Here is a 143,281-nt window from a genome sequence, read left to right as displayed (position 1 = left end):
GTAATAACAAATGCCAGCGATGTCAAGGAGGTTGATGCTTATAGAATATCTTTGGAAAAGGATCCCTTAGAGAAATTGGAATAGCAGAAATTTAATGAAAAAAAAACAGGATAAGTTAATAATAATAATAATCAATATGTATTAAGAAGTAGGTGTCAGGCAAAACTTGGCACTTGACCACTGAGCCACATCCCCATCCAGAGAGTCTCGCTGAGTTGCTTAGCTTCTTGCCTTGGCTGAGTCTAAAGACTCATAAATTTCTGCACTATTGAGTAAGTAAGGTAAAGCCCCAGAAGGATTTTTCTTTGAGAGGAAACAATGATCCAAGTTACATTTTTCCGAAGATTGACTGGCAGTGCTGCCTGCATATGAAAGATGAATTGGAGGAAAGAGGTTAGAGACACAGAGAGAGACAAACTAGGAAAGTCCAGGAACAATGCAGGCATTAATAGGGAACAACAGGACAGAGAGATGGCCACAGAAATGGGAATGACTGGAGAACAATAATGGGGGCAGGACGGCAGGATTTGAGATTTAACTTGGCTTAGGAAGTAAGGAGGAGAAAACAGTTAATGATAACTCCAAAGTTGGAGTTTGTGGTAATTTGAGAGGATGATGATGTCATTAACAGAAATAAGAAAGGGAGTCTGGTTTTGGAGGAAAGATAGTTAGTTTATATGTGTTGAGTTGTAGTGATGGTAGGATAGCCTATGAGGGCCATAAGGAGTGGGAAAGGAGAACGTGGCAACTGGGAGATTGATTAGAACCCAAGGCTGACTGCTAAAAATACCAAAATGTTGGGTATTTATTAAGAGACTAAAATTCTGCTTTAGCACTATTTTTCTTTTTTTTGGACCTTTATTTTTATTTATTTATAGGCGGTGCTGAGAATCAAACCCAGTATCTCATACATGCTAGGCAAGCTTTCTACCACTGAACTATAATCCCAGCCCTCCTGCTTTAACACTATTGACAATAGCATCTATTCTGATGAGCTGATGTCCTGTGCCACTTGGCTTTAAATATTAATATCTCAGTGGGGAGTGTGGCTCAGTGGTAGAGCACTTGCCTTGAATGGGTTCAATCCTCAGCATCACATAAAAATAAATAAATAAAATAAAGATATGTATATATAAAAGATTTCAGAGCCTCCAAAAAAAATAATATCTCCTTATTGCAGGGCCAGAGATACCTATTTAATTCATTAAGTTTTTGTAGTATTGGGGATTGAACCCAGGGCCTCTTTACCACCAAGCTACATCTCTAGCCCTATTTTGGTTGACTTTTATGTTGGTGTGACCAAAATACCAGACAAGAGCAACTTAGAGGAGGGAAAGTTTATTTGGGCCTCAAGATTTCAGAGATCTCAGTCCACAGACAGTCGACTCCATAGCTCTGGGCCCAAGGTTAGCCAGCACATCATGTTGGAAGGCTCAAGAGAGGAAGGCTGCTCTCTCATGGAAGGCAGAGAGAAAAGGAGGATGGGCCACAGGGAAGATTCACTCCTCCAGGGCAGAACTCCAGTGACCCACCTTCAGCCACCCCACACCTGCCCATAGTTACTACCCAGTTAGTTCATTCAAACTAGAATGGACCAATTAGGTCACAGCTCTCATAATCTAATCATTTCACTCAAAACACTCCTGCATTAATACAAATGCTTTCAGAGGAACACCTCACATCCAAACCATAACAAGCCCTTTTTGTTTTCTAGTTTGAGAGAAGGTCTCAATAAATTGCCCAGGCTGGCCTACAACTTGCAATCCCTCTACCTCCCCAGTTACTGGGATAACAGTCATGTGCCTCATACCTGGCTGTTTTATTTTATTTTATTTTTTGTGGTATTGAGGATTGAGCCCAGGGGTGCTTTACCACTGAACTATATCTCCAGTCCTTTTTAAAATTTTATTTTGAGGGAGAGTCTCACTAAATTGTCTAGACTGACTTCAAAATTACGATCCTCCTACCTTGGCCTTCAAATGGGATTACAGTGCATACCACCACACCCAGCAGAGATACCTACTTTATTTATTTAATTATTAATTTTTGGTATCAGAGATTGAACCCAGGGGGCTTAACCACTGAATCACATCCACAGCTCTTTTTATCTTTTGAGATAGAGTCTCTCTAAATTGCTTAGGGCCTTACTAAGTAGCTGAGGCTGCCTTTGAACTCATGATCCTCCTGCCTCAGCCTCCTGAGCTGCTGGAATTACAGGCATGCACCACCATGCCAGCCAAGATATCTATTTTAGTATCAGAGTAAAGAGGATGCCAGAAGAGAAGATGAAAAGGAAACAGAGAAGGTGATGGAAACAAGATCATAGGGCTGGAGACAGAACCTACCTTAAATTAAGAAAACAGCATAAAGCTGAACACAGAGGCACTCCTCTATAATCCCAGGTACTTGGGAGGCTGAGGCAAGAGAATCACAAGTTTAAGTTCAGCCTGGGCAATTTAGCAAGACCCTGTCTCAAAATAAAAATAATAATAATAATAATAAGTAATAATAGGGGCTGGGGTTGTGGCTCAGCGGTAGAGCGCGCTTGCCTAGCACATGAGAGAAGCTGGGTTCGATCCTCAGCACCACATAAAAATACATAAATAAAATAAAGGTATTGTGTCCAACTACAATTAGAAAATATTTAAAAATGATAATAAAATGGCCTGGGGATGTTATATTAGTGGTAGAGTACCCCTGGGTTCAATCCCTAGTACCACACAAAAAAGAAAAGAAAAATTGCATGCCTGAAACAACATTTACTTATTTATTTATTTAGTACTGGAGATTGAACTCAGATCAGAGATGCCATCCTACTAAGCCACATCCACAGTGCTTTTTATTTTTTAATTTGAGACAGGCTCTTACTAAGTTGGTTAGGGCCTTGTTAAATTGCTGAAGCTGGCCACAAACTTGCAATCCTCCTGGGATTACAGGCTTGTGCCACAGTGCCCACTTTTTAAATTTTTTGAAACTTTGAGACAAGGTCTTGCTAAATTGCCTACTATAGCCTTGAACTTGTGATCCTCCTGCTTTAGCCTCTCAAGTTGCTGGTAGTCAGGCATGGTACCGCACCCCTGTAATTCCAGAGATTCAGGAAGAGCACAAGTTCAAAGCTAGCCTCAGTCAAGGCGAGACATTAAGCAACTCAGTGAGACCCTGTCTCTAAATAAAATAAAAAATAGGGCTGGGGATGTGGCTTAGTGGTCGAGTGCCCCTGAGTTCAATCCCTGTACAAAAAAAAAAAAATTTGCTGGGGCTGGGGATGTGGCTCAAGCGGTAGCGCGCTCGCCTGGCATGCGTGCGGCCCGGGTTCGATCCTCAGCACCACATACAAACAAAGATGTTGTGTCCGCCGAAAACTGAAAAACAAATATTGAAATTCTCTCTCTTAAAAAAAAAAAAATTGCTGCATTTACAGGCAAGTACCACCACACTCACCCGAGTTATTCTGAATAGCGACTCAAATGTCCACCAGTTTATGAATGGATAAACACAATGTGGCATAATTGTACAATGGGCTACTATTAGCCATAAAGAGGGATGAAGTTTTGATACCTGCTGTGACCTGTAGCATGAAAACACTGTGCTAGCTGGGCAAGGTGACACACGCCTGTAATCCCAGCGGCTGGGGAGGTTGAGGCAGAAGGATTGCGAGTTCAAAGCCAGCCTCAGCAATGGTGAGGCACTAAGCAACTCAGTGAGATCCTGTCTCTAAATAAAACACAGCATAGGGCTGGAGATGTGGCTCAGTGGTGGAGTGCCCCTGAGTTCAATCTCTGGTACCCCACCAGCCCCTGTCAAAAAAAAAAAAAAAAAGAAAAGAAAAGAAAACTTTGTGCAAAGTAAAAGAGACCAGATACAACAGGCCACACGAATTTTATGATTCCACCTATATGAAGTGTTTGGAATAGGAAAATCTATAGAGATAGAATAGATTAATGGCTGCCAGAGGCTAGGGAAAGGAAGGCATGGGGTGTGATAGCTAATGGCTATGGGGTGACAATGATGAATTTGACCTGAGTCCTGGACTCCTGGAAAACAATGAAGATTGAAGAGATTCCATCACATTTTTATGTTCTGGGGAATAGTTTACTTTAAATAACTTCTCTTCCCCCATGACTCATAGATGTGTCCCTGGTTTACCTATGACAAGGACAGACACAGACCCATCAAATTGCTCTTCTCCTCATTGATTAGGGTGAACTGCTTGGTCCCACTGATCACTCAAGAACAAAAAGCTGGTTAACTTACTTTGTTGAGGCTCCTCCCTCCTTCAGCCCCCTGAACTTTGGCCCACCCTCACAGGGGCTAGCCTGAGAGTAAAAGACTCTGATCCACTCTGCAATCATGCCACCTTCTGTCCCATTCTCTACATCTGGTTCTTTCCGGCTTGGTTTACTTCTCTGTATAAAAGAAAAGGCCTGGCCCTTGAGATGCTAGCAGGCCTTACAGTCTTTTCCCTCTTTTAATAGACTCCCTTCCCTATTGTGACATTCCTGTCCTCCCCTAGAAAAAAGTCTTTTGAATCAAGTCTCTCTTTACTAAATCTGAATTTCTTTTTTATTTGATGAGAGTTTCTCCTTGGGGTGATGGAAAATGTCCTAAGGTTGATTGTGGTTGCACAACTCTGAATGTACTAAAATCCAGTGAATTATATTATACACCTTTGTTAAATCATGTGGTATGTGAATTATATGTCAAAGCTGCTCCCCCTCCTTTTTCTTTTCTTTTTAGCTTTTTAATTCCCCCTTTTTAAAAAAAATATTTTATTTTTTAGTTGTAGATGAACACAATACCTTTATTTTATTTTTATGTGGTGCTGAGGATCGAACCCAGCCAGGGCCCTGCACGTGCTAGGCGAGTGCTCTACCGCTGAGCCACAACCCCAGCCCCTAATTCCCCCCCCCTTTTTTTTTAAATTTAATTTTATTTTTTTATTGGTTGTTCAAAACATTACAAAGCTCTTGACATATCATATTTCATACATGTGATTCAAGTGGGTTATGAATTCCCATTTTTACCCCGTATACAGATTGCAGAATCACATCGGTTACACATCCACGTTTTTACATATTGCCATACTAGTGACTATTGTATTCTGCTATCTTTCCTATCCTCTACTATACCCCCTCCCCTCCCCTCCCATCTTCTCTCTCTACCCCATCTACTGTAATTCATTTGTCTCCCTTGATTTTTTTTTCCCTTTCCCCTCACATCCTCTTATATGTAATTTTGTATAACAATGAGGGTCTCCTTCCATTTCCATGCAATTTCCCTTCTCTCTCCCTTTCCCTCCCACCTCTCGTCCCTGTTTAATGTTAATCTTTTTCTCATGCTCTTCCTCCCTGCTCTGTTTTTAGTTGCTCTCCTTATATCAAAGAAGACATTTGGCATTTGTTTTTTAGGGATTGGCTAGCTTCACTTAGCATAATCTGCTCTAATGCCATCCATTCCCCTGCAAATTCCATGATTTTGTCATTTTTTAGTGCTGAGTAATACTCCATTGTGTATAAATGCCACATTTTTTTAATCCATTCATCTATTGAAGGGCATCTGGGTTGGTTCCACAGTCTTGCTATTGTGAATTGTGCTGCTATGAACATCGAAGTAGCAGTATCCCTATAGTACGCTCTTTTAAGGTCTTTGGGGAATAGTCCGAGAAGGGCAGTAGCTGGGTCAAATGGTGGTTCCATTCCCAGCTTTTCTAGGAATCTCCATACTGCTTTCCAAATTGGCCGCACCAATTTGCAGTCCCACCAGCAATGTACAAGTGTACCCTTTTCCCCACATCCTCGCCAGCACTTGTTGTTGTTTGACTTCATAATGGCTGCCAATCTTACTGGAGTGAGATGGTATCTTAGGGTGGTTTTGATTTGCATTTCTCTGACTGCTAGAGATGGTGAGCATTTTTTCATGTACTTGTTGATTGATTGTATATCCTCCTCTGAGAAGTGTCTGTTCAGGTCCTTGGCCCATTTGTTGATTGGGTTATTTGTTTTCTTATTGCTTAATTTTTTGAGTTCTTTGTATACTCTGGATATTAGGGCTCTATCTGAAGTGTGAGGAGTAAAGATTTGTTCCCAGGATGTAGGCTCCCTATTTACCTCTCTTATTGTTTCTCTTGCTGAGAAAAAACTTTTTAGTTTGAGTAAGTCCCATTTGTTGATTCTTGTTTTTAACTCTTGTGCTATGAGTGTCCTATTAAGGACTAATTCCCCCTTTTTTTTTTTTTTTTTTTTTTTTTTTTTAAAGATAGAGTGAGAGAGGGAGGGAGGGAGGGAGAGAATTTTTTTATTTATTTTTTTTTATTTTTTTATTTTTTTTTTTTTTGAGAGAGAGAATTTTTAATATTTATTTTTTAGTTTTCGGCGGACACAACATCTTTGTTTGTATGTGGCGCTGAGGATCGAACCCGGGCCGCACGCATGCCAGGCGAGCGCGCTACCGCTTGAGCCACATCCCCAGCCCCCTAATTCCCCCTTTTTAAAGCAATTCTTTTAATATTTTTAAGTTGTTGATGGACCTTTATTTAATTTATTTATATGCAATTCTAAGAATCAAATTCAGGACCTCAGACATGCTAGGCAAGTGCTCTACCACTGAGCTACAACCCCAGCCCCTTTTAAAAGCAATTTTAAAAGATGTTATTGTTTTAAGAAATAAAGTGAAGAAAAAAATAAGCTAACAAATGGAACAAGAAATTAAAAAATAAATAAAATAAAATACTATAGTGTCCCAAGATCAAGAGGGAAGAATCCAAATGACAACTTAATTGGCAGTGCCAAATTATGCAATATTTAAATAAAATTAGAGCCAGGTGCAATGGTTCATGCCTGTAATCCCAGTGGCTCCAGAGGCTGAGGCAGGAGGATTGCAAATTCAAAGCCAGCCTCAACAATCTAGTGATACCCTAAACAACTTAGTGAGACCCCATCTCAAAACAAAAAATAAAATAGGCTAGGAATGTGGCTCAGTGGTTAAGCACCTCTGGGTTCAATCACTGGTACACATACATACATACCAAAAAAAAAAAAGGGATATAATTGGTGGAATATAGATTTTCTTAATGATTTTTTGGTTTTTGTTTTCATTTTGAGTCAGGATGTTCCTTAGTATGGTCTTCAACTCCTGGGCTCAAATGATTCTCCTGCCTCAGCCTCTCAAGTCATCGTTACCACAGGTGCAAGCCACTGCACTTGGCTCTTAGGGACTTTTAAGTACTCTTGTAGCAGAGAAGAAGCCACCTTTTCAGATGAACTATAGAAATTTCAGGACCGAATTGCAGGCAATTGACTACAGCAGCTGTGGTAGACGATAAAGACTGAACAGAAGAGAAAACAGGGTGATCCAAATTGAGCAGACAGGAGGGTAAAACACATGAAGACTTGAAGTTTTAGCTGGCATGGTGACAGTCTCCTGTAAATCCAGAGACTGGGAGGTTGAGCCAGGAGGACAGTAAATTCATCAAGATCCTGTCTCAAAATAAGAAAAGGAGGGCTGGGGTGGTAGGTATGTTGGTAGAGCGTTTGCCTTTGTACGAGGCACTGGGTTCAATCCTTAGCACCACAGTAAAAACAAATAAAATAAAGGTATTATGTCTGTCTACAACTAAATATATATTTTAAAAAAAAGAAAGAAGGAAAGAAGGGGGTTTTGTAGCTCAGTGAAAAAGCACCTCTGAATTCAATCACCAGTTCTTAAAAAAAAAAAAAAAGACTGGAGTTTGTGGATCCTCTGCCAGTGCTGGGGACTAAATCCAGGGGCTCTCTACGACTGAGCTGCAGCTCCAGCCCTTTCTTTTTAAAAAATATTTATTTTGGGGGGGCTGGGAATGTGGCTCAAGTGGTAGTGCGCTTGCCTGGCATGCGTAAGGCCCTGGGTTCGATACTCAGCACCACATAAAAAAAATAAATAAATAAAATAAATATATTGTATCTACCTAAAACTAAAAAAAATAATAAAAATATTTTTAAAAAATATTTATTTTTTTAGTTATAGGTGGACACAATACCTTTATTTATTTTTATGTGGTGCTAAGGATTGAACCCAGTGCCTCACACGTACTAGGTAAGCGCTCTACCTCTAAGCCACAACCCAGCCCCCTCCAGCCCTTTCTTTTATATATTTTTTTATTTTTTGGTACCAAAAATTGAACCCAGGAGCCGGGCACAGTGGTGCATGCCTATAATCCCAGAGGCTCAGGAGGCTGAGATGGAAGGATAATGAATTCAAAGCCAGCCTCAGCAAAAGCAAGGCGCTAAGCAACTCAGTGAGACCCTGTCTCTTAATAAAATACAAAACAGGGCTGGGGATGTGGCTCAGTGGTCAAGTGCCCTAAGTGCAATCCCCAGTACCAATAAATAAATAAATAAATAAATAAATTTTATTTTTTTTTTTTCAGTTTTCGGCAGACACAACATCGTTGTTTGTATGTGGTGCTGAGGATCGAACCCAGGCCGCACGCATGCCAGGCGAGCACGCTACCGCTTGAGCCACATCCCCAGCCCCTATATATGTATATATTTTAATGGTACCGGGGATTGAACCTCTGCTTAACCTCTGAGCCACATCTCCAGTCATTTTTTTGTATTTTATTTAGAGACAGAGTTTGAACTTGCCATTCTCTTACCTCAGCCTCCCAAACTGCTGGGATCATGCCCTGCTATCCTCGGCCCTTTATTTAATTTTTTTTTTTTTTGTACTGGGGATTGAATCTAGGGGTGCTTTACCACTGAGCTATATTCCCAGTCCTTTTTAGTTTTGAAACAAGTACTCATTAAATTGCTGAGGATGGCCTTGAACTTGCAATACTCTTGCCTCAGGTTCCTGAGTTGCTGGGATTATAGGCCTATGCCACCGTGCCTGGCTTATGTTTTTGTTTTTAGGGTAAAAAGAATATGTGCATATAGAGAAAAGCTTTTTTTTTTTCCCCCTCAGTACTGGTGATTGAATGCAAAGGTGGCACATGTTAGCCAAGCACTTTACCATTGAGCTACTTTCCCAGCCCAAGACAAGAAAAGGTTTGATGTCGTTTCTGCTAACATGTTTCCTTGATATTTTCTGTTAACCTGAATTACTGCTTCCCTGACACTTAAACTCCCACCCCATAGCAAATGCACTATTGGGTCCCTTGGCCAGCATGAAATTATGCTTAAATTAGCACTTTTTGAACATTTTCTGGCATAGAAAAGTTGCCCAATATATTAAGGCTTAAAGAGAAGATGAAAGAATTTTTTGTTTTGTTTTGTTTATTTTGTTGCTGTTTTTTAAATTTTATTTTAGTTATTGATGGATTTTTATTTTATTTATTGATATGCGGTGCTGAGAATCGAACCCAGTGCACACATGCTAGGCAAGCATTCTACCACTGAGCCACGACCCCAGCCCATGAAAGAATTTTTGAGAAAGAGAAATATACAAATAGTATAGGCACCTTTTGGATATAGCAGAGAGACAAGAATAGTGCCTATACCTCTGGCAAAAAAACACGTCACTGCTGTTTGTGGCAGCTGGGAGCCAGCTGCTGAGGATTGGTCTTGGTTTTTCTGATGTGAGGACCCATCATCCATCCCAACTGTTTATTACTAACAAAACACACCGTCTCCCTGGGAGCTCTCCCAGAACAGATCCAAAACTAACTGGAACATATCACACTTTTTACTGATTCCCTTAAATGTAAACCAATGAGATAAGACTAAGGGAAAACAAGATAAAAGGAGATGAGCAAGGCCTGGCACTTTCACACCCAATGTTGTTACTGATGTTGGGGAGGTGTCTTCCTTTACACCTGGAGACCCTCCCCCACCCTGGGAACCCTTCCCCACTCCCTTAGGAGTAGTGACCACCTTCCCTAACATTCCACATTGCATTAGAAACTACCTATGTTTCCCTTGCTACACTGTGAGCTTTTCAACGGAAGGGACTGGGCTTCATTCATCCTTATTGAGTCCCTAGCCAGGAGCTGGCTCATGGCAAGTAATCACATTTTATTAAACAAATGCCTGGATGGAAGATTATGATAGAGCACTGTGAGATTCTAGCTGCTGATGCAGTTGCATCCTGATGAGGTTTTTTTTTTGTGTGTGTGTTTGTTTTTTTTTTCCCTGGGCCAAAGGAGTTTGCTTTTAACCTCACTATACCATAATTTAAGGACTCTTTCTCAGTGGCAGAAAGTACACAATGAAACAGTGTGCCTCTCAGCAAATAGAGTGAGCAATGGAAAATTGGAGCAAAGGATCAACCCTGAATGCAAGCAATGGCATGCTACCTGCAATTAATTACAAATAAAGAGAAACTGCTTGTTTTCAATGAAATGGCGTGAAATGCTCTGGAAAGGATTATTCTGTTTCATGTCGGTCTGCACTAGTAAACCTAGTGCACGAGGAGGCTCAGGATGCCCCCTGTTGGATTTAGCTGATATTTGGTAAGAAGAGGTATAGTGAGAGAAAGATGGATGCAGACATTTCTTCAACATAGCTAAGCAAGGGTAGGGCCCTTTCACCAAAAAAAAAAAAAAAAAAAAAATGTTGTTAAGGAGGCATTAAATGAGTCAAAGGTATAGTCATTAGACTATCCCTGGAACATAACTTGACTCATCCACAATACTGACCTTCCTTTTTGAAGAACTAGAATAGAAATGCTTTCCTGACAGGAGAGCCAGAATGGTATGAACTTAATAACTTTTAGCAAGCATGTAAACACACAAACACACACACACAGAATCAACCACTAAAATATCTCTTTGGGGGCTGGGGTTGTGGCTCAGTAGTAGAGTGCTTGCCTAGCATGTGTGAGGTACTGGGTTCTATCCTGAGCATCACATAAAAATAAATAAAATAAAGGCATAAAAAAAAGTTTAGAAAATACCTCCCCACACCAGGGAGGTTTGACTTGTAATCTGTGAATGTCCATTTATAGGAAACTAGTTAAATAACTATAGTACATCCATCCATTGGAAAACAGGCAATTCTACATGGAATAATCTCTAATATATATTAATAGCTAAGATATATGAGTAACTGAAAAAAAAGTGAAGAAATTTTCTGTAAAAGATTCCACAAGAAAATGGTGACAATGGTTTCCTAGGAAGGAAATAAACAAGTTGCTGGAGTGGGAGTAGAAATAAAACTTCACGATGTATTGATGTATTTCTTCCTGTCCTATATGCAATCGTATCTTGCAAATCACCTGTTAAATAATCTAATCAATATAGAAACATTAGGAAGGTTCAATAAAGCCCTCTGCTGTCACTCTTTCCTCAAAGTTTTATCAGTCCACAATAGAAGGAATTTAAATTGTGATAATACATTTCTCTTAAAAAATTTTTTTTTGAGAACAAAATAACAAGATCAATTAGAGTAATAGAAAGAAAGCAGAGCTCCCAAAAGAAAAGGGGTCCCTCAAATCGAGGGATACCCCATTTCTCTTAAATTCTTAAACAAATGGGTAATATGACAGTTCTGGCAGCCATCTAGTCATATAATACATAATTATTTTATACCACCTCACTGTACTTGAACTTCAAATGAGAAAGCCACTTGTTGCTGAGGAAACAATTGTTAAGTGTTGGGGAAAGTATCTTACTCAGTGGTTTTTTTTGTTGTTGTTGTTTTGTTTTTCTAATTTATTATTATTATTTTTTTTAGTTTTCGGCGGATACAACATCTTTGTTTGTATGTGGTACTGAGGATCGAACCCGGGCCGCACGCATACCAGGCGAGCGCGCTACCGCTTGAGCCACCTCCCCAGCCCCTTACTCAGTGGTTTTTTTAAATACTATCCCAGACACAGAGCTCCTTTCTGGGATTGGGGTGTTCTTTGACTAGATTGATGACCCCTAGGGTCCCCACAAAGCAGTTTTTCACTCTTCCTAATGATAATGGATGCCAGGCTAGGAGTGACCTTTTGCTGAGTCCATTATCCATCCAGCTGGAGAAACCCAAGCCTGGTTTCCTAAGCAGGGAAAAGGTTTTCAGCATTTCTGTGGAAAAGGGAGCTGAAGCCATTCCAGGGATTCAGTGTGACCCGCTGTGCTGAAGGGCCAGAAGCAGCAGGAGGGCAGCCTCTATCTGGACCTCTTTGCTAAGGACCTTTCTTGGGCCTGTTTAGAACTACCTGCTCCATTCTCCCAGCATGGATGAAACTAGGCTTCAGGTATTCCTCAGGCCAGCAGGTTGAGGGGAGTGGCCATGGTTGCCGGTTTCCCAGTCCTAATAAAGGATTCAGAGTGCTAAGGCATAAAGAACAAAGGAGCAGGAGTCTAGAGACCAGGGTTCAAGGGTTAATGCCAAGGATGGAGGTATGGCTCAGTGATAGAGTGCTTCCCTAGCATCCTTAAAGCCCTGTTCCATTCTCCAGACCACACAAACATACACTCACTCTCTCACACACACCCCAAACAAACAACAACAAAACACCTCTACCAAGTGCTAATGCAAACTTGCAAGAGATCTCTACTAAGGCACCTCTCTTCTCTTGGCTCTCTTTTTTCCTATCGAATGGGAGGTGGGATTAGATTATCACTCCCAATTATTTACCGGGTCTCTGGGATCTAGAGAAATCAATAGACTTCTAGATCTTGCTCTCTGAGGTTGGTGTCTGCTAGATCTCTGGCAGAGAGGGACATAGGGAAAGGTGATTTTGGTGAGAGGTAAAAGGCTTTAAAAGACTTTCCTGTTTTATTGCTCTGTGTGTGTGTATGTTTTCCTGGGAATCAAATCCAGGGCCTTACACATGCTAGGCAAGTGCTCCATCGCAAAGCTATACCTCTAGTCTTTTATTGTCCATCTTAATCCTATACTACTAGGACAATTCTAAGAATCTAGGGGAGTTCTGCAGAACTTCCCTACTATGGAGAACCTTAGTTCTCTCTTCCCTCTTTTTGAAAAGGCAAGGATCCTTTCACTCTTAAAAATTAGGTACAGGCGCTGGGGTTGTGGCTCAGTGGTAGAACGATCGCCTAGCATGTGTAAGGCCCTGGGTGAGGCACTGGGTTCGATTTTCAGCACCACATATAAATAAATAAAATAAAGGTCTATCGACAACTAAATATATATATAAACTAGGATTGGGGTTGTGGTTCAGCGGTTGAGCGCTCGCCCAGCACCGGCGAGGCCCTGGATTTGATCCTCCGCACCACATAAAAATAAATTAATTAATTAAAGATATTTTATCCAACTACAACTAAAAAATAAAAATTTAAAAATTAATAAACATACACATATAAACTAGCCACAGGAAAATACAGTAGTATGTGTATACATAACTCCAGGATCTCAGGGTCCACCTGACTTCCAGCTCTAGATCTCAAAAGTGTGAAGTGGATATTTGCTGTTGAGGTGGGGGGAAAACAAAAAGCCAGAGGAAAAGTAGAGCACACTCTCAGGACCTGATTCTTTTCTCCAGCTCACATTCACATTCCTCCGCCCCAGTCCCGCTCCCGCCGCCTCTGTTGCCAGCAGGGGCCCTAGTCTCCCGCTCCAACTATTCCAACCATCCTGGGCAGGGTGGGGTACTTGGCTCTTGGGTCCCCCTCCGCCATCCCCCCTCCCCACATCGGTCTCCCCTTCTGCCCCGTCCCTCCCTTTCTGGGGTGGGGCCAGCCAATGGGCGACTCCAGGGTTTGGCCTGCAAGCGGGCAGTGCGCGGATCCCCCGCCCCACAGTTCTGGCCGTGGTCCCGGTGCGCACGGACGTGGCTCGAGTTTCCCCTGCTCTCCACTCTCGTTCTCTTTCCCCTCTCCGGCTCTTCCTTCTCTCCCGCTCTCCCGCTGCAGCTTGACCCGGCCGGCACCTCACGGCTCCTGGTAGCCATGGAGGACATCACGCTCCAGATCGTCGAGCGGCCGTTTTCCAGTTTCCCCGACGCCTCCGAGGCCGCGGAGCCCTCATCCGTAGGGGCGCCGGCAACTGAGGAGCGGTCGGGAGCCGGCTCTGAAGAGCTGATCAAGTCAGACCAGGTGAACGGCGTACTGGTGCTGAGCCTTCTGGACAAAATCATCGGTGCGGTAGACCAGATCCAGCTGACCCAAGCCCAGCTGGAGGAGCGGCAGGCGGAGATGGAAGGCGCGGTGCAGAGCATCCAGGGTGAGCTGAGCAAGTTGGGTAAGGCACATGCCACCACGAGTAACACTGTGAGCAAGTTGCTGGAGAAGGTGCGCAAGGTCAGCGTCAACGTGAAGACGGTGCGCGGCAGCCTGGAGCGCCAGGCCGGCCAGATTAAGAAGCTGGAGGTCAACGAGGCCGAACTGCTGCGGCGCCGCAACTTTAAAGTCATGATCTACCAGGTGAGCCCGCGAGGCGGACCGCGCCCAGAACTTCCCCACCCAGCCCATGTCTCCGGTCCTAGGTTTGGGGTAGGGAGACCGGTACGCGGCGCGGCTCTGCAGCCAGCCTGATCCCGGAGCTCAGGAGATCCACCCTTCTTCCGGCGATCCCGGCTGGTGGGGGGAGGGGTGCAAACTCTTAGGGCGCTCTGAGGGGCGCGCTCTGCACCCAGTGCCTCCCTTCCAGGCCCCTCCCTCTGGGCTCCAACTTGCAGCGGAAATGTTTGAGGGCCGGACTCCGGAACGCCGTCCCTGGCAGAGTGCTCCCAACTGACTCTGTCAGACGTCATCCTACTTGGGGAAAGTTGCGGGGAACGTCAGGGGTCCCTGGCGGCCGTTGAGGCCCCGCTGTAAGTGGACACTGGTGGCGGGGCCCGGGTCTAGGGCCTCCGGCGCTGCGGGCCCGATATAGCGGGTGATTCAGGGCTCAGGCACGCACCGGCAGGGGCTGCCAGGCGAGGGATGCAGCCGCCAGCCCCCCTCACAGTTCCCCGCGCCCCCGCATCAGCTTCCGCTGCCCACTCCACCCTGATCCACTCACTACGATCTGCTCCTAGCTCCAGAGACTTTTCAGGGCCCTGGGGACACCCTAGCCTGAGGCATGCGGGCGCCCTTGGCCTCCTGAAAACAAGTGGGGCGGGGTTGAGTGGGCGTTTGGAGTGCTAGAGGGGCTGATGGTGGCGGCGGGTGGACTGACCCTCCACCCGCCTCCGCAGAGTCCTTGGGTCTGGGCGAGATGAATCACCCCGCACGCCTGTGGGGGCTGCAGCTAGGAGCGGCAGAAGAGCGGGCGGGAGGTGCCCTCTTGTTGCTTCCTTTACATTTCTCTCCATTCTTCCTTCCTGGGTATAAATGTAGATTTTGCATCATAATCCCAAATAAAACTGGGGATCTCAGTGTTGCCGCTCCTTTCCATGCCCTCTCCCCAACCCCATTAGAGGTGAGTCTGAGCTAAGGACTTTTAGATCTTGGGCTGGCAGGAATGTGCCCAGGCCGGAGTCCCACAGCCTGGTGGATGCTCCTACCCCAAGCAGTCAGGATCATGGAGGCTGTAGGGGTTAGTTTATGCTCTCTCTTCCCCCATCCTTTTTCTGACCAAGAGAAATGAAAAAGAAGGCTAGAGGGGAGGTAAAGGCCTTGGCTTTGTCTCTCTAGGGACAATTAGATATGCAGACTGGGAGTAGATTTAAGGAGAACAGAGAAACTGAGATGGTATGCCAGCATCTCTCTGAGGATGTGGTGGTGGGACAGAAGCAAACATGGCACTGGTCCCCTTCCACTGGCTCTCTTAAGAGCATTTTCTTGGCTTTTTTCCCCCCTTTTGTAGTGGGGATTGAACTCAGGGGTACCAGACTACTGAACCACATCCTCAGCCCTATTTTGTATTTTATTTAGAGACAGGATCTTGCTGAGTTGCTTAGCACCTCGCTTCTGCTGAGGCTGGCTTTGAGCTTTGAACTCGGGATCCTCCTGTCTCAGCCTCCCAAGCCACTGGGATTATAGGCCTGTGGGCTTTTTTTGGCTTTTGAAAAGTGTTGCTCCTCCAGTTACAGGATTGTCTGGTAGAAAAGTGTTTTCCTAGAACTATTGCCACTTAATCTAACTGCTTGGGGGCAGTGGGGTGGGGAGGGGGTTGTGAGGGTTCTTTTTTGTTGTTATTGTTGTTGTTTTGAGACCTGACTAGCCCTGGGTGGCATCTAGGAAAGGGGAACAAGGGGTCTGGGGCAGAAAACCAGCTAAATTGCTGAGTCTGGCTTTGAACTTGTGATCCCCTTGCTTCAGCCTCCAAGGTTGCTGGGATTACAGGCATGTGCCACCACACCCAGCCAGCTTTATCTTTTCTCCAGAGCCTAGTATGGTAGAGAGTTGCCATGAAGAGCTTGGATGGGTGACATTCTGACTCCAAATGTCCCAGACTGTGGAACCTGGGAAAGTTCTATGCTAAAGATGGAGAGTCTGAGAGAAAAAGACAGGTATGGAGGTATAGAAGGAGGAAGACTTCTGTACAGAAGCCAGGGGCCTCCCTTGAAATGCTCTTCCTGGCATTTAGCATGATCCATGATAGTGTGTGTGTGTGTGTGTGTGGGGGGGTTTCCTGTCACAGTGTGGCTTTGACTGCATCTGTATTAAGCCAGGACCAGTGGAGGCAGAGAGTTGAGGCAGAACTTGGGTTGTTGGCTTAGGTTGAGCCCCAAACCCACATGGATAACTAAGAACAAAATGTTCCCAACCCTGGGAGAAGCTCTGAGGTGTAGAAAAAATTCCAGGAACAGGGGTGGGTCTCCGGATGTAAAATTTCTCTGAGCTATGGCAAGGCTGTCCCAGGTGGGGGTGAAGGGGTGGGGCCTCCACTGCTGGAGGAAAGCCAAGGCCTCTCCTCCCAGGTCTGTGGAGGTCTGTGGCCTGAGAAGAGAATGTAGTAAAAATAGTTGTGTGTCTTGGCAGACCTAATAGGGAAGGCTGGGGGCAGCAGTGTTTATGGGAAAGTCAGGCTGAGGAGATATGATTGCTTGGGTGGCCAGGCAAGGAGAGAGAAAGATTTGGAAAAGCAGCTCCTCTGATGGTGTGGGTTTTTTGGAGTGGGTGTAAGGAGGAGAGACTATATTTCCCATGGCAGATGTGGGAAGTGATGATGTGGCAGTGGGGGCTGGGCAGAGGAGTGCACCAAAGGATAGGAACCGCCCAGTTGTGAGATCAGGACATCTGGCCGCCCACACCCCATTTTCAGGGAGGAAAGGAGGGAATCCCTTGCGCATCCACAACCAAACTCAGCAGTTTGGCATCCCATCCTATCTGGTGACATTTAGCTAGGCCACAGTTAATGAATGAGAGAAGGGAATTGTACTCATAACAGAAGTTAGTGGACTGAGGGCTGCTTGGAGGATCAGGCCAGGGTATGCATATCGAGGCCGTTGCTCTAGAACACCATGCATCCTGGGTGAAGCTGTGATTGTTACAGAGCAATGATTTGGATTTTCTTTTTTCCTTGAAGTACTGGAGATTGAACCCAGGGGTGCTTTACCAGCAAGCTGCATCACCATCTCCAGCCCTTTTTATTTTGAGTTATGTTCTCCCTAAATTGCTGAGACTGGCCTCCAGTTTGCAATCCTCCTGCCTCAGCTTCCCATGTTTCAGGGATTACAGGTTTGTACCATTGCTCCCAGAATCATGTTTTGTTTTCAGACAAATTCTCACTAAATTGTCCTGGCATTTACATAAGGATCAAACTTTGCTCCTTTTGCCTTTTGCCTCCCTAGTCCCTGGGATTACAAACTTGTACCACTGCACCCAGCTGGATAATTTTTCGAGTTACTTTAGAATTCAGAAAGGAGATAGAATGAAGATAAATGTTTTCTGGATTTTTTTTTTTTTTTTTTTTTTTGTACCAGGGATTTAACCCAGGAGTGCCCCAGCCCTTTATTTATTTATTTATTTTAAATATTATTTATTATTATTTTTTTTAGTTTTCAGCGGACACAACATCTTTGCTTGTATGTGGTGCTGAGGATCGAACCCGGGCCGCACACATGTCAGGCGAGCGTGCTACCGCTTGAGCCACACCCCCAGCCCCCTTTATTTTTTATTTAGAGACAGGGTCTCACTAGGTTGCTTACAGCCTTGATAAATTCCTGAGGCTGGCTTGGAATTTGTAATCCTCCTGTCTCAGCCTCCCGAGCCTCTGGGATTACAGGGAAGCGCCACCACTCCTGCCACCATGCCCTGCCACCATGCCCGGCTTCAAACCTGCTCTGAATTCTTTGGGATAGGGCTGGGAAGCATTTAAGGAATTATTTGGCTCATGGGCACTAAACGGGAGGCCAGCAGCAGCACAAGACTGTAATCAGAGCAGATGGGGAGGCTGAGACAGGAGAACCGCAAGTTCAAAGCCAGCCTTAGCAATTTGAGGAGTCCCTAAGCAACTTAGCAAGACCCTGTCTCAAAATAAAAAATGAAAAGGGCTAGGGATGTAGCTTAATAGTAAAGTGCCCTGGGTTCAATTCCCAGTACCCCCCCAAAAACAAAACAAAACAAAACAAAAAAACGGAAAGACACACATTTGCTAAAAGAAAAAAAGGAAAAGTAGTGAGGACAGCAGACTGGAATGAGGGCTTCCTAGCCTCTGACCCCCAAATCCTAACCTGATCTTTAACTCCTTCCTTCCTGGGTTCAAGGTAAATCGAGGCTACCTTGCTCTAGAAGAACCCCAAATCTTTGTCCAGAAATGCTCCTAGCTTGGGGCTCTGGTCCCTTTCACCCTCTAAGCCTAGCAACCCTGGGGGAGTGTGGCTGCTGCCCCTGTCCTCCAAAAGGCTGAGTTTGGGTGGTAGTTGTTGTTGCTTTGGTCGCTGAGCCCAAATCAGGAAGAGTATTTTGGGGGTATGAAAAAAATCTCAGCAGCCTGCTCTTCCCTTCATTCAAGTAAAATAAAGTAAAATAAAGGTCAAAGTAAAAAAGGTGAGGTGGTGGCATATATTGGACAAAGAATAGCAAGAGGGGAGGGGATTTATTGCTAAGCAACAGCCTTGCAGATGAGCCGCGGTGTGTGCTGTTTTTTGGAACCATACCATTGTGAATATTTCATCATTCTGTCATTATGGACCTTTTGTCATCTCCTTCATTGTGGAGCTTGCGAAGCTGGAGCCCCAAAAGGGGAAGTCACTTGCCTATTGTCTCTCGAGTGATTAGAGAGTTGAAACTGGGACTAGAACCCAAGTATATTCTTCCTCCGCTACATTCACTGCTCCCACCCGCTCCTCCTGTTCCTGGGCTCTGCACCAGAAACCAGGGTGGAGGGTGGCCCTGGCCTAGGGTTGGTTCTGCATCCTTTATTCTCTGAGAGCGAGAGTTCTGCTGCCCCCACACCAGAATTGCTGTGTGGATGTGTGGATGAGCACAATGCTAGGCAGCCTACAACACTGGTGGCTCTTAGCTGCTCAGCTTTCATGAGTACTGAATTAAGAGCAAGGTGTCACCTGGTCCAATGCCAGTGGAAGGGAAAGGGGGAAGGGTCTAAGGATTGAGCTTCTGCCCAAACATGGGTATCCCCTGGCATGGACTGTGTATTTGCCTAGGTGAGGGCCATTGTATCTCCCTCTCTCTTTAGCCTTCCTACCACTCCCACCTCTTCCCTTCACCCCACAGGACAGGTTAGGACCTGCTGCTTTGGGTTTTTGTGACTATAGGCCTTACTGAACACTGCTATTGTGTGGATCTGGTAGTGTCACCAACTGTCCCTCTCTCATAACTTCTGATTGCCCAAAGCAAGAGTGGCAGTTCAGCTCACTTCCAGGAGGGAGAATTGGAAGCTGTTGCTGCCACGTCCCAGGACATAGGCCCACCTGCTTGCACGGTCATAGCTTGGTTTTGATCCTGATTTCTCTGTGCATTTTGGTGTCTCATTTTTCAAACGCTGGGTAGAGGGAGAATGGTGGCATGGGAGATAGGAGGTGGGGATGTGGCCAAAAGGAAGTCGCCAGGATGTCCCTCTTCCATGCCCATCCCTCTTTTTGTTCCTGGGCGGCACCCAGTATCCACCCTGCCTCTGGGAGTAACAAGAGCTGGATTAGCTATGCCTGCCTCTGGGGACAGAGAAGTGTGGACCTTCTCTTTTACTCCTCTGAACCTCCCCATTAAAGTCTACCAATGGGCCTGTCTTAGAAAATTTCATGCCCAGTAGCCTCTTTGACCCTACCACTTTGGCCCCCCAGTAGCCATGATTATCCCACAGCTGTGGCTCCATAAAGGGAGAAGTTGGGAGCCCTAGGATGGAAGGGGGAGGAAGAAGTTTCTGTTTAAACTGTTTATTAATTCATGGGCTTGGATTTGTCGCACCCCTTTCATCCCGGGGCCCTCTTGATGAAGCATTTCAAATGTGGTTTCTTTCCACCCTGATAATTTGTGCCTCCTCCTGCCCCAACTCTGCATGCCACAGAGGACTCCGCACCCATCCCAAGTCCCATTTAAACCCCTTTTCCTCATCTTAGCCCAAGAAGAAGCCGATTGCACCCTCTGAGCTGGCCACACCCAAGATCGTGCCTTTTGACCTTCTGCCTGAGACTGAGCCCTTTGACCTGAAGCCTGAGACAGTACCTGAGCTCCCAGACTTTGAGCAGACACCTAGGACGCTGCCCTATTACCCAGAGCCTGGGCCTCGGCCCATCCCAGAGGAGCCGACAGCTGGTGGGGGAATTTAGGGTCTCCTGGTCCACTGGGGCCTGTGGTCTGGGGTGTCTCTCCAGGCTGTCTGCTCACCGGTCATGGTCAGTGCCAACCCTTCCAAGTTACTGTCCCCTTTGTGGTTGGGTCATAAGCACTGGGAAGACACTCTCCAGTTATGCAGAGTTCAGATGAATGTGGTGTGTGCAGGGGGGCGGTGGGAGGCAAAGGGAAGGGGCTTCCCCTTGTTCTTAGAATCTGTTTAGATTTTTTTGTCTCTTTCTTTCTTTCTTTTTTCTTTTTTTTTTTCAATGCTAGGGATAAAACCCAGGGCCTCATGCCTGCTAGACAACCACTGTACCACTGAACTATACCCCCAGCCCTGAGTTTCTGCTTAATAGCAGACATTCCCAGCACTAGGCTGCCCAAAGGCTGCCTTGCATGAAACTGTGCATGGCTTCTGATCCTCTCTTCCCTTCCCCCTGCCACCGCCTCCTCAGGGACAGGCCAGTTTGGCACAAAACTTCTTTAGAGGGGGCCCTCATGAGGCCCAGGCCTGGGGTTTCTTCTGTGCCTTCTCCACCCCCACCCTGTAGCTGAGGAAAATATTTACACTTATTTTTTCCAGTTTTGTTTTTTTTTTTTGAAAACGTTTTGCAAAGAGATCCCTTATGTTTGCTAGATCCTGTGTTGGGTGGGGCACCCAAAAGCTGCCAACTCGGAGAAGAGGCAGAAGAGGGACATTTTAACTGGCTCTGGCTTGGATCCTCTGCTGCCCTATATCACACAGTTTCTCAACTTATTTTTTTTTTTTCATGATTATCTCCCTAAGGGGTCGTTTTACATACTTTCCCCCTTAATTTCCATCTCCTCCATGACATTTTTTTTTTTTTTAAATATATGCCACTGGGGATTAAACCCAAATAACAGATAAGGGCTTTAACATTGAGCTACGTCATCATCCCTTTTAAATTTTTATTAATTATTATTTTGTTACTAGAGATTGAATCCAGGGTGCTTTACCACTGAGCTTTTTATTTTTATTTATCCCCAGCCCTTTTTATTTTTATTTTTTTTATTTTGAGACAGGGACTCATTAAATGCTGAGGCTGGACTTGAACTCAAGATCCTTCTGCCTCAGCCTTCAGAGTTGCTGGAATTACAGCATACCCCACTGTGCCCAGCTCCTCCATGGATTTTTTAATTAAAAATTTTTTTTTAGTTGTTAATGAACTTTCTCTTATTTATATGTGGTGCTAAGAATTTAATTGAGTGACTCACATGCTAGGCAAGTGCTCCACCACTGTGCTACCACCCCAGCCCCATCCTCCATGAAATTTTAATGCAATGAATATACCATATGTCTGTTTGTGTACAGTGGGCTCTTTGCAGCACCGCAAACAATTGTGCTATCTAAGTCTCCCCTACTGCCAAGAATCAATTTGCACCCTCCTAGGGGCAATATTACCCCTGTCTGAGAATACAGACAGATGGAAGGACCCTTCCGCATTTGATGTCTATCATCTCCCTATCTTGGCAACCTAAAGGGGAGGTCTTGGGGTTTTTTTGTTTTGTTTTGTTTTTAGGATTTTTTTTAATTTAATTTTTTTTTAAGTTTTTAGTTGTTGATAGACCTTTCTTCTATTTATTTATATGCGGTGCTGAGAATTGAACCCAGTGACACTGTCCCTTCTTCCTAACAAATGTAAGTTGCTTGGCCAAGGGCCAGGTATACAGTAGGTGCTCACGTATATTATAATTTTATAAAGATCTTCTTAAGCCATAAGATTGTAAGTTTCTATGGGGCGTTTAGTGGTGGTGGAAAAGACTGGGAACCTCCTTGGGTCTTCTCTATATCCATTATGGACTCATGCCTTCTGAGCTGTGTGTGCTTGCCAGGGGTTAGGGGAAGTTGTGCATGCTTTTGTTCAGACGTGGTCATTAAAGGTACCTCTGGAAACCAAGCCTGTTGGGAGTGGTGGTTTTGTTTAATAAAAATGGGAAAACAGAACAAGCAGAGCTGGCTGGCCTTGCCACCCCTGAGGCCCCTCCATTGGCTTAGGAGCTCTGCCAGGGAAGTAGGGGTGGGACAAAGGTGCCTGGCCTGTGTACCCAGGCTTGGGGGAGGTGCTTTTGGATTGTGTTGATGGTCGTTGTAGCAACAGACCAACTGGGTGGGCCTAAGACTGCACTCTAAGGTTGTGAGTCATCAGGGAAACTTGACTTGGAAAAGGGAGAAAAGATAAACCCATTAATGGAGGGGAAAAGTTAGTGGTAGTATATGCTCCCCAGGGCCAGCCTACTGGACATTGTCCAGGGATTCAGGTCAAGTTGTTTCTTCCCATCTCCTGACCCTCCACCAACAAGGCAGCTCCTCTTAGGAAGCCCACAATGAGTGAGGTTATGATTCCCCCAAATCCATGAATAAAGCCCCCTCATAGGGATTCTCCCCGTTATTGCAGTTTGAAGCCTTTCACTGAACAGTACTCCACTGGGAAGATGGGATTGGCTAGGGGGAGCCTATAGCTCTCTCCTTGGCACTTGTTTCCAAGTTCAACTGGCAAAGACTTTATCTAGAAAGCCAGAGGCCAAGAAAATCAGCCTGCTTAGGACCTTTAGGGGTTAGGGTGGAGCAGTGGGGAGAAGTGGGGTGGGGTGGGGGTGCAGGAGACAATATGGATTTGTTTCCCAGCAGCTGGGACTGTTTCCTGACTATTCCCTGCTGTTGTCCTTAATCCCTCCCAGCACATCCACATTGTTTCAGCTTAGTGAAAGGAGGGGCTCTCCTCCACTGCGGTGGGATGTGGGTGGGTTTTTAGTCCTGGAGATTGTGAAGAAGAGATCAGAGCTGAAAATGTTTTGATCTTGGGGCTACAGGAACATTCTGGGTGGAAATGGGCAAGGTGGATGGAAGCAGATACTTTAGGTCTTAGTCCTAAATATGATGTGTAAGCTCTTCCTAGTGACATACATCCTGATATAAGTCTCCAGTAGCAGGTTGGGAGAAGGTGACTGCAGGAGACCCCAAAGGGTACAACTGAAATCAGAAGGAATGCAGACAGAGATTGGGACCTCCCTGCTCAGAACCATAAGAGGACCCCTTCAGTGCCTCAGTGAATAAGAGGCAGAGTGATCAGAATGCCCTAGAGATTCAGGGATTGGCAGAATTCTGCCCTAGGATGCCTGGGATAGCACTAAGCCACCCATGGCAGGTGGAGACTACAAATCCCAGCATGCCCTGTGTCCAGGTCACCTTGCCTGCTGGGAGGTGTAGTAGGATAACAGAACTGGAGGTGGCTTGGTGCCCAGCAGAGCTGGTATCCAGTTGGGAGAAGAGGTGGAGTCAGCATTCCCTCTTTGTCCCTGCTAATGCTATTGACAGGGAGGGAAGGAAGTTGGGAGGAGGTGTTCCTAGTTTCAGTATAAACCAGGAAACTCTGGGGGTGGGGGGAAATGTGGATTGGAGGGAAGAGGAAGGGGGGGGGACAAATTTCTGTAGCAGGTGGTGCAAGAGATTCCAAATAGCCTACATATAATGTGTATGTGTTCTCTACAAAAGGGGGTCAGTTCATGTTACCTCATCTTCTCAGGAGATGAGATTTTCTTACAACTTTAGGAAATTATCTCACAAAACCGTTAGGAAAAACTATGTCTTACCAAGCTTGGTGGCATGGTGCACACCAGTAATCACAGCTACTCAGAAGCTTGAGAAGGAAGGATTGCAAATTTGAGGCCAGCCCGGGCAACTTATTGAGACACTGTCTCAAAATAAAAAAGGGCTGGGGATGTAGCTTAGTGGTAGAGTGCCCCTGAGTTCAATACCCGGTATCAAAAAAAAAAAAGAAACAACATCTCTCATTTCTTTTTCTTTTTTATTTTTTTAAATAAGTTTATTTATTTTTATGCGGTGTTGAGGATCAAACCCAGTGCCTCACACGTGCCAGGCAAGCACTAAGCCACAACCCCCAGCCCTAACATCTCTCATTTCTTTGTTTGAAGTACCTGTGGAGAGTCTGGGCTAAATAAGAGCTCCTGTTTACATTCTGGATGGTCCTCTTTCCCTTTCTGTGCTCAGTGTCCTCTCCTTTTTGGTGGTGGTGGTGGTGGTGGTGGTGGTGGTGGTGGTGGTGGTGGGTTGGGGGGTGATGCCTAAGTGTTGATCCAGAATCAGGATCTTGGAAAATATTCTTAGAATGGAAAAACAGGTAGTGCTAGGTATTCCACGGGGAAGAGAAAAAGCCAAGGGCTGGCTTAGCCCCAGCATCATGAGCAATCTGGAACTACCATCCTACCCCTGATTCTTTGAGCTCAGACCTCTCCGGTAAGCAAGAATAGTTAAAGCAGTCCCTTGCCTGGATCATGGGGCAAGCCTGCAATCCCAGCTACTCAGGACACTGAGGGAGACAGAAAGTTCAAGGTCAGCCTGAGAAACTTAGGGAGACCCTGTGTCAAAATTAAAAAATTACGGGGCTGAGGTTATGGCTCAGCTGTAGAGTGCTCGCCTCGCACTTGCAAGGGCCTGGGTTCAATCCTCAGCACCACATATAAAAAAATAAAGCTATATATATTTATATTATATATATATATATATATATATATATATATATATAAAAAAAACACTTATCAAAAAATAAATGAAAAAATAAAAAATTTATATATATAAAAATAAAGCTATATATATTTTATATATAAACACTTATCAAAAAATAAATGAAAAAATTAAAAAAATTTATATATATAAAAATAAAGCTATATATATTATATATATATATAAACACTTATCAAAAAATAAATGAAAAAATAAAAAATTTACAAAGGGCTATGTAGAAGTAGCTCAGTGGTAGAGCACCCCGAGTTCAATCCCACTAATGAAGAAAACAAAAGAAAAAAAGCAAACCCTCCCTCCCATGACAAATCAGGGAAGTCAGAAGAAATGTCAAGGTTAGGGAAAAAACATGTCCTTGGCTTCCAGCCAGCGTCTTCCTCTTTCCTCCATCATGGGAGATGGATGATGACCACTGGTGGAGCTCAACAGTATGAGGGGGTCAAGGGAGGAGGGACGGGAAGGGGCAAGCTCTCCTTCCCCAAGGCTGGTTCTGAAATGGTTCAATTCGAGGAAACTCACTCCCTTAACTTTTATTTTCAAGCTACCCTACTTGGGGGCCGCGTGAGACAGGCTGTGAGCTCATCCTCCATCCCTATCAACCTAAAGAGACTCTCGCAACCCCCCTTGCTTTATGGCCTCATTTGGGCAGTGTGTGACTTAGAGCACTAGAGGGCGCTCTGTCACTTCTTTAGTTAGAGCGCTAGGGCAGGGTGGAGGGCAGCAGAGATATTCAAGGTGTAATTGTAATGCAGGTCGATTTCTGACCAGAAGCTCTGTTCCGTCTTTGGGCAGTCTGTATTATGACAATTCATTCGATGTGCCCAGCTCTGTGCCAGGTACTAGGGATACAAAGGTGACTAAATCAGACCGATTTCACGGCTACATAGGTCTCTCTCCTCTCTCCGATTGCCACCGTCTCACCTCCAGTTAGCCCAAGGTTCCCCCAGTCCTCACCCTGCCTTCTCCCTTGGCCCCACTCTCATCTCCCCTTTCCTCTCCCCCTAGGATGAAGTGAAACTGCCGGCCAAACTGAGTGTCAGCAAGTCGCTGAAAGAGTCCGAAGCGCTGCCAGAGAAGGAGGGCGATGAGCTGGGAGAAGGAGAGCGGCCCGAGGAGGACACGGCAGCAGTTGAGCTGTCCTCGGATGAGGCGGTGGAGGTAGAGGAGGTCATTGAAGAGTCGCGTGCTGAGCGCATCAAGCGCAGCGGCCTGCGTCGTGTGGATGACTTCAAGAAGGCCTTCTCCAAGGAGAAGATGGAGAAGACCAAGGTGCGCACCCGTGAGAACCTGGAGAAGACCCGTCTCAAGACCAAGGAGAACCTGGAGAAGACTCGGCACACCCTGGAGAAGCGCATGAACAAGCTGGGCACGCGCCTGGTCCCAGCCGAGCGACGCGAGAAGCTCAAGACCTCTCGCGACAAGCTGCGCAAGTCCTTCACACCTGACCACGTGGTTTACGCGCGCTCCAAGACCGCGGTGTACAAGGTGCCGCCCTTCACCTTCCACGTCAAGAAGATCCGAGAGGGCGAGGTGGAGGTGCTGAAGGCCACTGAGATGGTGGAGGTGGGCCCAGACGACGAGGAGGTCGGCGCTGAGCGAGGTGAGGCCACCGACCTGCTTCGTGGGAGCAGCCCCGATGTGCACACGCTGCTGGAGATCACCGAGGAGTCGGATGCAGTGCTGGTGGACAAGAGCGACAGCGACTGAGCGGGACGCGAGACCGGCGCCTCGCCCTGCCGCTCCCCACCCCTGATACCACCCCACTCCTTTCCCTTTTCAAACTTTCTCTTTCGCATTCTCTCTCAGCCCTGACCTGGCTGAGATTTTTCTAAGTTGAAAACACCTCCTCTTGAGGAACACCCCTCCAAGTCACAGCTGTTAGACTGGAGGGGGAGGCAGCCCCCACCATGGACACCCCCAATTTGGACGTAGTCTAAATGGAAATGGGAAGAAAAGTGATCTGTGCCCTGTTTGTCCAATTTAGGGGATTCTAGAGGAAATTGCTAATTCCATGGTTGGGCCCCATGGGGGGGGCTGCCTGCCCCTCCGCACAGCACCCACTCCCAGCTGCATCATTCCTGCTCACTAAGCTCTTCCCCTTCCTTCTTATCCTCAACCCCAGAGGCTCCAAAACCACAATTACCAAGAGGAAAGCTCGAGCCCTAAAGAGGACCTTTGCCCACACGGGAGGTCTCCTACCAGAAGACCTGAGGGTGTTTGGGGGAGGACCCTCAGGAGTGAGGAAGAAAGGCAGAGTGAGCCTTGACCTTGGATGAGGGTCCAGCACAGGCTGTATCCACAAAGAGCCCCAACAAGGAAGCCTGGAAGCAAGCAGAACCTGGGGCAGGAGGGCTGTGGAGATATGGAGCGCACACAGCCGAGGGGGAGGAGCACGCTTACTTGTCTATGCATCCGCTTGCAGGAGCACATGGCTATGGCTTTGGGAAGGAGAAGGGAAAACTAGGAGAAGATGGAATGGGTGAAAAGAGAAGTGGCCTCATTAGCGTCATGAGAAAACAGGACACGAATCCCATATTACTGGGGTTTTCAGGATAGCAGGACTATTTTCAGGAGCTGGAAGGGGGACAGTGTGAGAAAAAGATGATCCAAAGAGGAGAGAGGTATGTTTTGCCTGATCCCTTAACTAGGGTCTGGGTGCTACCCTCAGAGGAAGCCTAGTTCTTAAAGCAGAGAAGATTCAGGTCCCAGAAGGGGGCAGCAGCAGGCTGTGGAGAGCTGGGAGTTAGGCCGGAAGTCAGGCTGAAAATAGCCAGGTGCTAATGGCCAGGCCTGGAACAGAGAGCCAGAGGTGGAAGCCCGGGAGCACAGTGTAGAGCAGCCAGCCCCAGCCCCTTCCTGAACCTTCTACAGGAGACCCCTCCCTAGAGCTGCAGAACTCTCCCAGACCTTGCTGGGTTCCTTGCCTTTAGGGGTGCCTTTCCTAAAACCTTGGGGACAAGGGAGTGCAGCTTCCAATCTGAGGCCTGATTTCTGTAGTGCATTGCCTAGGTATCAGCAGCTTCAGTTCTTCTATTCCTTTCCAGAAACAAGGACAACTCCTCCCCATAAGTCGAAGCCCCAAGGAAGGGCAGGAGGCTTCCCTTCTTTTCCCCCAACCTCCACCACCCCCTCCTTATCTTCCCAGCTTTGCTTTTTAGAATTTCAGCTAATTGTTTTAAGGGGTGGGGGGTGGGGAGTCTGGGAACACAAACCTTTTATATAATACAAAGCTTTGCTTCCCCCCCTAACCCCCCACCTTTTCCTTTTCTTGGTTCCCTTCTCTCCTCTGAATGGTTGGAGACACATCAGCTGAGGGAGGATGGGGATTGTGGGACAAGGTCCCTTGGTGCTGATGAAATGAAGGGGTCTGAGTTGTGGGCAGATGCAGTTTCTCATGGGCTCTGGGGAGCCCCTCATGTTGCTGTGTCCTGGTGAGCAGCCCGACCAATAAACCTGCTTTTCTAAAATGATTTGTGCTAGGTTGTGTTCTCCAAGGCAGTTGCTTGGGATGAACTAAAGAGAACAGAAGGGAGCCAAACAGGGAAGGCTGGAGAGAGAAATGGAGGAAGAGCTGTTTTTTTTTTTTTGTTGTTGTTGTTGTTTTAAGAGAGAGAACTTTTTAATTTTTTTTTTTTTTTTTTTCAGTTTTTGGTGGACACATCTTTATTTTTATGTGGTGCTAGGGATCGAACCCAGCGCCCAGCTCATGCCAGGCGAGTGCATTACAGTTTGAGCCACATCCCCAGCCCGGAAGGACTGTTGATACAAACTTGCCTAGATTGTGTTGGGGGAAGGCACAGAATAACAATAGCCAGTATATTGAGTTGTTGTTGTTGTTATTATTATTATTATTATTTGGTACTGGGGTTTGAACACCTGCACTTTACCACTGAGTCACATCTCGAGCCCTTTCTAGTTTTTATTTTGAGACAAAGTCTCACTAAGTTGCTTAGGGCCTTGCAAAGTTGAGGCTGGCCTCAAACTGGCAATCCTCTTGCCTTGGCCTCCTTAGTCTCTGGAATTGCAGTCATGAGCCACCATACCCAGCTGTTTGGGGCCTTTAGACTCTGCCAAGACTGGTTCTAAGCACTTTGGCATGGACTTGCTTATTTAATCAGACTATACTCCTATGAGGTAGAGTCTATCATTATTATCTCCATTTGGAAGAAGAGGAAAGAGTGACTTGTCTAAGGTCACAGAGCTGGCAAGTGGCAGAGCTGGGATTCAAAGACAAGCAGCTTGGCTCCACAGTCTGTTTGAGGGTTACAGTCTATAATCCAAAATTTTTTGGAGTCATTCCCAGTCATCAGGGTGTTCATCCTCAGACATGCCCCCTCTTCCCAGTCTGAGCTTCTCACAAAAACTGCCCTAGAATCCAGTCTGGAGGAGGCATCCTGAGGAGGGGGACATTGGAAGATCTGCCTCAAGGGGCTTGACATCAGAGGAAAGGATATCAGTGGATCCACACAGCATATTTCATTCTCCCCACACCCCTGGGGTGGGCACCTTTTCCTGTATGGCAGCCTCTCTTCCCTGTGAGCAGGTTGCCTACAGGTAATGAATTTCCTAGAGCAGTGGACTCCAATCATCATGTGGTTGGGTGTGCATCAGAATCACCTGAGGAAGGGCGTCCCTGATAAAAAATAATGTCATCTCCTAGACTGTACCCCAGCCTCCTGCCATTACCTCAAACAGGACGAATATTCCTCATGACCATACACCTCCAGGAGAGTACAGAGTTTTGACTTCTCACCAAAGGAAATGGACACTGATGCCGAAAATTCAGAGCCTGGGAGTCAGTAAACTTCCTGCTGCCAGGAGAGACACACTAAGGATCCTTATACTGGAACCTAGACAAGCAGCTGTGAAAAGCAGGGAATGATGGGAGGACTCCAGGGGCACAGTAATGCTTTCCCCTGGGCCCAAGCCATCACCTGGATTCTCCCCACAGGCTTCTTCCATGAGCTACTCCCCACACCCAGTCTATTTGCCACTGATTCAATATCCATGAGTCACTTTGTTGTACTGTCTTTGTTACCAATTTCAGAGACAAAGTGGGTGCTTTCTCCCTCCCAGAATCATGGGACCAATAACAAAATTGAGCAGTGATCATGTAGCGAAGGAAAATTTATTCTTGAATAGAGAATAAGAAAAAAATGAAAGAAATAACTCTCAGATTGGCTTCCACCTGAACAAAGGATGAGGGTCCCTATGAGCCTGACATGGTGGTGCACACCTGTAATCCCAGCAACTTGGAAGGCTGAGGCAGGAAGATTGCAAGTTAAAGTCTAGTCTGGGCAATTTAGCAAGGTCCTGTCTCAAAATAGAAAGGACTGAGAATTAGTTTACTGGTAAGGCACTCCTGAGTTCAGTCCTCAGCACCCAAAGCTAAACAAACGAAATGGTTAGCAAAAAAAGATTGCATCTCAGGATTAAGGTATTTTTGCCTGGTGATGTCCTCACCCAGTTCTATTATGGCTACCACTTTGTTAAGAATGGTCCTTATTCCTTGAACAGCCATTTTCCTGGGGACCCTGACACCCCGTGGCCTGCCTTCTTTATTTCCCAGTGCTGGTTGCTGCTCCAGAACCCCTAGATGAAATTCTAGTGTCTGAGGCAGGGATCCTAGTGGCGGGCACTGGGGAAACAGTCAACTGGCTGTCAGTAGGAGTTGATAGATATTCCAAGGCCCACACCCACACAGGGTCTTCCACCGACCAATCCACCCTTCATTAGCATTATTTCCAGGGTTACAATCAGACAATAAAGTAGAGGTATTGTCTCCCAAATGATCCTGGGACCTGTGGAAGTCCCTCTATACCTGGGACCTATGGAAGTTCCTTTACAGCTTCAAGTCAAGTTATCAGGTCTCTAAAATCTTCTAAGTCCAAGGTAACTCTCCTTTTTTTTAAAAAAAATATTTAATTATTTATTTATTTGGCGGACACAACATCTTTGTTTGTATGTGGTGCTGAGGATTGAACCTGGGCCACACGCATGCCAGGCGAGCGTGCTACCGCTTGAGCCATATCCCCAGCCCCAAGGTAACTCTCCTTGGTCCAGGAAAAGACAACAGCAGCCCTCTTGGACTAGTTGAGTTTCTCATCTGCTCTCACCTGAAGCATGTCAACTGACTTTAGATTCCCTTTCCAATGTATTCCCCACCTTACTGCCAGAGATATGCACCAACAGTCCCCCACATACAGTGGTTTGACTTTATGACTGTTCAAATTTAAGATAGTAAAACAATATGCCCTCAGTAGAACCTGTACTTTGAATTTTAATCTTTTCACAGGTTACCTGTATGTAATCTAATACTCTCAAGCAAAGGAAAACAACTGATACTATACAGTGTACTTACACAGTGTATTGTATTCAGTAAATTACATAAGATATTGAGCATTATTATAAAACAGGCATTGTATTGTGCTAGATGATTTCATTCCACTGCAGGCTAACGCAAATGTTCTAAACACATTTAAGGCAGGCTATTCAGTGGGCTGGGTATATGAAATGTATTTTTGACTTATTTTCAATTTGTGATGGGTTTATCTGGATGTAACCCCATTATAAGTCAAGAAACATCTTAATTTTCTTCCCTTTTTTTTTTTTTTTTTTGGTGTTGGGGACTGAACCCAGGGCTGTATGCATGCCAGGCAAGCACTCTACCAACTGAGCTATATCCTCAGCCCCTGAATTTTCTTTTTTTAAGAAAACATGAATTGTGGTTTAAATACTTCCATTAACCAAAGAATTAAACTCCATGGCATGGCTCACAAGGTCCTCTAAGAATCTGGTCCTTACCCCAGGTATTTCTGTTCTTCAACATGTTTTTTTTTTTGTTTTGTTTTTTCTTTTTTGGTATCAGTAACTGAACCGTGGGGCACTTACGCTCTAAGCCACATCCCCAGCCCTTTTTGTTTTATTCTGAGACAGGGTCTCAATAAGTTGCTTAGGGGCTTGCTAAACTGCTGAAGCTGGCCTTGAATTTGCAATCCTCCTGCCTCAGCCTCCCAAATCAGTGGGATTACAGGCCTATAGGCTTTTGCTCAGGTTGTTCCCCCTCTCTGGAATGGCCTCCCCATTTCTACTTCTCAGTTTATTTTATTTTTTTATTTTTCACCATGCTGGGGATCAAGCCCAAGACCTCACACATGCTAGGCAAGTGTTTTACCACTGAGCTCCACCTGGGGGTCACATATCTCTTAAATCACTTCCTCCCCAGGCCCCAACCCTAGTCATGCTACTCATTCCCTTCTCAGTCTTCAGTAGGACTTTAGGTCAATAAATACTTGTTGAATAATTGAATAAATTACAGGATTTTTTTTTCCATGGCAAGTGTTATAAAGTCACCTCAAACTGGTTTCAGCAAAAACAAAACAAAACACCCAAGTTGAAAACAAACACAGAGGGAATTTATATAATTGAAAAAGTCCCATGGCAGGAGTTACAGCACAATGAGGCCCTGGGTTTGATCCTTAGAACCACAAAAAATAATAATAATAAAATAAAATTGGCAAATTTTATTTGAAAAAAAATTCCCCAGAAATAAGTTCTAGGATCACTAGGAATCTCTCTCTCTTCTACCTTCTCTCTGTGTTTGTTACAACACAGTAATCTATATTAATAATCATATTCTTCCCACATAGTGGCAAAGATAACCATGAATAGGTACAGACTTATGGCCTGACAGCTGAGCAGCCTCAGTAAACAGGAATTCTTCCCAAATCCTTCCAGCCAGACTCTCAGATATGATGGCCATTGACTCCAATAGGTCACATATCCAAATCACTGTGCCTCTGACAAAACAGAGGTCATGTGATCACTTAAAGAACTCACCTGAAACAATTAAGAATGAAGGGCTGGGGTTGTGGCACAGTGGTAGAGTGTCCACCCAGCCCGAGTGAGGCCCTGGGTTTGATCCTTAGCACCACATAAAATAAAATAAGGTATTGTGTCGAACTACAACTAAAAAATAAGTATTCAAAAAAAAAAAAAATGAAGAGGGCTGGGGATGTAGCTCAGTTGGTAGAGTGCTTGTCTCTCATGCACAAGCCCTGGGTTCAATCCCCAGCACCACAAAAATAAATAAATAAGTAAATAAAATAAAGGTATGCTGTCCATCTGTAACTACAAAAAAAAATTTTTTTTTTTTTTAAATGAAGAAAGGAAAAGGGCTGGAGTTGTGGCTCAGTGGTAGAGTGCTTGCCTGACATGCATGAAACACTGGATTTGATCCTCAGCACCACATGAAAATAAATTAGATAAAGGTATTGTGTCCATCTACTATATATATATGAATGAAGAAAAAGCTGGGCAATTTTTCACCGCTTCTATTTAACACAGTCCTGGAAACTCTAGCCAGAGCAATTAGACAAACAAAAGAAATCAAAGGGATATGAATAGAAAAAGAAGAACTCAAACTATCACTATTTGCTGACAACATGATTCTATATCTAGAGGATCCAAAAAATTCCACCAGAAAACTTCTAGAACTAATAAATGAATTCAGCGAAGTAGTAGGATATAAAAATCAACACCCATAAATCAAATACATGTCTGTACATCAGTGACAAATCTTCTGAAAGAGAAGTTGGGAATCTACCCCATTTACAAAAAATAAAATAAAATAAAATACTTGGGAATCAACCTAACAAAAGAGGTGAAAAACCTCTACAATGAAAACTACAGAACACTAAAGAAAGATATTGAGGGGCTTGGGTTGTGGCTCATTGGTAGAGTGCTTGCCTCACATATATGAGGCCCTGAGTTCGATCCTGAGCACCACATAAAAATAAAAAATAAAAATAAAATAAACGCATTGTGTCCAACTACAACTAAAAAAAAAATAAGTATACAAAAAAGAAAGAAAGGGCTGGGAATGTGGCTCAAGCAGTAGCGCGCTCGCCTGGCATGTGTGCAGCCTGGGTTCGATCCTCAGCACCACATACAAACTAAGATGTTATGTCTGCCAAAAACCAAAAAATATTATTAAATTATAATATTATTATATTATTACTAAAAATATTATTAAATTATTAATATTTTAATAAATATTATTAAAACTAAAAAATACTAAAATCTCTCTCTCTCTCTCTCTCTTAAAAAAAGAAAGAAAGAAAGAAAGAAGTTGAATAGGACCTTAGAAGATGAGAAGATCTCTCTTACTCTTGGATAGGCAGAATTAATATTGTCAAAATGACCATACTAACAAAAGTGTTATACAGATTTAATGCAATTCCAATCAAAAATCCCAATGACGTTCCTCATAGAAATAGAAAAAGCAAAATGAAATTCATTTGGAAGAATAAGAGACCCAGAATAGCCAAAGCAATCCTTAACAAGAAGAGTGAAGCAGGAGGCATCATAATACCAGACCTTAAACTATACTACAGAACTATAGTAACAAAAACAGCATGGTGTTGGCACCAAAACAGACTTGTAGACCAGTGAAAAATACAGAATAGAGGACTTGGAGATAAACCCACATATATACAGTTATCTTGTACTAAACGTACATTGGAGAAAAGATAGCATCTTCAAAAATGGTGCTGGGAAAACTGGAAATCCATAGGCAGCAAAATGAAATTAAACCTCTATCTCTCACCATGCACAAAACTCAACTCAAACTGGATCAAGGACTTAGGAATTAGGCCAGAGACTCTGCACCTAATTGAAAAAAAAAAAAAGAAGAAAGAAAGAAAAAAAAAAAAAAAGCAGGCCCAAATCTGCATCATGTTGACTTAGGACCTGACTTTCTTAACAAGAGTCCTAAAGTGCAAGAAGTAAAGTCAAGAATCAATAAACGGAACAAATTCAAACTAAAAAGTTTCTTTTCAGCAAAAAAAAAAAAATTAATGAAGTGAAGAGGGAACCTATAGATATAGAATGGGAGCAAATTTTTTACCACATGCACATCAATCACATAGAGCATTAATTTTCAGGATATATAAAGAACTCAAAAAACTTGACACCAAAAAAATAAACCAATCAATAAATGAACTAAGGAAACTGAGCAAACACTTCACAGAAGATATACAATCAATCAACAAATTTATGAAAATATGTTCAACATCTCTAGCAATTAGAGAAATGCAAATTAAAACTACTCTAAGATTTCATCTCATTCCAGTCAGAATGGCAATTATCAAAAAAAATCAAGCAACAATAAGTGCTGGTGAGGGTGTGGGGAGAAAGGTACACTGATTCATTGCTGCTGGGATTGCAAAAATGGTACAACCACTTTGGAAAGCAGGAGAAAGGTACACTGATTCATTGCTGCTGGGATTGCAAAAATGGTACAACCACTTTGGAAAGCAGTATGGAGATGTCTTAGAAAACTTGGAATGGAACCACCATCTGATCCAGCTATCTCACTCCTCCATCTATACCCAAAAAACTTAAAATCAGTGCCTCACACATGCTATAGTGATGCAGCCACCTCAATGTTTATAGCAGCTCAATTCTCAATAGCTAAACTGTGAGCAGCATAGATGCCTTTCAGTAGATGAATGGATAAAGAAACTGTGGTATATATACACCATGGAATACTACCCAGCCTTAAAGAAGAATGAAATTATGGCATTTACAGGTAAATCGACAGAATGCTAAGACACGTAAGCCAAAAAAGGGCCAAATGATTTCTCTGATAAGTGGATGCTTGCCGCAGTCTGGCTGGGCACAAATCACTGAGCTGCCACAAAGCGGCTACCCTACTCGGGACCGAGAGAACTCAGTGGGAACTCCAAAGTAGCGGGCGCCAGAGGCAGCAGGAACCACCCTATTCCTGGACAGCAGGGATCCATATACAACTGAATACACAGCTTAACATAACCATCATCATCTCAATGGCTCGCTGGCAACCATTCCCTTCTGGCAGAATGCCATACGTCATCCCTACTCTGCTGAGGCCCTCAACAGATGCTGATCCATAATGGGGGGGCAAGGGAAGAAGGGAGGAATTTAGATTGAGCAGAGGGGAGAAGGGGAGGGAGGAGAAAGAAGGGAGGGAAGGGGGAGTATGTGTGGGGGAAGATGGTAGAATGATATGGACATTATTATCCCATGTATAAGTATGATTGCATGAATGGTGTAACTCTACATCATGTACAACCAGCCAAATGAAAAGTTGGGTTCCTTTTGTGCTGGGCGAGCTGACACACACACCTGTAATCCCAATGACTTGGGAGGCTGAGGTAGGAGATTGCAGTTTCAAGGTCAGTCTCAGCAATTTAGTGAGGTCCTAAGTGGCTTAGCAAGACCCTGTCTCAAAATAAAAAGGGCTGGGGATGTGGCTCAGTGGTTGAGCATCCCTGTCTTCAATCCCCAGTGCCAAAAAAAAAAAAAAAAAAGGGGTGAGAGTGTAGCTCGGTGCTAGAGCGCTTGCTCTGCATGCACAAATCCCTGGGTTTGGTTCCCAGCATTTCCTGCCCTTCTGCAGAAAAAGTGGAGGAAAATAGGGTGTGTATGGATGCTCATCCTTCTTCTTTTTAGTTTTCGGTGGGCACAATATCTTTATTTTATTTTTATGTGGTACTGAGGATCGAACCCAGAACCCCGCGCATGCCAGGCAAGAGCATTACCGCTTGAGCCACATCCCCAGCCCATGGTTGCTCATTCTTGTAGTCCCAGCTACACAGGAGGCTGAGGCAGGAAGATCCTTTGGTCCCAGGAATTTGAGGCCTGCCGCAGTCTGGCTAGGCACAAAATCACGAGCCACTCAAGCAGGAACAAACTTTATTTTTTGAAACTGCCGCCAATGTTCTGTACGCCCCCGGGAAGATCACCGACACACACACACACACACACACACACACACACACACACACACACACGGAACCCCCAGAGAGAAGTTCCTCCCCCGGAACTCCCTCCTACTGTACTTCCCCAACCAATGGGAACTCTCCAGGAGTCCCATAGCAGGCCCAAGGTGAACAGCAGGAGTCCAATATCCATACGAATGCAAATCTTAACATAATCATATCATCTCAATGGTCAGCTGGCATCACCTTTCAACCAAAAATGCCATGCATCATATACTTGGCTGACTCTTAGCATCTCCCCCCTTCTGTTTAATTAAGCAACAAGCAATGTGGCTAGGGACTGTGCCTGTTAGGTTTGTCCAATTCAACATATGGTTCTTACCCGTCATCTGAAAACTGACCTCTAGGCGTCAGCCTCCTGTCTTAGGTTGATACCACTGCAATTGGATCATACCCGTCACTGACTACCGGTCCAGCATATAGCCATACTTGTGGATAGGCCTATGCACCAGTGCGGGGGTGAGGTTCTTTGCCTCACCTCTGTTGGCCCCCAAATTTGGCCTTGGTGCCGGTGGGGGGGTGTTCGCCTCTGTTGGCCCCCCAAATTAGACCATCACTAGTAGAAGGGAGGAGGATACAGAAATGCCACGACACCAAGTCAATTGACGGCTCCTAGGAAAAATTGCATCACTGGTGACACATCAGCAAAGATATGCTAGCACTACCATAATTCGCTGCATCAACAGATAGATCACAATGCATACAAGTGATACATAGTCCAGGCAAGTTCTGTAAGCAGTTCAAAGCGGAGGAATCTATCAATATGTCCATATCCTCCCAAAATAAATCGACTCATTGATTGAGCATTACTTGTTGAGTTATTAATCACTGATGTATCAGTTTATACAGTTTGTTGTGATAACTCTCGAAGAAGTTGTAGTTTGGTTTCATCTTTGTCTTCACCGGCACTGGGATGAAAATAGGAATTCTGACAATGATGCTAAAAAAAAATATGTAACATTTCAACAGTTACTAAGAAAACAATTTTTAGAACAATTTACATTATCCTGAACAGAATTATTAAATATAGTGAAAAGGAAAGGTGAAAGTAAACAAACAGATCTGTTAACCTCCTATTTGTTCATATATTAAAACAATCCTCAACAGCTGTTTACCCAAATTAAATTAAACTATTAAAATCACGTGAATAATAAAAAAAATTTGGATCCATATTCATGAGCGCTCCTCATATATGATATATGGACATATGCACATACAGACATACAACACAAATCAGAAGTGTGCACACGTAACATACAACACATAAGACAATAGTAAAGGCCTTGTAGCTTTACCTAGGTGAAATCTCCATTGCAATGTTTAAAAACTCCACAGTCAAAAAATAAAACTGATCAGAAAAACATTAACCTAGGTCTGTTTGAGCTCAAAAATAAAATAGAAATTTATGATGTGGGAAAAAGCAATAATAAAATAGATATTGAAAAAAGCATCCTGGTTAATCACTGTCGCAGATGTAAGAATAGCCAAGCTGGAGTTCTGGATATCAGCTGTTATGGATTTGAGTCAAATCATCTTCCTTTTGGTCTGTTGAAATTGTTTTGGTTAATCTCTCTGGAATCCAAATCGGCTGCTGTTCTCCCTGTGGAAAAACACAAACAGAGCCCCAACTCGAGACAATCACTGGGTCAGGACCTTTCCATTGTCCTGTTAGAATATCCTTCCAAAGTACCTTAGGCTTATGTAAATTTTTTGGATACAAATGTCTTTCCGCAGCACTAAGCCCTGATGAATCCAAATTTAAAATTTTAGAGTAAAAAGAGTTATTTTAAGTTTATCTTTGGGGGATTATATACCCCTTTCCAATTCCCTCCTTTTGTTTTAATAAGTACATTTTAATAGTTTGATGAGCTCTTTCAACTATGCCTTGTCCTTGTGGATTGTATGGAATTCCTGTTATGTGAGTAATGCCAAATCATGAGCAAAATTGTTTAAAAGAGGTAGAAGCATAACCAGGACCATTATCTGTTTTTAACTGTTTTGGAATGCCCACAGTGGCAAAATTTTGTAAGCAATGAGCTATAACATCTTTAGTTTTTTCTCCGGCATGAAGGGAGCCCATCAAAAATCCGGAAGAACTATCAACTGTAACATGCAAATATTTTAATTTTCCAAATTCTGGCAAGTGTGTGACGTCCATCTGCCAAATATGGTTAGGTATCAGTCCTCTAGGATTGACTCCAAGATTAACTTGTGGTAAAAATGTCACACAATTTTGACATTGTTTTATTATATGTCGGGCTTGTTCTTTAGTTATTTTAAAATGCTTTTGTAAAGTATTAGCATTGACATGGAACCTTTTATGAAAATTTATAGCTTCTTCTATTGTGGAGAAAATATGTATGTCATGTGTAGATTTATCTGCTAATTCATTGCCCAAACTAAGGGCTCCAGGCAATCCTGTATGTGCCCTGATATGTCCTATAAAGAATGGATCTTTTCTGTCCCAGATTAGACTTTGTATAGTGGAAAGCAAAGAGAAAACAGTAGAAGAAGGGGAAATCCTACCAGCATCTTCAAGGGATACTATAGCATTAACTACATACTGACTATCAGAAAATAAATTAAATACAGAATCTTTAAACATCATAAAAGCTTGTAATACTGCATTAAGCTCTACCTTTTGAGCTGATTGTTTGGGTACTAAAAATGTAAAAGTTTGATCAGGGGTAACTACTGCTGCTGTACCATTATTTGACCCATCAGTGAATATATTTGGAGCATTCATGATAGGGGTTTATCTTGTCATCTTTGGAAAAACTACAGGATGCTTAGACCAAAAAGACAACAAAGGATTTGCCGCAGTCTGGCTGGGCACAAAATCACGAGCCACCACACACCTTGTAGATTCAAACAGCAATTTTTTTTTATTCCCGAACTCACACCGGCACTCTACAAACACGTTCTGGGGGAATTCACGTTCTGGACCCAAATCACGTTCTGGGCAAAATCCCAAATACTCTCTGAATCCCACGAGAACTCAAGAGAACTCAACGGGAACTCAACAAGCAGGCGCGCCTGAGGCAGCAGGATAGGCCCTATTCCCAGCAGGGTACACCTTAAACCTGGAACCGCCCTAAACCCGGATTGTCCTAAACTGGGAACGCCCTAAACCCCGATCCGCCCTAAACCCGGATCCACCCTGGTCCTTGAGCAAGGTCACCTTACATGCAATGACACTGCAAATGACCTGGGTCATGCCATGCGTCATTCTTACTTAGCAATGGCCCTCAGCAAGGATTAGATGGTAAGTGATTATCAAATGAAACATTAGATTTACACATGATTATTGCCCAAGTATTTAACTCTTTAGCTAACTCATCAATTTGATCCATAGTATATGGAGTAATAATTTTATTGGGAGAAATCCCAAACACTCCCTTTGCTGCTTTTATTCCTTTGAGTATTAATTGTCCTACAGCCTCAGGATATCTAGTAAGAATAGTGTTAGGAGAATAAGATAAATATATCCACAATAATGGACCTTCTTGCCAAAATACTCCTGTAGGAATATTTTTTGTTGGCAGTACAATAAATAATAAAGGCAAACTTATATCAATTCTATCCAAATGCATATTTTCCATATATGTTTCAATGATTTTTAATGCCTTTCTTGCTTCAGGTGTCAACATGCGGGGTGAATTTGGATCTGATGGACCTTTTAGAATATCAAATAAAGGTCCCAACTCTCCTGTTGGTATGCCTAGATAAGGCCTTATCCAACTTATGTCTCCTAATAACTTTTGAAAGTCGTTAAGTGATTTGAGTTGATCTACTTGTATTTGAATTTTTGGTGGACGGACCACGGTTGAGGATAATAGAACTCCTAAATAATTAATTGGAAGATTTAATTGTACTTTATCTATTGCTATCTCTAGATTATAATTTTTTAATAAATTTGTAAGTGTGGCATAACATTCTAGCAATGTGTTTTTATCTTTATGTGCCAATAACATATCATCCATATAGTGAAATATTTGTAGTTCAGGATTTTGATTTCTAAGTGGCTGGATTGCTTTGTTAACATAAATTTGACACATAGTTGGACTATTAGCCATCCCTTGAGGGAGTACTTTCCATTCATATCTCTGATCAGGACCTTCATGATTTAGTGCAGGGATAGTAAATGCAAAATGTGGACTATCCTCGGGATGAATTGGAATTGAAAAAAAAACAATCTTTATTATCTATAGCTAAAACATACCAGGTTTTTGGTAAAGCAGACAATTGGGGAATCCCTGATTGAGCAGGTCCCATAATAACCATCTCATTATTAATGGCTCTTAAATCTTGCAATAATCTCCATTTACCAGATTTATTTTTAATGACAAAAATGGGAGTATTATGGGGAGATACGGAAGGTTGTATATGTCCCTCCGCTAATTGTTGTTTGACCAGGTCATGGGCTACTTGTATCTTTTCTTTAGTCAGGGGCCACTGAGGAACCCACACTAGTCTTTCTGATTTCCAAGTAATTTTGATTGTCTCAGTGGCCCTTTCTGAAAACCCAATCCATGTCTATTTATTTCTTGATCTATTTGAATTGGTGCTGTCATACCTTGTTCTTGTTCTCTTAATCTTTTTTCTGTCCTAAAGCCTTGTCTATCCCTAGTAGTGGGCGCGTTAGGATTGATGTTATTTGTTAATGTCAAACCTAATTGATCTAGGACATCTCGTCCCCATAAATTTATAGGAAGATGATCCAATACATAGGGCTGTATAGTTCCTTCACATCCTTCAGGATCCTTCCAATCTAATACCATTGCACTTCTATGGGGATTAGTTGCCATTCCTAGGCCTCGAAGCGTTTGAGTGGCTTGTTGTAATGGCCAATGTTTTGGCCATTCTTGACGAGATATGATGCTAAGGTCAGCACCTGTGTCCAGTAGCCCATTAAAGTCATGTCCTTGAATATTTAGTTTTAGCATGGGGCAGGAATCTAAATTTAAAGACAGCATAGCCCAATCTACACCTGTGGAGCCTAATCACTTGGAACCTCTTTCTACAGTACGACTGGAAAATTTATCATGCAGGCTGGGTATTATTAATAACTGTGCTATTCTATCTCCTGGTGAAATTACTGATATACCTCTTGGAGAACTTGCTATAATTTTTATTTCACCCTCATAATCGGGATTAATTACCCCAGGACTTATCATAAGTCCTTTTAGTGTAGAAGAACTGCGTCCCAATAACAAGCCTACTATTCCTTGGGGAAGGGGTCCTTTTACTCCTGTGGGAATGATTTGAACTCCCATCTCTGGAGTTAGTACTGCTCTGGCAGAGGCGCAGATGTCCAACCCTGCGCTCCCTCTAGTTTGTCTGATGAGGGATTTAATGGATAATGCATCCTGGGCACTACCTTGATGTTGCTGCTGGGTTCCTCCATTGCCCCGTATATTTGTGGTTTTGGGCCCCGGAGCATTGGGCCCTCCAGTCCGTTTTTTGGCAATGGAGCCTGATGCCTTTCTCCATGATATTGTGGGTAAACACCTGGTCCTTGTCCATTTTTTGATAACGGAATACCCTCTATGGTGGTTTGAGAACGGCATTCATTAGCCCAATGTTTCCCTCTACGGCATCGTGGGCAAATACCCGGTATTCTATTCCTTTGATACCTAGCTTTGTTAAACCCTCCTCCTATGGGGCAACTCCTTTAAAATGTCCTGTTTGATCACAATTATAGCATGTTTTTGGCCTGGCATCTAAAGCCTGTTGTACTGCTGCTAAGCCTTGCCCTTGTTCATTAATGTCTCTACATAATTTAATATATGTGTTTAAATCTTCATGTCTCCATGGTCTAATGACCTCTCTACAGCAATGATTTGCTTGGTCATAAGCCAGTTGTTTTATAAATGGCATTGCCTGTTCTGTATCTCCAAATATTCTAGAAGCTGTTTGAATAAGCCTATCTACAAATTCAGTGTAAGGTTCCTTGTATTACCTTAGATAATTGTCCTTGTAAATCTCCATGCCCCTGTAAAGTTTTCCATGCCCTAACCGCATCTACAGCAATTTGTGCATATATGCCAGGATCATATTCAATTTGTTGCCGTTGACCCTCATAAGGTCCTTTTCCTAATAACATATCTAGATTTCTTTGAGGGTAACCGGCTGCTGCATTTTACCTAGCTGTCTCCATGCAAAATTCCTCATTGGCAACCTTCCATAACAAATATTGTCTTCCATTTAGCACAGATCGACACATGTTAGCCCAATCTGCTGGCGTCATGTCTAAGTTGGTAATGGATTCGACCATGCTCACAGTGAAGGGTGCTTGCGGCCCATAGGTTGTTACAGCCTCCTTTCATTGCTTCACTGTTTTGAAATCTAAAGCACGGTGAATTCGTTGCCCTCCTGCTTGCTCAAGTACAGAGCATGCTAATCTTTGGGGTCCTGCCTCTGGATTCTGTCCATCAACTACGGGAGTTGAGGGCCACTCAGCTGTAGATGGAGCTGTTGGTTGAATTACGCCCTCTGGTGATAGAATGGAGTTAGTAGCAGCCTCCTGTTGTAATTCCCCGCCTGATGGTTGTTTTTCCTCTAAGCTTTCTTTCTTCAAATTTTCCTCTGTCTGACTAGCTCGAGAGACCTTCTCTTTTGCTTGACCTAACATGTTTTCTACCATAGTCTGGACCTCTAACAATTTACTTAACAGTTTTTCGGTTTGTTTTTTACTAGTTTCTAATCTACTATAAAGGTAACGCAACCCAATAAGATAGCATAAAACAAAACCGAAACAGACTGAAACAAAAACGGAACAAAGAATAGTTGTGTCAATTTTCTCTTTCTCAGGGCCGAACAACTTCAAACCTTGAGCCAACCATTTTTCCCAGTTTGCCTGAGAAAATTCTAGGGATAGGCAGCTTGAAACAAAAACAAAATAAATCAAAACAAGAACACACTGTTTTTTGAAATGGTCACCCATTTTGTCGCCTTCCCTCAGGGGCGAGCAATTTTACTCACCTCCAAGCTTCAGGCGTTCCCCGTACGGGCCACCAAATGCCGCAGTCTGGCTAGGCACAAAATCACGAGCCACTCAAGCAGGAACAAACTTTATTTTTTGAAACTGCTGCCAATGTTCTGTACGCCCCCAGGAAGATCGCCGATCCACACACGTGGCGTGAGGCCCACCTGGATAATATAGTCAGACTCTGTTTCTCTGAAAGAAAGAAAGAAAGAAAGAAAGAAAGAAAGAAAGAAAGAAAGAAAGAAAGAGTAAAGAAGAATTGTTGGTCAGAGGTGAATTGGTTTGCTGATATCAATAGGAAAGGGAGAGGAAGAGCTGGGGTTGTGGCTCTTGCCACAGTGGTAGAGCACTTGCCTAGCATGTGTGAGGCACTGGGTTTGATTCTTAGCACTACATAAAAATAAATAAATAAAAGTCATTGGGATTACAGATGTGTGCCACCTTGCCCAGCATTTTTTTTAACACAATAAAGGTATTGTGTCCATCTACAACTAAAAATATTTTTAAAATAAATAAATAAATGGGCTGAGGTTGTGGCTCAGAGATAGAATTCTCGCCTCGAATGTGCAAGGGCCTGGGTTTGATCCTCAGCACCACATAAAAATAAATAAATAAAAATAAAGGTATTATGTCCTACTACAACTAAAAAATAAATATTAAAAAATAAAAATAAAAAAATATAGGGCTTGGGTTGTGGCTCAGTGGTAGAGTGCTTGCCTTGCACGTGCTAGGGCATGGGTTCAATCCTCAGTGCCACATAAAAATAAATAAATAAAATGAAAGATATTGTGTCCATCTACAACTAAAATAATTTTCATTTTTTAAATGGGGAGAGGAAGAGAAGTAGCAATGTTCTTTCCAAATGATGTGTTTGTGATCTTGTACTAGGAGACAGATGAAAAACACAAGATCTAGTCCTTGATTTTAAAGGATTTGCAATTAGCGGGAGAGGCAGGTGTTTGAAACAGCCCAAAGAGCTGACTGTAAGAGAGATAAATCAAAATGTAATGACAATGCACTGAAGAGGATTAATCCTGCTTGGGGAATATGGGAAAACTTAAAGGAGGAGGGTGACTTTTAAATTGCTATTATAAATATAGGTAGAATTTCAGCAGATGTTGTTAGAGAGCAGAAGCAACACTTTACTCTATTTTCAAGTCACCAGAACCTAAACATATTTCAAATATCATTGTATTAGTTATTGTTATTTGGCTGAAAGTACAATCATGTATGACTTGAGTCCTTAGGCAGTTTGGATGTTCCATGAATACCATCTTTGATGGAAAGGTCATATGTGACACATGACTTATAAAGAAAAGGACATTGGTAGCTTAAAGGCGAAAAGGAAGTTAAGGTTGGACGACTGCCAACATATCCCTTGAACTCCAAGGAATCACTGAGCATAGGCCAGGAAGAGCAGGAATCAGGGGATCTCCAGGGACTTTTGTGGACGGAGTTGATAGACTGCCCTCTCAGAAGTGCTGGTGTTAATGGAACTAGGTTCTCAGGGCTTCAGGCTCTGAGCCTTTCAGTTGCAAATTCCAGATTCCAGGCAGAAAGAATCTTATTACACTAGTTAATGCTGGTGTTCACCTTGGATTTAATAATCTATGGCCAGGAGACCAGGAGACCAGGATCATATAATAGATGTAACTGAAGGAATTCATTCTAGTGTATGATTGGGGGGTTGGGAGGAACAAATCCCAGGAAAGAGGATTTGTGAGCCAGAGGGAACACCAAAGTATCTATTAAAATAGCAGGTGCTCAATGAAGTTTAGTTTATTTATTTAGGTACCAGAAATTGAAACCAGGGGTGCTTAACCACTGAGCCACATCCCCAGATCTTTTTAAATTTTTTTAAAAGGGTCTCACGAAGTTGCTGAGGCTGCCTTTGATCTTGCAATCCTCCTGTTGAGCTGCTGGGATTACAGGTGTGGGCCATCTACCCAGCCTCAATGTATTTTAATTAAATAAAGGTAATGAGATGGGGCAGGGAAGTTTCTTTAAGCAAAGGGAACAGTGTGCAGAAAGGCCTAGGAGCAGGAAGGCTGAGGAAGGGCTGAGGAACAGTTACTAGAATGATGGAATGTTAGAACTAAAAGGGATCTTGTTTTATGGATGAGAAAATAGAAGGTGTCATTTTACAGAAGTCCCAACAGACCCAGGAAAGAAAGTAATTTATCTGCACCTAATGAGATGCAGCATAAAAGAGTTAATGGTGGGGGGGAGGTGGTTGTTGGAATGGTAGGATTAAATGAGTTTTCCAAGGTAGGGAGGTGGGGGAGCGGAGTGCGGGGAGAGCAGGGAAAAGCTTGGAATTAGAGTTGGAGGTGGAGGGTTGAAGGCAACTCAATGGTAGAGCGAGTGCACTACTTTGTATACATGAGGATCTGGGTTTGATCTTCAGTTAAGCACTGGGGGGGGGGAAGAATTAAAGGCAGGAGTGCCCCCCCGTTAGAAGATATTGGGGGAATGGGGACCAATATAGTAAAGTAGACAATAGAATAACCAGAAAGGAGAAGGACAGGTCTGGGAATGTAGCTCAGTGGTAGAGCATTTGCCTACTGTGCACTAGATCCTGGGTTCCATCCCCAGCACCTCAAAAAGAAAAAAAAAAAAAAGGAAAAGGATATGTGGCTGGTGAAGGGCAATTTCACAAACAACTCAGGTAATCCTGATGCAAATGAGATGGGATGTCCCCTGCTCAGAAAAGTCCCCACCCTCCAGGGCTTCCTGTCTGCTGGGTGACCAGAGACTCCTATCCCTGTCAACTGCTGCTTTGTCAAAGATGGATGTCTGGTACTGTCTGGGCCAATGAAATCCCCTCTGCTGCCAGGAATTTAGAAGTTTATTTATTTATTTATTTTTATGTGATGCTGAGGATGGAACCCAGCACCTCACACATGGTAGGCAAGCGCTCTACCACTGAACCCCAGCCCCTCATTCACTCTTTATTGAGCACATATTATATGCTCTGTACTGTGCCAGCTACTGGGGAGACTAACCTACAGAACAGACAAAATCCATTTTCCTGGAACCAACACTATGATGAGGAGACAGATACGGAAGTCTTGCAAGTGATAAATAAACTAAGAATTGTGATAAGAGTTCACAGGAAACAGGATATAGAGATAGAGATGAACAGGTTGGGAGTAACTTTTGGTGTGGGTGATTAGACAAAGCCTCTCTGAGTAAGAGGAAAGGTGAGAAGGAACTCGCTATGCCAAAGTCAGGGAAGGGAAGGAACAGCAGATGCAAAAACCCTGAACTGGGAAATGGACCGGCTGGAATTCAGTGGGCAGCAGGGACGTCAGTGGTGGGCAGGGTCTTGAAGGGGATGAGATGAAGAATTCCTTTATTCTAAGGGCCTCAGGAAGCCACTAGGCGAACAGAATGGCAGGGCAATGTAGAAAGAAGCTTAGGCGCGAGCATTCTGAGTGGGGAGGATCATTTTTCAGACTGGAGGGAAAATAAATGCTTGCTTAATGCTTGAAAAGTGTTTTTGCACCCCAAGTATTGGGATTATAACTGTGTGCCACCACCCAGGTGCCATATGTCTCTTTTGATTTAGGGCTCCTTCAGGGAAGAGACAGTAAACAAAAGTTTCTATGAACTGACAAAGTCTCATTAGCTTCAGGTCCTCATCTAGCCTAGGGTTCCTGAGTCTCTCTGAGGTGATAAATGGAAAACTGTCCTGGTTATGTACTGCTAGAGAGGGTCTCACATGACTGGAATCCCAGTAATTTGGGAAGTTGAGGCAGGAGAATCACAAGTTTGAGGCCACCGTCAGCAACTTAGCCAGACCCTGTCTTAAAATACAAAATAAAAAGGGCTAGGGATGTGGGTCAGTTTAGAGTACCCCTGGGTTCAATCACCAGTACTGCAAAAACAACAAAACCACTCCTAAATGTAATGGCACAAAACAATGGCAGTTACTTTACTTTTGAATTTGTAATTGGGGCAGAGCTCAGCAAAAATGGTTCATCCCTGCTCTACTTGGCTTCCATTATAGTGGCCTAAAATAAGCAGAGGGTTGGAATCATTGGAGGCTGGCTAACTTATAGGTGATGCTTGCTGTCACCTGGGCCTTAGCTGGACTCAGGCTGGGTTCCAAGGGTGAATGTCCAAGGGAGAGAGTCAGGTGGACGCTGTATGGCCTTTTGTAACCTAACCTCAAAAGTCATGCCACTTCACTTCCACTGCATATTCCATTTGTTAGAAGTGAGTCATTCAGAGAGTGGATTAGGTCTTATTTATTTATTTATTTATTTACTTAAGTACTTATTTATTTTCAGTGCTGGGATTGAATCCAGGGCCTTGTGCATGATAGGCAAGTGTTCTGTTAGACTAGTTAATATAGGAGAATCGTCAGAGAGTTGTAGACCTGTTTATAAGCCATCATAGACACACCCAACATCCACATTCTTTCTTTGTTCTTTTGATGGATAGAGGACAGTTCCGTTCTTGGGGATCCAAGAGGGAGCTTAAGCATCAGGTCTACTCAAGCTCTGAATTAGATATACTTGGATTTGAATCTGGGCTCTGCCATTTACCAGCTCTATGTTCCTGGATAAGTCACTTACCTTTGGATAGGTCTCCTTTTCTTCATTTTATAAAATAACATCATTCTACTCATGGGGTTATTGTAAGGATTAAATGAGTTCACAGATGTGTTACATGGGTTAATACAGGCTCACAGCAGTGGTTAGTACATAATTAACACTACAGGGGATTGGGGACATAGCTCAGTTTGTAGAGTGCTTGCCTGGCATGCACAAGGCAATCAGTTCAATCTCCAGCACCACCACCAAAAAAACAAACAAACAAACAAAAAAAACCACTCCTGAAGTCCATAAGTATTTGCTATAGCATATATGATTATTCAATACAACACATATTAATATTTAGTTAACTCAGAATTTTTCTTTTCTTTCTTTCTTTTTTTTTTTTTTTTTTGGCATATGTGTGTGTTTGTGGTACTGGGATGAAACCCAAGGCCTCAAACATGCTAGGCAAGTGCTAGTTTGCTGCAGCCGGACTGCGGCAGATGGTGGCCCATACGGGGAGCCCCGGGACACTCGGGGGTAAGTGATGAAAAAAAGCTGCCCGCCCATAGATAGGACGGGAGCAATCTGCTCGTCCCTAGGCAGAGAGGGCGAGAGGAAAAATGACCATTTCAAGAAAATGGAGAAGATTGATACAGTATGTTTGTGTCTTGTTTTGTCTCAGTGTATTGCATTGTCTTTATGATGAAAATATGGAAGGGGTGAGAAGTAAATTACTAAGGGAAGAAGGCACCCCAGTGGAACCAAGAATAGTTAGGGCATGTGTTGATAAGAGCCCAGGAACTCTAGTCAGAAAGAAAAAGAAAGTTCAGAAGAAGAAGGATTATCAGGAAAAAAGTTGCAGCAAAAGGCTATTACTGAATACTTTTCGTTACCGGAGGGTGCGTGAAGTGGAGAGGCGGCTGCCGAGTGTGCAAGCCGGTCACAGCGCAGCAAGGATTTTCCAAGAGGCGGCGGCGACTGGCCCTTCCCCGCCTCCTGGCCAGGGAGCTGGCTCTTCCACAGCCGCGAGCCCAAATCTAGACCTGACCCCGAGGCACAGTCTCGCAGGCTCTTGCTCCCTGTGCCCAGTAGCAGTTTGAGTCCGGGAGTCTCCCCAGGGCCATCTGGGGCTACCCGGGTCGCTACTGGCGTCCGCTGATGTTTGGTCATTTTCAATGCCAATAACTAAGCTACAATGGTTCTCCCACACCTGGAGGCTGATAAATAATGAGCACTATTAAGGCTTATTTCAAATGTAAAAAACCTTGAGATAATGTACTAAATTGTTCAGAAGGTTGTTTTCCTAGTTGAATGCTACAGGATTTTCTTTAGCCATCCAGAGTTCCTGCCTTCGTCCCAGTGCCAGTGAAGACCAAGGTGGAAGAATTTCCAGTGTTGCTGAAAACCGGACAAGACTTCGGCTGAGAAACGGACAAAACTTCGGATCAAGCTAGCTGCCTGCAGAACTTACCTGGACTGTGATTTAAGCTAGCTCCCTGCAGAACTTACCTGGACTGTGATTTAAGCTAGCTGCCTGCAGAACTTACCTGGACTGTGATTTACCTGGACTGTGAGTTAACACTGCTTTACCTGGACTGAGACAACAAACTTTAATCTACAACAAATTGTAACTCGGTATCTTTGCAAACGGTGTCATTGCTGGTATAATTTTTCCAAGGGCTTCTTGCATGGAGCCATCAATTGGCTTGGTATTGTGGCATTTTGTATCCTCCCCTTCTGCTTGTAGCAGATTATTTATGATGTTTGTGTAAAAACCACTATGGTCGTTATTTAAATTAAACAAAAGGGGGAATTGTTAGAGTCTGTAAACAAGTCAGGATGGAGCCTGGCATTTTGCCAGAGAAATGTTAGAGTCTGTAAACAAGTCTGGATGGCTACTGGCAAAATGCCAGAGGGAGTGGTTTGTGAAGTAACACCAGGGAGCCATTAAGTGTGGAGATTTCTTATTGGTTGACTGATGTATCTAGTTTATGCTAATTAGATAAGCTGTGTGGAATGTATAAATACCGCTCCTGTCCTACAATAAATGGCTCCTACTCCTGCTGTATCAATGTACACAAGTTGTTCGTCACACCCCCTGGCTAGTTTGCTGCAGCCGGACTGCGGCACTCTACCACCAATTAACTCAGTGTTAGGTGAGTTCAGGGCTAAATGCTAGATGTGGGAGTTATGTAAGTGAGCCTGAAGGGGTTGGAGCTTCTAGGAACTTAAAACCTGGAGGGAGATGTTTCCTACAATCTTAGCAGAGTCCAGGCTTTGGAGTCAGCCAGACTTTATTGTCATTCTGAGTTTGCCCCTTTGCCCCTCCTTTGTTTCATTTGGTTTCTTTTCTTTTCTTTCTTTCTCTTTTTTTTTTTTTTTTGGTACCAAGGGTTGAACTCAGGGGTGCATAACCATTGAGACACATCTCCAGCTTTTTTTTTTTTATTTTTTGAAATAGAATCTCATGATATTGCATAGGACCTTATTAAGTTGCTGACACTGGTTTTGAACTTGTGATCCTGCTTCAGCTTCCTAAGTCGCTGGGATTACAGGAGTGTGCCATCATGCCTTGTCTAAATTTTCCCCTAGTTTCTAACTGTGGGACCAGTCCTGGACCTGTCTCTTACTTCTTTAAGTGCTAGTTTCTTCAGTTATAAGATGAAATCATAATATCCCTCTCACTAGCTTCTGGTGAGAATTCAATTGAGATAATTTATGTAAAATGCTTATTATAATTTGAATATAGTAATGACATAATAAATGTTGATAGTTAATTTTATTTATTAGGAAAAAGACTAATACATAGACATATGACAGTTCAAGGTGGTGAAGCATCTAGGAAAAGTCCAGAGGAGGTGGTGTGGGAACCAGACTTTTAGGTTGGGAATGTGGAAAAGGAAGATATTCTAGGTGGAGGAAAGAACACCTACAAAGACATAAAGTTACAGAAGGTGCTGACATATTTGGAGGAAGGTGATATATTCAGGGCAGGAGTTTAGAGTGTTGGGATGAGGCTATAAGATGGGCTCAGGTTGGACTTTGTAGGACTTTGTGTCAAATTAAGAAGGGGAGTGCTCGGGAGGTGACTCAATAGTAGAGCATCCACCTAGCATGTGCAAAACCTTGATTTCAACTTCTAGCATGAGGGGAAAAAAGGACAGAGATAGGACATCGATTTGGCTCCTACTATATGCCTATCACTGTATTGGATGGTCAGTAGTTTTTTTTTTTGCCACAGTCCGGCTGCAGCAAAATAACCGGGGGGTGACGAATAACTTGTGTACGTTGATACAGCAGGAGTGGGAGCCATTTATTGCAGGACAGGAGCAGTATTTATACATTCCACACAGCTTATCTAATTAGCATAAACTAGATACATCAGTCAACCAATAAGGAATCTCCACACTTAATGGCTCGCTTTTGTTACTTCTTAAACCATTCCCTCTGGCATTTTGCCAGGTACCATCCAGACTTGTTTAGGAACTCTAACATTCCCCTGGCAAAATGCCAGGTGTTATTTTGACTTGTTTACAGACTCTAACATTTTTTTTTTGGTGGGAGATGGGTAGTCGAGTGCCCTTGTGTTTGATCCCAAGGGCACTCGACTACTGAGCCACATCCCCAGCCCTATTTTTTTAGAGACAGGGTCTCACTGAGTTGTTTAGCTTCTTGCTTTTTGCTGAGGCTGGCTTTGAACTCACAATCCTCTAGTCTCAGCCTCCCAAGCTGCTGGGATTTCAGGGGTGCGCCACTGTGCCCAGCAGTATTTTTAAATTTAACTTAGATTTTATCCTACAGATATCAAGGAACACTAAAGTTCTTTTTTGTGTGTATGTGTGTGTGTGTGTGTGTGTGTGTGTGTGTGGTACTGGGGACTTAATTCACCCAGAGGTGCTCAACCATTGAACTATACCCCAAAATCTTTTAAAATTTTATTTTGAGATGGGGTCTCACTAAGTTGCTCAGGCTGATCTCAAACTTTCAAGCCTCCTGCCTCAGCCTCTGGAGTTGCTGGGATGACAGGTGTGTATGACTATACCCAGTTTAGCAGTAGAGCTTTGAAAGCAATCTGTGACATGATTGAATATTCACTTGTTTTAAATTTAATTTTTAGGATGATGACCACAGCAGCCAGGGGAAGGATGTGATGGAATGAAGAGAGAAAATAGTCAGGAGGCCAAAGCACTGGCCCAAGTGAGAGAAGCTACAACATTTAGCCAAGGGGGCATTGGCAGAAGTGTGGAAAGAGGGCTGGACACCGTGGTACACACCTGTAATCCCAGCAACTCTGGAGCCTAAGACAGAAGGATATCAAGTTCAAGGCCAGCCTCAGCAACTTAGGGAGACCCTGTCTCAAAATAAAAACTACAAAGAGCTGAGGATGTAGATCAGTAGTAAAGTGCCCCTGGGTTAAATCCTTAGAACCCACCCTCCTGCCCCCCCCCCCAAAAAAAAAAAAGTTTGTGGATAAAGGACAGTGGCAGGGATGAAGAAAATTTCATAAGCTGAAGAGATAGGCTCAGGGGTAGTTATGTGCGAATGGTGGGGAGGATTGTAAAGGAAAGGAAGGCCAGCTCCTGGGAAGTCAGAGGAGGAAGGCAGGATTTGAGTGGATGGACAAAGCTCTGAGCTGTGGAATCCAAAATCCTGGCTCTGAACATCTCTGTGGTCTTGAGAGTGCCACATTATTTTGGCTTTATATTTTTGTTGTTGTTGTATTGTTTTGGGTACTAGGGATTGAACCCAGGGATGCTTTACCACTGAGCTACATCCCAGACCCCTTTTTACAATTTTTTATTTTGAGACAGGTCTCTAAACAGTCTAAACTGTTTAGAGCCTTGCTAAATTGCTGAGACTGGCCTTGAACTTGACATCCTCCTGCCTCAGCCTCACAGTTCACTGGGATTACCAGGCATTGGCCTTATTTTCTTTCTTTCTTTTTTCTTGTTCTGGGGATTGAACCCAGGGATCCTTAACTACTGAGCACATCCCCAGCCCTGGCCTTCGTTTTCTTTCAGTGGATAATATGACCTCTCCTATCTGCTACACATGATTGTTGTGAGAAAGAAGAGACAATGAGTATGTCAGTGGTTTGTCATCAGTAAATCACTAAACAAATACTATTCCCCATGTTATCAGGGAGCAGTCAACTGCCTGGGATACTACAGCTAAAAGAAAGTTTACTCTTATAGGAGATATCTGTCCTGTAGTGAAGATAAAGATAAACAGTGATCAGTACAAACACTCTCTATAAATAAATACAGCAATTTTCACACTGGTCAGGCTCTACCAGGCAGTGGGAGATTCAAGCTCACCATCAGTGACCCTACAAGTTGCCCTATAGAGGCTCTTGCCTCTTTTTTAATTTTTTTTAAACTTTCATTATTTTTTTTTTTAAGAGAGAGATTTTTTTTTTAAGAAAGAGTGAGAGAAAGAGAATTTTTTTTAAATATTTATTTATTTTATTTTTCTGGCAGACACAACATCTTTGTTAGTATGTGGTGCTGAGGGTCGAACCCGGGCCGCACGCATGCCAGGCGAGCGCGCTACCGCTTGAGCCACATCCCCAGCCCAGGCTCTTGCCTCTTACTTGGATCTGAGATGGTGGCTGGGAATGTAGCTCAGTGGCAAAGCACATGCTTAGCATCTGTGAAGACCTGGGCTTGATTCACAAGCTACACATATACACACAAATACAAATGGATATGAGGTGGTACAAGAAGTGGGAATCTTCCAGATTCAGATAGGTTTTGGGTATCTAGAGAGTCATGTGGATCTGTAAGTAAAAGATCTGCTGTATATTTCTTTCTTTTCTTTCCACCCTACTCAGGATTGAACCTAGGTCCCCTCACACATGCTGATAAAGCACTGAGCCACATCTCCTGTCTTCTCCTTTTTTTTTTTGCCCTGGGGATTGAATTTAGGGGTGCTCAACCACTGAGCCACGTCCCCAGCCTTTTTCTTTTTATTTTGAGATAGTGTCTTGCTAAGTTTCTTAGTCCTGCTAAATTGCTGAGGCTGGTTTTGATCTTGTGATCCTCCTGTCTCAGCCTCCCAAGCTGCTGGGATTACAAGCATGCATATTTTATTTTTATTTTTTATTTATTTATTTTTTTTAGAGGGAGAGACAGAGGGGGGGAGGGGGGGAGAGAATTTTTTTTTTTTTTTAGTATTTATTTTTCAGTTTTCGGTGGACACAACATCTTTATTTTATGTGGTGCTGAGGATCAAACCCAGCGCCCCGCACATGCCAGGCAGCGCGTTACCGCTTGAGCCACATCCCCAGCCCCCATATTTTATTTTTTGTTTTGGGGATTGAACTCAGGGGCACTTTACCACTGAGCTAAGTCCCCAGCCCTTTTTATTTTTAATTTTGAGACAGGGCCTCCCTAAATTGCTGAAGCTGGCCTCAAACTTGTGATTGTCCAGCCTCAGCCTTCTGGGATTACAGGTGTGTGCTACCACTCTGGGCTCATTTTATTTTTGAGCCAGGGTCTCATTAAATTGACCAGGATGGACTGTAATTTGCATCTTCCTGCCTATTCTTTCCAAGTAGCTAGGGATTACAGAAGTGCATCACCATTATCAGTTTGTGCTGTACATTTCTGAGGCTAGAATTCACAGTCTCCATTGGATTCTCAGAAGGGTCTGTGACCCATCAAAGGTTAAGAATCATTGATTTTCTCACCAGAAATTAATAAGAACAGCTATCTTTAGGGAGAAGGACTGATGGAGAAAGGAGGGGAAGATTTCATTTAACATTTTCAACCTATTTGAACTTTTTTTTTTTTTTTTAAACCGTGAACATGTATTAGTTTTGTTGAAAAAAATTGCTATAGTAAGATAATGAACCCTTTTTAGATTTAATTTTTTAAATTTTATTTTGGTACTGGAGATTCTATCCAGAGGTGTCCTACCACCAAGGTGCATCCCCAACTCCCCAGCCCTTCTCTCTCTCTCTCTCTCTCTTTTTTTGGTAGTGCTGGGGATTGAACCCAGGGCCTTGTGCATGCTAGGCAAGCAGTGCACCAACTGAGGTATATTCTCAACCTCTCATTTTTAATTTTGAGACAGGGCCTCACTAAGTTGCTGAGGCTGGCCTTGAATTTAGGATTTTCCTGCCTCACTCCCTAGGTGCTGGAATTATAGCCATCTCAGTCAGCTAGATTTTTATCTTTATGTCTGTTAGACGAATATAACAAACACAATTACAACTGGTGTTTTTAAAAACTATGATAGTATCAGCACACAAAAATCATTCCGTTATGCAAAGTTCATCCCCTATTGTGTAAGCAAAATGTCTACATTTCCTATGAGCTACTGGCTTCAATTCAGTAAAACTTGCACATCAAGTAGGCGCGGTGGAAAAGAAAAAGGATTTCAGTAACTCAGAGGCCTAAACATGTCAAATACTGTTTATACATGTCAGTCCTCATATATATACTATCTGCATTTCTGTGTACCAGCTAATAACTTAGCTGTTGACATTTGATACTTGAAGCTATGGAACCGAGGACGGGGTTATATCCACTATCTTCTCCCCACGCAATCTAGTAATTACTCTATTTTGGCGTCATATTTCCGGGTGTGTGTGCCCGACTCACGCAGAAACCAAAGTTCAAAGCAGGCAGGAGTCGCCCATGTTCTTTTTGTTGTCCTCAGACACCTAGTTCAGGAGTTGGGCCCCCGGAGGATCCGGTGCTAACTGGGAGTCTGAACTGGCTGATTCCCACGTGGTAAGAAGCTCTTAACCTCTCCCCACGTGGTGCCAAGGGCCGGGAAAAGGGAAAGCGGGCAGCAGGGAGCCGTATCAGGGCATTTAAAGTGTCTTGACGTCACGCACTGCCAGGAACTCAGCTGAGTTTTCAGCAGGACATTCCGGTCATTTCCCCACCCTCCCCCCGTGATTCGGTGCCCAGGGCTTGGGTTCTTCCCTGGTTATTACGGAGGGAGGAGCACTAAGCCCTTGGAACAGCCAACACAGGGGCGTACCCAGTCTTCTTTTGACTCCGCCCTTTCTCTTAGAGGCTCTTTTTATTGGTTTGTGGGTGGGGTTTCGGATGTACAGCCATGCTCTGGGGCCTCTGGGTGGCCGAGCAAGCTGGCCCTCTCATGAATTATGCATGAGGCGTGTCTTGGCTAGGCAGGGGCTGGGTGGGGATTGGCTGGAGAGTCTGTAATTCAGCGGTTTCCGGAGCTGCGGCGGTGTAGACGGGGAGGGGGAGCTTGGGGGTTCCGACGTCGCAGCGGAGGGAAGGAGCCCCAACCGGATCCTTGACGAGCACCCCAGCTCGGCTTTGCCCCTCTGCGTCGCCTAGGAGAGGCCCGGCGGCCCGAGGGAGCCCGGCCACCCGCACCCGACGCAAGCTCAGCCCCGGCCTGTCGGGCCTCACAGCTGGAGAAACAGGTGAAGGGGGCGAAGGGTGGGGCCGCGTCCCCCGACGGCCGGCCGGCCGGGGGACCGTGGGGGGCGCCGCAGGGGCTGCGAGCCTTCGGGAGTGTTTTGGGCGGTAGTTGCGAATGAACGCTTCAGTGGAGCTGGCGGGATATGAGAAGACACGGAGGGTCTCCCTGAAGGGACAACTCCCTGGGATGACAGGAGCGGTCTCGGAAGAGAAGGGGGCACTGGAAGGAAGTTTCGGTCTTGGGGGAAAGGGGATAAGCGGAGGAAGACTGGGAATGAACTCGAGGGGGCAGAATCATGGAGCGAGGGCATACTAGTGTTGGGGTGGATGGAGAGAGCGACAGCCCCCGGACTTCCTGCTCCCTGGGGCTTTGGGGACGTTCGGGGCACGGGAGCGACTGTCACGCCGGCCGAGATCACTGGTGGTGTGTGTGTGGGCGGGGGCGCGTGTTGGAAAGAGCCTCTTCCCTGCCTCGCCGGCTCAGCGCTTCCTCCGCCTTGCCCTGCTCCTGCTCTTTCGGAAGCCAGCTGTGCCCCTCTGGAGGTGGGAATAGGTATACCCCTATAGCCTTACGGGCTGGTTTGGGGTAGGATTATTGAATACGAATCAAGTTTCTTGTAGGGAAACTGAAAGACTTGTACTCTATAAATTCTTCCCCATCCCCATCTTTTTCTAGGTTAAGCCATGCATCTCCCCACCTTGTAAAAATAAAATAAAAAAAGACAAATCCCCGGTCAGGTCCGCTCTAGAGAGCAATAAACCTCTTTCCTCCTTGACATTGTTCTTTTATAAACACCAGGTAAACTCGACTAGAAGATAAATAATTGAGCCATTGCGTTTACTGGATTGTGGTGTTGCTTAATTGCATGGGACAGAATGAACCAATCAAGAGTGGGAGTTTTCTGTCTCAGAGCCAAGATCTTGGGTAAATGCAGAATAGAGGGAAACAAAGACAGGCTGGCCTTGGCCAAGCCCGGTGTGCCAACTTTACCTGTTGAGGGGTGTGGTTGCACTTAAATTAGCAAAATTCAAACTCTCACCCAAGTTGCTTTTTTCACATTTAGTACATATCACTCTGTAATATTAAGTGTGTGGTGTTGGCGAAACCAGTGGTTAGTCTTTTTTTTTTTTAACTTTTTTAAAAATTTAACTTTATTTTTAATGGTATTGGGATTGAACCCTGGCCTTCACATGTTAGGCAAGCACTCTACCACTGGGCTACATCCCCATCCATTTATTTTATTTTGAGACATGGTTTTGCTAAGTTGCCCAGGCTGTCCCTGAACTTGGGATCTTTTTGCCTCACCCTCCCAAGTAGTTGGAATACAGTCTTTTTTTTTTTTTTTTTTTTCTTGTTAAACATGTAGATAATGTGTACCTGCTGTTTTTTAAATATCTAAATGGTTTATTTATTCTGTGTATGGGTTGTGAATTTTTAGCTGGCTGTTCTGATGAAGCATTGGTTTGAAAAAAAGCAGTAAATCTCACAGTTTTACATGCGGAGTTAGACTGTGGTATGACTTGATTCAGTCACTTTTCTGTTATATTTTATATTAAATATGTCTGTGTTCTCTGAGTCAACATGTTTGTTTCCTTATTATATGTGCCAGACTGAAGTATTTGTTGAATTTTTGCTCAGACATTTGCATAGTGGGATGGGATGAAGAAATTTGGGGAAAAAAATGTTGGAGTGTTGATCTTAGTCCATTTGTTAGCATATACTCCACAAAGAACCATTAGCAAATTCATGAATCTTTTATCTATCTATCTTTCTATCTATCTATGTAGTTCATTTGGGAAGAATAACCATGGTTATGACTTACTCATAAAGGATTTGTGAGGTAGGTAGTTCACCTAATATTAATTCCTTTTTGAAGATAAGGAAATTGAGGCCAAAGGGACAAGACACTTGCCCAAGGTAATAGTACCATAGTGCTGAAACTTGTGCCTTCTATATATCTTATGTTCTATTGACTGTTGATACTTAAATATTGGGTCTTAATTTAGAGCCAGTATAGGCCCTACTGGGAAAAGTGTCAATGAATTTCTTACATGTGTCTGCACAGTGAGATCCCACCAGTAGGCTGAAGGACTCCAAGGGAGATATATGCTCAATAAAAAGGTGAAAAAAGGTTGTACAAATAGGACTGGCTTAGGTCATTTTACTGTGTAACTTCTGCTTCTAACTTGGGAAGAAATTAAATTTTTTGTCAGCATAATTTGCCATCAGAATTTAGCTACTTGCTAATGGAGATGTTTAGGCAAGTTTTAGGTAAAGGGAAATTATGACCTAAATGTCATTTCAACTAGAGTACCTGTGGCTTGATCAGTGGTCATTTGTGTCTTCAGAAAGTTGCTTTTTCCTTCCTGTCTGTGTGTGTCATGACATTCAGATGGGGCAGAAGTGGTGAACATCACTGTAGATGCCTGAGTCCAGCACCTTTTTGCTGATATTTTCTGATAAACTGGCATGTACATAAGCAAATATTTACTTTTGTCAATTTCATGAGAGTTGCTATGAAAAATAAGATGTGTCTTGTGTACATAATTTTCAGTCTACTGGGGTGATTTGATGAATATTTTAACCATAGAATGCAGCAGGTTGGTGTTACCAAAGAGATATTGAGGCATTACGCCTGTGCTGTCTAACAGGTAGCTATTATATACAAAAGAACATATAGTACAGATCTAGAACATTTCCATTGTCTTAGAAAGTTACAGGTCTTAAGAGTAATGAAAGGTTACAAGATTTGGAGTTGTCTAGGTAGTCTTTCTTGCCAAAGGAGAGATTGAACTGGGTCCCAAATAATGGGTATGAAGAGCAAGGGGTGACAAGGTATGGGGATATAAGATCTTGAGAATTTGGGAAGGTAAATGGGCCTTGAATACAAGACCAAGGATTTGCAACTCTGTCCTTCTGGAGGGAAGGTTTTAAAGATTTTGAGGCCAAAATTTAGGGTTATAGAGTACCTCCTGTGTCAGGCACATGCCTGGTACTCTAATTAGTACAAAGTAATTCAGTAATTCAGTGCATATGCCCTCTGCTCTAGGGGAGTTTTCACTTGAGTCTGACCTTACACATGGGGCCACCATTCAAAGAGAGGTGAAAAAAGCCTAGGGTGTTTTAAGTGCAGAAGTATTTTTTTGAGGATTTTTGATTGGCTGCGTATCACTCCCCACACCTTCCCTGTCCCAGGACTCTAACTCAGGGCCTCACACATGCTAGACAAATTCTCTACCTCTGAGCCACACCTTGAGCTCCACCAATCACATTTTATATCCACTTTTTAATTTTTGTTTTTAGTTGAACATGGACACAATACCTTTGTTTCACTTAATTATTTTATGTGGTGCTGAGGATCAAACCCAGTGCCCCATGTGTGCAAGGCAATTGCTGTACCACTGAGCTACAACCCCAGCCTCCTTAATTTTTTATTTTTATTTTTTACCGTAACTTTTGGGTAACTTATTTTTAAAATCACCTAAATAGTACTTGCGGGACATCCCCAAATCCTGAAGAACTCTCTGGTGTTCTGAAACATTCTCTGAGGGGCTGGGGACATAGCTCAGTTGGTAGAGTGCTTGCCTTACATGCACAAGGTTCTGAGTTCAATCTCTAGCACCAAAAAAAAGAGAAAAAAGAAAAAAATCAACTGAAATAATCTCTGTAAGATATGGCAGGATAACATAGCTGAGCTATCTCTGACTTTGTTGACTGTGGTGAAAAGAATTTATATGGTACATATGTACTTGTTGCTGGTGACCTTGGCTTACTCTGGTGCACTGTAGTCAGGCTGGCCAGATGGTATTTGGTGGTCCATTGTTTGAAATGCTTCCAATATTTAAAATGAACAGTATTTGGAAGAATGAATTTCTATATGGCCAGTTCTCATTTATTGTGTTAGGATTATCATAGTTATTAATTCAGATCAGCAAACATATATACTGAAAGCCAATTATTGTGCTAGGCAGAATCCAAGGAGAATGAGAAATCATCCTTGGTTTCATTGAACTAGAACTGTTGTGGAGACCAGGTTGTTTGCTTTGTGGGTTTGGATTTAGGGCAAGGGACAGGACAGAGTAGTGGTTCAAGACTCAGGCTCTGGAATCAAATAGATCTGGGATCAGGTCTTAGGTCTGCTGCTTCCTAATCAGAATCTGAGCCTTAGTTTTCTTATCTGTAAAAGAAGATGCCAAGAGTACCTTTCTTGTAGGTATTATTGAAGATTCAATTAAAAAAAGATAAAAATCCTAAGCACTATGCTAGTATATGGTAAGAGCTCTGTAAGTCTAAATTCCTATTAAATGTCCAAGAAAAGAGATAAGTTCTCTTAATGGTTGAGAGAAAGGCTTTATTACAGAGGGGCTTTAGTAGGTATGAACACCTGAATAGGGTTTTGTAGGATGAATGGAGATTCTGACAAAGTTGAGTTGTAAACAGTTGCATTCAAGGCTGAAAGAACATGAGTGTGCAGAGGCTTAAAACAGCATACTGTATTCAGGTAGCTATAAGTGGAAGTTCTTAATTTAGGAGAACTAAACTGAGGGGAAAGGAGGCCACAGAGTTACACGTCTCTGGTCCCTTCCTAATAATAGAGTTTAAATGTCATTAAAATAAGTTGTTTTGTCCATTTCACAAAGTAATACATGATATTATAAAAAATTAAATTTATTATTGTACCTATAGTTTAGTATGTTTCTCCAGATTTTTTTCAGCTTTATTTATTTGTCAGTTTATCTTGGACATGTTTATTGCAAATTCATTTTAAGAGTCTAACAAAAGAATAATAAGGAAAGCAAATCTATTCCCAAAAGAAAATAATGTTTGAATTATCTGGCTTTCCCTCTGCTAGCCCATCTGTAGGAATAAATGACTTTTGCCAGGTGCAGTGGTCCACACTTGTAATCCAGCAACTCAGGAGACTGGGGCAGAAGGATCACAAGTTTGAGGCAGCTTGTCACAAAATAAAAAAGAAAAAGGTCTGGAGATGTAGCTCAGTGGTAGTGTACCTCTGAGTTTATTCCCCAGTACCATAAAAAAAAAAAAAAGGAATAAATAACTTTACTAATCACTGAACATTTACCTCACCTTCCACTTAAATTGCATCAGCAGAGGAACTTATATTTTGAGCTTTCCTAAAAAGGTAAACTATTGTTGTAGTGTTGAGACACTTGGGCAGTGTGTTTGAGGGTTTCCTGGTGTACAGTTACTATAGGAGTTAAAAGAGTGGACTGTGAGACCTTGGACTTTAATCCCAGATCCACCACCTCTTAGACCTTGGGCTAGGTGCTTCAACTTCTTTGTGTTTGTTTCAGTATCCACAATCTAGATACCAGGTCCACTGATAGAATAGTTGTGAGGATTAAGTAAGATAATTCATATACCATAAAGTACTTTGTGTAGTGCCTGGGAAATAGCTAATACTCAATCCTAATAATTGCTATTATTAAAAACTGCAGTATCTAACTACAGAGTTGGGTAAGTTATGATTCATGGTAGTCATTAATGACCCAAAGGAAAGAAAGAGTAATTGGGAGATTCTAAGCTACTGGGAAAAAAACAAAATGAATAGGGACTGGGGATTTACACTGTGGTAGAGGAGACCGAGGCCTTCACGTAAAAGGTATAGACATGGCAAACTGTAAATTCCTGTTTTACACAAAGGCCCTTGTGATAAGTCTCTTTGCGTTCTCCAAAAGCTTTGATTACATCCTATTTAATATTCAACACATTAAAAGTTGATTACCACTTAGGAATAGTCCCTTGGGGTTTTTCTTGACACAAAAAGTACAGATAATATTGAAGGTTTGAAAGGTTAGAGGAGTGATTAGAGTGTTTCTCAGAAAGAAGTCAATCAGAAGAACTTTATTTTGGGTCAGGCTGGGAAAATGGGACAACTTTTGTTTTTTTGGTGGTGATGAGGATTTGAACTCAGGCCCTTTTACATGCTGGGCGAGCACTTCGAGACCTGAGCTATATCCTTAGGCAGCCCAATGTTTTGTTTTTGAGACAGAAGAACAGTTTTTGTTTTTCTCTGTGTTAACCAGGCTGGCTTCCAACTTCTGGGTTCAATGGATCCTCCTGCCTGTCCCTAAGTAGCTAGAGCTATAGGCCTGAGCCACTGCACCTGGCTGTTATATCATTTAGTTTGGGGGTGAGTAGGCATCCCAGGTGGTATGGATGATCTGTTTGAATCTGGGAGCTGATTTGATGTGCACTACTCAGCTGAATTAGCTGTCCCTTCACATTTATATGTGTGTGTATGTGTGTTCCATGAGTCAGTGTGTTTGAGGGTGTATATATGTAATTGTGGTTAATCAGAGGTGTAGAGCTTTATTTTCCTGTCATTGCAACTTTCCTTTGCAAATTAATCAGTATTCAAAACAACCTTGCAGTTAAGAACAACCACTTGGCTTCTCCATAAAATAGATTTTTCTCACCCCAGTTCTCTAATTTTGGACTGGAGAAGACAGAAAGGAAAAGGCTACCCAGTTGCTTCTTGGCTAAATGTGGGGCAGGAGGAAGCCAGCAGGGTTTGAAAGAGAAAGTAAAACTTCTGGTAAATAATGGCTTCCCTATTGTGGAGGAGGAGTGTAAATTATTAGGGGGATGTTTGGGTAGTTTTTGTAGACGCCATTTCTGAAAACTGATTTGGATTAGCGAAGGTGAGCCTAATTTAGGAAAACCCTGCCTGCCTGTGTCAAACATCTGTTTTCCCGTTTTGTTGATTGATTGCATTAGTTTGTGGTATCTTGACCTCTTGGTATGAGCGAATTTGAGACTGAACTTGAGCACTTGCTTGGGTGAAAGTTTCCTAAAATTTATGTCTTTCTCATCTTTTCTACTGTTAATTTTGTTTATTCAACAAGCACTGTTTTTCTGGAAGAATCTAAAAGCATTAGACTTTTCTTTCATTATCCCTGCCGCCCCAAATGTAATCCTCAAAACCTCAAAACCCGGACGCTAGCTGTGTAATTACCTCTCCTGTAAACCAAAGTGCAATATTGCATCGAGTTAGCATTAAAATAGTCAGCCTTTGAAAATTTTTTCTACTTGTGGTTCAGGCACAATAAATATTTAATCTCAGACTGACTTTCTCTGACAAATCAGTTTTGCATTGTATGTGGGCTTTTTTTTTTTTAATCAATATATTTAGGGAAAGCAAATTTACTGGAACATTAATCAAAATTAAACATAATTAGGATGGTAACTCTTTTATGATGCATATGGGCAGGTGGGATAATTGAAGTGTTCTAGAGCCAATATCAATACCTATTCTTGGTTCTGTGTGTTATTGTCTATTTCCATTAGAGTGAAATATACAATGTGAATTCATGTATCAGGCCAGGTTCTGTATAGGCGTACACTGTAAGAGAATAGAAACCTGTGGAAGCTTTAGCATCCTAATTACTATATTGGAGATTCTTAGGTTTCTAGAGCCAGCTAAGATTCTTGTTTCTAGTACCATTGTGGTACAGAATGTCCATAGTTGGGGAGACTGTATGTGTGACTGGGACAGGGGTTATATGGGAATTCTTTGTTTTATGCTCAGTTTTGCTCTGAACCTAAAAGTGTTCTAAAAAATTAAGTTTATTCATTAAAGAAATATTTCTGTGTCTGCAGAAATAGCTGAGATGCCCTGGGTTAGAAGTACCCAATATGGAGCTGGAGTTATAGCTCAGTGGTAGAGCACATGCTTAGCAGCACAAGGTTCCATACCCAGCACCCAAAACAAACAAACAAAAAACCAAAGCCAAAAAAAAAAAACCCTCAAAAAAACCCAAATACAAAACAATTTTCATAATATAGATATTTGCATTTTTAACTTAATTGACATTTGCACATATACCAGTAGACATTATATTCAATTCACTCAGGAAAAAAATACTGGTTTTGTTTAAGGATATCCTTGATGAAACAATATGCAGTATTAAATTCATGGTCTGTCGACCCTTGAGGACATGTCTTTGATATTCTGTAATGAACTGGGAGGCACAACATAAAACACTGCTGTATACTGAAGTATGATGGCTGTCTCAAGGAAAAGCACTTTTTTTCAGGGAGTGGTACTGGGAATTGAACTCAGGGGCACTCAACCACTGAGTCACATCCCCAACCCTATATTGTATTTTATTTAGAGACAGGGTCTCACTGAGTTGCTTAGCACCTTGCTTTTTGCTGAGGCTGGCTTTGAACTTGCGATCCTCCTATCTTAGCCTCCAGAGTCGCTGGGATTACAGGCATGCACCACTGTGCCCGGCAAGGAAAAGCACTTCTGATTTGAGTTGTGATTTCAATAGTTTGCTTTTTTCATGAAATACTATTTTAACTTGAAAGAATAACTGAGAGGCCAGCTGGGATACTGGCAGATATTTTCTTAAAAATGAAAGAAAGGAAGCTGTCTATTTAAGGAAAACAATTGCCAATATCTGTTACCAATGATAAAAATTGGGTTTTAGAGTAAAAATCAAAATTTGAGAAAACTTATATTCACTACTGTGAGTTTGACAGCTTCCCAAAACTAATGAAAATCATTTTTTTTCCTAATTGAAAATTTTTTTTTAATTGGTGGTACCTGGGGGGGTGGGAGAAAGCATTCTACCATTAAGTTGTTACTTTCCCAATCCTTTTTATTTTTTATGTTGAGACAGGGCCTTACTGGGAGCCATTAGCCAAGTAGGTATGACAATTTCCTTGCCAGCGTACCCCATGTTGCTGACATGTTGCAGTGACATTGAATGTAGGTGACCTTGCTCAAGGACCAAGGCAGATTAGGGTGTTCCCGGTTTTAAGATAATCGTGTTTAGGGCGTTCCCAGTTTAGGTTCCAGGTTTAAGGTTTAAGATTATTCCTGCTGGGAATAGGGCGTATCCTGCTGCCTGAGTTCCCCTTGAGTTCTCACGGGATTCAGACAGTATATTTGGGAGATAGAAGCCCAGTGGAAGTGGATTTGGGCAGAGAACGTGGATTTCCCCAGAACGTGATTGTAGACGGCTGGTGTGAGTTCGGGAATAAAGAGTTGCTGTTTGAATCTACAAGCTGTGTGGTGGCTCGTGATTCTGTGCCCAGCCAGACTGCGGCATTTGGTGGCCCGTATGGGGAACTTTTGAAGCTTAGAGGTAAGTGAAATTTCTCACCCTTGAGGAAGAGAGAAAGAATGGGTCACCAATTCAAAAAACAATGTGTTATTGTTTTGATTTATTTTGTTTTTATTTCAAGTTGCCTGTTCCCAGAACTTTCTCAGGCAAACTGGGGAAAATGGTTGACTCAAGGTTTGAAGTTGTTAGCCTCCCAGCAAGAGAAATTGTTAGAGGAAGGAGGCACCCCAGTAAGACCAAGAACAGTTAGGACATATGTTGATACAATACAAAAATGTAGCCCATGGCTTTTTAAAGACGAGTTATTAAGTATATCAATGGGACCATCATGGTATCCTGTAGAAGGATTTTTCTTCAAGAAAGAGATGGCTAGTTCTGTTTACTACACTTGTCTAAGATCTTGGTTTTTACAGATATCTGATTAATTTACAATGCTAAAGTGTTAAAATATCAACCACTAAATATAAAATCAAGTACTCTTACTTATTAAGTTCCATAAGGTAATATATTTAAACATTATGTGTGTTTTCATAAATTGGTAAATGGAAAAAGGTTTAATATTGCTTTGTGTCTGTGTCTTTGCTAAAACAAGGTTACTAAGTGTTAAGATTCTATCATGTGTAATTTATATACAAAGAGTAGAAAAATTTTCAGTTGGGTTTCAATTATAGTATTATAGTATCATAAAAAACATGAAAGTCTTTCATCTTATTAAAGTGGAGTAATTTGTCTAAATCAGAAATTTTATAAGAGTTGTTTCAAAATGTGAATTTATAAAAAGGGTTAACGGTTAAAAAAGAGATAGAAAAAGATTCAAGATGTGGAAATATATTTTAATATAAAAGGTTAAAGGAAAAAAATGTTTCTAGATGAGATAATCTCTGTGTGGTAAAGTAAAAGGTTGTAAAATGCCATTTAAAAAGATTTTGAGGAAACTAGACTTAATTTAAAAGCTTGAGAAAGGAAGAAAGAAGAAAAAGATATTTGTACATGGCAGATTGAGACAAAGCTTCTCAATGGAGTTTAAAAAAAAAAGCCTTTGGTTGAAGGGCAGCCATGTAAACTAACATTGAAGTGATTTAAACAAAATCTAAGCCTCGTTTAAAAGAGTGAAGTTGTAGGTGGTGAAAAAGTACATTTAAAAGTACAGTATAGATGACAATTAAAAGGCTTTAAAAGGTTAAATTGAAGGTGGTCGAGATACCTTCATGGAGGAAAAAAGATTGCTTTATTGCATCATTCGAAGCCTAGTTAATCTTAAAGGCATTACTTTAAAAAAAATGGGAAGATAATAGGATAAAAGATATTTAGATAAAGAAGATTAAAAATTTAAAGTGAAAAACTTTAAAGACAGAAGTATAGAAAGTTAAAATGAAAAAAGATAAAGAAGATGTAGAAAGAAAGAAAAAATGTAGGAAGACAAAAATTTTAAACCCACAAAATAGAAAAAAAAAACTAGGAGGAAAATAAGCAACTAAGGGTAAATATACAAACCTTAGGAAAAAAAAAACTAAAAGATAAAAATAAGATAAAAATGGTTAAAAATATCAAGTAAGGTATTTCAGATAAAAAATGCAAAAACCTAAGACAACTATTAGATACAGACATATACTTATTAAACCAAAAAGAGGGAATTGGAAAGGGGTATATATCCCCCAAAGATAAACTTTTTTTTTTTTTTTTTTTAAGAGAGAGAGTGGGGGGGGAGAGAGAGAGAGAGAGAGAGAGAGAGAGAGAGAATTCTTTTAATATTTATTTTTTAGTTCTCGGCGGACACATCATCTTTGTTTTTTGTATGTGGTGCTGAGGATCGAACCCGGGCCGCACGCATGCGAGGCGAGCGCGCTACCGCTGAGCCACATCCCCAGCCCCCCAAAGATAAACTTAAAATAACACTTTTTACTTTTAAAATTTGGATTCATCAGGACTTAGTGCTGCGGAAAGGCATATGTATCCAAAAAATGTACATAAGCCTAAAGTACTTTGGAAAGATATTCTAACAGGACAATGGAAAGGTCCTGACCCAGTGATTGTCTGGAGTCGGGGGTCTGTTTGTGTTTTTCCATAGGGAGAACAGCAGCCGATTTGGATTCCAGAGAGATTAACTAAAACAATTTCTACAGATCGAAAAGAAGATGATTTGACTCAAATCCATAACAGCTGATATCCAGAACTCCAGCTTGGCCATTCTTACATCTGCGACAGTGATTAACCAGGATGCTTTTTTTCAATAGCTATTTTATTATTGCATTTTTCCACATCATAAGGTTCTATTTTTATTTTTTGAGCTCATACAAACCTAGGTTAATGTTTTTTGATCAGTTTTATTTTTTGACTGTGGAGTTTTTAAACATTGCAATGGAGATTTCACCCAGGATAATGTCTCTTTAGCATCATTGCCAGAATTCCTATCTTCATCCCAGTGCCAGTGAAGACAAAGATAAAACCAGACTACAGCTTCTATGATAGCTATCACAGTAAGCTGTATAAACTGATGCATCAATGAATATAACTCAACAAGTAATGCTCAATCAAGGAGTCAACTTACTTTGGGAGGAAACGGATTTTGGGAGGAAATGGACATATTGATAGATTCCTCCGCTTTGAACTGCTTGCAAAACTTGCCTGAACTATGTAACTATCGTTTGGTGCAGCGAATTGTGGTAGTGCTGACATATCTTTGCTGATGGTGTCACCAGTGATGCAATTTTTCCCAAGGAGCCGTCAATTGGCTTGGTGTCGTGGCATTTCTGTATCCTCCTCCCTTCTGCTAGTGATGGTCTAAAATTTGGGGGCCAATGGCTTATGCTGGACCGGTAGTCAGTGACGGGTATGATCCAATTGCAGTGGTATCAACCTAAGACAGGAGGCTGACGCCTAAAGGTCAGTTTTCCGATGACGGGTAAGAACCATATGTTGAATTGGACAACCTACCAGGCACGGTCCATAAGCCACATTAACCTCACTCCCCCACTGGCACCAAGGCCAAATTTGGGGGCCAACAGAGGTGAGGCAAAGAACCTCACCCCCCCACTGGTGCATAGACCTATCCACAAGTATGGCTGTATGCTGGACCGGTAGTCAGTGACGGGTATGATTCAATTGCAGTGGTGTCAACCTAGGACAGGAGGCTGACTCTTAAAGGTCAGTTTTTCCCATGACAGGTAAGAACCATATGTTGAATTGGACAACCTACCAGGCACGGTCCTTAAGCCACATTGCTTGTTGTTTAATTAATCAGAAGGGGGAGATGCTGGGAGCCATTAGCCAAGTAGGTATGACAATTTCCTTGCCAGCGTACCCCATGTTGCTGACATGTTGCAGTGACATTGAATGTAGGTGACCTTGCTCAAGGACCAAGGCAGATTAGGGTGTTCCCGGTTTTAAGATAATCGGGTTTAGGGCGTTCCCAGTTTAGGTTCCAGGTTTAAGGTTTAAGATTATTCCTGCTGGGAATAGGGCGTATCCTGCTGCCTGAGTTCCCCTTGAGTTCTCACGGGATTCAGACAGTATATTTTGGGAGATAGAAGCCCAGTGGAAGTGGATTTGGGCAGAGAACGTGGATTTCCCCAGAACGTGATTGTGAGTTCGGGAATAAAGAGTTGCTGTTTGAATCTACAAGCTGTGTGGTGGCTCGTGATTGTGTGCCCAGCCAGACTGCGGCAGGGCCTCACTAAGTTGACCAGGCTGGCCTTGAAAATCCTCCTGCCTCAATAGCCCAAGTAATTAGGATTACAGGTGTGCACCACCATACCCAGTCTGAGTGTCATTTTTCAGTGTTAAAAGCGACTTGGGGGGATGGTGTATAATGAAATGTCAGCATTTGAAAGCCTGAGTATCTCTGAAATGTTTTCAAAATGTCTAATGCATGATATTATAAAATCATACATGGCAAACCTTGTGTTCAAAATGCAAGGTAGACTAGTGGATCTTAATGTAATTGAATATGAGAAGCATATTGACATGGTCTCAGATTCCACATTGCAACTGACTTTAAGGAACTATCAATCATTCATTCTTGGTGTAGTATTAAAGAAGAATATTCAGAATGATCTGAAAAGACAGAAATTCCTCCATGTTCCAAATAGTGTATCTGTATGAAATAAAAATTTTTCTCAAGTACTTCAACCAAGACAACATATTGCCACAGACTGAATGCAAGCAGTTATGAGAATCCAGCTGTTTTCTATTAAGCCAGGTATTAGATACCCATAATTTTCAATACTACTACTTTTTTTTACTAAGGTTTTGAAAATTTAGTTATTTTTCATAAAATATTATTTAAACTAGCATGCAATACTTTTATTGTTTTTAAAGAATGAATTAATAAATATTTTTAAATTTTGTCAATTTTAATTGTTAAACCATAGTTTCTAAGAGGTATTTTCTAATACCTATTTATGGATACTATATGCATTCTTTTTTTTGGTGATTCTGGGGAGGATTGAACCCAGGGCCATCCATGTGCATTCGAGGCAAGCACTCTACCAACTGAGCTATATCCCCAGCCCCTTATGCATTCTTTTTTAAGAATACTTTTTAGTTGTCAATGGATCTTTTATTTTATTTATATGTGGTGCTGAGGATTGAACCCAGGGCCTCACACATGCCAGGCAAGAGCTTTACCACTGAGCCACATCCCCAGCCCTATTTTGTATTTTATTTAGAGACAGGGTCTCACTTAGTTGCTTAGTGCCTTTCTTTTTTGCTGAGGCTGGCTTTGAGCTCACGATCCCCCTGCCTCAGCCTCCAGAGCTGCTGGGATTACAGGCGTGCACCACTGCACCCAGCTAATTTTTAAATTTTGAGATAGCGTCTAGCCAAGTGGCTCAGGGTCTGCTGAGTTGCTAAGGTTGTCCTCCAATTTGCCTTAGCCTGCCTCAGTTTCCCTCTTCCTGGTGCATGCCTATAATCATAGCAACTGGGGAGGCTGAGGCAGGAAGATTACAAGTTTTGAGGCCAGCCTAGGTAATTTAGTGAGACCATGTCTAAAAAATAAAAATTAAAATAAATGAATAAGTAAATAAATAAATAAATAAAAAGAGACTGGGGATGTAGCTTAGTGGGAGAGTGTCCCTGGTTTTCGATCTCAAGTACCTGGGGAGTGAGGCATTGTCTTATAAATTTTATAAGAAGTGTTGATTTATTTCAGACATGTCTTAATAAAGTTAACTTTAATTTGTTACATACAACATGAGTAAAGTTCTCATTTTCTTCTTATAATTGTGTAACAAATTTTAAAAAAGAAATTTACTTGTCAGAGATCTTACAGCAGAGATAAGACTTAAAAACAGATAATTAGACTAGCCCTGGAGTTTGAAGGCTCAAGTTGTTCTGGCTTGAGTTAACCATTATCTGTATATGTCACTTAACCTTTCTGACCTTATCTGTAAAATGGGAATGATACTTATTGATAGGGATTGTTGCATTATCTTGGTCCCCTCAAGGTGTCCTCTGACTAATTGGCCATCCAGTGTGAATTGGCACTTCAGGTTAGTTCTGTATAGGTGTGACTTTTAGAATTTAGATCTCAGAAACTGGAATAATGTTTAATTTATTCATTCTTTTTTCAAAGTGTGCATTTTTCTAAGTTATAACCAATCCTCACTTAACATTGTTGAATTATAATTTCATTTTTAAAAAATATTCTTAGTGGATTGGGAATATAGCTCAGTTGGTAGAGTGCTTGCCTCACATGTACAAGGCCCTGGGTTCAATCCTCAGTACCACAAAAATAAATAAATAAAATAAAACAAAAAGTTCTTAGTACTGGGGATTGAATCAAGAGTCTCACACATGTGCTCCATGTAGAGCAATTTATACTATTGAATTTATACTATTGTTTTGGCCCTGGAAACTCCAAGCTGAGATTTATCACAAATATGTGTGTTTTCACTAGATGTGGTGACACATGCCTGTAATCCCAGCAACTTGGCAGGCTGAGGCAGGGGGATCACAGTTTGAGGCCCACCTGGGCAATTTAGTGAAACCTTGTTTCAAAATAAGGAATAAAAATGACCAGGGGGTGGGGCTGGGGTTGTGGCTCAGTAGTAGAGTGCTGCCTAGCATGTATAGGGCACTGGGTTCGAGTCTCAGCATCACATATAAATAAATACAAAAAAAAAAAAAAGATCCATTGACGACTAAAATAATATTTAAAAATTAAAAAAAAAATAGCCAGGGGTGTAGCTCTGTGGTAGAATGCCCCTTAGTTCAATCCCTAATGCCCCTCTACATGAGAGTTTTCCTGTAGGATTGAGAACAAGCATTTATTTCCTGGAAGAAGCCTTCCCTATCTGAAGTATGTCCTCTTGACCTCAGTCACTATCCTGTCATCTTTACTGCTCTTATCACAGATGGTCATTGCCTGACTAGTTTACTCTTTGTCTTCTCTATCTCTGTGAGGGCAGAGACCTGTCTGTCTAGTTCACCATCTCTATCCTGCCCTTGAGAACTGAGTAGTTTTTTTTTTTTTTCTTTAAGGGTGAATAGATAAATGGGTAAATGAGCTGGTAAAGGAGGTTTCTTCTGAGGGATGATAAAAAGATACTACCTTTTGTGGGCCGGATTGAACCCAGAGGCACTCAACAGCTGAGCTACATCCCTAGCCCTTTTTTTTATTGAGACAAAGTATCCTTAAATGGTTCAGACTGACATTGAATTTGCTATTCTCCTACCTCAGACTTCTGAGTCACTGGGGTCACAGAGTGAGGTGTGGGTCACATGACCAGTGCTACCTATTTTTAGAATTTTTAAAAAGATATTTATTTTTTAGTTATAGGTGGACACAATATATTTATTTTATTTTTATTTGGTGCTGAGGATCCAACCTAGTGCCTCAGGCATGGTAGGTGAGCACTGTACCTCTGAGCCACAACCCCAGCCCTAGAATTTTATTTTGATACTAAGCATTTCACTTAAAAATAATGTTAACTTTTATCAAAGCAGTACATATAAGTAATTTAAAAATCAAAGAATGCTGAAATGCTTATGTTGAAAGCAGTCTCAGACTGGGCATGGTGGCACGTGACTGTGATCCTTAGAAGGCTCAGGCAGGAGGGTCTCATGTTCAAGGCTAGCTTGAGCAACTTAGCAAGACCGTGTCTCAAAATAGAATAAAAAGGGTTTGGGATATAACTGAGAGGTAGAGTATTTCTGGGTTCAGTCCTCTCAAGTAGTAGTAGTAGTAATAATAATAATAATATAAATAAAGAAAACATCTGTCTCTTGTCTCATTCCATCTCACGTTCAACTCTGCTTCCCAGAGGCAGCCCTGAAACACTTTTGAGATTTTTCTTCTGCTTCTAGGTGACATTTATATTGCTTTTTTTTTTTTTTTTTTTGGTATTGGGGATTGAATCCAGGGGCACTTTACCACTGAGCTGCTATTATATCCCCCTGCCATTTTTATTTTTTATTTTGGGACAGGGTCTCACAAAGTTGCTTAGGGCCTTGCTAATTTGCTGAAGCTGGCTTCAAACTTGTGATTCTCCTGCCTTGGACTCTTGAGTCGGAGGTTTATAGCAATTATATAGTTGCTGGGATTATAGGTGTGTGCCGCCATACCTGCTATACTGGTATTTTTGATATATCAAATTTTAGACTCCTTTGAACTTCCTATTATGATCGTTGAAGCTCACAACATAAGCATCATAATTTTTAATTAAAACACTGAATAGTGCATTTTATTGATTAAATACTGTTCTAATATAAACCAAGCATGGTTTTGTTCCTTTTCACACATATATATTTATTTTATCTGGAGTTAGTATTTTTATTTTTAAAAATTGGTTTAGTTTTCTTATGCCTATAGCTAACTTTCTCCATATGGTTCCAGCAGGTCTCCCAAGGGCTTGGCATTTGACTTTAAATACTGAAACACATTGATAATACATCATTCATGATTTTCTTGATGACCTCTTATTCTCCCTGCCCCTAAGTCCTTCCAAGATCTGGGTCACCTTTTGTCACTCTCCTGTGCCTAACTTTCTTCATCTCTTTCTAGCTTTGCTGCCTGTGTGGTGAGGCACATAATCTACTAACACACTAGCAAGGACAGGTGGGTGGAAACAAAATTTTTGGAGTTGTTGGTATCTGAAATATCTGTGTTCTCTCTCCACACCTAAATGATCATTTGGGTGGGTGCTGAGTTTAGCTCATTTTGGAAGGCATTGTTCACACAGTTTGCAACAGGGGTCCACTTCATGCTTTGAATATAACACTTGCTGCTGTGCCACTATGGTTTATTTTGTAACTGACATGTTTTCTTCCTTCCTCTTCTCCCTCTCTCCCTCCCTAACCATGGGGGCAAGCCAGATTAACCAGGCTGTTATCTGTCCTTTGGCTCATGGACCACATGAATGAAGGAATCCAGACTTCTTGGCTGGACCTGGACATCTAGGCTGTCTCTCAAGGCTACAAATGAATTGATACCTGACAGGGCACAGTTAGAGTACAGCATTTGTATCCCCTGTTTAAAAGCCCACTGTTCCCACTAGCATTTAGAATCATAGCCTCTGGGAGTCCCATGTGTATTCTCTTTTGCTAGCAAAACAATAAAACTTCTTTTTCCTTTTTCCTCAAAACCTTTTCCTTGTTATTGGATTGGTATTTATGACAAGTACTGAGCTTTTGATATCAGGTTGGCTTTAAATTCTTCAGTATTTGTGTTGAAAGTCTGGTGCTGTTATGATTTCTGATCCTCCCCAATTTCTCTGGAAGTCTGTCCAACTTCTGTATTCCCACTGTTCTGAAATGTCACAGAATAGGCCTTCATGTGGATCTGTTTTCATTCATTGGGCTGAGTATATGAGATGATTCCCTTTCAAACAGAAAGGGAAATTCTTATTTCTTTGAAAATGTCTTCTGTCCATTGTTCTCCCTTTGTTCTGAGAATCCTCTTGGTCAGATAATGGTTCTTCTGGACAGATCATCTCAGGGTGGTTGGTTTGTGCTCTCCTCCCCCTACTGCCTTCTCTTTTCCCTTCTTCTTCTTGTTGGCTTCCTTGGCTCTGTCTTTCAAACCATGTATTTAATTTTCTTTTTTTGGTCTTGGGAATTGAGTTCAGGGATACACTACTGCTGAGTTACACCTTACCACTCCCCCTCCTTTAAAAACATTCTTTTTTCATTTTATTTATTTTTGTTTGGTGCTAAGGATCGAACCCAGGGCCTCACATGTGCTAGGCGAGCGCTCTACCGCTGAGCCACAATTCCAGCCCTCACCATCGCCTTTTAAATTTGACGTAGTCTTTAATTTCTGACATAGAGTCTTACTAAGGTGGCAGGCTGGCCTCAAACTTGCAATCCTCCTGTCTTAACCTCTTGAGTAATTGGGATTATAGGTGTGTGCCACTCTGCCTGGCCTATTCAATTTTTAATTCTGATGGTCATTTCCACTTTTAAGAGTTCTTTTCCCCACTTGCCATCTTAATTTTCATCTTGATCCTATTTCTGTTTAATGGGTATAATTTACCTCTCTGAGGATATTTTTTATAGTTTCATGAAGTTTTTTTACATTCTCTGATTACTGAGTTCCTCTTTTCTTCTTTCCTTCCTTCTTTTCTTTTCCTTTCTCTTCTTTTTACAGAGCTAAGAATGGACCCAGGGCCTCACGCATGCTAGGCAAGCATTCTACCACCGGGCCCCACCCTTTGCTTGAGTTCATCTCTATTTTTCATGTAGGAGATTTTCTTCAAAAGTGTAGTTGTTCTTGGTTTTGTTTACTAAAAGGTTGAATGGTCTATGTGCTTGTTGGGTTTGTTGTAGGCAGAGCTTTACTGTGGAGGTTGGGGGCTTCAGCTGCCAGGTTCTAGAAGTTGATGTGTGTAGACTGTCACCTAATCTCTGTGTTTTAATTTTGTGACTGTCTTGCCCTCATCTGTGCATGGTGTCCCCAAGTTACTTGGCTTTCTTTAGACAATAAGTATACTGTCTTCTGCTGAGTTTGAAGAGAGGTAGTTATCTGGGGAAATGAAATATTCTTTATACAGATTTTCCCATCCATCTTCCTGTTTTCAGCTGATACATTTGTCCTAGCCTTCAACCGTATCTACCACCTCCAACTTGAAGCTTTGGGGGTTTACACAGTGAGCTCAGAGCTCTTTTCTGCAAACACTTTCAGTTTTCTCAGCGTGCTAGGTCAGTTACCATCCCTATACTTTCTGGATTCTAGAATTTTATTGACATCTTTTGTCCACTGTCATTGCACATTCTTTGTCCTTGTGAGTTTATATCTATTGCCTCTGCTTTTCTTTGTAGGGTTTTGGGTTATGCTTAACCAGGAAATGTGTGTCCTGTTCTCCGGAGTAGTCCTTGTTTGTACTTGCTGTTCCCTCTCCTTAGACTAGCCACCCCTTCCTCTCCAGAATGACCTCTCTGTAGAACCATGATGCTTCATAAAATGTATGCCTTCTGTTGTAGCACCTAGCTCATTTTCATGCAATTATCTTGTTATATGTATGCCTTTCTTTTAAAACAGTATCCAGTATCTTCTTTGACAGTGGGGACTGGATTGCACAACCCGTAGGAGCACCACTTACCTTATTATTTTGGAGTTGTGTTCCATGAATGCCTCCCAGAGTGTACATTCTTGTCCTGCTGGGCACCTTGGTAGATGTCCTGAATTCTCCACCTCTGTGTTCCTCAGTTTAGCAAAGAACTTGGTAAAGAGGCACTCAAATATTCAGTGAACCAGTGACCCTCTATGGATGGCCTAAATGTCATAGATTGTCAAGAAAACCTCTGAGAAATTATGCATTTGGTTCTTTGCATTTTTATCTGCTGAGGTCACAATATTTTGATTTTTTTTTTCTTAATGCCAGCAAGAAAACATTTCAGGAGACTAACAATAGTGATGCGATTTTCCTGACTAGATAATGATTTTCTCTGTAATTAGACCTTTTATTTTTTTCCTTCTCTAGGTACACTTTTCCAATTGTTGAGTTAGAGGCTTGATGAACTTCTTGCCTCTTAAGTTAGGGGGAAACAGCCTAGACTAAAAGCTGAGAGGTTGGCTTTTAGATGTACCTATGTTCACATCACTAGTCTGTATCCAAATCTATAAAATGAGGAGGTTGGATTTTTTTTTTTAATACCTTCATTTTATTTATTTTTATGTGGTGCTGAGGATTGAACCCAGGGCCTCGCACGTGCCAGGTAAACATTCTGCTGCTGAGCCACAACCCCAGCCTGAGGAGGAGGTTGGATTTTCTGTATTTTTTAAAAAAATGTTGACGGACCTTTATTTTATTCATTTATTTATATGCAGAGCTCAGAATTGAACCCAGTGCCTCACACATGCTAGGCGAGTGTTCTACCACTGAGCCACCCTTAGCCCCATGGATTGTCTGTATTTTAAGAGCTGATAAAAACAACAAAATTCTGGGCCTGGTGGTGCATGCCTATAATCCTAGTGGCTCAGGAGGCTGAGGCAGAAGGATCACAAGTTCAAAGCCAGCCTCAGCAACTTAGCAAGGCCCCAAGCAACTTAATGAGATCCCGTCTCAAAGTGAAAAATGAAAAGGTCTGGGGATGTGGCTCAATGGTTAAGTGATCTGAGTTCAATCTCTGGTACCAAAGAAACAATAACAAAAATGCTTTTTTTATTGAGTTGGAGCTCACATTTCTTGAGGATAAAGCATTTGAAAGCAGACAGTGGAGATAGAGATTTACTATGGACTGTAGGTTCAATCTTAGATCTATCACTTTGGGATGATTTCTAATCTTACTTATCCATGTGGTGTTATTTTATGAGCTCTTTTACTTCGGTGACAATATTTAGTTATGGTCTTATTTCTTAAGATTCTCAAGTACTACCAATAGACACTTGCCATGAAGTAACCTTTTGTGGAGGATGAGGGGTGCTCAAGTCTCATCACTGCACCTTAAAGAGAAACAACTCTATAAGAATTTAATATTATAGGAAAAATCTTATGCTTAAACTTTTTTTCTTTTGAAGCTTATATTTTAGTATAAATCCTTTACTGGGAAACTTTACCACTTAAAGTATATTTCCATGAATTATTGTATTTATTAGCTTCTGCTTAAGAATGACCAGTTTATGGCTTTATATGAAGTTAATTAGCTTCTTTTGCTACTCCAGTCTTCTCAATGCTAAAAACATAGAACAGATTTTTTCTTTCTTTTTTTTGGTGGTGCTGGGGATTGAACGCAGGACCTTGTGCATGCAAGGCAAGCACTCTACCAACTGAGCCATATCTCCAGCCCTATAACAGATTTTTGAAAAACATATTTAGGGCTAGGGATGTAGCTCAGTTGGTAGAGTGCTTGCCTTGCATGCACAAGGCCTTGGGTTCAATCCCCAGCACCAAAAAAACAAACAACAAAAAAATTTAATTTTTATTAATTTATTCAACAAATATTTGAGCATTCCAGCTTGCTGGGCAAATAGCAGTGAACCGAAGAAAGTCTTTGTTCTTATGAACCATGAGTTTCTAGCTGGTGATAATGGAAGGAGACAAGCTAAAAAGAAGTACACAGTTGGCCCTAGCACTCTGCTGAATCCTTGTGAACAGAGTGATGGTGGGCAGATCCTGTAGCCTACCCCCAGACCCCAGATCCTCAGTGTCTCCGCAGCAAGGCACTCATTGTTTGAGCTTTGCTTGAATCCTGTTCAGGTACCATGCGGTTAGGCCTAGGATTGTGTCTGTACTGAGCATGTACACATTCTTTTCCTTGTCATCATTACCTAAACAATACAGCATAACAACTCTTTACATAATAGTTACATTTTATTAAGTATTTTAAGTCATGTAGAGGTAATTTAAAGTGTTTGGGAAGTTATGCATAGGTAATATGCAAATACTATGGCATTTTTTCTAAGGGACTTGAACATCCACGGGGATCTTGTCTTAGAACCAATCTCTGGCAGATACTGGAAGACAACTATATTTGCATATTGAAGGAGGATGAGTATTGTGAAGACAAATTCATCAGGGGAGATGTGCTGTAGTAAATTGAGGCCTGTCTATGGACAGTGGTGCAGAGACTCTAATGAAGTGAGGGTGTGAACTTTCCAGGTTGAAAGAAGACTAAGTATAAAAGGCTAGAGGGGTGAGGGTGAAAGCATATAGACCATCAGGAGTTTGGTCTAGCCTTCTAGGGAAGAGATGCTGGTAGCTCAGACTAAGGTTGTAGTGGTAATGGAAGGAGTCAAGTTAAAAAGAAATACACAGTTGTTACCCAGGCCAGCCTCAAACTTGTGCTTCCCTTCTAGGAATCCTTAGAAGGTAGAGCCAACGGGTTTGTTCATGGACTGGATGTGGAGGGAGGGATGGAACAGAGAAGGTTAGGAGGAGAGAGGCTGGAGTCAAGGCTTATCTCAATACGTGTAGCCTGAGCATGTGCAAGGATGGAGTTGTCACTTGCTAAAATGGGAAGAGTAGAGGGGAAGCAGGCCAGGAGAAGTTTTTAACAAAGGAGCTGGTTTGAGATACTTTTTTGATATCCAAGCGAAGATGTTGAGGAGGCCACTGGATATAGGAATCATGTTCATGAAAGAAAATGGGCTGTAAATTTGGGAACTGTCAGTCTATGATGGCAGTGGTTTTTTTTTTAATATTTTATTTTTTTTTAAGAGAGAGAGAGAGAGAATTTTTTAATATTTATTTTGTAGTTTTCGGCGGACACAACATCTTTTGTTTGTATGTGGTGCTGAGGATCGAACCCCGGCCGCACGCATGCCATGCGAGCACGCTACCGCTTGAGCCACATCCCCAGCCCTTTTTTTTTTTTTTTTAAAGTTCTGGGGATTGAACCCGGGGTGCTTTGCCACTGAGCTACATCCCCAATCCTTTTTTAAATTCTGAGACAGAATCTCACTAAGTTACCCAGGTCAGCCTCAAACTTGCAATCCTCCTGCTTCAGCCTCCTGGGTCCCTGGAATTACAGTGCGTGCCACTGCATTAGGCTTTTACATAGCATTTTAAAGTAGTGGATGTTTTTGTGACTTTTTATTTGGTCTTTGGCCAAGGATAATAGTACCAAAAGGCTTTTTCCAGCAATTTGTATTTTTCCTCTCTTTGGTTGCCTTCAAGCTGTGAAATCTTGAATGATGATTTGCTTGTCTGACCTATGATTATTTCTCAGAGGCTATATTGCTGCTTACTTATTTACTTACTTATTTATTGAGTAGTATTGGGGATGAATCCAGCGGCCCTTTACCATTGACATACACTCCCACTCCCAGCCCTATTCTCAAAAGTAAAATCTTTTTTTGGGGGGTGCTGGGGATTGAACCTGGGGGCTCTCTCCCACTGAACCACATCCCCAGCCCTTTTTATTTATTATTTTGAGACAGAGCCTCACTAAGTTGCTGAGGGTCTTTCTAAATTTGAGGCTACCCTTGAATGTAATAGTTGTACTTGTAATAGTAATTCACTCCAGTGGGTAATTAATTAACTACATATTTTTAAATTAATTAACTACATATTTTTTGAGGCTGGGAAGGTGGCAAGACATACTAGTAGGCAAAAGCTGAGACTTTTCCAATCCTCATGGACCTTGGAGTACTGCAGGGCGGTTGCCACTCCAGTAACAGAGGCCCAGCGATGGTGTTAGAAGGAAGGCATCCTGCGAAGGCCTGTGGCAGGAAGGAGCTTGGTGTCTCTGAGGAGCTGAAATAAGAGCCGAGTGAGGGCCAGGAACAGCCAGCAAGCAGTGGCAGCTGAGAGAGGGGCAAGGCCAGCCAGGCCATTGGTCATTTTAATAATGCTTAATAATGCTTACAGATGTACTGAGTGCCAGCCGTGTCCTAAGAACTTTGCATTAACTCAGTCAGTTACTACAATGATTCTGCCTGTGAATGTGATTTTCACCCCCTTTTTTCCAGATGAGAAAACGGAAGCACAAAGAGCATAAATAACTGGCAGTAGGTTGCATACTAGTGATGGAGTCAGGATTCAAATTCAGGCAGTATGGCTCCAGTATCCACACTATCCTTCCTTCATAGGATATATATTATACACACACACACACATTTTTTTTTTTTCCAGCCAAAGAACAGTGCTTGGTGGGGTTTTAAGCAGGGGAATGGCAAGATCATGTTTACACGCTGAGAAGGTCTCTCCAACCACACTGTGGAAAAAGGCCTGGAGGGAAGCAGGCAGATGTTCCAGACCATTAAAGCTCTGGTGCTGGCTCAGGTGTATTTTGGCTCTTAGGTTTCTGGTTGATTTTCTTTCAACTTGATTCCTTTCCTGAGAGGGAAAGGCAGGGTTCATTAGTGAATTGGGATACAAACCCTGGATGTTTGGTCTTTTTTGGTTAAATGTCAACTTTCTTTTACTACAGCATTTATTATTGGTTGCAGCAACCCTAATATCTTGAAGGAATCGAGACTGGTTGTACTTTATAGACTAAACAGTGTTTAGAGGCCATCCAGCCCCGTTGCCCTCCCTGTGTTGAGATTACTGCTGTGACATTTCTCCATTGAGCATTTAACCTTCATTTGGACTCCATATGTAACAGGAACCTGGTAGATTGTCCCTTAATTCTCCCTTTCTCAAATTTACCTTGCCCTTCAGTCACCAAGCCTGGTCATCCCTACTTTTTTTTTTTTTTTTTTTTTTGGTGTTGGGAATTGAACCCAGGAGTGCTTAACCACTGAGTCACATCCCCAGCCCTTTTAATTTTGTATTTTGAGACAGGGTCTCACTGAATTGCTTAGGGCCTCACTAAGTTGCTAAATTGGCAACGGGTTCTCCTCCTGCCTCAGCCTCTGGAGTCGCTGAGATTACAAGTGTGGGCCACTGCAACCGACATCCCTACTGCTTCAGTTATCTCCAGAAAATGTCTACCTCAAAATGTTTCCTACTATCTGTCACCTTGATTATTGCAGCTTGAGGTATCTTTCTGAAATGTAAATGTAGCTGTCATTTGTGCTTAAAACTTTTCAGACTTCTCCATTGGAAGGAAGTTCAGATTTCTTAGTGTGGCTTTAAGAGAGCCTTCTCCAAACTTCATCTCATGCCATAGTCTTTTTGTACAGTCTATATAGTGTTCTGCTTTGTTACAGCTGCCTAGACCCTGTCCCTGAAGGTTACTACTCCATAGATTTAGGCTAAGAACCAGCATCCCTCTTTTCAGAACTCCTCAGGTGATTCTGATGTGTATCCAGAGTTAAGCTCTGATCTCTGCTCTGATCCCAAGCTTTTCATTTGGACTGCACATCAGTTAACATCATCTGAAGAACCTTTAAATTGCAAAACCCGATTCTCACTCTCAGAGATTCAGATTTGGCTTCTGCTTTTAGTTCCCAGACTTTTAATCAATCAGTGTCTCTCCCTCCCTCCCTCTCTTTCTCTCTCCCCTCCCCGTTCCCCCCACCTCATTTGTTGATATTGACCCCTATAATTCTAGGTGGAACCTCTATATACAATCCAAGGGGCAGAACTGAGAAGTGGATGTTATGGGGAAACAGATTCTGGTTCTGGAGTGATTGACCTTGTCATGTACAGATCTCCAAGTATTTGAAGCTGTAATTTATCTTTTTCTTCCCTAACCTTGCTTCCTGCTGTCCACTTCTCTTTATTGGCAAATTTGTTCAAAGTCTTGGATTCTTCACTCACTGATTTGTGACATCCCTGAATGTGTTTTGTTATTTTTTTAGAGTGCCATTTAAATTGTGATATACACAAAAGGAATAACATCCCAGACATGGGCCAGTTATAGGGAGACTAATAGATTCTTTAATCTAAGCACTGTTATGTGTATTAAAATACCATAAGATCAATTTGGATTGATATCATGGTTGACTCAGGGATTACTTGAAATCAACTAAAACTCCTCTATCCCTGAGTTGCAGTCCCAGCTTTTTATTTATTTATTTAGAGACAGATTCTTGCTAAATTGCCCAGGCTGGCCTTGAACTTGCAAACTTGCAATCCTCCTGCCTCATCATCCTCCAAGTCACTTTTTTTAAAAAAAAAATATTTTTAGTTGTAGATGGACACAATACCTTAATTTTGTTTATTTTTTTATTTTTATGTGGTGCTGGGGATCGAACCCATTGCCTCATGCATGCTAGGCAAGCACTCTACTACTGACCACAACCCCAGCTCTCCAAGTCAGTTTTATTTGTGTATCACCATGCTTAGTTCTAAAATTCTCATAGTGGTTAATAGCAAGAATTCATCGGGGAGGTGGGGGGTAAGGACTATTTGATTTAGGATTCCAGCCCCAAGGCTTTCCTCCCTGTGTGATATTGGGTAAATCACTTAATATTCTGTCCCTCAGTTTCTCCTCTGTAAAATGAAGATATAAGTAGTGTCTATTTCATATATTGTAAGGATGAAAGGTGTCAATAAATGTATGTCAAGTGCTAATGGTGCCTGTCATGTGGTAAGAAGTACTATGGAAATTATTTATTTATTTATTCATTACAGTGCTGGGCACTGAACCTAGGGACTCTACCACTGAGCCACACCACCAGCTTTTTTATTTTTTATTTTGAGACAGAGTCTTCCTAAATTGTCAAGGCTGACCTTGAACTTGCTATTCTCTTGCTTAGGCCTCCCAAGTAGCTGGGATTGCAGGAATACACCACTCCACCCGGATTCCGGTTTGTTTTTAAAATCCTGCTTGTTCTTCATGAATCAGAACACTAGATTTTCTTTCCTTTTTGTCATTTGCATTCTTGGTGGATGCTGCCTCTTAAAGTTCAGTGTAAACCTGATACATTTCATTCTTCATATTGCTGGATATGAACCAGATAACTGTATAAATGGTAGTGATGGTGGTAAGACCTTAAAAAGCATGTTAGGAGTTGGAATGGAGAAAAATAATGTTCCCGGCCTGAGATTCTTGAACTTTAACAAGGAGAAAGTGAAATAGTCAGCTTTTTTGAGTTGGAGTTCTCCAGAATGTCAATAAAAAAGGTTCTGGATCCTGGATAGAGTGCCGGCCTGGCATGAGGCAAGCCATATGTTCAACCCCAGCATTGCAAAAACAATGAAAAACAAAAAAAGTCATTTCCTTTACTTCTCTGAGCTCCACTGTCCAGTGATTTAGTACTTCTTTTAGTATTTTTTAGTACTTCATATAAGTAGTGAACAAGTTCTCATATATCCTGATATTCATTTTTACTGGGAAGAGTTAGTTTCTAACTTTAAAACAAATCTTATTATTTGTAATTGAACTACAACATTTATAATTTGTTTTAGTTGGGCATTCAAGTGTTAATTTTTTTTTTTAGGAAATCAAAATTAGATTTTTTTTTTTAGAAATATTTTATTAGTTGTTGATGGACCTTTATTTATTTACATGTGGTGCTGAGAATCGAATCCAGTGCCTCACACATGCTAGGCAAGCGCTGTACTACTGAGCCACAACCCCAGCTCCCTCAAAATTAGATTTATAATATAAATTTCTTACTGTAAAGGCAGATTAAACCTAAAAAGGCAGTCTTAAGCCTTATAAAGGTACTGTTTGGACTTGCAAGCACTAAGATTATATATTTACTTTATAATTGTACTTATTTTGAGTTAACTTTCATTTGACATTCCCAAGTCTTTATGTCTAGGGTAATTATGAGTGGTTAAATCATGAATGCCCAAATAGTTAAAGCTTAGTACTTAAATGTGGACTATCTGCCATCCATGACAGTTTATCCTACAGTGAATTTATAAAAGTGAATATTTTTCTCCAGCCTTAATTGTGTTTTCTTTTTCTCATTTCCCCCTTCCTGATCTACTTTAAGGAGTTTGCAGCCACCTCAAATCCTTTTTGGAATATTTTATAGCAAGAGTAAATAAAATAGAGTTTGCAAATTAAATAAATTCTGTGGCTTCTCAATTGGATTTGCAGGATTGTATTGAAAACACTAGTAGAACCAGATAGCTATTTTGTGTGGCCTTTAAACAAAAATCTCTTTTCATAGAAGAATATTTATTTTAATCAGCTTTAAAAGAATATGAAGCGGGCTGGAGGCTGAGGCTCAGAGGTAGAGCGCTTGCCTAGCATGTGTGAGGCCCTGGGTTCGATCCTCAGCAGCACATAAAAATAAAATAAAGATATTGTGTCTAGGGGCTGGGGATGTGGCTCAAGCAGTAGCGCGCTCGCCTGGCGTACGTGCGGCCCGGGTTCGATCCTCAGCACCACATACAAACAAAGATGTTGTGTCTGCCAAGAACTAAAAAATAAATATTAAAATTCTCTCTCTCTTTAAAAAAAAAAAAAAGATATTGTGTCTACCTATAACTTAAAAATAAATATTAAAAAAAGAATATGAAGTTATAATTAATACCATGATTCCAATTCTATACACACACACACATATATACATACACAAGTTCTAAGATAAGAAATTGCATCAACATATCAATTGTAGTTCTGGACAGTAGGATGGTGGAAAATGGGTGATTTTATCTTTTCTTTTATTTTTTATTTTTTTTTATATTCTGAATTTTCCACAGGAACAGTATTACTTTTATCATCTTTTTAAAGTACCTTTTTTTTAAAATATGTTTTTTTAGTTGTCATTGGGCCTTTTTTTTTTTTTTTTTTAATACGCAGTGCTGGGAAATGAACCCAGTGCCTCACACATATTAGGCAAGTGCTCTGTCACTGAGCTACAACCCCAGCCCTAAAGTACCTTTTTAAGAAGACTGGTTTCTATGGAAATTAATACAGGTGTTTTTCTTTGTTATTTTATACTTTGGTTGCCTTAGTCACTACTAGGCTTTTCCTGATGGCAAAGAGGAGCTAATAGTGTAAGCATCAGGTAGAATATGGGTAAACTCTGTTTAAAATATTTGTATAATGTGTGGGTAATACCCAAAGAAGAATCTCCTGGAACAGAAATTATCTTTAGACCACTTTCTGTTCTAGATGATCGTATGCACCTGATTTCCACCCCCCTCTTCATGTTCTCTTACCTCTAGTGTGAATCCACTGGTGCATGGATGTGAAGTACAAGTCTCAGTTTAGAAAGAAGTGTTCTGAGTGATATAATGAATCCCCTTTGTAAGTGGTCCTGTGTTTTCAACATATCCCTTGTTTTTTTTTTTTTTTTAAGTGTGTAAATGAGAGCTGTGACCTGGAACATTTTTATTAATCTTTATTACAGTAATAAGTTCCCCGAGGGGCAATAATTGTTTGTCTTATTGTTGATTGGTTATCCCCAAGAGGCTGAGAAATTCCTGTTTCAAAAAGTCCAGAAAGTGGGGCTGGGGTTGTGGCTCAGTGGTAGAGTGCTTGCCTATGATGCATGAGGCACTGGGTTCGATCCACATAAAAATAAAGTTATTGTGTCCACCTGAAAAACTAAACAATAAATATTAAAGTCCAGAAAGTCTTTAGTGACTTGCTGTTTCATTTTTCTTTTTCTTTTCTCTTCAGTTACAAAAAATAGGATCACACTTTACCTTTCCTTTATACACAAGCATCTATAATCTGTTAACCTAAGCCTAGTAAATGCTCTGAGAGTTAAGCCCCATGAAATGCCCTAACCAGGGCTTTGTGGAGTGATGGCTTCTCTCCCAGGCACCCACAGTGGTACTCAGTGATCAAATTATGCATATCACCTTGTGTGTTCAAGGATTTGATGAAGTGATTATTAAATCACAGATTTAGAATTATTTTATAGATAAGAAATATTTTAGTTAGAATTTAGTGGAACTCTTTAGATTAATTTATAATTTGAAAAACAGAATGGAGATGGGATAATAAAGTGGACTCTTAATTTTTTCCCAGTAAAACAATTACAGTAGAGCCAGTTGGGGATGATTTTTCACAGACAGTGGGGCTAGTCTTCTCTTAAGGACATCCTGTTCTTATGATGAAAGTTGGGTTTAATTGCCCCGAGGCTGCTGTTAATTAAATATGGTTTGTATTTTAGCAGCCTTTAAAGGAGATAACTATTTGAATATTTGACAATGCTTTTCTTGGAAAGTAGAACATAAAATACATCATTCTTGGTGCTTTAATTTTATGGAAAAAAACCCTGCAGTGGTCTCTGGTTTAAGAAATAGCATTATTGTTATACACTGGACCTCCTTTGTCCCCAACTAAAACATCCAAACTGCAGCAACAACAACAACAAAAAGTTTCCGAGTTATGGACTAAAAGTTAATCAGACAGTTTTCAACAAATTATCATTTTTTTAAGGTATGTTATTTGAAAATGCAAATGTGCATATACGACTTCAACATTCTCCTATATTTGAGCAGGTGTACTAGGATGCAGTTTTATGGTTTTAACTCGGAACTTGAAGGAGTAGTCTGTAATAGCTCTGCATTTCTAAGATACACAATGAAATATTCTATTTTTATGGATTTATAACACTGGAATATATGATGATAAACTGATAACTATTTCTTTGGGCTTTCAATTAGGAGAACCACCATTTCTTGGTTATGGTCTAGCAGCAGTGTCCTATAAAAATGGAATGTAAGTCACATATATGAAGTTAAATTTTCTAATAGCCATATTAAAAGAAGTGAAAAGGAAATGGGCTACCTAATGTGTGGTCCATGCCTATAAATGCCAGCTACTCAGGAGAATCCCTAGTTCAAGGCCAGCGTGGGTAACTTAGTGAGACCTTGCCCCCAAATAAAGAGGGCTGAGGACATGTGTTCAGTGGCCACAATGTGACCATACTGCTTGCTCTATAGAGTCTTGAGTTTCAGTACATTGGCATGTGGTAGAATCTACATAAATTTCACAGATAGATCTTTATGTAAATAAGATCCTGAGAAGCAGACTGTAGATCTTGATGCTTTTGGTCTACTAGGCAGATTTTAACTTGGTCCTCATGTGAGTACTTTAAAAGAGATCTAAACCTTTGGTTTCTTACTGATATTACTACAGCCATGGTTACAAGGCTTGGGTTTGGAGCCTGAGCTTTGACTAAGTTTTTGTTCCAGCTAGTGTTTGGTGTGCATGTCCCACTTCTTAGTCTTTGGCACTTACTTGTAGCTATTTTTAGATCTTCTTAAGACTATTTGTTCTGTATTGACATTTCTGTGACTCGAACTATTCACAGAGAGGACTGGAAGTGATTAGCTGGATTGGTTTCTCACACCTGAGCATTTTACTGGCATATTGGTGAAACTGGGAATGATTTGTATACCTGCTATTTAGCTCCCCTTCTTCCTCATCCCAGACTTAGAAACTAAAAAAAAAAAAAAAAAATCAAAATTACTTTTTATTGAGTGGGAGAATCCCAGGGCACTTGGTCATTTATCCTCTTAAATGTGTAGACTTGGAATTAGCTCTTGGTCCTTCTTTTTTTTTTTTTTTTTAATTTTATAATTGTAGATGAGAGCATGCCTTTATTTTATTCATATATTTTTTATGTGGTGCTGAGGATTGAACCCAGTTCCTCACACGTGCCAGGCAAGTGCTCTACCATTGAGCCCTAGCCCCTGCCCCTCTTGGTCCTTGTTGAACATCCACATCCTGTATTTTAGTACACTGGGTATATTTTACACTTCACCTAAAAGAAGTGTTGTGGGGAAATAAAGAAAATGACATTTGCTAAATATCTGTTGTGTGCTGTGCATGGAGCTGGGAACTTTAGAAATATTATCTCATTGGCCCTGAGGGATAGGAAATGTGATCTTCATATTATAAATGAGGAAATAGAAATCTTGTACTTAAGTGATTTTTCAACTACACATATTTCTAGTAGATAATGGATTCTAAAACTTGGCATCATGTCTACTTGTTATCCTTCTGAAAAAAAGCTATATTGGTGGTACATACCTATAATCCCAGCTACTCAGGAGGCTGAGGCAGGAGAATCACAAGTTTGAGGCCAGCCTCAACGAATTGGTCAGAACTTGGTCAGAACTTGTCTCAAAATAAAATAAAAAACAGGACTGGGGATGTAGCTCAGAGGTAGAGCACCCCTGGATTAAATCCCTAGTAATTAACACACACACACACACACACACACACACACAGATGTGATGTTCCAGAGACAAAGATTGTGAATATGTATCTACTGTTCTAATGTTCTAAACTGGGAAAAATATGTAGGATTCTTCCCAATGCGTCTTTTATCCCCAGTCATAGACCTGATATCTGTGTTGGGTAGATGGGGTATTTTCAGATTATTTACATCCACTGGGGCTTGTGGTGACCATATGAACACTTTGGTTTACAGTTGGGACCCCCCTGATTTCAGCAGGATGGCCCAGTGGAATCAGCTTCAGCAGCTAGACACACGGTACCTGGAGCAGCTTCATCAGCTGTACAGCGACAGCTTCCCAATGGAGCTCCGGCAGTTTCTTGCACCTTGGATTGAGAGTCAAGACTGGTAAGTCCTGCTGGATGTGGTGGTGCACGCCTAGAATCCCAGCAGCTCAGGAGGCTGAGGCAGGAGGATCACAAGTTCAAAACCAGACTCAACAACTTAGCAAGGCGCTAAGCAACTCAGTGGGACCCTGTCTCTAAATAAAATACAAAAAAGGGCTGGGGATGCGACTTAAGTAGTAGTGCGCTTGCCTAGCCTACATAAGGCACTGGGTTTGATCCTCAGCCACCACATAAAAATAGAATAAAGATATTGTGTCAACCTAAAACTAAAAAATAAATATTAAAAAAAAACCCAAAAACTCAGACTGCTTGGTGGTAGATGTGTTGAAGATTCATTTGAATCTTATTTACTTGAGATCCAAAAGTATTCCTATACTCCAGTGATGTGGTAGAAATATTTTAATTTGAGAATTCCATTACAGATAGAAATTTGAGTCAGCACATATGATTCCCTTTAATTATAGGAAAGAGACACTGGGTAAGAGAAATAGATTCCATTTATATAGGAGATAATAACAACTAGTTTCTTTAACATGTTTAGGTCCATCTATTAATTTTGGTTTAACTCAGGCCTCTATTAATATGACCTAGTTTTTTCAGAATACATACCTGATTTGGTGAGGGGCCAAGATGTGATTCAGAGATGCTGGAGATAGGCCATTGCTTATTATACTAATAAGTGCTTATTTGTACTAATCATCTGACCACAGAGTTGATGAGAATTTAAAGCAAAACCACGTATCTGTCCAATTTGCTCAAATATTATATATATACTATGAGAGGGGCAATAATATGTGGAATAACTGTTAATAATCATGTAGTTGCTGAGCAAGGAAAATGGAAAATGATAACTAGGTTATAGCAGCAGGTTTGCCTTTTTTAATCTCTCCTCATGGTGATTTCTGAGTGTGTGAATGTGTGTGTGTGTGTGTGTGTAGGTATAGGTTTCAGAATTATTCTTATTGTGTTTCCCAGGGCATATGCTGCCAGCAAAGAATCTCATGCCACATTGGTGTTTCATAATCTCTTGGGTGAGATTGACCAGCAATACAGCCGCTTCCTACAAGAGTCCAATGTTCTCTATCAGCACAATCTGCGAAGAATCAAGCAGTTCCTTCAGGTGCGATGGGAAAATGTACAGAAGACGGTGGATCCGCAGAGTAGGGTGTTAGCTTCTTTCCTGGAAGAACTTCTTTCCTTATTTGGTTAAATAATGAGAACCTATCAAAGGAGAAAGAATTAGCCCTTTCTTAATTTTCTGCATGCTCACCCTTAAGCATCATTACCAGAAATTGACTTCTCATGTCACAGTTGAAGTAATAAAGTGATTGTTGTAATGTTAATCATATTATGTTAGCAGGCTAGTAACACCTACCCCTCACAAGAGGTTTGAGACAGGGTCTTGCAAAGTTGCTGAAGGTCTCACTAGATTGCCCAAGCTGGCCTCCAACTTGATATCCTCCTGTCTCAGCTGTCTGAGTCATTGAAATTATATGATATATGCCACTGCACCAGACAATTTTTTTTTTTAAAGTTGTCAGTGAACCTTTACTTTATTTATTTATATGCAGTGATGAGAATTGAACCCAATGCCTCACACATGCTAGGCAAGCACTCTACCACTGAGCCATCACCCCAGCCCCTACTGGGAAATTCTTACTTTTATTTATTTACTTTTTTGGGGTACCAGGGATTGAACTCAGGGCACTTGACCACTGAGCCACACCCCAGCCCTATTTTGTATTTTGTTTAGAGATAAGGTCTCACTGAGTTGCTTAGCACCTCATTGTTGCTGAGGCTGGCTTTGAACTCTCGATCCTCCCATCTCAGACTCCCCAGTAGCTGGGGTGCAGGCATGTGCCACGGTGCCCAGCAATTCTTATTTTAATTGTTAAAAGTTTGATCAGAGCCAGGTTCTGTGGCGTACACCTGTAATCCCAGCAGCTCGGGAGGTTGAGACAGGAGGATCATGAGTTCAAAGCCAGCCTTAGCAATGCAAGTCAGTGAGACCCTGTCTCCAAATAAAAAAATACAAAATAGGGTTGGAGATATGGCTCAGTGACTGAGTGCCCCTGAGTTCAAACCACGGTACCAAAAAAAAAAAAAAAAAAAGTTTGACTAGAAATTGGCTGGGCATGATGGCACACTCCTGTAATCCCAGCAGCTCTGGAGGTAAAGGATCGCAAGTTTGAGGCCAGCCTCAGCAATTTAGTAAGACTGTGTCTCAAAATAAGAAAAATAAGGGCTAGAGATTTGCTCGGTGGTAAAGTGCTCCTGGGTTCAGTCCCTAGTACAAAAAAAAAAAAAAGTTTGGCCAGAAATTTAATACTCCTAGATAAAATCAGGTACCTCCCTGTAAGACCAGGGTAACATACTGTCCAAAGACCCAGGCTCATATGCTGTCCGTCATCATTGTAACCACCTTTCTTCTTCTCTTTTTTTCCCCTGTCTTCCCCACTGATTTCTGCCAGGCTTTGAGGCCTTCAGCTGTTGTTTCATGTAGTATATATAAGGCTTTCCTCAGTTTATATAGAAATTAGTTGTAAGTTAACAAAATTCAGTCCATATCTCCAAAGTCTGCTGCAGCTTTTCATTGTCTTTCTCTCCTACATACAGAGTAGGTATCTTGAGAAGCCAATGGAGATCGCTCGAATAGTGGCCAGGTGCCTGTGGGAAGAGTCCCGCCTCCTCCAGACTGCAGCCACTGCAGCCCAGGTGAGACCCAGGAAGAAACAGCATCAGATTGGGAGAAACAGAAAATCAAACAACTGCACAAGCAATATTAACTATACTCGGAACAAAGGAAAAACATTTAAAATAGAGTGGCCATAAAAATACACTGAAAAATACATTAAAAGCGTTATACCACCCATACTGCCAAAAAAGCCAACGCCATGATTTTTTTTTTTTTTGTACTGGGATTTGAACCCCGGGGTGCTTAACCACTGAGCCACATCCCCAGTCTTTTTTATATTTTTGAAACAGGGTCTCACTAATGTGCTTAGGTCTTTGCGAAGTTGCTGAGGCTAGCCTCAAACTTATGATCCTCCTGCCTCAGCCTCCTGAGTGGCTGGGCCACCCTTCCAGGCATTTTTTTTTAATAGAACAATTTATTAAGGTGATAAAAGAAAGATCATCTAAGTCAACCTAGACTGTGGGGAAAGCATCACAGAAAGAGGAGGCTGTGTTTGAGCTGAGCCTTAAAACTAACTCAGACAGATGATGAGAGAGCACTGGGCTCAAAGAAGATCGTGTTCAAAGATGGAAACATAAACACATATGTTCTTGGGAGCAGGGTAGCAAGTTCAGTATCTGGCAGGGTGAGGGGACCTAAGTGACTCAGGGACCACATGAAAGTGTTTTTAATTAGTCACATCTAGTAACTGGGCTTTGGAAGAGCAGTTCATCTCAAAGGCCAAACTCCCTGAGTTTGAATCCTGCTGCTTTACCACTTACTGTGCATCTTAAGAAAACTACTTACTCTTCCTCTAAAGAGAACGACAGTGTGCCTACATCATAGAATTAAATTACTTCATACATGTAAAATGCTTGGAATAGTATCTGGCACAGAAGTGTGAAATAAGTGTTAACTGCCTTTTGCTGCTGCTGTTAATCATCATCACCAATATCACCACTACTATGAGAAACGGGAACCCACTAAAGAACTTTCACAGAAAACTGTTATACTCTGATGTGGGTGAAAGAGAAGCTAACACTGATAACACTCACTGTTCCATACCTGCAGCCTGAGAGGCTAAGAGGCACTTGCCTGTGTGTATTATGTATTATGAGAACCTTCATGTCTTCATCCTGTTCCCCAAGATAAAAAAACATTTTGGTTTAAGTCAATTTGAGCAGAGGCTCTAACTTTACCATGGGAGATAGGAAAGCAAAAGAATGTTCTTAGTCCTGTAGGACCCAGGGTCTGAAAACTGTCAAAGGCCCCAATCTAGCCTTTTCCCCACATCTCTAAGACACAGGGTCCTGCCAGGTTGCTCGGGCTGGTGCCAACTCCTGGGTTCAAGTAGTCTTCCTACCTCAGCCTCCCAAGTGGCTGTGATTGTAGGCATGTGCCGCTGCATATGGCTTATTTTTATAAAGGAAGTTTTTTGGAACCCAGCCACATTTATTCATTTATGAATTATTTGTGGCTGCTTTCATGCCACAGTAGCACAACTGAGTATTTGAAGCAGAGACTATGTGGCCCAGAAGGCAAAAAACATTCATCATCTGGCCCCAAGAGAAAACATTCACAGTCTGTGATAGAGAGCTATAAGTTGGATATTTGTGGCCTCAGTCCAGGCTTCACTCTTTTTTTCTCCATTTATATCATGTGGCACATTCTTAAATGCCCAGCATAGGTAAAAGCATAAAGAAATAGAAGAAAAGATACAATTTGCTGGGTGCAGTGGTGCACACCTCTGATACCAGCACCTCCAGAGGATGAGGCTGGATCGCAAGTTCAAAGCCAACCTCAGCCACTTACCAAGGCCCTAAGCAGCTTGTGATACCCCCATCTCAAAATTTTTTAAAAAGGGCTGGGGATGTGGCTCACTAGTTAAGTGTCCCTGGTTTCAGTCCCTGGTACCAAAAAAAAAAAAAAAAAGTAATCCCTGCTACTTAATGGGTTCTGAAGCTAGTTAGATCATGCACAAATACTCAAGGTGAGAAAAACACAGAAGAGGATGTGAGTCATTTTGTCCAAGGAAGTTGTAGAGGATTTCACAGGAGAGTGAACCTTTGAATTGAAAGTGAAGGTGAACAAGTTCACGGGTGCTTGGGCAGAGGTGCACACCAGGCTGAGTGGACAGTGTGCAGGAGGTGAAGTGTGGGAGCATACCGTATACAGAGAAGAATGGGTGGTTAGGGGTCACTGAGACATGGAGAGGGCAAGTTAAATTTATCAGATTGTTTGCAGTATCTTTGTGTTTTGGGTTCTGCTCCCTTTAAGAGCAGCACCAATTGAGAACTAGGACATGGGAGCCAAATGCAAATGAAAATAGCTATATTTCTGGTAGAACTAGATTGGAAAGCATGGCTTAAGCTGGTAACCACAGGGTCTTTCTAACACCTGTTGCCCGAGTTAGAACTTGGGGTGGAGAGATGGGGGTTACAAAGCTTAAGAGACCATGGACTGATACCTGCTGAATACAAAGAAGGAGACCTCTAGAAACCAAGACCTGCTCCTGCCCCAAGCAAGCTGAGGCAGGCAACAGTGAGAGAGGTAGGCAGAAGCTCCAGGACTGGGCTCTTTGACATGTCTCTGGACAGAGAAAGTCTTTCTCTCAATCTTACCAATCAAATGAGTCATTCCCACCCCTGGGAGAGTAACTAGGGGCAGGGGTTGCCCTCCCAAGATTTCTAAGAAGTTTGTATTATCTTTGCTTGGCTAGGCATGGGAAAGGGAGGGAGTTTTTAAACCGGCATGTTCAGACCTATTTTGGAGACTTCTGGTAGAAAGGTAGAGAACAGATTGGAAGTAAGAGAGTTTAGAAGCAAAGAGAACAGCAGTTGGGGCTTGAACTGAGCCCTTGATACTCAAGGTCGGTTTGAGAGATTGCAGGGAATGGACCAGGAGAGTTGATGAGTCAGTGTGAAATCAGGGAGAAATCAGATGCCTAAGGGTTTCTAGCTTGAACTCCTGGGTAGATAACATCTTTCCTGGACTCTCAAATCTGCCCCATTCATTGCCATCTCTGTCCTTGGGCCACTATCACACTATCTTGATCTCTGGCTTTTACATGGTCTTTTCTGTCCAAGATCTTTTATTACTGCTCTTTCACAAAACCTAGCAAATCCTAAAATGTTATGGACTAATTGATCTTTTCAAGGTACTAGCCTCTCCTTCTCCCCTGAGAGCACATCCGTTGATACGGAATTTCATCCTTAGGGCAGGATGGCGCTTTTATTCCACAGAAATGTTTGCACACCATGTTTCAGTAGATTGACATCTGCTATCATCAGGTATTCTGAATTTGTTTATTTTTGTAGTGCTGGAAATTGAACCCGGCATGCCAAGCATATAATCTACCACGGAGCTACACCCCAGCCTGTTCTGAAATTTCTTTACATCCTTACCCATGAACTGTTTGAGGGCAGGGACCATGTCTTAGTTCAACATGTGGACTCCTAGTTCAATCCAGAGTGGGTATATAGTATGATCTGTTGGTAAAAAGCCAGTGACACGGGTAAAACATGAGGGATTCCTTGGCACCCTGCCCACAGTTCCGCTGCCTCTGTTTCCTCTCCTCTCCTAGTGGCAGGGGATAGCAAGGAAGGGTAGTAGGGAGGGATGGAGGCCAGATGGGGGTGTTCCTTCCCCCATGTTCTGTGTGTTTATATGTGTGCTTACCCACTATTTGGCAGCAAGGGGGCCAGGCCAACCACCCCACAGCTGCTGTGGTGACGGAAAAGCAGCAGATGCTGGAGCAGCACCTTCAGGATGTTCGAAAGCGAGTACAGGTAAAGTAGGTCCTGGCTGAGAAGCTTGGATTGGGGCTATCGAGAGTGGGTCTTGCGTGCACATTTTCATTCTTCTCAGAATTTTTTTTTCCCAAGGAAACCTTTTTTAAATTTTACTTCTGTTTTTGATTTATTTTAAACAGGATCTAGAACAGAAAATGAAAGTGGTAGAGAATCTCCAGGATGACTTTGATTTCAACTATAAAACCCTCAAGAGTCAAGGAGGCAAGTGAATATTAGAGACGTTAAAATCTCCCATAGAAAGTGAGTTTAAAGACTTTTTTGTCTTAACTCTGTTAGACTTTATGGTGGGAGGTGAGGGACTCCTGCTGCTTAATGGTACCTCTTTTATTGTCTGTGTTTTGAGATGGGACTTGCTAAGTTGCTGAGTCTGGCCTTGAACTTGCAATCCTCCTACCTCAGTCTCCTGAATAGCTGGGACTGTAGGCGGGCACCACTGCACCTGGCTCCGAAGCCTTATTTTGAAGGCTGAGAGTATTCCCTCTGGTCAAGGGGTCTTTCCTTTGCCTACAGACATGCAGGATCTGAATGGAAACAACCAGTCTGTGACCAGGCAGAAGATGCAGCAGCTGGAGCAGATGCTCACAGCGCTGGACCAGATGCGGAGAGTAAGTGCCTTGGACAGCTTCCCTGGTGCCTTGCATGTCTTGTGGCAGAACTGGTTTCTAATAAGTTCCTTCTCTGGAACTGACTAAAGAATGTGGTTAGAGACAGTGTGGGGAAATGTTTTCTGACTTTGTTTTGGTTTCCAACCAGAGCATCGTGAGTGAACTGGCGGGGCTTTTGTCAGCAATGGAGTATGTGCAGAAAACACTTACTGACGAAGAGCTGGCTGACTGGAAGAGGCGGCAACAGATTGCTTGCATTGGAGGCCCTCCTAACATCTGCCTGGATCGTCTGGAAAACTGGTAACAGTTGGAAGAGAAACTTTTCTTTTCCTTTTAGAAACTGAATTGAATTATGGTCATAACCATAGGCCCACAAAGTTAGTACAATCTTTTTTTTGGTACTAGGAATTGAACCCAGCAGTACTTTACCACTGAGCTACTTCTCCAGTTCTTTTTATTTAAAAAAAATTAACTTTATTTTTGTATTTGTTATTTTTATGTGGTGCTGGGGATCCAACCCAGTGCCTCATGCCTGCTAGGCAAGCAGTCTATCACTGAGCCACAACCCTGGCCCCTTAATTTTTAAATTTTGAGTCAGTTTCTCTGTGTTATTTAGGGCCTCACTAAGTTGCTGAGGCTGACCTCAAAGTTGTGATCTACCTGCCCCAGCCTCCTGAGTTGCAGATATTACAGGTGTGCAACACCACAGGGCTCTCTGCTTATTTTTTCCTCTATGCATGTTATTAACATTTTGAAGCATAATATCTATTGAGAGTTGACATTGAAAGGGCTTGTGGGAATCATGCACATCGACCCCTTTCCTTCATGCACCAGACCTACCCTGGTGAAGAGGCTTGTCCAAACCTGCACAGGTAGTAAGCTTGGCTTAAATCCAAGTCTTCTGAGGCTATCTATTCCCCTTTAGTTCCCAGTTTCACATTTTAACATGGACAAGTTAGGATAATTAAAGTGAGTGCCAATCTTTACAGTTTATATCCACCGAATCGGAGTCTAATGCTTTCATGTTCCAGTGATAACTCCACCAGTGTCTCCTAATGCTGCAAGTTTTAACATTTCTTCCTTTATGTCCAATCCCATCTTTGAAATTTGAAATTTTAGGGACTATTAAAAAAAAAAAAAGCAAAATAAATTCCTTTTTCTTAATGTCACTGAACTATATTCTTAAAATGGTTAAAAATGGTCTATTTTATGCCATGTATGTTTTACCACAATAGAAGAAAATTCCCCTTTGTTATTTGAGGGGCTTTCTTAGTGGTATTTATACCTATGGTATGCCCCTCCCTTTCCCCTTCCCATTCCCACCTGTGTCTGTTTACCAGGTAACTGGAAACTTTCCTATTTTACTGGCAGGATCACCTCATTAGCAGAATCCCAACTTCAGACCCGCCAGCAAATCAAGAAACTGGAGGAGTTGCAGCAAAAAGTTTCCTACAAAGGGGACCCCATTGTACAGCACCGGCCAATGCTGGAGGAGAGAATCGTGGAGCTGTTCAGAAACTTAATGAAAAGGTAACTTAAAATCTTTGTCACCTTCTCTCATCCCCTGGCCCCAAAAAATGTCCTGAGGTGAGAGATTAACTGACTTCAGAGGATCAGAAAAAAGACTTGTCACCACAGTAGTATGTGACAAGCTGACCTTTTCCCTTTCAGTGCCTTTGTGGTTGAGCGGCAGCCCTGCATGCCCATGCATCCTGACCGGCCGTTAGTCATCAAGACTGGTGTCCAGTTCACCACTAAAGTCAGGTAGGCCATGGCATTTCTGCTTGGGTGGAAGTTTTGTTGAAGGATACCTTTAGAGTCAGAGTTGGTGTTTTGTTTTGTTTTGTCCTGACATGGGCTCTCACCGTATTGCCTGGGCTGGTCTCCACATCCTGGAGTCAAGTAGTTCTCCCACCTTGGCCTGGGTAGCTGGAACTGTAGGCACCAGCACTGCACCTACTTTCAGGGTTGTTTTTTTCAGGCCTCACAGGCAGTGCTGTTGTGAGTATGATATTTGCCAGCATGGTATGTGTGTGTGTGTTTGTAGTACTTGAGATTGAACCCAGGGGCATTCTCCAGTAAATTACATCCTCAGCCCTTTTTTATTTTTTATTTTAAGAAAGGATCTCACTAAGTTGCCTAGGCTGGCCTTGAACTTGTGATCCTCTTGCTTCAGCCTCCTGAGTCACTGGGATCACAGACATGAATCACCTTCATCTTGGTATTGAGTTATAAGTTTAATAGAAATAATACCAGCTACAGAGCATGTTCCTGTGATATTTTTCACTAAATGTTTTTTATTATCCTTTTGTGAAACTTCTATAACTTTGACCAAGTCCTTAGTTCTTAGGCTTTTTATCTATACCTTTTGGCCAAAGTGGGTAATGTTCAGCTTAAGATCAAAGATGGCCTTGCCTAGAGGATGAATTTGGGATTATGACTTCTTTACCTCTTAGAAATGAGGAATTATGAACTTTACATCATCTAAACTGGAGGTTTGAGGTGGGGGAGCATACTGACTTTTTTTAAGAAAGAATTATTATTATTATTTTTTAATAGGTTGCTGGTCAAATTCCCTGAGTTGAATTATCAGCTTAAGATTAAAGTGTGCATTGACAAGTAAGTATTCCTAAACATAGTTCTTTTTTAGAAAAAAAAAATTTGTAGATGTAGATGGACAACATGCCTTTATTTTATTTGTTTATTTTTTTATGAAGTACTAAGGATAGAACCCAGGGCCTCACACGAGCTAGGCAAGCACTCTGTTACTGAGCCCAGCCCTGGTCTTTTTTTTTTTTTTTCAAATGAGGAACAGAGAAGTGAGAACTTTGACAGATATAGTTTGATGGTAGAGACTATCTCTGTTCAGAAATCTTTGTTTTGTGAACAAATGTTTCCAGAAGCCTTGTAGTATATTCTTTTCATACCAGAACAATGCTGGTGGTATAGACTTGAGTTGGGATTGCTGCTGTGACCATTTGTCCCTCTTTTTCTTTATTTAGTATTTTATTTATAAATGTAATTTATACATATTATGCCAAATGGATAGTATATGAAAAGAATGGATTTTAAAAAATGTTCCTGGGCCTTGGGATATACTTCAGTGGTAGAGTTGCTGAGACTGGACTCTAACTTGTAATCCTGCTGCCTCAGCCTCCTGTCTCTGGGATTATAGGCATGAGCCACCCTAGAATGTAAAAGGCTCTGGGCTCAATTTCTAGCAACCTCTCCACCAAAAAAAAAAAAAAAAAATACCATAAAATGACAATATTTTTAAAATCTAAAATATACTTATCCTTTGAAGAGATTAGAAAAAAAGTATACTTGTTTTTATTAGGTAATATAATTATCAGGAAGTTTCATGAGAATAAACTGGAAAGTAATTATTAATGAAATCAAGGAAATTGACAAAGGTGTAGGTATAATAAATATGCAATAATGAATAACCTTGTTTTAGCTTTTTAATAGAAACATGATATCACAATAAACAACAGAAGTTAAAAATATATTATGATAAATTAACAGAAATATCTATGATCTATTTGAAGAAAACTGAAATTTTAGTGAGGAAATGATAGTTTCAAAAGTGATGAGATAGGGGCTTGGGATGTGGCTCAAGTGGTAGCGTGCTCGCTCGGCATGTGTGAGGCATTGGGTTCAATCCTCAGCACCACATAAAAAAAATAAAAAATAAAGATATTGTGTTCACCTAAAAAACTAAAAAATAAATATTTAAAAAAAAGTGATGAGATAAACCCAACTATATGTATAACTATAATACTCTAATTTTTTTTTAAAGTGAGAAAAGTCATATTCCTGATTTTACTATATAGATGTTGATTCTTCCTAGTTAATATAGGAACAACCAAAATATGAATAGGGTTCTTGAAAATCCATAATGTGTTTTTCTATTATCTTAGCTGAAAAAGATTTCTTTATCTTCTTACTGTAGCTGAAAAAGTAAACAAATTTATTTATGAAAAAGATAGCAATTTATTTTTTAAATAAAAAGATTTATAATTAGTATTAAACATAATACTTATTGTAAAGTTTACCATAATAATCATGTCTAAGTATACAATTCAGCTTTGTTAAGTATTTCACATTGTTGTGCAATAGGTCTTTAGAGCTTTTTCATCTTGCAAAACTGAAACTCCATACCAATTGAACAACTTCCCCTCATTTCCCCTTCCCTTTAGTTTCTGGCAACCACTATTCTATTTTTTTTTTTTAAGCCCTTTTTATTTTTTTGTTTTGAGATAGGGCCTTGCTGAGTTGCTGAGACTGGACTCTAACTTGTAATCCTGCTGCCTCAGCCTCCTGTCTCTGGGATTACAAGCATGAGCCACCATATCCACCTTAAATTTTTTTTTTAATTAAAAACACCTGGGAGAGGGAGTGGTATGAGAAGCTGCCCTCCTAGATATTAAAATGTGACACAAAGTTCCAGTTACTAATTTAGTGTGTTAACTAGGACAGAAATAAGTTGATTGATCATTGAAACAAAACCTGAAATCTAGAAATAGACCTCTAGTTTATATAGGGAATTAGTATGTTTAAAAATGAAATCTCACCTTAGTGAAGAGAAGATGGATTATTCAGCAGGTGGTTTTGGGGGATTTTGATATTAAGGATTCAGTTGGGAAGTTTAAATCTTATGTTTTAGTGAGGATTGAACTCAGGGACACTTGACCACTGAGCCACATCCCTATCTCTATTTTGTATTTATTTAGAGACAAGGTCTTACTGAGTTGCTTAGCACCTCACTGTTGTTGAGGCTGGCTTTGAACTTGCAATCCTCCTGCCTCAGCCTTCAGAGCCACTGGGATTACAGGCATACACCACTACACCTGGCTTAAATTTTACTTTTAACAGTCTGTATGAATAGATTCTAGCATATTTAGAATTTAATAAGGGTATCTTGAGAATATAGGTAAATAAATATGTAATGGGAAAATGGCACAACCCCTTTGGAAGAACATTTGGCAGTTTCCTAAAAAGTGAAACCTGCGTCTGCCATATGATGCAGTCCTTTCATTCCTAGGTATTAACCCAAGAAAAATGAAAGCAAATATACACAAGTGTCTATTAGCAGGTGAATGAATAACTGATTTGTACTGTATCCACAGAATATACTCACCAACAAAAGCAAAGCTTGACTGATAGCTGTAACCCATAAATAAATCTCAAGATAATTATGCTGAGTAGAAAGAAACCAGACCCCCCAAAAGAGATATACAAATATATATGTTCTAAAAATGTAAATGATCTATTGTGACAGAAGGCAGTGGTTGGCCAAGGGCGGAGTTGAATGTAGGTCTGGGAAATGGATTACAAATGGTCATAGGGAAACCTTGAGGGTGATTGATACATTCCTTGATTGCACTGATGGTTTTACAATGGGCATAGTGTGTATGTGTGTGTGTGTGTGTGTATATATATATATATGTGTGTGTGTGTGTGTGTATACACACATACATAAATTAACCTGATCAAATTGCACATTTTAGGGCCTGGGGTTGTGGCTCAGCGGTAGAGCGCTCACCTAGCATGGGCAAGGTGCTGGGTTTAATCCTCAGCACCACATAAAAAAAATAAGCAAATAAAATAAAGGTATTATGCCCAATTATAATTAGAAACATAAAAATTGCACATTTTTTACAGCAGAGTTTATTGGTTGCCAATTATACAACAAAATAATAATACAAAAAAGGAATATATATACATATCTATGCACGCACACACACACACACACATACATATATATACAGGTGCACACCTGTAATTCCAACAACTTAAGAGGATTGCAAGTTTGAGACCAGCCTAGGCAACTTAGCAAGACCTTGTCTCAAAAAATAAGAAAAGGGCTAGTGGGCTGGGGTTATGGCTCAGTGGTAGAGCACTCACCTAGCACATGCGAGGCCCTGGGTTTGATCCTCAGCACCACATAAAAATAAATAAACAAAATAAAGGTATTGTGTACAACTAAAAAATAAATTAAAAAAAAAAGAAAAAAGAAAAGGGCTAGGCATGTAGCTCCTTGGTAGAGTGACCCCAAATTCAATCCCCAGTACTGAAAATAAAAAATAAATGAATAAATACATATGCATAAGTTAGGCATGAGGGGGAACTTTCTGGTCATGCTAACTGTTATGTTTTAAAATGTGATATGTGGTGGCTGGAAATGTAGCTTAGTGATAGAACACTTATTTAGTGTGCTTGAGGTCCTGGGTTTAATTGTCAGGACTACAACAAATAAACAAAGAAATAAGATGTGGTGTATGGAAAGAAATCTTATGAATGGTTTAAAATTAATCAGTTTTCTCTTATAAACACACATAAAATGTACCATTTAACAGTGTCTATTATTAATTCTATATATGTAGATAAATATATAACAATAGAGAAGAACTGTTAAAATGGTTCCCAAATTTTAAAAAAACGGGGGTGGGGGGAGAAGACTAAGAAATGTGACTATATTAAAAATGATATATTCAGGCTGGGGTTGTGGCTTAGCAGAAGAGCGCTCAACTCGCACATGTGAGGCCCTGGGTTCGATCCTTAAGCACCACATAAAAATAAATAAATATTGTGTATAAGTATTGTGTCCAACTACAACTAAAACATCAGTATTTTAAAAAAATGATATATTCAACAACAGAGTTTTAAAATAGAGTGATCACACTGGAAGAATATTTCCAGCTGTCTCAAAGAAAGTGCTTGCTCTGAGTTGCAGGAAACAGCAGACCTTTACAGAAAATCCAGTGTGGCTTAAGTTAGGATATTTGCAACCCAGTATAACTGGAAATGCAGAGTTTGGGCAAGTTCCCAATGGCAGTAAGATCAATGACTCATAGAAGTCCTCAAGGATCCAAGATCTGTCTCTCTCCTCTGCCATTATTAACCATCTCTTGCCCTCCAAATTTCCCTTCTGGGTTGCTACATGGTTGCTTGCAGCAATTAAGGTCATGTGTTTTCTTGCTCATGTTCAGCTGAATCTTATAGAAAAATATAAGTCCAGCCTAGGATAGAATTATAAGTAGATCATGTCCTCACCTCTAGACTCTTGGTTTGTGGGCATGCTATGTTCTGATGAATGTAAAGACCAGGATTCCCCTGGAGTGTCTATTACTTAAGCATGTACAGGGATTTATGTTTCACATCTAAAATGTAACTAAATTAAAGAATTTCCCATCCATGTAAATAACACAGAGTAGGATCTTTGAAGAAATGCTGGTCTTCTCACCAATCTTAATCTGTGTTCTTAACAGAGACTCTGGGGACGTTGCAGCTCTCAGAGGGTAAGTTAAGCCTAGAAGCTTCCTTTTGTTTTGTTTAATCTAACATTATCCTCTGGCCACTCAGTCACCCTTGTGGTTGGTTTTTCTCCTGTGATTCAGATCCCGGAAGTTTAACATTCTGGGCACAAACACAAAAGTGATGAACATGGAAGAATCCAACAATGGCAGCCTCTCTGCCGAATTCAAGCACTTGGTATGTCAGAGGAGCCTGAACCCCTCTTCACATAGAGCCTCTGGCCAAGTGAAGGGCTGGGACAGCCTCATGTGACTTTTTCTTTTTTTACAGACCCTCAGGGAGCAAAGATGTGGAAATGGGGGCCGCGCCAATTGTGATGTAAGTTGTTGGGTATGAAAGCCAATGAGGGGGGGTTCTTTTGAGGGAGAGAAAGACAGAAAGTCCTCTTATTGCCCAGAATTAGAGGCTTTAAGCTGTTACTTCAGAAAAGTCACTGTGGGCCACCCTGAGGTGTTCAGAAGGCCCGTATGCAGTGGAGTTCTCTGGCTTGGAGCATTTCTCCACGTGTCTGGGGAGTTAGCTCCTCATTTAGGAGAAGTGGAAAGTCCCCTGCTGAGTTGCTATCCACACCCACTTGGTAGGAGGGACACTTTCCACCTTGCTTGGGGCTTTCCAAATTCCCTTCCATCTTTTGCCAGCTGGCTCCATTTTTACTGACCTATTTTTCCGAATGAGATGGAATAAAGGGTATAAATGTAACAAATCCGAGTTAAAGTTTTTAAGAACAAAACTGGGGCTGGGGCTGTAGCTCATTGGTGGAGCACTTGCCTAGCGTGTATGAGGCCCTGGGTTTGATCCCTAGCAGTCAAAAAAGAAAAAGAAAAAGCAAGATGTAAAATAATTTGCGTAGTGCATTTTTTAAAAATACACTGGCCAGGTGCGGTGGTACACGCCTGTAATCCCAACAGCTTGGGAGACTGAGGCAGGAGGATGGCAAGTTCATAGCCAGCCTTAGCAAAAGCTAGATGCTAAACTCAGTGAAATCCTGTCTCTAAATAAAATACAAAATAGGGCTGGGGATGTGGCTCAATGGTAGAGAGCCCCTGAGTTCAATCCCCAGTACCAAAAAAAAAAAAAAAAAATGCACTACACTGTTTTACATGTATTCACATATGTTTAAAACTTCTGAAGCCAGACATGGTTGCCCATGTATATAGCTCCAGCTACTTAGGAGGCCAAAGAGGATTTATTGCTTCAGTCCAGGAGTATAGACAACCCTGGGCAACTTAAGGAGCCTGTTTCAAAGTAAAACTTCTGGAGAAATATATACCCACAGAGCTTATATATTAGTGATGATGTTAATAGACAAGGCTATTTTATATTGTCTGTTATATTTGCATATTAAACTGAATATACTACCTCCATAATCAGAAAAAGGAGTATTTTAAAAATAAATTCAAAGGACTGGGGATGTTGCTCAGGGATAAAGCATATATTTAGCAAACTTGAAGACCTAGCACCAAAAAGAAAAAAAAAATTGTAATTCTATTTCTGAGAATTCATTTGTAACTCTTGTTAAAAATAAGATTGCTGATGGGGCTGGGGTTGTGGCTCAGTGGCAGAGCATTTGCCTAGCACATGCAAGGCCCTGGGTTGGATCCTCAGCACTACCAAAAATAAATAAATAAAGATATTGTGTTCAACTAAAAACTAAATATTTAAAAATAAATAAATAAATTAGGTACTGCTGGGTGTTGTGGCACACGCTTGTAGTCCCAGCAATTTGGGAGACTGAGGCAAGAGGATGATAAGTTTGAGGCCAGCCTCAGCAACTTAGTGATACCCTGTCTAAAAGTGAAAGATAAAAAAGACTTGGGATATAGCTCAGTGGCAGAGTGCCCTTGGGTTCAATCTCCAGTACCAAAGACAAAAACAAACAAACAAAAAAGTAAGGTTGCTGTTCTGCTGGTGGGAATAAATATTGTTAGTCACTTTTGAAAATATTTTGCCATTATAATAAAGGAACATAGCTGGGCATATGCACCTAAAGTGTCAGCTCTTCAATAGCTTGGGACAGGAAGATCACTTGAACCCTGGAGTTTGAGGCCGACCCAGGTAACAGTGAGATTCTGACTCTTACGAAACAAAACAAAAAAACTATACCCAATAAACAAGCAGAGGTATTCGCAGGATTCAACAATAGAGAAATCTTTGCATTAGACTAACAGGAGACATTTACAAAATATCAGTGCTACTTCATTTTAATTTAGAACTTAAAATTAGAGAAGTACTCATTAACATTATAATGGAAAACTGAGTTGTGGTGTAGTCCTATAATGGAACACTATGTAACTGTGAAAAAGAATAAATTGCAGGTGCCCACACAAATTTCACATTGAGTGAAAAGTGAGCCACAAAAGAATACAGAGTGGGATTCCATCTGTCTGAAGTATACAATCATCTCAAACTAAACAATATACGGATTGTTTAGAGAAATAAATAAACTGTAAAGAAAAGCTAGGAAATGATAAATCCAAAAATAAAATGGCAGTTATTTCTATAGAAAGATGGAAAGAAATGGAGTAGAGGAAAAACATCTGCAGAATTTCAGTGGTAATGGTCTTTTAAACTGGGTGGTAGGGCTTGGGGTGTAGTTCATGTAGTTCAGGGGTAGAGGAGGCATGAGGCCCTGGGTTTGATCTCCAGCACAACAGCAGCAACAACAACAGAAGAAGAGAAGAAAGAAAATCCAGTCAGCAAACTGGGTGGCAGATTCACAGATGTTCTTTTTTTAAGTAGGGATTGAGCCTACAGCATTCTACCACTTTGCTCCATCTCCATTTCTTTTTAGTTTTTATTTTGCCTTTTCCTAAGTTGTACAAGCCTGGCTTTGAACTTGTGATCCTTCTGTCTCAGCCTTTTGAGCACTGGGATGACAGGCATCTGCCACCACTCGTGGCAGGAGTGTTCATTGTTTTGTTGTTTTTTATGCCTTACACCTTTATAAGTAATCTGTAGGATTTGTGTGATAGTATAATAAAAACCAAGTGAAAGATCAGGTTGAAAGTCAGCATCGGAGGGTCCACATATTAAAGAGAGCATGTGCTCAGTGAGTATCCTTGGCAATGTGTCTGTGACCGTCCTATGGCTCACCCTTCTTCGCATAGTAAGGCTGTGGAGTGTCACTTTCTAAGACTGTGGCTGTTGGTAACAAATTCCCTTCTCTCTGAAGAGGAGTGTCTTTCTTGCTATTGTAGGCCTCCCTGATTGTGACCGAGGAGCTGCACCTGATCACCTTTGAGACTGAGGTGTATCACCAAGGCCTCAAGATCGACCTAGAGGTAAATTCTGCAGAATCGGGGTGGCCTTACATGCAGGGGTGACTCAGGACAAGAAGGTCTAGTGAGATTTTATTACTAGAGAAGGTGGAATGATCACAGTTTCCTAAGTATAATATTTATTTATTAGTTTTTTTCCTGAAAAAGATTCTTGGTGTCCCATCCAAGAATAAAATTTGCTTGAATGCTTAGAAAACGTGTGAACACTTGACTTTTGGCAGACTTGATATGAGAAACTGTATTTAGAAAATGATTAGGATCAACTGTATAAAGTTTGGGCAAAATCCTTAGCAGCCATTTTTTTTTTTTTTTTTTAAGTTGCAGTTGGACACAATATCTTTATTTTATCTATTTATTTTTCTGTGGTGCTGAAGATCGAACCCAGGGCCTTGCACGTCCTAGGCAAGTGCTGTACCGCCAATCCCAGCCCCAGCAGCCAGTTTTGAGTATGCAGAAAATCATGGCATTTGCATTCTTGTGCATGCCTTCTTGATCTTTAAATTGAATTAGACTAGGAAAAGCAGGAATCCTAGGCTTTGATTTCTGAGTCTGTTGTGTTTCATGAGAAAATGCAGATTCTTGGGATTTTGGAGAATGTCTTTTCCAAGTCTTATAAATGGGGAATCTGGGGCTGGGGTTGTAGCTCAGTGGTGGTGTGCTTGCCACTGGCTTTGATCCTCAGCACCACAGAAAAATAAATAAATAAAATGAAACCATGAGTCAAAATGCATCTTTCCTCCTTAAAAAAAAAAAAAAATGGGGAGGGTGGGATCTGGGGGCTTGAGTCAGGCTTTGAGCTGTCAGATTGTACAAGTTACTGGTACAGACACAGCCAAGCCCCGGCCTGTGTTTGGCATGCTTTCCCTCTGGGCCTTGCGCTGACTCAGTGAGAGTCCTTGTCCTCCTCCTTGCCCAGAATCATTAGCAGGTGTGCTTTTTTTTTTTACTCCAAACCTGCGCAATATGGAGATTTTGGAAGCTGTGAAAACTCCTCTGCCTCCCTAATTCATCCCTCACACACTCCACAGACCCACTCCTTGCCAGTTGTGGTGATCTCCAACATCTGTCAGATGCCAAATGCCTGGGCCTCAATCCTGTGGTATAATATGCTGACCAACAACCCGAAGGTTAGTGTCCCAACCTCTTGGAAACCACGTTCTCTTGTAACTTCTTGGTACCTGAGGCAGGTCATTAGCACTACCCTCTCATCTGAATGAGCAAATGTATTATTTTCAATAGAACGTGAATTTTTTCACCAAGCCCCCAATTGGAACCTGGGATCAAGTGGCTGAGGTGCTGAGCTGGCAGTTCTCCTCCACCACCAAGCGAGGCCTGAGCATCGAGCAGCTGACCACGCTGGCAGAGAAACTCTTAGGTCTACATCTTGCCTATTTACCCCGCTGCCCTCCTCAGACCAGGAATCTGGCCTGGGGGCTTGAACAAGGCACCCTGCTGGTGCCAGGTTGGGAAGTCAGGGCACTGAGCAAGTTTGCATCCTGGTGACCATTTTTTTATGAGGTGGGAGGTAGATTTCTTTTCTCTTGGTTGCTGTCTTCTTCGCCCTTCCAGGGCAGTACTCTGTCTGACCTTAGAAGATACTTTAAGTGTGTGTTAGAGGATGGAACTAAAGGCTTGACATTTCCCATCCATTTCTTCAATAAACTTAGACTAGGTTTTAAGTTTTCTCCCCTCAAAAAAAAAAAACTTAAGTAGAATACTTTTTGTGTTATCTAGACACAAAGTTAAAAGTAGCTTTGTCCTGTGCTGCTACAAAATGCAACCATCTAATCCTAGCTGTGAGCTGGTTAGTGTGTGCCTGGTCCCCACCACAGCAGGCTAGGAAAAGCAGGGGGGCTTGATCCTTACCCACCCTCTGCTGGGCTAAAGGGCAACTCGGGTGTGGGAATCAGGTGACAGGTATGGGCATATGTGTTTGCATGTGTTTTTGTGCAAACATGTACGGAGGCATGCACACACAATGGCTACCTTCACACACGTGAAAGCCAGTGGTTCCTGGCCCATTGTGGGGCTAGGAACTTTCTGTTTTTAAGAAATAAGATCTTGAACAAAGCTGAAACTTTTCTACTTGGTTTTTTTTTTTTTTTTCTTTTTCTTTAGGACCTGGTGTGAACTATTCAGGGTGTCAGATCACATGGGCTAAATTTTGCAAAGTAAGTGATCTTGTTAAATTCTTGTGGTCACCTCTTGGGAGTGGAGTGCTCATCTGGGAGGTAGTTGTAGAGGACGCGAAGCCTAGAGATCTGAACTCTTACTCCAGCAGCCAGTGGGACCTCCTGGAGGGTAAATGGGCTGGAAGGATTTTGGAGGTATACTGTGTTCCAAGAGGGAAAAGGCTGGATGGTGGTGGACTTAGCTTTCCTATTATTCTTTTCCCTAGGAAAACATGGCTGGCAAGGGCTTCTCCTTCTGGGTCTGGCTAGACAATATCATTGACCTTGTGAAGAAGTACATCTTGGCCCTTTGGAATGAAGGGTAGGTTGAAACTCCTGCCTGGAAGAGGGCACCGTGCGAACATGTCACGCGTGCTCTCTCAGTAAGCCAGTGGCTGGGGATGCCCTCTAACAATGTGGTTGCCCCTCTTTGGCTCCAGGTACATAATGGGCTTCATCAGTAAGGAGCGGGAGCGGGCCATCCTGAGCACCAAGCCCCCAGGTACCTTCCTGCTGAGATTCAGTGAAAGCAGCAAAGAAGGAGGAGTCACTTTCACTTGGGTGGAAAAGGACATCAGTGGTAAGCCTGGCTCTGCTTACCCCACCCCTGGCTCTTGCTCTGCTGTCACCACTTGGCTGCTACTAGAAACAAGCACCGACTGCCCCCTAGAGGTCGTAGTTGGCCTCAAACTTGCCTCTCCTGATCAGGCTTGTATACAGTTGAGTAACTTCTCTTCAGATTCTCCCAGCGGAAGAATTGCTTTGTCAGGTTGCTTGCTCCAGTGGCTGATATTTGTTGATTTAATTTGAGATTTAAATTTTATTCTTTATCCCATCTCCTTTCTTCCCTAACTTATTAATATATCTTATGCCTGGGAACCAACTAAATAGCCTCTCAAAGTCAGCCTAAGCCAAGCATGGTGGTACATGCCTGTGACCTGAGCTACTCAGGAGGATCAAAAATTTGATGTCAGCCTTAGCAACTTAGTGAGACCCTGTCTAAAAATTAAAAAAAAAAAATTTTTTTTTTTTTTTTTAAAAAAGGGCTGGGGATGTAGCTCAGTGGTAAAGCACCCCTGGATTTACTTCCCAGTACCACAAAAGAAAAAAGGAGAGTTGGGGGAGAGTCAATCTCAACATTTTCACAATGCCCAGCAACTGGATGGCTATTCAGGGTATCAAACTCTGGGCTGGCATAACTCTTCATTCAGAAAAGATAAACAAGCCATTTTCTCTGAGATTACTGGCTATGGGTTTCATTATCTTTCCTTCCCAAATCCCATTAGGAAAGACCCAGATCCAGTCAGTGGAACCATATACCAAGCAGCAACTGAATAATATGTCATTTGCTGAAATCATCATGGGCTATAAAATCATGGACGCTACCAATATCCTGGTGTCTCCACTGGTCTATCTCTACCCTGACATTCCTAAGGAGGAGGCATTTGGAAAGTATTGTCGGCCAGAAAGCCAGGAGCATCCTGAAGCTGACCCAGGTAGTTGTTGATTTTCCACATTTATGGCATTTACCTCTTGGGGGAAGTTGGAAACTACAAGATTCTTAGAGGATAGACAGGCAAATGTCCAAATAACTGTTATCTAGTAGATATCAGAAGATTTGAGACTCTGCCTTGGGTCTGGTGTGCTTTCTTTTATTATCACTAAATGCATGGCCACTGTCAGGTGAGCTGAAGGAGGGCTTGCTGGAGGAGATGGTCCTTAGTAGCATCGCAGCCTGGTTTGCGGCAGAGTGGGGAGTGTCAAGTTTGTAGGGGAGAGGGGTGTGAAATTGGTATTTAGAATGTACAGCTATTAAAAATAAGAAATTTTTCAATGTGCATGAGCGTATGTATTATAAAAGTTAAATATAAGTTAGTTTACGTTAAGCCTCTAGTCTCTGGGGCTGTCCCAAGCATAGAGGAGGTAGAGTCCTCTGGTCTGTTCCCATTCAGTGCTTGCTGCTTTGACTCTCTAGTCTCTGTCCACATGCTGATGAGGAGCCTCTATTTGCCAAATCTTTGCATTTATGTATTTGGTGCTAGGAATCGAACCCAGGGCCTCACACTTGCTCAACAAGTGCTCTACCACTGAGCTACACCCCCTGCCCTTTATTTAATGTTTTGTAATTGTAGAACCAACAGTGGGCTCTTTAAAGTAATCCTTTGGAGATTTGACTTCCTTATCCCAGTTGCTTTTCAAAAAACTGTTCTTGTTGGGCTGGGGTTGTGGCTCAGTGGTAGAGCACTTGCCTATCATGTGTGAGGCACCGGGTTCAATTCTTAGCACCGCATACAAATAAATAAAATACAGGTCCATCAACAACTAAAAAAATGTATTTAAAAAACAAAAACCAAAAAACTGTTCTTGTCCAGTTAGCACACACGCACAAACCCACTGGTTGCCCTCCTGCCCTTTTACAGGAATTCCCTCCAAGGATTTTTCAGGGTGGGGGGAAATGAGACTTGGAAGAGGGAATTTGAGCTCGTTGACAGTTGACTTTCCTTTTCCCTTTGTTCTGGTATTGAGTTCAGTTCATAGTGTGGAAGAGTTTAGCTTTCACTTCCTGTCTACCGCTTATCTCTCTTTCCACCTTGTGTTTCAGTTAGGAGATCTGTTTATCAGCCTTTCTCACACTACTCTTTGTTCTTTCTGCACAGGACATTGAGGTTTAAGTGCTGGTCCTTTGGACTAATTTTGCTTTCAAGATCCCAGCTCCCAGTCTGAGGCTGCATCCTCCATCTCCATCCATCCCATGGGCGAGAGGCACATCCTTTCCTGCCAGGAGACATTCCTTGGGGGCCAGGCACTGATCACAATAAAGAAACTAACTACCTAACATGTGCCTGCCTTGTGAGTGAGCATAGGAGCTTGGCAAGAGTGTGGCGAGGGAATAGGAACTTTCAAATGAGACTCTCAGGGAGATGAACCTGTGACCATTTCTTCTCTTTTTCCATCTTGAGAGCATTATGGTATGAAGTTTCTCAGAGATAGATCCTCTTTCCAGGACTCTTCCCTCCTCCTTACTTTTCCACCAGAATCCCACACAGTATCTTCTTTTGGCCTGAAGGAAGGATTCTGAGCCACTTATAAATTAGATAAGTACATTCACAACCTTGTATGGTGCCACATGTAAATCAGCTTTTTCTTCTTTATTGGGCATTAGTTCTTGGCTTCCACAGTTCCCTCTTAGGGTAAAGCTATTTTTCTCAGCTCCCTTGATCACTGGAGAATGAAATCCTTTTCTCTCTAGGATGTCAGCTCCTCTCGGGTCTGGACCAAAAGAGTTGAATTTATGACACCAGAACCCTGCCTCCACAGTTTCTTTGGATTCTGTACTGATTTTAATCTGTTTCTTGGTCAAAAAGTAAACTTGGCTAGCTACCTACAGGCTGCCCCTCGGTGCCCTCTCAGACTCTCATCATGCATCTGATCCCTCAGTTTCTCTGTTCATCCCCCCGTGTGTCTGTCTGTGCTTTTCTTGACCCAAACACCTTGCCTCCTATGTAGTTTGTTCACCTGGATCCTCAAGGTCCTGGACTTCTGCCAGGGTTCTCAAGGCTCCTGGACTTCTTAGTGCAAGCATTCAGTATCCAAAATTCATTGATTCTAATTGTCACATTTCTAACAATAGAATCAGAATTACAAATGACTGGGATTATAGATGATCAGAACCTCTTTCTTCCTCTACTTGAGAAAGTGTCTCGCCCCAGGACTCTTAGCTGTTGAAGATGTCCCTGGACTCTCTGGTCTCCTGACTTCTAGTTGGATCAGTTGTACTGCACCACATGACATCTCCCCTGTGTATACAGGCTGCCTTTTTTGGATGTATTTATCCAACTGATTACCAATATCCTCCTAGAAAAGTGTGCGAGAAGCCAGGTTTGGTGGCACACGCCTATAATCCCAACAACTCAGGGGACTGAGGCAGGACAGTGGCAGACTCAACAGTTTAACAAGGCCCTCAACAACTTCTCAAGATCTTGTCTCAAAAAATAAAAAGAACTGGGGATGTAGCTCAGTGGCAGAGCTACATTTCCTGGGGTTCAATCCCCAGGAAAGAAAGAAAGAGAAAGAGAGAAAGAAAGGTGTGATAGAGGCAGATTATAGTGCTTGTAGGAATAGAAATAAAACCCTCAGCTTGGGAAGCCATTGTTTTTGTGTTCTCTTAAAGACTGGGTCATGTTGGTATCTGGGTGGAACACTATGCCAAGTCTATATAGAGTTGGTTCCTATAGGCAGAGAAATTATCTAAGAGATATGACCAGGCAAGAGGAGAGTCTTCAGACCACATGGAGACAGTTGAATGTTTATATAATCCAAGGAAAAACTGAACACAAGGTTGCCATTAGTCTAGGCTCAGGTGAGACAAGGTACACCACAGTCTCTGCAGCTCGGCAAAGCCTTGTATGAAGAATTGAACTTCAGACTGCAAATGCCTGAGACATCAAATAGTACGTGATGAGGAAGGGCAACCCCTGTGGTCAGATGGAGGTTTTCAGACAATCTGTATAAGGATGGAGTTTCACGTTTGCATCAATGAGGCCAACAGCTTCCTTCAGTCCTGTATACATAGGTCACCATCAGTAAGTCCAGTTTTCTTTTTCTCAGGTGCTGCCCCATACTTGAAGACCAAGTTTATCTGTGTGACACCGTAAGTGGCTTCCTTTCCCAAATGTTGCATTCATTTCTGATGTCCTCAGTTATCCCCCAAGAATAGGGAGGACACCGGGTGAGAGTATCCCGTGAAGGGTTGGAAGCTCCTGGGCTGTGTTTAGCACTCAGAGTGACCTTGTGTGTTTAAAAAGCTTGAGCTTTTATTTTTCTGTTGGAGACCAGAGTTTGATGGCTTGTGTGTGTGTGTTTTGTTCTTTTTTTTTTTCCTCCATTGTGTCTTGTCAACCCGGCCCTTTCCCCTCCTGCGCTCCCCATTTCCTACAGAACGACCTGCAGCAATACCATTGACCTGCCGATGTCCCCCCGCACTTTAGATTCATTGATGCAGTTTGGAAATAATGGTGAAGGTGCTGAGCCCTCAGCAGGAGGGCAGTTTGGTGAGTATTAGGTGCTCAGACTTTGTCCCTGTGAGGCATGTCAGCCCACTTTCCGTGATCTTGATGTGTACAGAGCCTGTCACCACATTGGTAGGAGGAGGTTCTAGAGCTCTCCAGCAGAAACAGAATGTACACCATGAATATAAATATAATTTTTCTAGTAGCCCTATTGAAGACAGTAAAAAGAAACAGATGAAGTTAATTTTTACAATATATTTTATTGAACCCAGTAAATCTGATGTACTGTCATTTCAACACGTAAGAAAAAAATTAGTTTTGCATTTTTTTTTATTCCAAGTCTTCTAAATGTAGGCTTTTGACAACTGTAACACACCTTGATTTGGACTAGTCACATTTTAGGCACTTGGTGCCTAAGGCTGCCATGTTTAGATCTTCTTGAAACATGGAGAGCTGGGAATGAGTCAGGTAGGAAAGAAGCTGAGCCCTTCCAGAGGGCAGGGCCCTGTAGGAAGGGGAGGAAATCTGGCTTTTCTGACCCTGTTTTGGCCTGAAGGGGCAGAAGACTGGTGAGCATGGTGACCTGAGCCCTGTCCCCTGAGGGCTGGGGGGGATGTGCCCTGCCTGCTCCAGGGTCAGGTGGCTGAACCAGCATTTTCTCTCTCTTCAGAGTCCCTCACATTTGACATGGAGTTGACCTCTGAGTGCGCTACCTCCCCCATGTGAGGAGCGAGAACGGAAGCTGCAGAGATGTGACTGAGGCACCTACCCGTGTTCTACCGCCCCTTAAGCAGCCAAACCCCAGAGCATCTGAAGCTCCTCTTTGTGGTTCCAGATTTTTTTTTTTTTTCAAATCTCCTACTTCTGCTATCTTTGAGCAATCTGGGCACTTTTTAAAATAGAGAAACGAGTGAGTGTGGGTGATGTGCTTTTATCTAAATGCAAAGAAGAACGCTCTCCGAGACCATGATGGGGGCATGGTAGTGGGTGGCCAGCGGGAGAAAAACGGAAATGTCTTGTATTCTTTTGTTCCCCCCTGCCCTCTTTCTCAGCAGCTTATTGTTGTCGTTTGTTGTTAGACAAGTGCCTCCTGGTGCCATCGGCATCCTTCTGCCCATTTCTGTGAGCTAATGCCACAGGCTGCCTGTTGCTGCGTGCTCTCGGCCTTGCACTTTTAACCTTGCTAACGTCCAAATAGAAGATAGGACTATCTAAGCCCCTAGGTTTCTTTTAAATTAAAAACATAATAATAATTAAAGGGCAAAACACACTGTAGCAGCATAGCCTTTCTGCATTTAAGAAGACTCAGTTAATGGCCTCCTTGGTGCTTTAAGCATTCAGCTATCTTCAAGCTGATAATTTATATAAACCCTGAAATGGGTATCAGTCAAACCCTTTAAAGACATCGAAGCTATGGCGTGGCTATTGGGTTTGAACTGGGAGGGTTGAGGAGAACCAAACATCCCAGACTCTTGTTATTTTATTTTCCTTGGAGTGTGTTGGCCTGCTAGAGGGTAAGGCTGGGAGGGGGCCTGAAAATCCTTGCTCCCTTTCTCTTTGGACTTTGGCCCTTGTTTCAGAGCCAGCTTGTTCCTGCGTATTCCTTATCAGGCCTAGGATCCCGCTGGCTTCCTTTCCCACAGATCCCTGCTAGTTACACAGCTCCTTCCCTGTCTAAAGGACCCCTGTCCCATTTGTTTTAGGAATCCTGGTCTTGGGACCTCAGGAGATAAAAGAGAGAAGTTGTAGGTTGAACATGACTCAGACTCCAGGTCCCCAACAAAGTGTCTAGTTGAGCTCAGGGAATATGGTTCTTATCCCAGTTTCTTGGTGACATCCAAAGGCACCTGTACCCCTTCTTCACTTGTTAATATAGGGCCAAGGCTGACTGATAAAATCAAGGCCTGTCCCTCCTGTGAGGTGTACACACCTGGCCTCCCTCAAAACTGGTGACTGTCTGCCCCCTCTGGGGCCCCCGGGTGAGGCAGAACAATGAGAATGCCTGCACCTGCTCTGGCCTTCCTGTCAGTGCCTGCCTCAGCCTGTCAGCACACCTCTGCCCTGCATTTTGGAACGCTTAGCAGCTGGCGACATGGGCCTTCTCTGACCAAGAGGCATGGCTGGATTTGGTGACTCAAAACCACCTTGCCTCAGTTGATCAGATTGTCTAGAATTCTGTTTGTTAGACCCAGATTAACTATAGCCTGGATTAAGGGGGTGAGGATGAACAGGGCTTGCCTCGACCACCTGTGTCCTCTGGCCTCAAGATGGTTATTTGTGTAGGGAGCTTTCCCTTTTCCAGTAACACTCTTCAGTACACAATAAGCTGAACTCATAAACTGAGAGAATATGTAGAAAGGTGAGGCTGGGGCTTACCATTGGGTTTAATGCCTAGGGACCTAGGGCAAGGGCTTGGGCTTCTCTGGAACAAGTATTATAAAGTTCATGGCTTTAGGTAGCATGCTTGTCTGGTTTTAACTGATTATATATAGCAAAAGTTCTGACAGGAGCTGAGTCTTATTCTGGCCCCCCCTTCAAAACACAGAGTCCTCAGGACCTGCCCATTTTTTGTCTATTGTCCCCTGCCGGTCCCCAGCCAAGCCAAGGAATTCCCGTGGTTTGTAAGCTGCTGTCCCTAGCCACTGCATTCAAATTCCAATGTATACTTCCTAGTGTAAAAATTTATATTATTGTGTTTTTTTTTTGTATATTGCTGTATCTACTTTAACTTCCAGAAATAAAAATTATATAGGAACCGTCTGATAGCGTGGCATCTCCCTTTGTGCTGACGAGGCTCCTTTTGCCCTGCTTCTGTCTGGAGGGGTCTTCCACTCAGGCCCAGCTGGGGTAGGAGCAAGAGGGCCTTGGGAGGAAGAGGCCCCAGCTCCAGGACTGAGATTCCCTTCACCTCTCATTCCTGAGGTGATGCCTGGCCCCCCATCTTATGTTAGCCACCAGCCTCCAGGTGAGATGTAACCCAGGAGCAAAGGGTCATAGTCCAGTGACACAAAGGTGTCAGAGCAGCCCTTTCCCTCTTCTCTCCTCCCTCCCAAAGCTGCTGTGTCCTGTCTGGGGTCTGATAAGCTACCTAAAGGGGGGTTGGGGTGTAGATTCCCTCCCAAGGCCTTTGGCTACAGTTGCCCATTATCGCCTTCTCTTCAGTTCACTCAGTGGGAACGACACACAGACATTTCACTAGCTGGTTGCTGTGGGGCCCCTGGGCGGTCAGTGGCGATAATTCAGGGAAAGGCCACCAACACCAGTGCTGGCTCTGCATCAGCGTCCCCCCTGCCCCCACCCACGGCCCCAGTGCCATGAAAACAGAGCCAGTGTGAGATACTGCGTTTCCCCTGCAGAGATGCAACCAGAGATAGTGTGGCTGGGGCGGGTGGTGGCGCCTGCCTTCCCTCCCACCCCCACCCCCTACCCCGCCTGCCAGCCTGCTCTGGGCCCCTGCACCTCCCTGGGACAGACTGTAAGCCCCTGCCCCCAACCCTGCTTTGAGTTCTGAATAAACTTGCCCACAGTTCCTTACTTCCCTACCCCACCCCACACCCAAGTCCAAGGCCCCAGCCTCACCTCCTAGACTGACCACAGCTGGGGACTAGGAAGCCTACAGGAGGGAAGCTGGTCCTGTCTCCTCCCTGGCCAGCCTTCCTCATGCTCAGGCCAGAGCGGCAGTTGGATGGTGCCACCTGCTGGTCTCTGGGAAGAGGCCTGGGGAGGATGGACTTTCCTACTGGCTCTCAGCTGCCTTGGCCCCAGGAGGGTTGACAATCACCTTGACACTGGCCCTCACATGCCAGCTTCAAGATTGCTCTTAGCAGCAGTGGATAAAAGAGGGGCCTAGAGCTCAGCTCTGCCCATCCTATGGGCCCCCTCCCCCAGTGAGTCCTGCCCCTTCTTTTCTCTAGACCTCAAGCCTCTGCGTTCTTGGGCATGTGTGCCCCCTTACCTAGTGCTGTAGCCCCCTGAGAAGCATTGACAGTATTCTGGGGGCGGTCAGACTCCTAGAGTAGACAGAGAGGGGAGCAGAGTTGCGGTCTCAGGCTAAAACTTACAGCATAGACCACATAGGAACGAAACAACTCCAGCTCTAGTGACTGTCATCAGCCAGGGAGACCACCATCAGTCCCCCAAACCAGGAGGAAGACCAGAAAATTTATGAAAATATTTTATTCCAAAACACTGTTTACACAAATGTGTGGTCTATGTACAAAGTACAAAAGAATCCATCTTTCCGTCCCCACTTCCCTTCAGAGAGGTTTAAACCTGGGACTCCCAATCTCTGCTGCATGTCATGTAACCTTGGAGGAGCACTTGAGACTGGAGTGAGGCCTTCTCTGGACATGAGGCCTGTTCCAGATTCCACCTCCTAGCAGAGTGGAGCGGCTCTAACCTTTCACTCTAGACTCCATGGGCCTGCAGCAACTGAGAGGTGGCAGCTTGTCCCTTGCTGCAGTTCCCCTCTCCCCAGGGGATGGCATCAGCCTTGCAAATCTCAGGCCTTCTGTTCACCCACTGTGTCCTGAAACAATTTTTTCCTCCTTTCTCATCAGCAAGGTTATAAACAGAGGCAGGGAAAGAAGCCCAGGGCAGGATGGAAAAAGGGATATTGCAGGGAACCCCACAGCCTGGACTCAAGTACAAGAGGCCAAGACACTACATGCTCAGAGCAGCTCCAATAGCTCTGGTTCAAATGAACCCATTTCACTGTGTTAGGAAATGGCTCCAGCCTAGACATGCTTTCAGAGAGCTCACAAAAAACCTGGAGTCCACATTCACTACATTATGAAATATCAAGAATGAACCTCCACCTCCCTCTGGAGGGAAAGCATCAGTTAGACCACCATATGTGCATGGGGACAGATGCACATCTGTGTACATATATGGGCACAGGCATCAGGAGGGCGAAGCTTCTAGCTCAGGAGTAAAACTGCAGCTTTGAACATTTACCTGTCTCCTTTCCTTTTCTGGAACAATTTCACTTAAATAGCTACTAGCAGATAAAGGACACGAGAGGAAGAGGTTTGCCTGCAACGAGTACCTACAATGACAGAAGCTCCATCTCTTGCATGAGACAGACAGACCCATTGGGCTCCTGGAGGTCTTGATCTGAACCAAAAGGCCACCACTGCTTCAGCCACTCAAGGGCGAGGCGGGCACACCTCATACCCAAACACATGCACACAAAGGCATCAGTACACACAGCAGTGCTGTGACCACACCTGGAACGGAGTCTCCACATTGAATATTGTTTCCAAAGAGAAGCGTGGCATTCAAATATTCACGACAGGGAGCTTCTGGCAGAGGTGAAGAGACCAGCAGGCGGGGAGAGGCGGGGGTCGATACTGTCCATGGGCCTGCGTAAGAGTTCTTCCACATGCCGGGCGACATCCATGGTCTCATCCAAGTCAAATTCTCCATCCTGATCGAGGACGGGATCCGGGCTGGTGAACAGAAGGATGTCAGGGGAACTGGCATGTCTCTTAGCCCCAAGTCCTCCAGGACAGTCCCCAGCCTGCTTCCCACTCATCCTAGTGTCTCATGAGGGCAGACACAGTTCTGGAGGGACCCCTTCCTCCAGGCTGGATAGCAGTCACTCACTGGTTCTTTGGGACACATCCCACTTCCACTTGCATTTTTTTTTTTTTTTTTTTTTTGTACCCAGGGGTGCTTGACCACTGAGCCACATCCCAGGCCTTTTTTTATATTTTATTTAGAGACGGGGTCTCACTGAGTTGCTCAGGGCCTTGATAAGATGCTGAGGCTGGCTTTGAACTCACGATCCTCGTGCTTCAGCCTCCGGAGCCACTGGGATTATAGGCCTGCACCACCGTGCCCAGCTCACTTGAATCTCTTGCTACCTCATAGCATGATCTAGGGAGTCGTTTCCCTCTCCTTGTGCTCATCTGTAAGCGGAGCGGTTGGGTTGATGAACTGCACCCACCTGCAATGCCATTCAATGACCTCATACACATCTTTCACTGAGGACTCACAAAAAGCTTTTAACCACCTTGTTCCAGTCCTCACAGCATCTTAAGGCAGGTGTTCACTCCATTTTATGGTGTAAGCAACCTGACTGCCATGCCTGTGGCGGTCCCACTGCCGCTTGCTCCTCCTAGGTCACCACAGTGCAGAAAGGATCCATTTTCTACCCTGCTCCCCTCTGATGCACAGCTATCCTGAATCAAGCCCTTCCAACAGCCTCACCTGTGTAAAAAAAACTCTACCCACCCAGGCCTAGCCTGGTGGTCGCAGACCTAGAGGAGCTCCGGATTCTCTGGTCCCACCAGCCCTCCAGGCCTCCAGCCTGAGGCCAGGGCCCAGTTCCTCCCCACAGACCCCAGAAGAACACAACTTACTTCTGTGGGTACACGTTGTAGTGAGCCTGGGGACACACAGACGGGGAGGGGGCCTGGTCCATGTACGTGGCGCTGGTTCCAGCGTCTGTATTTGCGTTCACAAATCTGCAGAGGGAAGCAGAACACGGCCTCAGTTTCCTGGGGGCTGGCTGGCAGCTGACCTGGGGAGGGGCTCTGGGGAAATCTTTAGGTCCTTTCTGAGGTGTACAAGGACAAAGTGTCCCACCAGGCCCAAGATCCCCAGCTATGGGAATGGAGCCCTGGATGTCAGTCACAGCACAATCAGGTCCAGTCCCTTCCCATGCCAGGGTTGAGCCAGGTTTCCCAGGGGATCAGGGATGTTGGCCCAGGGTTAGGGGTGACTGTGTCAGGGTGGGGAAGGGAGAGGCAGCAGGAGGCCTGCAGCTGGGCCCTGGACACTTACTCTGGGACCACTTGCTTGATCTGTGGCTTCACATACCCGTCCACCGCCTTGCCCCCTTGACAGGGAAAGAGAAGCAAGGTCTCCGGGAGATGCACGTGAGTAAAAGCCCAGCCATGCCCTCCGCCTCCTGCCCGCACCACCCTGAGGCCTTCTCAGGATGAGATTTCCCAAGGACTCACAAAAAAACACCCCTGAGGGTCACCACCCCCTAGCTTTACTCTCATCCCTGATTCCTTTTCTGGCTTTACTCTCCCTCCTCCTGCTCCCACCCCTGACAAGAGACAGAAACAAGAAGCCGCAGCCCGGGTAGGCTGAAGAGGAGAAACCTGTCCATTTTGCTTCCTACACTCAACTTGGGGGCAGGTTGTGGGGTGGGGCGTGGTCAGAAAGTCAGAGGTCCGTGAGGAGGGTGGGAATCATCCCGCTTTCTCCCCCAACCCTGCAAAGTGAGAATTCGGCTTCTTTAGCTTGCCCGAGGGAAAAAAAAAAAAAAAAAAAACTAGTACAAGTTTCACTTCCTCTCCCACAGTTGTGAGCCCTGAGGTCCTCTTCACTGTCCCATGGACCAAAATCTACAGGGGAAACGGCATCTGGTCTCTCCTGGGGAACCCTCACTGCCCAACCCTATGGCTCTGTTCAGGGGCTTGGGAAAGGCCCAGGGGGTCAGGCATCAGGACCCACCTACAACGGGAGTGTAGTACTTGGAGAAGACCTCAGCCTTGGGGCGGTCAGGGAACACGTAGATGAGATAGCTCAGGTCCCCCAGTCGGTCAGCCAGGGATCGGATAGAGAAATCTCGCGTGGTGAATGGTTTCAGGTTCCACAGGTTGCGGTCAGCTGTGAAAGGAACAACCTCATTCCCGCAAGCTACTCCCACAGGAGAAGGTCATGGTTGTGAATTTCCTGCCTCAGCTTCCCAAGTCACTGGGATTACAGGTATGAACCACTGCATCTGGCTTTTGGGTTTTTTTCTTTAACTTTTTTTTTTTTTCAGTTGTCAATGGACTTTATTTATTTATATGTGGTGCTGAGAATTGAACCCAGTGCCTCACACAGGCTAGGCAAGTGCTCTACCACTGAGCCCCAGCCCCAGCCCTGGTTTATGGAGTTTTAAGGAGGGCTCACAGAGAAACCTGGGTTTTTCCTCGCTCACACTATGATCCTAGCCTGCATGCCTTTTCACACGGGAAAGCGGACACTGGAACATTCTACTTAGCAAACTGGGCAAGTAGACACCAGCAAGGCCAACCATGGCAGAGCAGGGACAGCATGAAACATCTGGGGACCCACTCAGCAGTTCTGGAGTCTGTGGGGCCAGCGATTTTAGGTTCTCCAAGATGAAAAATGCTAGGAAGTGGTTACATTTCCAAGCAACACTCCTCCCACGCTGAGCTTAGTTCCTGCTTTTCCCAGTGGGTGCCTTCTGAGGACACAGGCCTGAAGGAGGATAGGGAGCAAGGACATGGGAGACAGAGCCCCTGGGTAGGAATGAGGGTGACGTGGGCACTCACGAGAGTCAAACTTCCAGGCAATGGTGATGCCCCCAATTTCCGAGTCGCTGAAGCGCAATAAGAAGGTCCCATCGGGCTTGTTGATGAGCAGGTCATGCGCCTGTTGCTTATTCACAAAACCTAGGATGGCCCTGGGTGCATGGAGCATTTGATGTTACTGCTGAGCCGACAGCTGGTATCCCCAGGCTGTCCCCCGCCTCCCGGCTCTGTGATCCTGTTCCTCACCCGTCGTTCCAGTGGGGCTTGTGGTGCTTCTTCAGCACTTCCATCACCCCGTCAAACCACTGCCAGAAGGTGTAGTTCCAGCCTGGCAAGTTCTCCTGAGAGCCCCAGGAAACCCAGAGTCAAGGCTGGGGTCCAAGTCACCCAGAGTGAACTTGCCCCATGCTTCTAGACACAAGGGACCCACACGACCCCCTGGTGCAGGGTGAATTGTTGTTTGAGACAGGGTCTCGCTTAATTTACTGAGGTTAGCCTCTAACTTGTGATCCTCCTGCCTCAGCCTCCCCAATTGTAGGGATTGCAGGCACATGCCATTTTGCCTAGCTTGTGGGTGGGTGCTGTAAAGCACTGTCCAGGCTGGATGGCCTTCCAAGGTCATTTCTGCTTCACCCTCTCATGTGACAGATGGGAAACTGAAGCACAGGGAGCCAAAGGGGCCTGCAAATTAGTTAATAGATCTAGTACTTGAACCCCAGCCCCAGGTTCCTTCCACCATCCTGCTCTGGCTTGCACAGCTGAGTGCAATTCCTTGTGGCTCTGTCTGCATTTCCTGGGGTCCAAGCCCCCATCTCTCCTGATTGTAGGAAGAAGTGCTTGGGGGTGGAGGGTGGAGGGTGGGACCCTAGCCCCAGGTATCAGCCTGTCCCTGATGTGCAGGAGGAGTGACAGGACCCTGGTGGTCTCAGGCAGGCAGTTGGAAGCTCAGGTTACTCACCCTGTTGAACTGGGACCAGGACACGGACATGCTGTTGTAGTCCTCGAGGTGGGCGCTGCTGCTGTTGAACAGTTTCTGTGCCAGGAACACGAGGTTCTCCTTGGTCAGGCCTCGGTTGCTCTGCACTTCGGCCTTGAATTTCATGTTGAGAGCTTCACACAGCTGTGGCCACAGCACTTTGTCAGGCACGGCAAATGGCACCCTGCCCTGAGAGGGAGATGGAGAAACGGGAAGAAAAGGCAGATGGAGAGAGCTGGAAATTTTTACACATACACACGACATACAGAGACCAAGAGAGGATGGAGGACAATCCAGAAAGGAGACAGAAACACAAGGGAGAAGAGAGGAAGGAGCTGGGCATGTGGGGCAGGATGGGGGGATGATGACACACACGCCTATAATCTCAGCAGCTCAGGAGGCTTAGGCAGGAGGACCTTGAGTTCAAAGCCAGCCTCAGCAACTGCTAGGTGCTAAGCAACTCAGTGAGACTCTGTCTCTAATAAAATACCAAATAGGGCTGGGGATGGGCCTCAGTGGTCGAGTGCCCCTGAGTTTAATCCCTGGTTATCCCCCCCCCCAAAATAAAAGGAAGGAAGAGAACAGGGAGGGGGGCTTGCAGGATTGGAGACCCAGACCCAGGGATCAGGCATCCCAGCCATAAGGCAAACAAAGTTCAGAGACCAGGGACCAAAGAGCAGGCTCATGGACTTCAGAGAGTCCAGTCCAGAAACCTGGAACGTTGACAGCCCTAGGACAGGCCTGAGAACAGGGCACTTGTTCATCCAGCTTCACTTTGGTTCTGGGGTCAGGACCCCCTTTAGCAGGGGCCCATGGAGTGAAGGCTGACCCTATGGAGAGCTCTGGGGCCCAGGGGGACAATGTGGAAATCCTGTAGGGACTCACCGGCTCAGCAAAGGCATTGTCCCACAGCACAGTGGCGGTGGCATTATGGTCCTGGCTGCCATGAACGATGACAACCACAGGGAGGGACAGGGTCTGTGGAGGTCAAAGGAATGAAAGGTGAAAGGGACTGAGCACCATTTTGCTCTCTGCCCAGACAAGACTCCCAGCCCTCATTCCTTACCCACAATTCCAAGCACAGGCCCTTCCCAACAAATGCTAAGCACAAGCTGACCCAAAACATAATTTTTTTTTTCTCAGTCCTTGACTAAGTTGCCTGGGCCAAGTGCCAGGTGATAATGCAGCAAACAGGTGCCTGCAGAGTGGGATTTCTGACCACGGGGTGGGATAACTGCATTGAGACTGAGAGGAGTCAGAGATTTCTGGTTTTCCCAAATCAACCAGACAGATCCCTTACCTCTCTGCGTGACCTATGGGGACAGGTGTGGGGGGCTCACCTTCACCTGGAACACAAGCTCATTGCTGCCAACACTGAACTGAGACTCAAACAGGACCGTGAACTTCTCCTCTGTCACAGACTCTGCACCCCGTCGGTCAGCGCGCTTGATTCTCTTCAGCGACTGCAGGGCAGGAGGCCAGAAGGGGACAGGGAGACTTTGGCTGGTTACGAGGATTCAGCCTTGGGCAGACCTTCCCTCTGAGGCCAGGCCCTGTGCTCACCATGTTTCTGAAGTGGGCGCTGAGGGTGCCCGTGGCTTGGTGGTACTCCATGACACAGCAGTTGTTCAAGATCTCGCCACTGCACTCGCTACAAAGGAGACAGGAACCCCAGGTCACACAGGCCCCGGTGAGGAGCAACATCCTGTCCACAGCTTAGACTGGCATTTGACAGTGTTTGGCTCTTGCCAGGAGCCCCTCTCCCCACCCCCTAAGAGTATTGCTTGGTGTCACTCTGGGATATTGTCTTCTCTATCAGTCTGCCAGACCAAGGCAAGGTCTCTAAGGGGGAGGTCTGGGTCTCTAGCATCAGGTTAGAAGTTTCTTGGGTCAGGGGCAGATGTACACTCCTGCAATCCCAGCAGCTCAGGAGGCTGAGGCAGGAGGATTGTAAGTTCAAAGCCAACCTCAACAACATAGCAAGGCCCTAAGCAACTCAGCAAAACACTGTCTCAAAATAAAAAAATAAAAATGGTCGTGGATGTGGCTTAGTGGATTCAATACCTAGAATCAAATTAGAAAAAAAAAGAAAAGTTTCTTGAGTACTGAGACTGAGATTGAGGTGAGGCTTTCAGGACCTCTGGCAGCTTCTAGTGCAATTACAATGAAAACCTTGACCATGGCCTACAAGGATCCCCATGATCAACCCCTGCCCTGTTCCTTGATCTGAGTTCCCCTCCTTTCACTCAGGACAGGCAAATCACGCTGGCCTTGACTGCTAAACAAGCCAGGCTTGGTGCCTACCTCAGGACTTTTGCACTTGCTCTTGCCACTACCCTAAACACTGTTGAGTGCTCATTCAGGTCTCGGCTCAACTGTCTCCACAGAAGACCTTCCTTGACTTGTCTAGTGCTGCTCAACACCCTGCCCTGCTCCCACATCTGAAAGCTATGATATCACTATTTTAATTTTCTCTCACACTTTTTGGTAATACCTTATTTTTAAAAAGTGTGCTATTCTCTGATTCTGCAGCTAACCTGAGAGCTCCTTTACCACACATTCCCTAGATCACAGACTGGGCATTCAGGAAACAGTTTAACTGGGTGATTCAGGATGGGACCAGGTCTCCCATGCAACTTATTCTTTCATTTACCACATACGTTGTGCCTAGCCTTCCCTGCCCCCTGGGCCCCAACCTTGACCATATGTATCTTCTTTATACTTTTCCTTCGGGACATAGGACAATTTCTGAGTCTGGAAAAGTCTTCCCTCTCTAGCTTGGGCACTAGCCACCTTCTGTCCCACTGCTAACCTGAGACTACCATCTGCAATATGACCCCCTTCCGGGATGCCCTGTGTGTGACCCTGGTCACATACGCTAGTAATCACTTCTCTGTGTCAGCAGCTTGCTCTGACATTAGTCAATGGCTGGAGGAGGAGACGTAAGATTGGTCTAGAAACAGCTGTGAACGGGTCATGTGGCAGCGCAATACTTGCTGATCTACTAAGTTCCAGCAACCAGCAAGAAGGGGAAAGGCCTCTGAGTGGGGCCTCCCTGAGTCTACTGTGCATGGGAGCAGAGTGAACCAGGGAGATGGGACTTATGGGACACAGGCACAGAGGAAGCAAACCTGTGCTGCCCCAGTACATGGGGCCTCCAAACCCCAGCATGGGGAATGCAGGCGGGAGGGACAGGCACACTCACTTGCGGGTGTTCTCATTCTTGAGCAGGGACTTGGCCTGCTGCTCGCTGATGATGGTCGCCTTCACCTGGGGGGGGTTCATGTGCACATTCAGCTTCCCGCCCACCAGCAGGCGCACGGTGGCCGCAAACTTGGTCTGCGTCTTCAGGACCTGAGGGGGCTGCTTCTCAATGATGAATGTGCTGCAGGGGACATGAGTGACCAGACACACGATGAGATGCAGGCGTGGGAGTGGGGGAAGAGTCTCTCTCTGAGGAAAGGGACCTCCCACAGGTCTAGCAGGCGAAGGACAACACAAGGCTTCTGTTCCCAGAAAGAAGGGGAGGCCAAGCAGAGGCACCTCCCTCAGTGTCCACACCAGAAACTGGGCCAGGGCCGCCCCAAGCAGCCAGAGCAACTGGAGATGCAGTGGGAGAGGATGCGAGGCACAGCCTGTGGTCTGGATGGCACCTGCCGCCTTCCACATGCCAACCCCAAGGGAACTGCTCTGCCCTGGGCACGGTGGAGAGGCAGCAGTCACCTGGTGACCAGGGCAGAGATGATGTCTGTGATGGTGGCGTTGACTTCGGCCAGCATCTCCTCCACTGGGCCAGGGATGGGCAGCTGTTGGCAGAGGTGCTCGGCTCTGCGGATCTGCTGCCGGTTCTGCCAGATGATCTCGGCCAATTTCTCACACCTGCGAGGAGTCCCAGGGCCCACATGGGAATGATGGCTTCTTCCCCACCCTGGGCCAGAGCCTGGGGGCTCCCAGCCTAGGGAGACCTCCCCCCAACACAGCTGCACCTGCACAGCAAGGACCCACCCAGGACGGCACAGCAATTCCCCACCCCATGGTCCACGGGTACACAGGGCACTCCTGCCTTCCAGAAGTAGAGGATGCACGGGAGGCCACCCTGATTTGGGTCCAACCAGCCCAAGAGTCACTGCATACCAAAGCCCTGTCCCTTTCCCCAACATGTGACTGACTGCATCCCTGGGGAAATGGAACAGGGAACAAAGTCCATATCTAAACCAGGACACTGGTGAGATGAGGGCTGTCACAAGACAGAAGGAGCCTGCTGCTCAGGCCAAGGCAGGAGGCAGAAGAGGCAGCCGGCAGCACACCCTGGAGTCCTGCCACCCTGCTGCCTCCCCACTGCCCTCACCAGGATTGCAGCACGTCCAGGCTGCCCTCGGGGGGCCCTCCGTTCCCGGCCAGCTGCTGCCGCCGCTTCCACTGGATCAGCTCGTCATCCAGGATGATGGTCTGTTGCTTCCGCAGCAGCTGCAGGGTCTTCTGGTGCTTCTCGGCCAGCTCCTGTGGGAAGGGGGACAGCGGCCCTTCTGGGCTCCCAGGGAACAGCCCTGCAGGGCCTCCCCTACAATCCCGGGCAGCCAGGCAGCCCAGCAGGCCCTTCCCTCTCTGACCCCCTACCCTCACAGACCCCAGAGAAGAGGGTCTGGCCTCCTGCTCTCCCTGGCTCTGTCCCTCCGTCCAGTCACCAGAGAAGCAGGATCCTACTCACCACGCGGTACTGCTGCAGTGTCTGTGCCTCCCGCTGCAGCCAGGCCTCCAGGGACACCTGCTTCTGCTGGAGGGCCGTCTCCCGGCTCAGGCGCTCCTGGGGGTTCAGCTGGGCCAGCTGGGCAAACTGAGCTGGAGGAGGGGACACGACACCCACCACCATCACTCCTGGCATCCAGCAGGAAGCCCACAGCATTCCCACTCACTTGTTCTGGAGCAAGACCTCCAGGGTCAGACACCCCACTGATGGCAAGTGGGGCTTCCTACCTACAGTCGCCGGTGCCCAAAGATGAAGATGCTCCCTCAGAAGGCAGCCTCTGGGCTCTGGTCACTGGCCTCCTGACCCAGCCTCCCCTCTGGGCAGTGGGTGCTCAGGATCCTGCTCGACCCCAAACCCCTCTGGGTGAACTCTGCACATCACTTCCTTTCCTGTGTCTCCGCTCCCCACACGTAAGATGGGAGAATCCTGGCACCTGCTCAGGGCCTTGCCGTGGACTTTAAAGGAATGACGATGCAGAAAATGCTCAAGGAGCAGCCGGGAAGGCCTGAGTTCTATGTAGATTGGTCCTTTTTGGTGACTGGGGGTAGGACGAGAATAAAAGAGTGACAGAGACAAGCAGCTGCTGGGCCCCACCCTCACGTGCAGGGGACCTCGTCTGGGAGGCCCTGCTCCCTTATTTTGTCTCATCCCTGAACTTGGCAGTCCCTCCCCAGTGGTGAGTCTCACTAGGGGTTGCAAAGCATCTGACATGTCTGTCCAGAGTAGGTCAATGCAAAGGGGAGAGAAGGAGGGTGAGAGGAGGGAGGAAATCAACAGAAGATGGGGACAATATCCAGGGCCTCCCAGGACACAATTCAGCAAATTCCCTTAGAAAGGGAGGGTGGAGGGATGGCAATAATAGGGAGGGAGGAAGGCCTTCCTACCTTTTTCAAAACATCTATGAACAAATCCTTAAGACATGGGGAGGCAGAAAGAGTAAAGCAATGGCTGGGGCTGGGACTTAGTGGTAGAGCGCTTGTCTAGCCTGCATGAAGCACTGGATTTGATCCTGAACAACATATTAAAATTGAAAAAAAAAAAAAAACCTTAATAATCAAAATAAAGATACTAAAAAAAAAAGAAAGAAAAATAAAGAGTAAAACAAGAACTACCTGAGGATTAATAACCCCAAAACATGCCCACAGTTAAAGCTACCTGCCCACCTCCTCAGCTTGCAAACCTATCCCCCTCCCCAACAAAACAGTCTCCCCAGTGCTGGGATTATTACTCCCTTCCTATAACCCTCTTTATTTATTTATTTTGGTGCTGGGGATTGAACCCAGGGTTGCCTAACCAGTCACATTCCAAGTCCTTTTTATTTTTTGAGACAGAGACTCACTAAATTGCTGAGGCCTTGCTAACTTGTTGAGACTGGCTTTAAACTTGCAATCCTTCCTCAGCTTCCAGAGCCGCTGGGATTACAGGTGTGCACCACCGCGCATGGCTCCAATAACACTTTTGAACAGCCCAGCATCCTTACTCAGGCTGAATCAAGAAGATGTGTGTTGGCATGTCTTGGTTAAGTTCCTGGCTGGCTTGAGGGTCACATCACATTGACCTAGTCCCTGCCCCAGAGCTGGGACAGACAATAGCAATGCTGGACATCCAGGAAAAACTCAGAACTAGAACTTGGAAATATGGTTCCAATCTCATTGGAAGGCACTGAGTGGGAAGAGCATTACCCCGGCTTAGAACATAGCAGAGGGGCCCAATGGCTCCCCCAGGATCCTGCTGGCCCACAGGATGGGAACAGTGGTGGTGATCTCAACACCTGTACCCAACCTCCCCATGCAAGTGACCCATTTTAGTCTCTCCTGGCCATATGCAGGTGTTTCTTGGAAGGAGGCCAAATGGATCTGAGGTAACTGCTCTCTCCTGGGGACTTGGGCCTTCACTTGCACAACAGATCAATGGTCTGTGTTTGCAATGGTGAGGCAGATAAAACAGACAGAACTGACACCATATACACGGTGGGTGCAAACCTAAACCAGAATCTAAACCTAAACCTACACATGGGCAATTGAAACCCACATCCAGGTTCATAAATCTTGTCATCAAAGAACTTAGGTAGAAACCATAGCCTGAAATCTCCCGTTTCCACTTTATGAAGGAGCTGGGTTTTTTTGTTTTTTTTTTTTTCTGGGTCAGTGTGGGGTGGATTCAGATGGAGGAAGACATGCTAGAAACATCCTGCCAACATTCATTCAACATTTACCATGTTTCAGTCACTGTGCTGGGTCAGGGTACAGAAACCACTAATAGGGCAAGGTTAGGAAGAGATGATAAACAATTAAAATTGAGTTCTGGAAAAAATTAAAGGAGTAAAAAAAAAAAAGCCAAAATGAGGAACAGAGGAATAGATACTTAACAGGACATAACAGAAAACAAATATTAAAATGTCAGTCCTCATTGAAGGGAGATCAGTAAAGAAAAGGGACCAGGGGAGGGAGGAGGAAAGGGGAAGAGAAAACACTGGGAAATTATATTGGCCAAATTATATTGTTGTACTGTGTGCATGTTCAAATATCTCACAACAAATCCCACTATTATGTAAAACTAAATGCACCAATAAAAAATATGGATAAAAGTAAAAATAAGATGTCAGCCCTTCATACAAATACACTAATTATTACATTAAATGTTAACGGACAAAACATCTTAATTAAAAGCAGAGATTGTCAGAATAAGCAAAACTCAACAATATGCCCTATGTATTACAAAATCTTTAAAAAGCCTGAATAAGGCTGGGGTTGGTGGCTCAGTGGTAGAGTGCGTGCCTAGCTTGCATGAGGCACTGGGTTTGATCCCCCAGCATGAAATAATAATAAACAAATAAATAAAAGTATTGGGTCCATCTACAACTAAAAAATGTTAAAAAGGCCTGGATAAAAATATGCTAATGGAAATACAGAAAAAGAAGGCTGAAATAGTTATATTAATATCTTATGAAGTGAGCTTCAAAACAAAGAATATCAGAATAAGAGAGACATTTCATAACGATTATGTAATTGCTCAGAAAATCATAATAATTATAAATGTATCTATATCAGAATACATAAACCTACAAAATGAATTGAAAAGTAGACAATTCCACAGTTGTAATAGGAGATTTGATTGCTCTCTTTTAGCAACCAATAAAACAATTAGGCTAAACCCCCAAACAACAAAGACCATGATCAGTGATTCTCAAAGTGTAGTCAAGAGAACCTCTGATGGTTCCTGAGCCCCTTATAGGATATCCACAAAATCAAAATTTTTTTCATAAGTTCATAAGATCTTATTTTCCTCTTTCACCCTAAATGTTTTTATAAGTATACTGTGAAATTTTCTAGAGGTTACAAGATACTACAACAAATTGAAAGCAAGACCCAGCTGTGTTTTATTTAACTTACACTGAAGAGATATGCAAATACAGTTATCCATCATTTAAGAATGAGGACACATTCTGAGAAATGTGTCATTAGACGATATTTTCATTCTAAGAACATCAAGAGGTATCATTTTTATTCATTGTAAAAGCGTACTTACACAAACCTAGACAGTATAGCCTACCACATATGTAGGGTATGAGGTAGATAACAGCATACATATGGCCAATTGCTGATGGAAATGTTTTTATACAGCACATGACTATATGCAAAGCAATTCCACTTTTCTCACTAAATTTTGTTTCAGAAAACATAGATGTTGTACATATTTGGTAGTCTGTTTTTATAAAATTTTATCTTTTATGCTAATATTATTATTATTATTATTTTATTTTATTTTTTGGTGGTACTAGGGATTGAATTCGGGGCCTAACATTTGCTAGGCAAGCAGTGTGCCACTGAGCTACATTCTAGACCTTTATAAAAAACTTTATTTTGAGCAGGGTCTCACTAAATTGCCCCGGTTGGCCTCAAACTTGCAATATGCCTCAGTGTCTAGAATATCCAGGATTACAGGCAATGTACCACTGTACCATGCATATTGTTGCTATTTTTAAAGGAAACAACTATAGAATACACATCCTCTTCACATACATAGGATGCATTCATTAAAATCAAGTATATGATAGGCCATAAAAAAAGTCTCAATAAATTTATAAGAACTGAGACCATATAGAGCATGTTCTTTGATCACAGTGGAATCAATAACAAGACAATATTGAAATCAGTCACAACATGATACCAATATGACACCCGAAATAGTTGGAAATTAAATAATATACTTCTAAATATCACACAAGGTAAAAGAATTAATCACAAGAGAAATTAGAACAGTTTCAAAGTGAATGATAGTAATACACAGTATATCTAAAATTATGAGGTACAGCTAAAGCAGTGAGAGGAAAAATCATATCTTTAAATCTTTCTCTATATGTGTGATGTATATACACATAATCTATATACATTAAAATATACATATATGCATGTTTATGTGTGTGTGTTTGTGGTGTGTATGTGTGTGTGTGTATGGAAGAAAGATTTAAAATCAATGACCTGTTTCTACCTCAAAAGCCAGAAGGAGAAAGATAAAGGGAAATGTTAGTACAACTCTTCTTGTTCTCTCTAGAATGGAGTGGTACATCTCTAGGGTCAGTCTGGAGTGAGTGAAAAATGGGTCATGTCTTAAAATGCCTCAAATTGTTCATTCCTTCTAAGTCAATTTTTCTTTCCCTGAACTGTTATCATGACAACCACTGGCAAACTATAGCCCTAGGATAGAGAGAATTTTTCAATGTTACCCTACCCCAGGTCCACAACCTGTGAGCCACTCCTGAAGTACCTCTCCCTAGCCTGCCTCAACCAAGACACTCCTCCCCTCCCATGTCCTCTCTCTGGTTAAGGCACACTTTGCCCATATCTCTTCATTTGTTTTTGTTTTTTTTTTTTTGTTTTTTTTTTTTTTTAGAGTGAGAGAGAGAGAGAGAATTTTTTAATATTTCTTTTTTAGTTTTCAGCGGACACAACATCTTTGTTTGTATGTGGTGCTGAGGATTGAACCCGGGCCGCACGCATGCCAGGCGAGTGCGCTACCGCTTGAGCCACATCCCTAGCCCTCTCCATTTGTTTAGATAGTCTCTGAATACCTACAATTAGCTTAGTAAGACAGGGATTCTATAACATAGCTGTAGTTGAGACCAAGTTCTACAAATTATAGGCGCCCTAGGCTAAGCCATTTGTTCTCTTTGAAACTCTCTGTACCATCTGAAAAATAGGAACAACACAGCTATCTCCTACTCTACAAGCTTGTCATAGGGCTGAATTGAATTACACATGCAAAAGGCCTAGCCTAGAATCTAGTCTTTGGCAGGGAGCCATGACTTTGGGCAAGGTCCTGGAGAGATGGACACTGACCCTGCCCCTACCCTGCTCACAGAATGTTCCTCACTCGCACACCAGGGACATGCACGGTTCCCTTGCCCCCGGCACCCTCTTCCTCACCTTGGAGCCTCAGGCTCTCCTGGTACTGGATGATGAAGTATTCCTGGGTCTGCTGCAGCTTCTTCAGCTCATTCTCTGTGTCCTGTGTGACCAGTCGCAGCTCCTCAAATGTCTGGTTGATCTGAAGGTGCTTCTGGGACATGGCGTCAACCAGGATACCAGCAGGAGAGCTGCACTACAGACAGATTGAGGGGAAGTCACAAGTGACGAGGAGTAGAGTGATGGGCAGAGAAGAGGGGAGAAAACCTCGGGCCTTGGGGAATGCTAATGCTATGACCCCAAACTCCAAACCTGGGGTGAGAAGAGTCGCCTGAGTCAGAAAGACAGTCATTTGCCAGAATTGGGGTAGAAAGGAGAAAGAAAGAAGAGAAACAAGTGGGGTAGATAATGGCATCTTCATAGCAGAAATTTCTATTTCAGAACAAGCCTCCGCCAGAGTATCCCAAAGAGGGTTCACTGAATTTCCTTTGGAGAAACGTCAACTCTACAGGCCAGGTGTCACCTGGGTCTTCTACTGATGGGGACAACCCCGCTTTCCAGGTTTATTCACTGAGCTAATCTAGAAGTACTGAAGCTTCAGGGCATGGCATGGCTTGTGAACACACACCATCCACACTGCACCTGAGACCTTCTTATGACTCAAGGAAGAGCGAGGAGACCAAACTTCAAACAGGTGGTATCCTGGGGACACCGAAATGAAGTTATCAGGGATATACCAAGAAGGCCTCCTTGGACCTCAGCGATCCTTCAACACCTAGCTGAATTCACAGACTTTCCAATGAAATGTTCTCAGGAAAAAAATCCAAACTCTTTTGTATAGTTTCAGCCAGCTTAGAGGACAGCCTTCACCTTCCTTCCTCTACCCAAATCCCCTGCTGCCTGACCACACCAGCAACCTGGACTTTCTATCTCTGTTCCTTGAATACAAAAGCACGTACCTGCCTCAGGGCCTTTGCATTTGCTGTTCCATCAGTCTAGAACATTCTGACACCAAATCCTTCTGAGGCAAGTCCTTTAACTCATTCCTTTTCAGAGGGGCCTTCCCTGTGAGGCCAATTTACAGCAACACTACTTTCTTTCTTTGGTCCTGGAGATTGAACTCAGGGGAACTTAACCACTGAGCTACATACCGGCCCTTTTTTGAATTTTATTTAGAGACAGGGTCTAACTGAGTTGCTTGTGTCTCTCTAAGCTGCTGAGGCTGGCTTTGAACTCAAGATCCTCCTGTCTCAGCCTCCTGCGCCTCGTGGATTACAGGCATGTGCCACTGAGCCTGGTAGCAGCACGATTCTTATCTGAAAGTGCCTTTTACTTGTATTTTCACTTTTTGCTAGTCTGTTTTCTTGCATAAGGATGTGAGTTTCCCCAAGTGCTATGACCTCTCTGTCCCTGAGGCTTTGAACACCAGTTTGATGGAGGGGAGAAGGACTCTGATGTGACCAAACCAGTACTTCAGACACGCGGTTCTCAATCAGGGCTGCATCCTTTCTATGTCCACAGGTAGCTCTGTGATTATAAGTTCAGGACACAAGTGTTGTATTGCAAGACCCTCTGTAACCTGGCCTCTGCTCCCTCTCTAACTTTACCCATTTACTCCCCAGCTGGCTCCCTTCTCCTCAGCTAAACTGGCTACTTGCAAGACTTCAAATGTGACTCCATGGCTGAAGCCTTCCTGCCCTCCCATCTGCTGTTACTCCGAGCCATAAAACTCATCCTTCCTCCCTTCCTCCTTCTTGCCCCACCTCTTCCTCAAGACACTGCCCTGCCAGCTGCCTCAATCTGAAATGGCACTTTTCCCATATATGTCCCCTTAGCACTTGGCTCACCTCTGGAGAATCTGTCTTTGCTGGGACTCCTTGTGGGCAGGGACAAAGCCTTTATCTGTTTCTCCTGTCCCAGCCCAGCATCAGACACATAGTAGGACCTCAATAAACATCTACTGAGTGAACTGTAAAATCCCTGCAATAGGTGTCCATAACATAAATAAATAATAAATAAATAATACCACTGTGATTCATGCACTGCTCTAAGGTCTTTCATTACGTCACTTTACAAAATTAATTTTGCTTTACTGCAGATAATACAGGATTTTCCATGGTCCATGCAGATGTTTGATGCTATTAGATTTTAGAAGGTGAGGGGCTGGGGATGTAGCTCAGTTGGTAGAGGGCTTGCCTCACATGCATAAGGCCCTGGGTTCAATCCCCAGCACCACAAAAAAAGGGAAAAAAAAAAAAAAAGATTTCAGAAGGTGGGAAATAGGTCTCCCTCCTGTGCCCTGGGTCTTGCTTTTCTTAGCCTGCCTGTCTTCCATCTTCTAACACAGACCTTGCCTTTGGTGTTCCTCACAGACACCAGCAGGGTACCATTTCTTATTTTGGTCCCAGTCCTATTTATTGAATATCAAATCTTTTTCCCTGGTGATCTGTAATGCCATCTCTGACAAAGAGGTAGTTTGTAGGTGTGTGTGCGTGCGTGCATGTGTGTTTAGGTTTCCTCTTTTGTTTCATTGGTCTGTTTGTCCAACCTTGGCACACATGGTATTTCATTTAGTTGTCATAATAACCCTATAAGGTAGGTACACCTATTTTACAATGGAAGGGATCTGGGGATGCGCTCAATGGTAGAGTGCTTGCACAGCATACATGATGGCATGGGTTCAATACCTAGCACTATGAAGAAAAGAGAGAAAAAAGAAGAAAAATAGATTCAGAGAGGTTAAGTAACTTGCTCAAGACACAAGATTGGTAAATGGTTGAGCAGGGGACTGAACCCGGGGTCACTCCATACCACATGCAGCACTGCCTCTCACATTTGCCCAAGTCTCCTATTTCTTTGGTGTTCTCCACATGCCGGTGTTTTGCAAAAACACAGTGTGTCAGGGGAGGAGGGCATGAGGTGGCAGGACTCGCCAGCTCCCCTTCCCATACCCCCAGGGCACTCACATTATTGGCTTCTCGGACCAGCCTCTGTTCATTGTACAGAATGTGCCGGATGCAGCGGACCAGTTCCATGGGGCAACGGTCATATGTGTTCTGAAACAAGGCAATAGCAGCCACCAGTGGGTCACCCTCTGCTCCAATCATGCAGATCCCCGCCATCTCTGCCCCTTCTTCTCCTTCAGCCCCTGCCTCAGCTTTTCCCAGGAGGCCCCAGGAGTCATCATTAGATACCTCCATCTCTCTTTTATTCCTCATAAATCTTTTTCTTTGGTTTGCAGTGACAGGAAACCCAGTTTACAAAGCACTTTCAATCTAACATTTCCTTTGACTTTCACAGCATGGAAACTCTATGACATAAAGAAATTATTATCCCCTTTTACGAACAAGAAAACTGATGTTCAGAGAGGCTAAGTACTTGTCCAGAGTCAAATAAATGAGAGAGTAGATGACTCAAGGCCCAGAGCATCCGCTGCCAATGTCAAGGTACTTTCTACCATACGCCTGCCCCTGTGTTCCTATTTTGTTTCCCCTCAGGTTTCTCCTGTTTCCTTCCCCTTCTGGGATGGACTTTCATTTCCCTGGTACTCTGGATTTAAGAGGGGTTCTCTAAGAAAAACAAAGGAGTTCCAATAAATGCTTGACCATGATTACCACCCACACCCCTTTCCTGCTTTACAAAACATCCCTCTCTTCCTCCATACTCCCCCCAGAGGCTACATCTTTCTTCCAACCCTTAATTCAAAGCCCTTTTATCCAGTTCTTGCCTCCCAGGCGACTCTGTTCTTCAGCAACTGTCCCGCCTATAATAAAAAGAGCCCCAAGAGGGATGCCTCCTTCCCTGTTTCTAGAATCTGCCAGCCTTCCTTTCTCTAGCAAAGGTATCCTGACTCGGTCTCCTCCATCCCTTCTATTTGATCTGTCCACAATGCGGGTTCACTCATTGCACACACACTCCTACCTCTTGCTTTGTAATAAGTTAAGGGAACCCAACAGGTCTGACTTAGAAAGAGGGGGTGGGGGAAATTGAAGAAAAGTTGCCACTAAGCTCCTGGTCACATGGTGAGTCAGTGGCCAGACCAGCAAAACCCCCAGAGGTTCTGATGCTAAAATAAGAAGGCAGACGTGCCTCCCTGCCGGTGACCTGGTGTTCACACCCACCTGGAGCTGTGTGGCATAGTGCCCCAGCTTGATCTTCAGCAAAAACCCATCTTCCCCCACCTGGTGCTCCGCCTTCTTCTGCAGCTCTTGCACCAGGCCCTCCAGGAGCTGGGCGGCTTGGGCTCTGTCCTGGGGATTGTCCAGGTCAATGGCATCCCTGGGGACAGAGCGTGTGTGGGGGGGGCTTACTGTGGCACCTCCTTGGGCAAGGAGGTCAGGCACTAAAAGTGTGACATGGAAATTCCAGGCTCTTAACTAAGGGGTGCTCCAGGGCCCACAGAACTTGTTCCTAGCAGCTTAGAATTTAGAAACATTCTCTGTCCCCTCAGAGGCTCCAATTTCCCTGTTCCCCTTTCCCAGGGACACCGCCCCTTCCGCAGAAAACAGACAGGACCAGCAGAGTCACAAGAAACTATAAAGAGGAGATCTAGAGACCAAGGAGACCTGGATGGTAGAGACGTCCTACCATGGCTGGCTTTCAATCCACTGTGCCAAGTAGTGCCGGACCTCGATGGGGAAGTGCTGTCCATACAGCACCTGCATCTGGCGCAGTGCATCTCCCTGCAGCTGCTGGGCCTGAATCCAGCCCGCCATGGCCCTTCACCTAGGGCAAACAGAGGGCTTAAGAGGTGCCTCCTACAGCAGAGACCCGACCAGCCCTCTCATGCCCACCGTCTCCCCCCGACACACTTTCCTGTGAGGGAAGAAAAGACAGTAAGGAGGGGAAGACCGCCCTTCCCCTCCAACAAGGAACCCGCTGAGGTTTGGGGTGGGGTATGGAGAAGCAGGTGCCCTCCTCCTCTTCCTCTCCCCTCACCCTACTGGGGCTTCCCCAGGGGGGGGGGGACAGCTTAGAAACTGAAAGAGAAACTTGACAGCAGAGGCCCACAGGCCCTTAGGAGAGGGCTGCAAAAATCCCCCTCCCTGCCTTGGACCCTGACTCTTAATTTCTGAAGGGGAGATGCTCCAGTTCAAAATTAGGGCAACGCAGTAATTGCCACTCGACAGCCCGGTCCCTTCAGGCACGCGGCTGAGGCTGTCAAAGAGAACGGGTTGGGGAGATGGACACTGGTCTCTGGCATGCCCCTCGGTTGTGCTCCAGTGACACCCTCTCTCCGGGTCCCGCCCGACAGCGCTCTCCTCCACTGCGTGCCAGGACGGTGCCCACGGGGGACCGCTTCCCTTCATCTTGGCGACTGGTCCCTCGTCCCTCTTCCGCTCTACACTCTGCACGAAACTCCCTCTTCAAGCCGGAGCGATCTCTGCTTGGTTCCCAGCCGTCGGGCTCCAGGGTGGCTGGTGCCTGGGTGCCGGCTGGGCCAGCAGTCGCGTGGCCCTCCCAGCACGCCGCCCGGGCCGCGCCGCTGGCCACCCACCTGGTGGGGCCGAGCCCTCCGGCGGCGAGCTCGGCTCTGCGCCCGCGGCTCCTGCTCGGGGTCCGGACTCCCGGGGGAGGCGGCAGCGGTGGCGGTGGCGGCGGCGGCGGCTGTTACTACAGGAAGGAGCAGAGAGCAGCGATTTCCTCCTCAAAGGTCAGCTGCCTCTGATAGACCATACACAGCGCGCGAGCGTTCGCCAGCACCCCTCCCAGCCCCTGTCGCTCCCTCTCTGCCTCCGCCCTCGGTCGCCGGCTCCGGGCGAGTGCGCAGCTCCGGAGAGGCGGGGCGGAGCCGCGCGTGGGGGCTGCCCCGACGGCTGGGTCTCCCGGGAATCCCAGCCAGCCCTCGCCTGCGGCTCGACGGGAGCGTCCCGGCCCTGGTGGGCAAGAAGCGCTGGACAGCTTGGGAGGGAAATCCCGGGCTCTGAAAATCCCAAACCAGAGCTTCAGTTTTCTCATTCGCAGAAGGGGTGGAGGGAAGGGTGGACTAGCTGGGGATGACCATCCTTTGAGTTTCTAGATTGAAAAGGGTGTGTGTGTGTGTCATCCTTTGAGTTTCTAGATTGAAAAGGGTGTGTGTGTGTGTGTGTGTGTGTGTGTGTTTTCATGTAGGTTTGAGGCCACAGCTTTTGTGACCTCAAAGGTAAAAACTTAAGAGAGGGAAAGGACTGGGGATTCCGGAGAAACCAACCTCACTACCACCGCCTCCTCTCTTTCCTCCTTCCATTACTCCCACCGTCTGAACTCTCTGGTGAAGAAGCACCAGACAAGAACCTTGGCAATCATATGATTCAGTCCTCTGCCCCCCACCTCCTGAACTTTGTAGGTAAGAAATGTAAGTCCAGGGAGGAAAAGGGGGTTGCCCAGGAACACACAGTGCGTACATGGCCTAACCCAATATGACATAACCCAATCTGCCCCTCCATTCTCCCCAGCCCAGTCACATCTGAGGCTGGCCCTAGCTTTGAAAAGACCCAAGGAGGTGGTCTTGAATCCTGACAACCTCCCGTCTGCCTACATGCCTTGCCACAGCAGTGAATCTCTTCCCTAGACCCTTGCCTGGGTCACAGTCCCCTTCCCCAAGGGTCCCCCCCACACACACACACAAGGCCTGAGGAGTTGGGTAAGGCTATCCTGGAAGCTTTCCATCCCCTTTGCCCAGCTTCCCTCTCTTCTGGGCCTCCTCTCTGCCTGGCATCTGGTTTTGGCAGTACCAAAGGAGGGGCCAGCCTGGCTGCCCACTCATGGCCCAACTGAGCCAAGGCCCAGTGTCCTGGGGGAATAATTCTCATTTGCCTCCTCCCTCCCTAATTCCTTCTCGGATCTGCCCTTTTCTCTCCATTCCTCAGTCCTACTACCCCCTTCTTGTCCCTCACTACCTCCCTCCGTTTCTTTTTCTTTCTTTCTTTCTTTTTTTTTACTTCAGAGAAAGAAAACAAGTTTTTCTGCAGAAGTTGAAATGTCTGGGTTCTCCCCGCCTTCCATGTGTGGCCACAGTGACTTAGTTGGCAGAATCACGAGGAAAGGAATTGAAAACTGAAAGGGAGCACATGGAGGATTTGAGGAAACCTTGCTTTTCAGATGTTCCTGAGGGCGTGCCTAGGTAGGAGGAAACTCCTCGAGCCCTCTTCTCTCCCTTCTTCCCCACCACCCTGTGCAATAGTTTTGGTGGGCCGGGGATCCAACACACATACAGCTAGGGATCACCTGGAGTGAGAATCAAATATTGGAGCTGAAAGTGACCATGACAATTTTACAAATGGGAAAACAAACACTGGAGAGAGGAAGTGACTTGGTTGGTGGCAGATCTCAAATCTTTCACCAAGAAGTGGGCAGGCCTCAATTGTCAAGTACTTTTTTGTTGTTGTGTTGAAGATTGAACCCAGAGATGTTTTATCCCTGAGCCACATCCCCAGTCTTTTTTTTTTTTTTTGAGGCAGGGTCTCACTAAGTTTCTTAGGGCCTTACAAAGTTGCTAAGGGTGGCCTCAAACTTTCGGTCCTCCTGTCTTCAACCTCCTGAGTTCCTGGGATTACAGGCTTGTACCACCGTGCCTGGCTGCCCACCAGCCTTTTGCTGCAGGCAAATGTGAAAGTCAATGGCTGGGAGCAGATTCCTTGAGTTTCCAAGTCCTTTGAGCAAGGGCTGGAAGCAGAGGACCACTTTGGCTGTAGACTCACATCAAGGTACCTAGAAGAAGGTGATATGAGGGTGCTGCTTAAGAAAAGGGACCTTGCCAGCCCACTTCAGGTAGCTGCCTCTGAATACTTCTCCCCTAGGGCCCGCAGGGAACTCCTGCAGGGAATTCCCACCCACCAAACATCTGGCTGAACTGGGTTTGGCTTAGCTAGCGTGTGGGTAAGTCTGGGTCCTAAAGAGCTATTATTGAGGTGTCAGTGAACAGAACTGGAAAAGCTAACCTAAAAGGGAGTGGCAGAGTCTTCAGAGCCCTCAGGTGCCCCCATACCACACCTCTGTCCAGCAGGTATTTCGCTAGCTCTACTCTCTCTAGCTCTCTCCTGTTGGGTCTTTGTCTGTGAGGCTCTACATCTTGTGTCTCTTGCTATTTGTTTCCTCCTCTTGCTTTGATATTCTCCTCTCCCCCCAGCCCCATCTCCACCATCTCCCTGGCTCTCTATTTCTGCCTGGGTTTTCTCTCCCTTTCTCTGGGCCTCTGTTCTCTGAGATGCAGTGTGAAGGAGGAGGGACTTTGGAGCTCTCTCAGGATGGGCAAAGGCCACTTGAGGGATTAAAGGAGGGCAGAGTGTCAGAGAGTTGGGTTGGGGGCAGAGGTGACTGTGGTCGTCCAGATAACACAACTACCCGGAAATGTCAAATTTGGGGTTTCTTTTTGTTTTCAGTCACTTGGTTTGGTCTCTGCTATTTCCCACCACAAAGCACCCTAGTGGTTTTAAGGGACCATGCTATGGGGGAGAAAACTGAGGCTTCAAGGATGGGGTTCAGGAAGATTAAAAACTGCCTAGTCTGGATTGAACCAGGGTTAGAGGCTGGTCTCATTGTCCCCAACTGCCCTTCATCTCCAATTCCAGGTTGTAGCATGAGATGAGGAGTGAGGAAGTATTTGACCAAAAAAAAAAAAACTTATAGGGATACAGATCCCAAAAGAAATGGGCCATATTTTACTAAGAATAGTAATTATCTGTAGCCTAGTTTGTATTTAGCATACTATACACACATCCTGAACTGAATCGTGGCACATGTGTGTACAACATGGTAGAACTCTTCAATTCCACTGATACTCGCATCAATCTGAAAGGTAGGGCCAGAATCATCCCCTTTGATTAATCCACAAAGGAGATCTATCTGAAGCTGTCTGGCCCAGGAGTGCCCAGCTGAAACCACAATCCCAGTTGCTCAGACCTAAGGCAGGGGCTCAATGCGACTCTCCTAGAACTCTCCCAACCCCAGCACAACTGCAGATTGAAGAGGTCTCCATAGGTTAGGTTAGCTCATGATTGTTCTGGGGTATAGAGCATGGCACCTCCACTTCCATGCTGCCTATGCTCTGCTTTGTTAAATGATTCAGTGTGACGTATGTTATGTGAAGATGGGTCAAGTTCATGGTGGAAGGGAACGATAATCCTAAGTCCCCTTTCTGCCCTGCCCTTGGGGACCAGGTTAGTGGTTGAAGCCCCTATCTTAGGGAGACCAGATGGAGGTCACCTTGACCTGATTGTCCCTGGGGGTGGAAGGAGGTGGTACAGAGACCCCTTTGTTTTTTTCTGCTCCAAATCCCTTCTTCAAGGAGAGTTTCTGTTGCCTGGGAGCCAGAATGGGGAGGGGGCTTCCCAAGAAAGTTAAAGGTGTCCCAGGAAGTATTTCTGTACCCTCTGAACTTTGTGGCAGACAGAGGAGAACTGACACCCTGGGGCCTTTAATATCCTGCTTTGCCCCCACCTTGCTTCTGTTTGGACTATCTACCTCCGTGGTATCCCCAACCATAAGGATCCTAATGTGGAGCCACAGGCCACGCTCAGAATACACCCCACCTCTGAGACCAGTCCCCTCACCGAGTATCTCCCTGTAGAAGCGCTGCCCTGTTCTTGTCCATGAAGACAGAGGAGACCTGAGGAGGGTGTTGGGGGGCGGGGGGAGGGATAAGGAGCAAGGAGCTGTGGGATGGGGTGAAGCCCATTCTTACCTCTGTCCCCTCTCCTCCACCTTCTTCAGAGAAGTCAGTTTACTGTGAAGTCACCAACAGAACACAAGGCTACCCTGCCTGAGGCATGGTGACTGTCCTCTATTTCTGGGAACAG

The 143,281-nt window shown here is 43.6% G+C and overlaps 3 protein-coding genes across 9 annotated transcripts; 2 read left to right on the top strand and 1 right to left on the bottom strand.

Annotated features, from left to right (window-relative positions):
• Window positions 1-13,649: 13,649 nt before the first annotated feature.
• On the top strand, window positions 13,650-28,558 carry Cavin1 (caveolae associated protein 1). The gene is made up of 2 exons (XM_046446627.2): window positions 13,650-14,287; window positions 26,094-28,558. The coding sequence occupies exons 1-2, from the start codon at window positions 13,814-13,816 to the stop codon at window positions 26,793-26,795; spliced, it is 1,176 nt and encodes a 391-aa protein (XP_046302583.1). The 5' UTR covers window positions 13,650-13,813; the 3' UTR covers window positions 26,796-28,558.
• Window positions 28,559-56,635: 28,077 nt separating this feature from the next.
• On the top strand, window positions 56,636-116,858 carry Stat3 (signal transducer and activator of transcription 3). 5 transcript variants are annotated; one of them, XM_046446554.2, is made up of 24 exons: window positions 56,636-56,855; window positions 89,105-89,233; window positions 90,208-90,352; window positions 91,849-91,947; window positions 95,599-95,694; window positions 95,838-95,919; window positions 96,229-96,323; window positions 96,472-96,623; window positions 97,695-97,853; window positions 97,995-98,087; window positions 98,883-98,942; window positions 103,595-103,624; window positions 103,724-103,817; window positions 103,911-103,958; window positions 106,838-106,921; window positions 107,947-108,045; window positions 108,158-108,293; window positions 109,037-109,089; window positions 109,317-109,411; window positions 109,530-109,669; window positions 110,376-110,588; window positions 113,698-113,740; window positions 114,028-114,140; window positions 114,769-116,858. In XM_046446554.2, exons 2-24 carry the CDS (start codon window positions 89,106-89,108, stop codon window positions 114,822-114,824), a joined length of 2,313 nt encoding a protein of 770 aa, XP_046302510.1. In that variant the 5' UTR covers window positions 56,636-56,855; window position 89,105; the 3' UTR covers window positions 114,825-116,858. The 5 variants fall into 5 exon arrangements, with proteins under 5 accessions (XP_046302510.1, XP_046302513.1, XP_046302511.1 ...); XM_046446557.2 differs by having other exon boundaries at window positions 89,081-89,233; window positions 110,376-110,585; window positions 114,078-114,140; XM_046446555.2 differs by having other exon boundaries at window positions 89,081-89,233; window positions 110,376-110,585.
• Window positions 116,859-118,259: 1,401 nt separating this feature from the next.
• Window positions 118,260-139,134, bottom strand: LOC124093996 (signal transducer and activator of transcription 5A). Of its 3 annotated transcripts, XM_046446550.2 has the most exons (19): window positions 139,003-139,134; window positions 138,093-138,230; window positions 137,627-137,783; window positions 136,472-136,561; window positions 133,527-133,701; window positions 128,062-128,192; window positions 127,702-127,853; window positions 127,077-127,232; window positions 126,559-126,738; window positions 124,917-125,004; window positions 124,694-124,816; window positions 124,239-124,331; window positions 123,336-123,542; window positions 122,624-122,718; window positions 122,399-122,529; window positions 121,569-121,724; window positions 120,888-120,942; window positions 120,464-120,568; window positions 118,260-119,548 (listed from the first exon to the last, which is right to left on the bottom strand). In XM_046446550.2, the coding sequence occupies exons 2-19, from the start codon at window positions 138,218-138,220 to the stop codon at window positions 119,386-119,388; spliced, it is 2,385 nt and encodes a 794-aa protein (XP_046302506.1). In that variant the 5' UTR covers window positions 138,221-138,230; window positions 139,003-139,134; the 3' UTR covers window positions 118,260-119,385. The 3 variants fall into 3 exon arrangements, with proteins under 3 accessions (XP_046302506.1, XP_058435928.1, XP_046302507.1); XM_058579945.1 differs by lacking the exon at window positions 139,003-139,134 and having other exon boundaries at window positions 138,093-138,967; XM_046446551.2 differs by lacking the exons at window positions 137,627-137,783; window positions 139,003-139,134.
• Between the last annotated feature and the right edge of the window lie 4,147 nt (window positions 139,135-143,281).

Source organism: Marmota monax, unplaced genomic scaffold, assembly GCF_021218885.2.
Source record: "Marmota monax isolate L192 unplaced genomic scaffold, Marmota_monax_Labrador192_F-V1.1 WCK01_AAM20220418_F8-fsc00346, whole genome shotgun sequence".
Lineage (NCBI taxonomy): Eukaryota > Metazoa > Chordata > Mammalia > Rodentia > Sciuridae > Marmota > Marmota monax.
Note: the sequence above shows the minus strand (reverse complement) of the source record. Positions and strands in the feature narration are given on the sequence as shown.

Bases quoted from the DNA above. Each gene is read 5' to 3' on its own strand.
- Cavin1 (XM_046446627.2), top strand. From the start codon at position 13,814: ATGGAGGACATCACGCTCCAGATCGTCGAGCGGCCGTTTTCCAGTTTC. The intron at 14,288-26,093 runs GTGAGCCCGCGA...CTCTCCCCCTAG, and splicing joins TTAAAGTCATGATCTACCAG to GATGAAGTGAAACTGCCGGC.
- Stat3 (XM_046446554.2), top strand. From the start codon at position 89,106: ATGGCCCAGTGGAATCAGCTTCAGCAGCTAGACACACGGTACCTGGAG. The intron at 95,920-96,228 runs GCAAGTGAATAT...CTTTGCCTACAG, and splicing joins AACCCTCAAGAGTCAAGGAG to ACATGCAGGATCTGAATGGA. The intron at 103,818-103,910 runs GTATGTCAGAGG...CTTTTTTTACAG, and splicing joins CTGCCGAATTCAAGCACTTG to ACCCTCAGGGAGCAAAGATG.
- LOC124093996 (XM_046446550.2), bottom strand. From the start codon at position 138,220: ATGGCGGGCTGGATTCAGGCCCAGCAGCTGCAGGGAGATGCACTGCGC. The intron at 125,005-126,558 runs GTGAGTGTGCCT...TCTCCTTTGTAG, and splicing joins AAGAATGAGAACACCCGCAA to CGAGTGCAGTGGCGAGATCT. The intron at 122,719-123,335 runs GTGAGTAACCTG...TGGGGCTCTCAG, and splicing joins CCTGGTCCCAGTTCAACAGG to GAGAACTTGCCAGGCTGGAA.